The sequence below is a fragment of the Girardinichthys multiradiatus genome, chromosome 18, assembly GCF_021462225.1.
Source record: "Girardinichthys multiradiatus isolate DD_20200921_A chromosome 18, DD_fGirMul_XY1, whole genome shotgun sequence".
Classification (NCBI taxonomy): Eukaryota; Metazoa; Chordata; class Actinopteri; order Cyprinodontiformes; family Goodeidae; genus Girardinichthys; species Girardinichthys multiradiatus.
This window is the reverse complement of record NC_061810.1, coordinates 47,218,118-47,329,426: the sequence shown is the minus strand read 5'-3', so window position 1 is coordinate 47,329,426 and position 111,309 is coordinate 47,218,118. Positions and strand designations below refer to the sequence as shown.

Sequence of the window (111,309 nt, the reverse complement as noted above, 5' to 3'; positions counted from 1 at the left end):
TATGCATAGAAGCTGAAGAAGAGTCATGACTCTATGTTGACTGATTCATCTGGAAACACAGCAGAGAAGCAGATGTTTCTTATATAATAACAGCCTCCTTGTTTTGGCCCACTCCCCATGTATCCTGTTGCAGGAGCTATTTGGAAGCAACACACCCTCTGAGAGCATATTTGGATTGAGTTTGAATCAGGAGCAAATAGGAAGCTGACTGATCATCCTGTCTGGTATTGTTTTTAATAACAGTCATTCTTTACTTCCTGTTGAAGCTGTGAAATAAGCGATGGGTGGAGGTAGATAGGGAACAAGGAGATGAATATTTTTTTGCTTATTTTTTGTCTCTGAAGACAAAAATCTAATTCTTTAAATTCATACGTTAGATTTGTAGCAAAATTGTTTCTTAATGCATCAGTTTAATAAATAAATAAAATTTGCTGCAGTTTAAGATGCCCAATACTGACCTCTAGTGATCAAATACTCACATTGCTTCCAGCTGCTCCAGTTTCCACTCAGGTAGGAAAACATTTTGAAGGCTGTTTAGTTGGCCAATATACAGGTCCTTCTCAAAATATTAGCATATTGTGATAAAGTTCATTATTTTCCATAATGTAATGATGAAAATTTAACATTCATATATTTTAGATTCATTGCACACTAACTGAAATATTTCAGGTCTTTTATTGTCTTAATACGGATGATTTTGGCATACAGCTCATGAAAACCCAAAATTCCTATCTCACAAAATTAGCATATTTCATCCAACCAATAAAAGAAAAGTGTTTTTAATACAAAAAACGTCAACCTTCAAATAATCATGTACAGTTATGCATTCAATACTTGGTCGGGAATCCTTTTGCAGAAATGACTGCTTCAATGCGGCGTGGCATGGAGGCAATCAGCCTGTGGCACTGCTGAGGTCTTATGGAGGCCCAGGATGCTTCGATAGCGGCCTTTAGCTCATCCAGAGTGTTGGGTCTTGAGTCTCTCAACGTTCTCTTCACAATATCCCACAGATTCTCTATGGGGTTCAGGTCAGGAGAGTTGGCAGGCCAATTGAGCACAGTGATACCATGGTCAGTAAACCATTTACCAGTGGTTTTGACACTGTGAGCAGGTGCCAGGTCGTGCTGAAAAATGAAATCTTCATCTCCATAAAGCTTTTCAGCAGATGGAAGCATGAAGTGCTCCAAAATCTCCTGATAGCTAGCTGCATTGACCCTGCCCTTGATAAAACACAGTGGACCAACACCAGCAGCTGACACGGCACCCCAGACCATCACTGACTGTGGGTACTTGACACTGGACTTCTGGCATTTTGGCATTTCCTTCTCCCCAGTCTTCCTCCAGACTCTGGCACCTTGATTTCCGAATGACATGCAGAATTTGCTTTCATCCGAAAAAAGTACTTTGGACCACTGAGCAACAGTCCAGTGCTGCTTCTCTGTAGCCCAGGTCAGACGCTTCTGCTGCTGTTTCTGGTTCAAAAGTGGCTTGACCTGGGGAATGCGGCACCTGTAGCCCATTTCCTTCACACGCCTGTGCACGGTGGCTCTGGATGTTTCTACTCCAGACTCGGTCCACTGCTTCCGCAGGTCCCCCAAGGTCTGGAATCGGACCTTCTCCACAATCTTCCTCAGGGTCCGGTCACCTCTTCTCGTTGTGCAGCGTTTTCTGCCACACTTTTTCCTTCCCACAGACTTCCCATTGAGGTGCCTTGATACAGCACTCTGGGAACAGCCTATTCGTTCAGAAATGTCTTTCTGTGTCTTACCCTCTTGCTTGAGGGTGTCAATAGTGGCCTTCTGGACAGCAGTCAGGTCGGCAGTCTTACCCATGATTGGGGTTTTGAGTGATGAACCAGGCTGGGAGTTTTAAAGGCCTCAGGAATCTTTTGCAGGTGTTTAGAGTTAACTCGTTGATTCAGATGATTAGGTTCATAGCTCGTTTAGAGACCCTTTTAATGATATGCTAATTTTGTGAGATAGGAATTTTGGGTTTTCATGAGCTGTATGCCAAATCATCCGTATTAAGACAATAAAAGACCTGAAATATTTCAGTTAGTGTGCAATGAATCTAAAATATATGAATGTTAAATTTTCATCATGACATTATGGAAAATAATGAACTTTATCACAATATGCTAATATTTTGAGAAGGACCTGTATAAGTAAATCCATTAATGAAATATTGTGACGTCTACAGCATAATCACACCGACTTTATAGGTTCTTAAAAAAAAAAAAAAAACTTAAATATTACTAGTTGTTAAAATTACAAAAACAAATCTACAAAAATAAGTTTCAGAAAACATATGGCAATTTATTCCCAGCTCAGTTCACTTTTATTAAATAACATCAATTTTACACAACAAACAGGAGCAATTCATGAAGTTATGTTCAAGCCAACTTAGACATTTTTTCAGTTTAGTTCATGAAGCTCAGTAATACACAGTCAGATTGCCATTCAATTACACGTCATTTCAATCCATTTATGTTATAATACACAAAATTACACCAAATACGTTTTACAATCAAAATGTTATGGGTTTGATTCCGGTTTCCTCCTGCCCCATGTGCCCCTGGGCAAGGCACATAAAACCAAGCATTGTACCGATCTGCAAACTGGAGTATGAATGTATGCATGTTTGGGAGTAGGAATGAGGGAACTTACAACTCTATTTAATTTAGTCCATTTAATTCATCTGATCAATAAAAGTCAACAAGTAAAGGATTGTCTATCCAGGAAAAATTAAGGTTGGATCAAATTTAGAGTGGAGAAGAACGGTTTTCTTTGAACAGTCAGAAATCTCCAGCAGAAGCAGAACCAGGCTGAGCAACCATCTACCTCAACCATCAGATGGCTCCGAGGATAGGAAGGAGAGACAGAAAGACACAGAAGCTGTTAATGAGGAATTCCTGCCAAGATGAAGATGAAACACAAAGTTAGCAACAAGACAGAGAGACGGAGAAACCTGAAGAAAAAGGTGCACTATGAATTCACTCTTCCAGTAGTCTTTAGCTACAGCAGCGAACGTACATAACTGATTGCAGCTCTATAAATTTGATCAGAAACGTAAAACAGAAAGAATGAAGCCTAATCTCAGAGGTAGACAGCTGGGAGCTGCTTCCACAGTAGATGTGTTGGATGACTGAAAGCTTGGTCTCACATTTTCTTCTCAGAAACTCTGGGAACCCACCAATAAAGCTGCAGGGAGAGAGCCAAGAGCTCTGATGGGAACGTATAGGACAATCAGATCTAATACAATGGTTCGCAGTCCTGGTCCTCAGCATGTTTTAGATGTGTTTCTGCACCAGCATTCTTAATTTAATGATTGCATTACCTCCACAGCATGCCATTAAGGACCCTGTTAATCACCCATTCCTGTAAATCAGGTGTGTGGCTGCAGGAAAGCACCTAAAACATGCAGTACTGTGGGTACTGAGGACCAGGTTTGACCACCACTGTTTTAAGAGGTTTTCTTGCAGGATTCCCCTGTACTACACACCATCCATCTTCTCATCAACTCTGACCAGCATCCCTGTCCCATCTAAAGAAAAGCTGATTCACATGATCCCACCACCATTTTCAACTGTGGGAGTGGTGTCTGATGTACAGTGTTACGTTTCCTCCCCTCAGTTTTTTGAATGTTCGCCAAATGGTCCAGGATTGGTGACATCGGACCAGGGCACCGTCTTCCCCATGTTTGCTGTATTCCCTACATGGATGATGGCAACCTGCAAAGCTTGGGATATTCTTGTATAAAATGAAACCTGGTTAAAACATCCACTCTGGTGTGCTCCTTGGTCTTTATGATGCTGTTTGTTCAATACAGTTCTCCAACAAACCTCCAAGGCCTTAAATGAACAGCTGGATTTATGCTGAGGTTAAATGACACACTAGTTTGCTAAATAAGGTTAGTTTTGAAGGCGGTTTGTTGTGCTGGATTTTATTATTGCTCAGAAGTCCCTCCATCAGAGTAAACGGCAGCTGAACAACAAGTTAAGCCACACTTTTTTAGATTTTTGCTGATTCTGAAAACTACAAATCATTTTCCATCTTCTTCATGCTCCACTTTATGTTGGTTCTAATCTGAACTAAACCCATTAAAGCTTCTGATGTAACATGACAAAATGTGAAAAGGTTCACAAGGCATGAATACCTTTTAAAATAATGATTGAATATTAATGTTGTTTTTTGCTAAAAACTTCTTCAGATCACCTCAAAGAGAACCCTTGATTCAGAAATAGCCTCCATGCTATAATAAAGCAGAGGAGTGAGCTTCTTTGTCATTCCTGCAGCAGAAACTCATCCAGTTACCCTCAGAAACATCGACCTTTTCCTCATCACTTTGCAAACTAAGATCAATAAAGCCCAAAAGTGCTGAAAGTGCTAATTACTCATACAGCCTTTCTTTGTTTTGGAGGAAATGTTTTGCTGAGTTCGTTCTTACAAATCTTTACTTCTTCGAGTTTTCATTGTTGTGTACCATAAGTATTTAGGGCAATTTTATAATAGATTGTAACTCAAGTTGGTACTGCTTCCCGTTTGCAAACTGGTTCAGAAAGCCCAGAAAACTGTTCAGTAAGATCACTTTAAAGGAATAAAAGAAGATCTGGCTGCTTGGATGGAAGATGGAAAATAAAGATAGTAGTGGTAATTTAAAACTGTTGCACACTACTTTAACTTGGCTAGAAACATTAGTGTATATAAGAGAAAAAACACAAGATGCAAGACCATTCAATCCACAGTAAAATATGGTAATTAAGATGTAAAACAGTTTTGATAAACAGCGTTTCACACAGCTGAACCGCCGCAATGGTTTCCCTTCTCCTCTGAAGTAATGAAGGCCTCCAGTGGATCGTACAGATCCGAGCTTCATCACCATTCCTGCCAACATTCGCTAATTACTTCAACAGCGGGTCGAGTGTGTTGAGCAAATGAAGTGAAAAAAAGGAAGAGAATTACCTGTAAAATACGGCCTGTCCTGCTTCCCCACACTTCACAACTTCCAGGTTTTACTGCCTGAAGACGATAAGTGTTAGCCCATAAAATCAGACATTTATCACCCTCAAAGGCTCAGAGAATTACGGCTTGTGAAGTAGCCTAAGCAGATGTATCAAAATATTTAAAAACACAGCTGTGAGACCAGTGTCCTGCTTAAAGAAAAATGTTAAATATAAATATTAATTAAAATATAAGGAAGATATCTATAAATCTTTAGTTTATCTACTCATCATATTCTATATTTAATCTCTTAATTAAACAACTTATTGAATGATTTAACAACAATAAACCTGAGATTCTGAATATAAATCAACTATTCATCCATTGTCTTCTGTTTTGAAGCAAAATGAGCTCTTCAACCCCAGAACCAAACTAACATACCTGTAGGAGGCGCTAGCTGCAGCAGGTCAGAGAGTCATTATCCGCAGTGAAAGGAGTCCTGTACAAACATAGGCTGAAAGGCCATTCAGTGAAGAACAAGATGTGACGACTCCTTTCTTAATATTTGACATTTTGTCTCTCAGGTGAAGTGGGAGTGGTTTGGAGTCAGATGGTGGCTTGGAACACCTGAGTTGAAGGCTGCTGCTCCTCATACCAACTTCTGTACCTGTTTTCCCCATAGCAGGCAGTCCAAGTTTTAGTTTGGCTTTGTTTCAGTTTTCTTTTGTAGTTCTGACTTCTTTGAGTTTGTTTGTGTTACACATTCATTCACTCCCTAATAAACATAGACACCAAACACAACAGATTTACTGAAACTCACACCCTATACTTTCATTATTCTTGGTTAATTTTTATTGTTGCCCAAACATCAGTAGATTTAATAAAAGATATTTAGTTGGCTGCTGTAATCTCTCTGTCTCCATTTTTGTCATGACCTCGCAAGGCGGGTTGTGACAAAATGAGGACTCGTCTATGAAAAGCCAGATTGCAGTAAGCAAATATTCTCTGGAACAAAGACCTTCATTTTGGAACACGTTCCCAGTACAGGCTGGAACGGTCCCAGTAAGCCCTGGCATGCCGATTCCTCTGTCATAATCTGTCTCCAGAACCATGGAGTGAATCTATATTGTAGTTGATAAAATGCTTGAATGTTTGTCTAAAAGATCACCAAACTTATGGATGAACAGTATCTCCATCCCGAACATTACTTCATTCACTGCAACGAAAGTCCGTCCTCAGCCTGAGACTGCAGTTTAAATATTGAAATAGATGGAAAATATCAGCAAATGAGTATTTTTTTTAGAAATTACAGAAAGTATTAGAAAAAATATATATTTTAAGGTTATTTTTGATTCTATGATTGATATTTATATAAATTTTTAAACCTTATTAATGTGTCCCTGTTGCCTTCACTTCAGCTGCTGTTCATTCACCCATCAGCTGTTACTGCTGCAAGCTGAGGCTCGTGTTCAACACAAAAATTAGAGAGAACATTTCAACAGAAAAAATCTTAACTTTTATATCTGAGGAGAACGAGCAAAACACTGAAGAGCAAATCTGAAGAGAAATAAGAAAACGGAATAATTATTATTAACACTAGATACGAGGTGCAGGAAGAGCAAGTACAAGTGTAAAATCCAGGTTGGCCACAGGTGAGGATGCCACAATGAAGGATTATGTAAAGGATAATAATATTAAGTAATGTCTAACAAAAGTTTACTCTTGCCGAACAAGGATGAGTATCTCATTCAACTTGTTGCTCCAAACTCAATTAAAGAATCGTAAAGTTAATTTATATTTCCTAATGTAAAATTATACACTTTTTTAACATCTAGTATAATATTCTGAAAATATTCCAAAAAAACCCTCCCCACATTAGATGGATAATTCAGGATGTTTTACGTGACATTTTATTAAAAGTTATAAATATCTTATATTCAGCAAAGAACTAAAATTAGTCCTGGAGGCTAAAGCTAAAGGCAAGTCGGAGCAGCACTCCTTCCAAGTCTGTCTTAAAACAACTCAGATCTGAAATACTCCCAGCTTTTTATGCAAACAGTATCTCAAGAACCTTTAAAGCAGTGTTTTATCTTCAAATATTTATTTACAGAAAGCCTATAATTATTTAAACAAAAATGGCGGTTGGAGGTGGTGCGCCATCGATGATCTTCCTGTGTGAAACATACTGAGAAGGGAACAAGTGTTTCTGCTTAGAGCACTACTGAAACAAATGTCAAATGATAGTTTGGATCAAATAAAGTACATTTGACATTCTTGCAGAACTAAAAAAAACATATAAAACCATAAAACAGTGGAGAAATTTGATTTTTCCCTTGTGCAATCTTAAATTGACCTTAAATTAGGTCAAATCTTTGCAGATGGTGCCCACTTTGTATCATTTGGGAATTACCAATCTGAAAAAACAAAAATCACATGGGGGTTCCTCAAGGCTCCATTCTCGGGCCACTTTTATTCAATATATACCAGTTGGTTAAATTATTCTAATTAAAAACAGCTGCCAGAGTCCTGACCTAGACCAGAAAGAGTGGATCCTTGCAGTTGTGCAGAAACTGTTGGCTCATTTAAATAATCTAAAAACATTTTTCCTGCAGCTTTCCAAAAGTCCAACAATCCAATCTGAAGTATTTATTTTAATAGTTCATTTGAGTTTATTTGTTTTAAGTCTGCATTTGCCACCTTTTTATGCATTTTTGTTGGAGAAACTAGGCAGATGAATTGTGCTGTACAAAAGAAAACTTGCCTTTTACATGTGTGCATCTTGTCCCTTTTTGGTCTCATTGTTGCATGATTTTAGTTAATTTTTAGCCATACAGATCAACAATGTGCATCCCTAAGAAAGTCACAAAATATTTGCAGCTTCTAATATAAAATCAGCATCAATGAATGATGCAGAGCCTGCACTTCATCTTAGCTGCATTAGTGCTGCAGATGTTTGCAGGAGAGAAAAGGAGCAAACGGTAAAACCTTGGAGTGGTTAGAGAGGTGCAATATGCAGCCGAGGGGTTTTTGTCACTGACTGTTGCTGCAGTCTGAATGGAGCACAGAGATATGCTGAATCATGCTGGGCTCAGTCTTCAGGTCACAGCTGCATCTTCATCCTGTGAGGAAGAACCACTGCTGCCAACTTCAGCTGCTGATTTAATTATTGATTGAATAAGGCACAGCCACCTTCCAGCAGCTGCACACAGTTAAGGCTGAGCCGGTACAAATAATGCATGAAGTTAAAATCTCCGGAGCACAACATCATGAGATTTAGAGCAAGGGGGACATCTCTCTGGTTTTACTGGCCATATTATCACCTCAGTGATGCAGGGAAATTAACAATTATTACTATGTTAATTCTTAGAATTCCTGCAAAAATGTAGAAGGTTCTGCAACATCTAAGCACTTCAATATCTTTTGTCTGCTAGTTTTTTAGTGTCCTCATGTAAATACAGCAAGTTTTAAAATTTCATCTGTCCTGTAAAGTTACAGCACAAAGAATCACAGAAATCCGTTTAAAGCTGGACTGCAGCTGAAACAGATTTATACTGATTTCTATCTCTCGCTCTTACTGACATAAAACATCTCTGTACCCAGGGGGAGTTTGTTGTTTTGGATGTAATTTGGTATGAAAGTTATTTGATTTGCAAGGAGCCAGGAAGCCTAGAATGGTGTAAATGGTTGAGTGATGTGTTACAGGCAGTTATTAGATTAATCAGTGTGAAACATGGCTTCATTTACACCAATAATATGACCCATATCAGACCCCACTAAGTACAAGACATCCTTGATGTCTGCTGACCTTCACTCACTCTTTTGACTGTTGGTTGATCTGGAAACTGCCTGCAACACCATCACTAAATATGGTTTCCTACAACTTATATCCAAGGGTGCCTGTTCTATTCAAAGCAGCTCAGCTGTCGAAGAGATGGTGACACATTTGAACTCTAGTATACAGACACAGACCGGATCGCCCATTTCACAAACACTTAATGCTTAAATTGGTTTAGATGCTCTCATCATCCTGGTTTGAGGTGCGAACAGACGATCTACCTGGGTTCCTGCAGCACTCCTGGCTGACTGCAGTCACCATCACCAGACGGCTGGGGATCTAAAGAGCTGCTGGACAACCAGATTTCGGATGATGATCGGCCTCTGTGGTAAAGTCAAGCCCTCTCTGTTTGTCCTCGAGTTAAAAAAATCTTATATCTCCATTTGTCATTGCTTACCTCCGCTCAGCTCATTTCTAGTGTCCTCTGGGTTGAAGCTTATGTTGGTTTCCATACCAACCCCAGCTTAATACAGTTATTACCTCTGGGACAGATCTCCCCAAGACAACTGACCTGCTCCATGGCCGTCCATCACAGCGTCCTGGTCCTCAGTAGTCACCTGGAGGCTCGGTAATGCTCACCACTTCTGTCAGACATCTCCCTTTAGAAAGGGAAATGTCTGACAGTAATTTTAACCCTGCTGAGTTTGAATCCATGCTTCCTTTTCAAAACTAATATATGTGGCGGACATGGCCAGGTTGACTTGTAATTTATGAAGGCCCAGAAGGATCTTAGTGAGGTCCTTGTCTTTGCTGCTTCATAGAGGAGCCGTGTTTAGTACATCAGCATAAACAGCTGGTTTGGAGTGATTATGCTGATATGTTATGTTTAGTTTTCTCCAACCACTGAGCTGTGCATTATGGCCAAACATCTGTGTTTTGGTCTCATCGTCCAGGACTCTGGTGATTCATTTAGATGTGACTTGGAAAACCTAAGTTCTGCTGCTATATTCTCGTTAGAAAAGCTTTCTCCTTCAACCTTTCCAAAAAGCCAAACCTTTTAACTCTTTGTCTAATTCTCCTTTCATCAACTCTACATTAAATACACTAACTGAGGCCTGTGGAGTCTGAGCATTGTAGAGTCTGACTTTGGAGCAAATATGCTATGACGTCCACTCCTGAGAAGATTAGTCGGAAATATTTTCTATTTCTGAATAATCTTCCTCTCTGTAGAATGATGGACTAGTTTAAAAAGACATTATAACCTTTGCCAGATTGACGGGCAGCAGTAAGTATTTCTCTAAGGTCATTGCTGATGTCTTTCTGCCCTGGCATTGTGTTAACACACCCCAGTTTGCTCCAGAGCAACAAACTCCTAAAATTGCTGCTTTTATTGAGGTGCTAAAACTACTCCAGTGTATTTCATTAGCAGAATCTGGCTCCTATTTTCCAATTAAATCCAATGGAAGCATTAAGGTTGTACTTTTCCATGGTTGCTTTATCTTTTGTGTTTAATAAATAATGGTAGACTGGAATCTATGTGTTTTTGTACACTTCAAGCTATATTTAAACAATTTTAGAAGCCAGTAAAGATAATTTTTGTTGTATCCTGATATGTAAAACCCAAGAATCTGGTTATCTCGTTATTCAGGCTTTCTGGACGTCTTTTAAAATCAGAAATACATCAGATTGAAAGCAGCATTGAGCTGACGTCAGCATGGCTGTTATAGTCAAACAGCCCCCTGCCATATTTCAGCTTAGGATGACAACATGAAGCCTGGACCGCCGTCTGTTTTCCCTCATCTGTCGACAGCAGTGAGAATAACAACACACACACTCAGGCTGGAATAAATGCATAGTTTATCATATGATAACAGTAAACTCACAGGGCTACGTCGTAAATAAAACAGTCTAGTTACATGTAAGGACTGTAGTCTTAATTATAAAGTGAGGTGTCATCAGAAAGAGAACGTGACACTACATTGTAATATTTATGCCCATTCTGCGAGTCGATGCTAAATAAAAGCAGCTCTAAAAAAGGTAAAAGATCAACCTGCGTGTCCTATAGCAGGGATCCCAGTTGAGGCTACGTCTGCTACAGCACAGGATTGCTTTAAAGCTCCTCCTGATACCTGAATGAAAACAGCTTCCTGCCGTGCAAAAAAAAAAAGAGGAAAAGGCAACCGTTCTGGTGCAGGAGGTCATCCAGGAGGGGTTCAGTTCTCAGAGGAAGCATCTCCAGCATCCGTGAGGATTCTTTTTGATTTGACATGTTTCTTTATGGGTTAAAAAGTTGCAGGAGTGTGTTGTCTTCCTGGCTAGGGTTCAATGCATCATGCTGAAGGGTCCCTAATGATGCTCCTCCTGGGCAGATTTATGGATTTAAAGTGTCTCGGTTTTAGCTTTCAGCTCATAAGGAAGAGCAATAAAAGAGTTAAAGCACGGGTGGATTACTGAGCAGGCCAACCAGGTGCAGATGCTGAATTTACACATCAAAAAGGTGTAAAAATGCATGTTTTAAAAACCTCTATAAGGATTACAGGAGAAGCTCTGTGGTTCATGCAGGAAATAAAGACAGATGAGCTCTTCAGTTCTGCTGCAGAGAATGTGAATTCTTCTAAACTCCTCATTCAGATGTTTTAGAAGAAACATGCCTAGAAGTGAGATCATTTCATTTGGTTTAATGCTGAATATTTCAGAGGGTTTTTGCTGCAGATAATTTTATTGCTACATTGCCAACATTTTTTAATGGGAGTGGAAGTAATGCGCCATCAGACTCCTGTTAGTCCAACAACGTTAACCCAAAGATGCTTTATATAAATTGGAAAAAAAATGGCAATTTTCAGCAAGTTCATTTTAGTTCATTTCCCAGCCATCTTGTGTTTTATGGGTCCGATATGGATTTTTCTATTTCTGTTCTGTATCAAACCTGCATAGCAGTTAACTTTGAACAATTGTACTTTAGGTGTGTTTCCACCGTGGGAACCTTTTCTTGCAACCAGGGTACTTTTCTGCTGGACAATGAACAATAGGTGGAGTTTTGTGTTAGGAGGTTAAATAAACTTTTCTGACTGGTTCATTATTCCCACCATTTTGTTTTAGTCATTTCCCAGTTTAAAATCCTCCACAGGTTATTTCTTCTCTTAACTTTAAATTGCAACAGGAATAAAATATATTTTCGTTTGCAAACAACATTCAAACCCATCCCTTATGTTAAAAATCAGTGTTTTACAGAGTCAACGTGAAATACATTTTCAGCTAACCTTAGTGGAATAATTGATAAAATTATTTAAATGAAGAACAAACGTCAGTTGTCTGTGCAAGGCTGAGGGAGTAACGCTATCATCAAAGGTATTATTATGGATTTATACTAGTAATGTGAAATGTTTTTACAGGATTTATGTTCTGAGATGCAAACTTTATCTGATTTTGAGTTTGAAAGAAGCAGACGTGTTACAGCTGCTGTCTGAAGTTGCTGGGCAGGGTCTAATTATTTAAAATGTGTTCATGCTAAAACCTGCTTCTGATTTTGAAGTAACTGTATTTTAGTTTCAGGGTGTAACCTCTGTTTAATTATTCTACGTTATATCTGTTGATCACACGGGTTCTCATCTCTGCTCTGAGAAAATAATGAAGTCTGCATGGGCAAAGTGCTTTTAAAGCTTGTTACAGCTACACATAAGGCGTTCAGTGACTCTACACAAGTTATTTAGAGTAACCGCTGTCACAGAACTGTCTGTAACAGTTTTATTGGGAAAAGTCACACATTTTCTTCACTGAACTGGAAATCATCTGCACAAACTTGGATGTCGGAATCACAATTTAAAATCTGTTCTAATAATATTTAATAACAAAACTATCTAATACTGAAGCAGTTTTGGTCTAAGTTATTAGGTTTTTTAATCACATTCTGGACTGTGGACGGTGTTGCCGTAGCTGAAGATCTGGAGAAGGACCTTCTTAAGGTCAACAGTGGAAACACACAAAGTCACGGCTAGGTTACCGGTAAATAAGGTTCCACCATAAAAGTATTCTTAATTTCAGAGTCAAAACGTACTTCATGTAACCCACAGAAATTTCCCTCTGGGCCCTATTTTTAAGACAATTTCCTTCCATATTTCCCATATAGACTCCAAATGTAAATGTTGGCTCGGCAGTCTTAGTGTGAATCCTTTTTGGATTCGATCTTTTCAGGTCTCCAATGGGAACTGCATTTTAATGGACCGCTGGATCTTCTGGAAAATGTCACCCTGCATCCTGAGGGAGTTGGGGGCCTTTTTGGACGTCTCTTTGCCCAGAGGCTCAGAGAAGCTAAATCTGCCCATGTATTAAAGGTTGACTGAAGGGCAGCATCTGAACTCTTAAAGTCCTAAAACATAATTTCTGTCTGAATGATGGACAGAGTGAGTTCTGTAGAAACCCAGAGGGCTTGGGGTTAAAAATGGAAAAGCACCTCCATCCATGACGAATCCTCAGGCCTCCTGTGATGTTTCCGTCCTCCCTCCTCCACCACTGCCTCCCTGCAGCCTCCTGTCAGGTGTGTGCATTCACCTGTCTGATGCGCGCATCCTGCTCAGTCATCCGACCCTCGGCGCGCACTCGGTGCGGTTCGGCGCCTCGGTGCTGGTGCTGTTACCGGACGACGAACTGGATTTCCAGAAGAACGCATAGAAGATGGCTAGGATGAATGCGGCCACGGAGACGCTGAGGAAGTAAGCGATGGCCATGGCCACTTTCACCCAGATCTTGGCTGACATGTTGGCGTGTTTGGCCCGCAGCTCCCCGGGGTAACTCGGCCTCCGCTTCGTGTCTCCGTTCGGCGTCTCCGAGGACATCCCGACCTGCCTGCCGACCGCTTTCATCTCAGAACCAGCGCTGGGATCTTCTCCTGGGATAGGTCCTCAGATGGATGTTGACTGTTCATTTGAGTCCAGACAGTACTGATTCTTTCTCACCCTCTGGTACTGGTGTTGGTCGCAAAGCAGCGGTCCGGATCCGGCCTTCCCGCTCCAGGAGAGTCCGCGGGACGTTGCAGCTCCCTGACCCCGCAGAGTCCTCTGAGCGCACCGGGCAAACTGGACTCACCGATGCTTTCCAGGCAAGAGCTGCATGGGACCGCTGTCAAGCTGGTGAGGGCTACACAACGAATTTCCGCTACAGGCTTTCAAAATAAAGGCAAATAAAACAAACACACAAACGTGCCATTTAAACCAAGCAAAGTTACTACTGCACATTTAAGCCATTCAACCTTTTTAAGTCTCTGGGTAGCGATGTTTAAATTGGCTGGAAATTATTTCATGTTGCTGCAGCATCATCTCACTATAAGAATTCACAAAAAATAAATGAACCTTAATAAATAAATGAATCTTCTCTCAGTGGAGAAAAAAGATCCCGCATTATTAAATCATCTCTTAACTAAATCACCAATGTATGTATAAAGTTAACATTTTGCATCCTGCTTTAGCCAATAGCACAAAACCTAAGTTTTCTCTTATAACATTTCACATTTGACCACCCGTCTTTGCAAGATCTCTCTGCATCATGGCTGAGATGGCCATGGAAGAAGGTTAAGTTTCTGCTTGTTGACGTATTTCTGTGTTGATTTGGTCACATATTTTGGACCAGTATCTTTATCCCTCAACCACAGTGGCGGTTCTAGACCAAATTTACCAGGGGGGTCAGCATGGGGGTGTTTTTTCATGGAGGTACAGAACAAAAGAATGAAACAAAGAAAGAGGGCAGTATTTCATATATTAAGTGAGGCATTTGCAGCTCTAGAGCTGCAGGTTGCAGTCCCATGATCTAGCAGATGAAAACTGTGATCCTATCTCAATTTGGCTGAAGCTAAAAGTGCAAAAGCTTCATTTTTAATTAATTGTTAAACTAAAACTGTGAAGGTAAAACATTAAATTGGTCCAAGGGACAAATCAGTTAAGGTTTCTGTGGCAGTACATATCAACAAATTGATTTAGTATTACGTCTTCATTACAGGGGCCAGGACCAGTTCTACAGGGGCACTGGCCCCTGTTGGCCCCTATCTAGAACCGCCCATGCTCAACCACCCCTGCTGCCAGGCCAAATTTCTACCACTGAGTCGCAGCCGGTGGGGTGAAGCTAGAACAAGAATGATGTGTTCAGGTACTAAAGTACCAAATATTTTATAAACCTTGGGAAACTCGCTCTTCTTTTGCACAAAGCCGTCTACATTTTTGTTTGTACATTTATGCACAAACACATCCATTAATCTATGTATAAACCACACAGGAATAAATAAGTAAAATATGCTTCATTAGCTAACGAATTATTGCATTTTAAATGGATTTTAAGTGGACTTTATCCACAGTTAGTTTAGTTCTGCTTTGATACATCAGGAATCAGAATTCATGATCGAATAAAGATCCTTTTATTTTGAAGGGAAGTTAGCCTCGTTTCCGGCCTCGCTCTATGCGTCCGTGTTTGACTTGACGCTGTTTCGGTCGAGGAGGAGCTGAAAGTACGCAAAATCCAACGATTGGGTCATAGTTTGAGAGAAACGTCCCGCAGCAGACGAGAGATGGAGACGCAGAGCTGCTTCACATTAACACCAGAACGCCGAGGTTCTGGTCCAGCTGGGGATACTCTGCACCTTGAGCAGCGGGACACAGTCCATAAAAACAGCAGCAGCAAGCTTGGATATCTGGCCTTTTCTGGTCAGAAAACAGACAAATCAGTCCCGGAACTCATGAAAATACATTTTAAACAAATAAGCCGAACATGTGAAGCAGCAAAACAGAAATAGTAAAAAAATAACAAAAATCTTTAGCAATTTTTGGGTTTTTATCTAAATAATTATGATCAGTGACAGTGACCTTTTATAAAATCAGGAGTTTGCTAGTTTGGAGCATGCAGATGTTTGAACACAATGCTAGGGTGGAAAGCCATCAGCAATGACCTTAGAGAAGAAACTGTTGTTGTCCATTAACCTGGGAAGGATTATAAAGCCAAACTAATTTCTCATTCTACAGTGACGGTTATCTTCCCACAACTAGATATTCCAGCACATTCACCCCAACATCAACACTGGAAAAACTACAAAAATAAATAAATAAATAAATCAAGAAAGCATCTGAAGATCCTACAGGCCTCAGTCGGTGGGATAAATCTCAAAGTTCGTGACAGAACATTAGAAAAAGACTTGGTTGGAGGGGTTGCTCAAGGTGGCAGCAGGTTGGAGTAGCTCTGTTACTTTTGATTCTGATTTATTCTTTTTTGGGAACTCTTCCTCTTGTGGTGGATACAGTTGATTTTTTTTTTTTTGGACGACTGTCCTCTCTGGTGTCGGATGCTGTGCAGCTTGGAGGATTTTTCCAAATACTTTTCTACTTTTGGACATTTGTTATGATGCATTGCCATGGCAACGGGGTTGTTTCTTACAACCGGGAGCAGCTGATTAATATCTCAAAAGCTCAAATAATACTTCAACTACAACCCCAAATCCCTGATGAGTTGAAAAGGAGACGCCGTGGATGCAGAGCAGGAGCTAAGAGAAGAGAGAGAAGGAGGAAGTTCAAACCATCTCTTCCGTCGATTATGATGGGCAATGTGATATCGTTGGGAAACAAGTTGGATGAACTCCAAGCCCTACAAAGGACCCAGCCAGAGTACCGGGCATGCAGTATTATGTGTTTTACTGAGACATGGCTGCAGGATCATATCCCCGACTCCAGCGTCTCTCTGCCGGGCTTTTTAACCATACGAGCAGACAGAGATTTAAAGAGGAGCAGCAAATGTAAAGGAGGTGGACTGGCAGTACTTGTGAACAACAGATGGTGTAATCCAGGACATGTAACTGTGAAGTGTCATCTCTGCAGTCCAGATATTGAACTGTTGGCAGTAAGTTTCCGTCCATTTTATTTACCCAGAGAGTTCACCAGTGTTATTTTGGCAACAGTTTATGTTCCACCTTCCGCTGTTGCCGACACTGCATGTGATGCCATCAGCTCAGTTGTTGCTAAGCTACAGACACAAAACCCCAATGCTTTTGTGGCAATATCTGGTGATTTTAACCATGCTTCACTCTGCTACACTTCCAACGTTTCAACAGTTTGTCAGCTGCTCTACTAGAGAAAACAAAACGTTGGATTTGTTTTATGCAAATGTCAAGGACTCATACATCTCTACAGCACAACCTCCTCTAGGCAAATCAGATCACAATCTTGTTTTTCTCTGCTCGAAATATAAGCCCCTTGTTCAGAGGCAACCTGTAATAAAGAGGACTGTGAGAAAATGGTCACAGGACGCTGAAGCTCTGCAAGGTTGCTTTGAGGCTACAGACTGGGACGCACTGTGGCAGCCACATGGAGAGGACATCAATGCCATGACTGAGTGTGTAACCGACTATATGAACTTCTGTGTGGATAACATCATCCCCACCAGAACCGTGAGATGCTTCCCCAATAACAAACCTTGGATCACCAGTGACCTGAAGGACCTGCTTAACAAGAAAAAAAGAGCCTTCAGAGAGGGAGACAGAGAATTATTGAGTTTACAGAAGCAACTTAAAGTCAAGATAAGAGACAGCAAGGAGGTGTACAAGAAGAAGATGGAGAGAAAGCTCCAGCAAAACAATATCAGAGATGTGTGGACAGGGATGAAGAAGATTACAGGCTTCAAGCAGAAGGATGATCAGAACAATGAAGGTCTGGACAGAGCCAATGAACTGAACACATTCTTCAATAGGTTCAGTTCAGAAACAAGCTTCGCATCCTCCTCTCCTGCTCACAGCCAAACAGACATCCCACCCTCCTTTGACCCACAGGACCCACAGCTGTCCAGTAACACCTCAAATGTTTTATCTTCCACCTCAACCCTAGACCCTTCTGCTTCTACATGTTTGCCTTCAACCATATCAGAAGATGCTGATGCTTCCTTTGCTTCCCCCTTCCACCTGTGTGTCTCAAGAAGTCAGGTGAAGAGACAACTGGAGAGACTGAATCGGAATAAGGCTGCAGGTCCAGATCATGTCAGCCCTAGAGTCCTGAAGGCCTGTGCAGAGCAGCTCTGTGGGATTCTGCAGCACCTCTTCAACCTTAGCCTGGCCCAGAAGAAGGTTCCGGTGTTGTGGAAGACCTCCTGTCTTGTTCCGGTATCAAAGAAAACTCACCCATCAGTCCTCAATAACTATAGACCTGTTGCCCTGACATCACACATCATGAAGGTCCTAGAGAGACTCCTGTTGGCCCACCTGAGTAAGCAAACAGTAAACCATCAGGACCCCCTTCAGTTTGCTTATCGCTGTGGAGTTGGACTTGAAGATGCCATCATACACCTGCTTCAACAAACCCACTGTCATCTGGACAAAGCCAGCAGCACTGTGAGGATCATGTTCTCTGATTTCTCCAGTGCATTTAATACAATCCAACCTGATTTGCTTTGTCAGAAACTCCAGAAGACTCAGATGGAGGCCTCAACAATCTCCTGGATCAAAGACTACCTGACAAACAGACCACAGTTTGTGACACTGAAGGGTTGTGAGTCTAACCAGGTAGTCAGCAACACAGGAGCACCACAGGGGACTGTACTCTCACCATTCCTTTTCACTCTGAACACCTCAGACTTCCAGTACAAGACAGACTCCTGTCATCTGCAGAAATACTCGGATGATTCTGCAGTCGTGGGGTAGATCAGAGATGGACAAGAAGCTGAGTACTGGAAGGTGGTGGACCGCTTTGTGGCATGGTGTGGAAACAATCATCTCATTTTGAACGTGACTAAAACAAAGGAGATGATTGTAGATTTTAAGAGAAACAGGAATAAGTAATGTTGTAATTATGAATCTGAGAATATTATTTAATATTTAATTTTAATATTTTATCAAATAATATTTGGGTCTGTTAAGGGTTGTCCTGTGAATACCAGCCCAGTAAGGCGATGGTATTAGGACAGAATAGAAAGGTGTGAGACGAGCTCTGACATTATTGAACAGCATAAACTCTGCACATATATGGAATGAATTCACACAATTTCTTAAAATACAAGAATTTATTAACAAAAATAAGTCAACTCAAAGTCAAACATATTTCAATCAACAAACTCTTTACTATGTTAAAACAATCCAACTAAACTACCAAGCAGAATTAAAGAATAATGAAGACTAATGGACTATGTACAATATAAACAAGTTGATTAAAGATGATTAGAAATCATGACCAAAAGAGTGATGCAACATTACCATGCAATGTTTATGTTTGAGAACCAAGGATTATCTTGAAGAATCTGGAAATGAAGTTAAATTAGTCTTGGAACCAATTTAGGCAATAATCAGCAAACGTTTAGACAACCATTCACAAAATATTATTTTAATAAAATAATGTTTTAAATAATGATTTGCTGAATAAAACCAACCTTCTGGATGACCATTTCTTAACATGTCTAATTAGCTGCCTTTATTTATTGAAATAATATTCGAAGAAAGATTATAAAAGGGGTATTTTGGAAAAGAGCCAAATCTTTCTGGAGAAATGGGGCTTAATGGTGTTTACTTAGTTATCAAATCTAGTAAATGATGTTCAGGGACTATTATTCACTAGCTTGAAAACCAACAACCTTTCTGTTGACTAGTTTTAGTGCTAGCAAGCCGGTTAGCAGTTAAGCTAACAAAGAAGCGGATAGCTTAGCACCAGAATCAACACATACCTTTAAAATACCAGGGTTAATAAAAGGGTTAAAATGCATAAGCGCGGACGGCGCGTTATGAGCGATGTTCTGGTTAAAATCACCCTTTAAATAAAGTTTATCTTAACTTTAAAACATACAAAGAACACAAACCGGCCTGTGTGCTACAGATAGCATGCTACAGATAGCATGCTAGCAAAAAGATAGCCGGGTTCCACAAAACAAACTTCATAACATGAAAACGTTTAGATCATTTCATCCTAAACCTATCTGTTAATCTGCCCAAACCTAACCTCTGACCGTAGCGAGGATATGTTGTCCAAGGGGCGATGAAGTTCGAAGAAACGTCCACAGTCAACAAGCGGTTAGCTTTCAGCTAACCTGACCTCCGGAGCTGTAGCTTGAAAGACGGCTCTTCTGTCTGTCAACCAGCTGTTCGTTACCGTAACACGGTGGTGCAAGCAGTGGTCCTTCCTTCAGACTCTGCTTGTAGAAACAGCTTCTCTCCCGGGGTTTCTCTTCGACACAGTTTTGCTTCTGCGGGTCTTCGGAGAGAAAATGTAAGCAATTCTTACACCTTAATTTCCCCGCTCATGAATGAAAATACCGGATACACAGACAGTATTTCATTCTACCTAACTGTGCATATGATCGATGATCGTATGGCTTCCTTGGATCCAGTTGAATTTATGTATTTTTGCCAGCAAAAGACATCAGCGCGCTTTGTTCCCTCCTATCCCGATGTGGAAGAGAAAGACTTGTGGAAACAATCATCTCATTTTGAACGTGACTAAAACAAAGGAGATGATTGTAGATTTGAAGAGAAACAGGAATAAGTCAAAAACTATTTCTATCAGGGCTGCACGGTGGCGCAGTTGGTAGCACTGTTGCCTTGCAGCTAGAAGGTCCTGGGTTCGATTCCTGGCCAGCGATCTTTCTGCATGGAGTTTGCATGTTCTCCCCGTGCATGTGTGGGTTCTCACTGGGTACTCTGGCTTCCTCCCACAGTCTAAAGACATGCCTGTTAGGTTAATTGGTCACTCTAAATTGCCCTTAGGTGTATGAATGAGTGTGTTTGTGTGTTGCCCTGTGATGGACTGGCGACCTGTCCAGGGTGTACCCTGCCTCTCGCCCATAGACTGCTGGAGATAGGCACCAGCTCCCCTGCGACCCACTATGGAATAAGCGGTAGAAAATGACTGACTGACTATTTCTATCATGGGAGAAGAAGTGGAGGAGTATAAATACCTCGGTGTCCACCTGGACAACAGACTAGAGTGGAGATGCAACTGTGAAGCCATCTACAAGAAGGGACAGAGCAGACTGTACTTCTTGAAGAAGCTTAGGTCCTTTGGTGTTTGCAGGAAGATGCTGCATATCTTCTATAAGTCTATTGTGGAAAGTGTGATCTCTTCTGACACCATATGCTGGGGAAGCAGCATCAGAGCCAGGGACTTAAAAAACCTCAACAAGCTGATAAAGAAGGCTGGTTCTGTTCTGGGGACTCCTCTGGAACCTCTGGAGATCATTGTAGAAAGATGGATTCTTCTTAAAATGAAGAACATTATGGAGAACCCTGAGCATCCTCTTCATGAGACTGTCCTACAACAACAGTGTCTTCAGTCAAAGGCTTCTTTAGATCTGCTGTAAGACGGAGCGCTACAGGAGATCCTTCCTGCCCACAGCCATCAGCATCTACAACGGCTCTTTGAGGAAACCTTCATATTGAGCTACAACAACATTTAATTTCCCTTTGGGATTAATAAAGTATTTTTGAATTGAATTGAAGAAAAAAGCATCTTCTCTTTAAAAAGAATATGGTAGCATTAGTTAGGTATAAGTTATACAGGTCCTTCTCAAAATATTAGCATATTGTGATAAAGTTCATTATTTTCCATAATGTAATGATGAAAATTTAACATTCATATATTTTAGATTCATTGCACACTAACTGAAATATTTCAGGTCTTTTGTTGTCTTAATACAGATGATTGTGGCGTACAGCTCATGAAAACCCAAAATTCCTATCTCACAAAATTAGCATATCATTAAAAGGGTCTCTAAACGAGCTATGAACCTAATCATCTGAATCAACGAGTTAACTCTAAACACCTGCAAAAGATTCCTGAGGCCTTTAAAACTCCCAGCCTGGTTCATCATTCAAAACCCCAATCATGGGTAAGACTGCCGACCTGACTGCTGTCCTAAAGGCCTCTATTGACACCCTCAAGCAAGAGGGTAAGACACAGAAAGAAATTTCTGAACGAATAGGCTGTTCCCAGAGTGCTGTATCAAGGCACCTCAGTGGGAAGTCTGTGGGAAGGAAAAAGTGTGGCAGAAAACGCTGCACAACGAGAAGAGGTGACCGGACCCTGAGGAAGATTGTGGAGAAGGGCCGATTCCAGACCTTGGGGGACCTGCGGAAGCAGTGGACTGAGTCTGGAGTAGAAACATCCAGAGCCACCGTGCACAGGCGTGTGCAGGAAATGGGCTACAGGTGCCGCATTCCCCAGGTCAAGCCACTTTTGAACCAGAAACAGCGGCAGAAGCGCCTGACCTGGGCTACAGAGAAGCAGCACTGGACTGTTGCTCAGTGGTCCAAAGTACTTTTTTCGGATGAAAGCAAATTCTGCATGTCATTCGGAAATCAAGGTGCCAGAGTCTGGAGGAAGACTGGGGAGAAGGAAATGCCAAAATGCCAGAAGTCCAGTGTCAAGTACCCACAGTCAGTGATGGTCTGGGGTGCCGTGTCAGCTGCTGGTGTTGGTCCACTGTGTTTTATCAAGGGCAGGGTCAATGCAGCTAGCTATCAGTAGATTTTGGAGCATTTCATGCTTCCATCTGCTGAAAAGCTTTATGGAGATGAAGATTTCATTTTTCAGCACGACCTGGCACCTGCTCACAGTGCCAAAACCACTGGTAAATGGTTTACTGACCATGGTATCACTGTGCTCAATTAGCCTGCCAACTCTCCTGACCTGAACCCCATAGAGAATCTGTGGGATATTGTGAAGAGAACGTTGAGAGACTCAAGACCCAACACTCTGGATGAACTAAAGGCCGCTATCGAAGCATCCTGGGCCTCCATAAGACCTCAGCAGTGCCACAGGCTGATTGCCTCCATGCCACGCCGCATTGAAGCAGTCATTTCTGCAAAAGGATTCCCGACCAAGTATTGAGTGCATAACTGTACATGATTATTTGAAGGTTGACGTTTTTTGTATTAAAAACACTTTTCTTTTATTGGTCGGATGAAATATGCTAATTTTGTGAGATAGGAATTTTGGGTTTTCATGAACTGTATGCCAAAATCATCCGTATTAAGACAATAAAAGACCTGAAATATTTCAGTTAGTGTGCAATGAATCTAAAATATATGAATGTTAAATTTTCATCATGACATTATGGAAAATAATGAACTTTATCACAATATGCTAATATTTTGAGAAGGACCTGTATATGAATGAATCACAAGACTTGTGGTTTACAAGTGTCCACTGCTATATATACAAAAAAAAAATCCTCACTGAGAGCAAAGTTTACCGTAGTCAAATTCCTGGTTTGTCTGTACAAGCCGATTCTGAACAATGTCTTTAACCTAATACCATATCGGCACAGACGCCTCATACCAACTGTCAAGCACGGTGGTGGATGAGTGATGACCTTCACAAGATTTCAGGGAGGACTCAAGCAGGACTTTATAGAGCACTTTACATACCATAAGGCAAGCAAAGTGCTGCACAGAAGAATGAAAAACATATGACATAAAATCATTATAAAGAAGCAGTAAATGATAATGCAATAAAATCAATTAAATAAAAAATAAAAGGCAAAGGATAGTGCACGGACTGGCCTACTGATCATGTTATCTGGAGATAAGAGCCAGAGTAAAAAAAGTGACATTTAAAAAAAGTTTTAAATTCATTAAGAGTTCTGACAGACAATCTCCAAATAGTCACAGGAACCAGCAAGATGATTTGATCCTCAGATCTTCAGACTTAAAAAAACCCTTTTTCCATTGCAGGGATTTACAGGCATTAGCCGGGATTCTGAAAGCAGCTCCCGGATCCACACTTCCCATATAAAAGGTCCAGGTGTGCGGGTAGATTACCTCGGGGTTATGTGCTGAGCAACGACGACTGGTGGACCCTTTCTTTTAGTGTTTTGACTTCCTTTCTCTTGCATAATTATAATAAACACAATGTGTTTTTTTCTGCTTTATATATATTTAAGCATACTTTATGTGATCAAGAATGGACCATAGGAAGGGGATATACAATAGGTGGACGGACGGCAAGGTACAACGCCACAAGCCAGTTAAGGGTTCTCCCACTTTTTTGTGAGCAAATGGCGGAATACAAGTTTTGATTGTTTGGCCTTTGGTTTCTTATTACTGCCACCCGCTGGACTAGGGTCGTAATGCAGTTTTCTTCACAACATCCACATACATCTTTAGGGTGATTTAAATACATTTTCAGTGACCTTTCAGAGCAGTGGAAACAGAAAACACACAAATTACCCAGGAGTCCTTTCACCCAGGTAAAAATGAATCCCACGGGCCTCATTTTTAAATGTAGCGTATGCACAAAACAAGGCCTGAAACTGGCGTACGTCACTTTCCAGGCAAAGGTTGTGATCTATAAAAACTAAACTTGATGAATCTTAAATCTTTAATCAAAGTCCTTACAGCATCTCAAAGTTTTCTCACCCTCACATTCCTCTCCGTTGATTACCAAGGTGATGTGAACCACAGATTAACTCAAACTGTGACAAGGCATGGAGCAATAACACCGACTGCTGTAAACATTTAAAAAATACCATGGTGATACTTGTGCTTAATGCTGCGTTTCTTTGCTCTATCTCCGTGGTTGCCTTTGGTAATCATGATATACATTGATCAGCTGGCTCATTTAAATACACGTCGACATTCCTGAGGAGCTTTCCATTGACCATGCATGGTTGAATCTGGGCGTGTAGAGGCCAGAACATGAGGAGGAATTTTTACTTGCTGGTGATGGTTTTTGTTTTCTTTTCGTTGTACGCCGTTTTTAGCTTCTGGGCAGACGTTCACTTTTGGTATAGATCCTCTGCAATGTTTTATAAATGAGACCCCAGGTTTTTAAATCGAGACGATTGGTAAAAAAGGGGCTGTTGCTACCTCTCTGTAGCTTTCAGCCCACAAATTTTCCTAACTCAAATTTATTTATTTTTGATCTTGTGGTCTGCGCAAGCAAATCAAAGTCTATATAATTTTTCCTCTGTTGTGTTAGATGTGGGGATTGTGAGAATTTACTAAACACTGGCTGGGATTTAATTAACTCATTTTAACTCATTCAAAAAACATATAAGTGAAATATTATTTCAACTGGCAATTTGCATCTTACAAATCTGAATGTGAAAAAGCTAACAATAACACCGAAGCATTTGCAACATAATTAAACCTAAATAAAAAAGACAAAATATAGAAATAACAGAAATTTTTAAATATGTTTTTTGTCTTTGTTTTGAGAAAAAACACTTCCATTATGACTTCGGTGAAAACATCACGGTTGCTCTCCATCATACAGCAATTTGTCCTGAATCCTTCACCCAACCAAAGGCCAAACATTTATGGCAGCTCCGGCATCCCGTACATGATGTAGATACAGCTGCTGACAGCAGTCCCTTCACTTTCCCCAGGGTTGCAATCAAGACTGTCTAAGACACTTGCTTTTTGAAAGTGCCTTAACATTGTAGTACAGCTATGCAGCATGGTAGCCAACCTGTTGGTTGGGTCAGGCTGTGCACAGATTATTTCTTTTTTCCAGCATTGCACTGGATGCCAGGACCTCTCTACCATCGTCAGAAACAATGCAGTCATCATAGGATGCAGAATTAAAGCAGGTAAACGGCACATAGATGAAGTGTGGTTGTAATGGCAACAAAAGGAGGAAATATTGGCAAATGGAGGGGGGTTCAGTGGGCTGGATTGGCACCTGGAACCCAGAAACACACTTTGACTTGAAGAAATCAAGTCTTCTTCAAGTCAAAGGGTTCAAGTCCAAAGTATTTTATAATTTTACCAAGTCGAGCCTAAAGTCATTAAATTTGTGACTCATGTCTGACTTGATTCTAAGTCGCATGACTAGTGTCTACGCCTCTGCTGTTGAGACAAACTAAAAAAGGTGGATTTAAACATTGCCACAAACTTAAAATAATAAAATATTTAAAATTAATCTTTGCTAGATTGAACAGCAACAGCTACAGAACAATCATTTCCATAAAAAAGAACATACTGCAGAGTCTTTGAACCAAAATTTATCACTTTTATTCATCAGAGCCTGAACAAAGACTTTAAAGCAACCAGTTTGTCGTTTTGTCCTCAAACGCCACAGCTGCTTGGATAAAACACGCCATTTACAGACGAGGAAAACTAAAAACAAACCAAATAAAAAGCCATCTTGGTCTGCAGAGGTATGACAGAAGCATTCAAGAGAAAAAACACACATCCTGCATCTATAAACTTATATGCAATACATCATTTCTAAGGTAACTTAAAGTATAAAAACAAACTTTCAGCGGTAGAGGCAGTGTTGTTCTTTGCATGTGAATCACAGAGCGTCCCAATCATGCTGATGAGTTGCATCGTTGCAGCAATCAAAGCAGAAATAATCCATGTATGAAAAGAAGTGAGGAGCAGGCAGGAGAGGAGTTGGTTTAAAGCAAAACACCCGATTGTTCAAAATTAAAAACATGGTTTGATATGATGCAACATAAAAAAAAAAACACATGATTTTCTGGTGAAGTAAAAACAGACTGTATAAAATGGGAGCCTAAATCCCATGGAAAAGCTCTGCTAATAAAGAGAGCACTGATTAAAATGTCACAGCAACATAAATGTAAAATGCATTCAGCATTTCAGACAGAAGTAAAGAAACTCATTTAAACAGACTTTATGTCGTCTCCTTGAAGCACATGATGTGTGAAAGCAACACGAAGAGAGGTGAGACGAGGTAAAAGAGCAGCGATTTTAAAGTATTTCTGACAGTTTACTGCATCATTTACATTAATATCCTGTGCACTGAGTACTATATTTACTTTGATTTTATTTACAACATGGGATTAATGTGCCACATTCAACGTATGACGCTAAAACAAGCATCCTGCACCTCTCCTCTGTCCTCCAAACGGATTTAAAACCAACAATCATGCTTTGACCTGAGAGCGCAGCTTCGAATCAACCTGCTAGAAATGCTGCCGGCCGTAGGTGTTTTAAGTGTCGTACGTCATGAGCTCAACATTTCTGCCATTTAGGCTCCGACTCTTCACAGAACTATACATTATCAGATCTGAACATTTTCTAACCATTGTGAAGTCTAAAAATCTGCTGTTTAACTTCCTTCACTGGCGTTTTCTCCACCATAAGGAGGCTTGAGCCCAGCTAGATTATGTCATGTAAACAGAGGTGTTAAAAGATGCTATAAAAGTGTCCCCCCCCCACTCACAAATTTCTTTTAAATCCCACTTAAATGTTTCAGATCAAACAATTTTAAACTGAGACAAAAAATAACCACAGTGAATAAAAACTGTAGTATCCACCGGACTATAATTTGTTAAAATAAACAAACCTGATCCTATATGATAAAGTAATTCCCCTACTTGTTAAATTCTGAATTAAATGATTAACCACATTCCTTTGTTGATCTGAACTCAATTTAACAAGCCAAACCCAGGTCCAATTACTGCCTGACCTGTAGAATGAAGAAATGACTTACTGCCCCAGGCTTCAGGACAACATTGGTTTTAGTTCTTATTAGAGGAAGAAACCCCTCGTTTTTGTAAGCTGAAAACGTTCAGAATACTCAAGTAACTGATGGAAATGTTACCAATGATGCCTCAGTGAAGAACAGAACCGAGGTGGATCAGAATCAATGATTCAAAGTCTTGAATCCAGAGCAACTGGTTGGTCCATGGATGTAAAGCTCCGTCAATCCTCCTCATGATGATGATTTTTCATTTATTGATATAAACATTGGTGCCTTCAGGTTAATGCTCCTCAGCTCATTGTTCGCTCCTGTCAACCTGTTGACAGAAATACATGAAGAAAGTGAGTTTAAAAGGCTTAGAAGCAGCCGTAACATGGCGAAGGTCCTGGGGATAAAAGGTATGGAGAGCCAAAAGGGACAAAATTAAATATATAAATATATCATTGAATATAAATATACCATTAAATAATTTAATGTACCTTTAAATGATGACATTAATTAAATGTAATTAAAAATGTATTAAAAAACAAATATAATTATTTCATTTTATGTTTATTTATTTCATGGCTCCCATGCAGCAGAGCCATTATGAAATAATTGAAACTTTCAACTTAACCCATAAAACCCAGTGGGCAGGATTAGGGTGGCTCCTCAACACACCCTGACATCTGATTGGCTGCTTCACACAGCAAGTCAAAACAACTTCTTCAGAGTTTGCTATGACTCTGAGGTTGATGCCTTTCCCAGAAAGTGTGGAAATAACTATAATAACTTCAAGAAATTGTTTTACCACAAACTTCGGGAGCAACTGCAGCTTCTGTATCGTGGTCTAAAATATCTCCAAACAATTAATGAAAGAGCTCACTGAGGTCCTGTGTGGAGGAAGCCACCATGTTTAAACATCAGACTAAAGCAATCAATTTCACAAGATCAGCATTAGCCCCGCCCACTGGGTTTGATAGGTCACGTTGACAGTTTACGTAATTTCATGATGACGCTGCTGCATAGGAGCCATGAGACAAATAAATATTATTTATTTCATTATTTTTATTATTATTACTATTATCATTATTTATCATTTAAATTGTATATTTTATTATTTAATGATGTATTCAATAAATATAATTTTAATTATTTCATGGGACATTTAATGGTATATTTATTTATTTCATGATATATTCATTTAATTTTGTTCCTTTTGGCCTTCCATAGAGCACACCCAAACTTTAATTCACTTCCGTTATATATTAACTCTAATGTTTCTCTGGAATCTGAAACTGTCTGTTTAACCCGTCATTTCTCCTGGAGAAAAAACACAGAGGACACAAAACTTTATATGTTTGTGCCCATCGTCGTCTGTGTTTCTGTCTGATAAAAGTGTGGTGGTACCCCTCCCCCAATGGTCTACACAGCGGGAATCACTATAGCGACCAGTGTCTCTGGTGCTCTTGTTTTAAATGAGGTCAAAGGACAAAGATGTGCTATAATGTAGCCTGTGCTCTTAATTTTATTCCTGAAAGTTTGTGTTTTCATACAAGTTGTTTGCTTGTATTGTAGCACTCCACCGCATTCGCCTCTTGCATCTGCCAGATCGTCCACCTAGAAGCCTCAGAAACATCAGGAGATTTAATTCAATCACATTTCAAACGCTTCCCTGATATCTGCACCATCATCTGTCCTGCAGGCTGCAGCTCATTTCCTCTGAAGAAACCGTTTAAAAGCTTTAATTGCGCCTCTAATTTCTCTGGTTTCCTGATCCCCACCCTGATCTCAACACACACAGCCGTATGTGCACGTGCATAATGCCCACGAGCTCATCTGACTGGTGCTGGGAATCACACACCAGTTACAAGAAGCGTAATTGCAACTGCCATCTTTCCTTACAATCACAGTCCTATATAGATGGGCCTGCAATCTTTGCCAGTGAGTAAACATGGGAAAAAAGGGCTGCTGAAACAAATAGGTTATAACAAAATGTATTCATTCATTCATTTTCTATACCACTTATTCCATAGTGGGTCACAGGGGAGCTGGTGCCTAACAAAATATATATATCTCACACAATCCGGTTTTATTTATTTCACCGTCTCTGAATGAACTTGAAAATAAATGTTTAACTTTACTATTTCATAGTAATTTATTGCATTTTTCTTTATAAATGTAGGTTTCTAAACTTGCCACACTGATTAAATGCATGATGTTATATGATGTTATGCGCGTCACTAGTTCTAAACTTAAAATAAACAATTAAATGTGTCATCAGTTTAATTATCTAGAGGATAAATAACTATTTCCCTCCTCATTCCTCAGTTTTGCACTGCGGTGCATTGTGATGTTACTGCCAGGAACATCTGGGTCAGGGAACCAACGTCGATGTAGTCAAGACGATGGCTTCGGTCTGGAGAAGATTCTTTGGCAGAAAATCCACTCCTTTTTTGGACAACCTGCTGCGTGAGATGATAGGAGCTATTTTAGACTTGGCTGAGAAAACTGAAGCAGCAGCTAAAGCCAACGAGACTAAATCTAAAGCTGCTTTAAATAAAGTAAATCTCTATCTGTGTATTGCCAAATAGAACTAAATCAATTCTGTAACATGGTAAATATTTCACCTCTGTGTAAAGATGGAAAAACTACCACATTGCTCATTTTAGTCTAGCAAATTCACAGGATTCAGTCAACTAAAACTAAAGTTAAACATTGACTACCAACAGGGGAAAAATCCCATTTCATTTTCTTTTTTTTGGGGGGGGGGGCGGGCAACAATGAACTGAAATATTTCAGAGTAACTTGTCGGAGGGGGGGCATAGACAAAAGCCCTCTCTTTTCTGCTCCTTTGCTCCTTTATTAAATGTACTCCCAAGGATTATTATTATTTTATTTTTTCTAAAGGATTTTGATGTTTTTATAATCGAACTCCAAAACAGGACAAGTTGACGCCAGCTAATCAGCACAAAACGCCCCCCCTTCACCACAGAGGACTTCGACAAACCTTTACAGAAATTGTCTGTTTTGGAGATGAAAATCCATGGACTAGAAGTGAATGTGGAGGTGAATATGAGGTACAACGATGATTCAACTCTGCCTGTGATCCCAAACAGTGACAGCCAGCTCAACAACTCAACTGTCAATCAGAACACTGAGAATAAACCTACCAACAGACCCCCCTGGCATGTTTTAGAGGCATGGCCAAAAAATCAAGGTGGACGACTCACTGGAAGATCTCAGCAATTAAATAAATTAGAATGGCCAGAATTACAGAGAAATGTCCCCGTTTCCCCTGGGAAAAGGAGACTTCGACAGCGAGCTGCTGTCACAACAACTGATAGGATTGAGACAGCTGGAAATAATGGAGTTCTCCTCCAGAACAGATTTGCTCCACTACAGAATGAAAACCAGGAAAATGATCCATCTTCTGAGAACAGTAAAAGGTTTGAGAACAACCTTCATTCTAAACAGTTTTCTCCTAAGCTGCCAGAGAAAAAGCGCCCCACCAGACCAAGAACCCTAATAGTGGGTAACACAGCTGTGGATGGGATTAAAAACTTCTGCAACAAGAAAAACACAGAAGTTATGATTGGTACCAGTAACGTGGTCTCTGATATCTCAGAGAATATTCTTACAATCACAGAAAAGCGCCCGTCTCTAGAAAACCTTATTATACACTGTGGAGCCATAGATGACGTGGCTAAGAAAAAATCCGAAGGATTGAAGGAGGATTTCACTCGTCTTCTGAATATTGTTGGAGGTCTCAATATCAAGGTGTTTCTCAGCGGATCCTTTGCACTGATTTTCTGTGGAGATGAGATTTTTTCCAGTCTTCTGTTGATTAATAAATGGTTGAAAAAACCATGTGCCACCACACTTGTGAACGTCATCGACAACTTTAATATTCTTTGGGAAAAAAGGCAACTCTTCAAGCAAGATGGTTTCTGTTTGAACAAGCCAGGAGCCAGACGTCTCACATTTAATCTCTTTTATTCAGTAAATAATTCGCCAGCAGCTTCAACCTTCAGCAGAGAACATGGAGTATCAACAACAATGATAACGCTGCCTCCAACAGCTCCAGCAGAAACAATCAACCAGTTGGCTGAGAAAGAGAGGTCATCACAAAAGGAAATCCACAGGAGAAGTGGACCCCCCCCATTATACCCCCATCCCCCCAAACCCAGAACCCGACCGACACCCCCGGTAAACCCCGCTCACCCCAGATCCCGACCCAGATCTCACAGAACTCTCCCATCTCCCCACTGAGCCCGCTTTTTGCTTTACTGGAGTCTGATAACATGAAAGGAGCTCTTAAAATCGGGACCCAAATGGTTCTGACCTCTTCTCCATTCAACACCCCCCGTGGCCGAGGCCCTGCTACTAAACCAACACCTTCCAAATGCCGCAGACCTCCACCACCTCCTAATCTATCTCCTCCTAATCAAATCACTTCTCTGTGATACAGTCTGGGCCCCAGTGGGAACTCTATCAGAAATGATCGTGTCAAGGTAAAACTTGGGCCCCTAATAGGAGATAGTTGTAAAATCTCTGTGATTATATGTGACAGAAAGAACAAAGCCAAAAGGATAAGAGACAGTAATAAACAATCAAACAAAAGCCATAAACTGTCAGGTATAACCAGACACAGAGTTAATATAAACAACTAAGTCATATAAACTGGCTTTACTGAACATTAGATCTGTCAGGAAAATCATTTTTAATCAATGATTTCATTACTGACCACGATCTTGATGTTATGTTTTTAACAGAAACATGGTTACATGAATTTAATGAAGCTCCCATTCTGATAGAGGCGACGCCTCCGAACTACTATTTTCTTTGTGAGAGCAGACAGCAAAGAAAAGGTGGAGGGGGGGGCCACTTTGTTTAAAGATTTATTAGAGGGTAAAAAAGTATTTCTGGGCAAATTTGACTCTTTTGAATATTGGGCTCTCCAGGTAAAGAGCCCGGTCCGAACAATGTTCTTGAATATTTACAGGCCTCCTAAGACCAAAACAAACTTTATCAGTGATTTTAATTAGCTTTTATCTGTGATATGTGTTTATTATGACTGTTTAATTATTGTGGGAGACTTCAACATTCACATGGACAATCCTGAAGACAGAAGTCCAATAGATCTATGTGACACTCTTAGAAATGTTGGTTTGACTCAACATGTTAAACAGCAAACGCACAAACAGGGACATATTTTAGACTTGATCATCACTAAGGGTCTAAACATTTCCAAGGTGTCTGTAACTGATGTTGCTCTATCTGACCACTTTTCTGTTATTTTTGAAAGCATCATCTGCAATGACTCAGTTTGCCAAAGAGACATTATAAGAAAACGCATCTTTAAGGACGGTGCTGCTGAAACCTTTAACCAGATTTACTCTTCTACCTCCACTTTGCCCTGTAACACTGTAGATGAGCTGGTAGATAACTTTCATTCTAAAATCTCGGACATCATTGATTCAGTTGCTCCAATTAAAGTGAAAGTTGTTTCTGGGAAGAAAATGTCTCCATGGAAAAGTGCTCCACCAGTCAGAAGTGAAAAAAAGGAGTGTTGAAAAGCTGAACGCAGGTGGAGAAAGACTGGACTCCAGGTTCACTATATTATCTATAAAGAGAGACTATACAGAAATAACCTACAATTGAAAAATGCAAGAGAATCTTTCTTTTCTGAGATCATCAGCAAAAACATTAACAATGCTGGTGCATTATTTGCCACGGTCGACAGGTTAACAAACCCTCCTGTAACTGTAGCATCTGAACTCCACTCTACCAGGACCTGCAATGAATTTGCTAACTTCTTCACTGAAAAAACCCAAAAGATCAGAGAGGCAGTCAGAACATCCACATCAACTCCAGGACCAATGTTGTCTCCAACTAGAACTGGTTTTGACAAAATTTCCCAATTTCACCAAATAAACTACAGAAACTTAGAAGAAATCGTACAGCAACTAAGCTCTTCTTCCTGCTGTCTCAATGTTTTACCCACAGCTTTCCTTCAGAAAGTTTTGCCTGTAATAACATCTGATTTAACACAAATAATAAATACGTCCCTTTTGTCTGGTGTTTTCCTCCAGGCCCTGAAAACAGCAATTATCAAACCTCTATTGAACAAGAGCAACTTGGACAAGCTGCTACTACAGAACTACAGGCCTATATCAAACCTCCCCTTCATCAGTAAGATTATTGAAAAAGCTGTGTTTCAGCAGTTAAACAACTTCCTAACAACGACCAACCGCTTCGATGTCTTCCAGTCAGGCTTCCTGCTTACTACAGTACAGAGACTGCTCTTGTCAAGGTGTTCAATGACATCCGTATAAATGCAGACTGTGGAAGAACCACAGTGCTGGTATTATTGGACCTTAGTGCAGCATTCGACATTGTTGATCACTCCATTTTATTAGAGCGCCTGGAAAACTGGCCTTTCTGGTACAGCACTCAATTGGTTTAAATCCTACTTGAAAGACAGGGACTTTTTTGTGTCAGTAGGTAACTTTACATCAGAGAGCACAAAAATCACATGTGGCGTTCCCCAAGGGTCCATCTTAGGGCCCCTTCTATTCAATATCTACATGCTCCCCCTAACTCAGATTTTAATAAACAACAACGTAAGTTATCATAACTACGCAGACGACACACAGCTATACATTACGATGTCACCAGGTGACCATGAACCCATTCAAGCGCTGGATAAATGCTTAGAAGAAATCAATGCATGAATGGGCCAAAATTATCTTCAGCTGAATCAAAACAAAACTGAAGTAATAATCTTTGGACCAAAGGAAGAGCGTTTAAAAGTTAGCACACAGCTTCAGTTAATACAGCTAGAAACCACCAGTCAGGCTAGAAACCTGGGTGTAGTGATGGACTCAGACCTGAACCTTCAGAGGAACATAAAGACAGTAACAAGGTCAACCTTCTATCACCTAAAGAACATCTCCAGGATTAAAGGACTAATGTCTCAGCAGGACCTTGAAAAACTAATTTATGCGTTCGTCTTTAGTAGAATTGATTACTGCAACGGTGTCTTCACAGGTCTGCCTAAAAAGTCGATCAGACAGCTGCAGTTGATCCAGAACGCTGCTGCCCGCGTCCTCACTAGAACTAAGAAAGTGGAGCACATCGCCCGGTTCTAAAGTCCCTACACTGGCTCCTTGTAGCTCAGAGAAATAGACTTTTAAATACTTCTGTTAGTCTATAAATCACTGAATGGCTTAGCACCAAAATACATTACAGACTTGTTGTCAGTGTACCAACCACCCAGACCTCTCAGGTCTTCTGGCTCAAATCTTCTCTGCAGAACCAGAACCAAACATGGAGAAGCAGCTTTTAGTTCTTATGCTTGTCCATCATTCTATTCTATTCTCTTTATTTTATTTTATTTTACTTTTTTAAATTACCTCTGTTGTTTGATTTTATCATTTGATTTGTTTTTCTGTGTCTGTATCTGTGTTTATTTGCTTTGTGATTGTATTGTAATTGTATGTACAGCGCTTTGAGTGTCTCGTTGCTGAAAAGCGCTACATAAATAAACTTACCTTACCTTACCTTACCTAATGGGGAAGAAGTTAATTTCTGTTTATAAACTTGCTGCTCGATGATAACGTTTTATGTCCATTTATGTCGCTGCATCGAGAAGCTTTTTAACTTATACATATGTCGCACAAATAGAATATCCAATTTTTAAAAACATTTTAAGTTTTTGGAGTCTTCTTTTAGCATCTTGCCGTTTGCTCACAGGGTGAACTTGCTTGGATGACCAAACCTGGACATGTTAGTGGCTTTTAGGGTCTTCTACTTGTAGAGTCTTTTCCATATACTGGAATAACTGATTACAATTTAACCTCTTAAGCCCACAAGGTTAGAGAAGCAATTTCCGCCTGAAATTACATACCTGAAATAAATCAAGTATAACCCTACAGATATAAAGCCTAAATACTAACTGGCGGGCCCGTTGGGCTTAGGAGGGTAATTTTCTGAACAGACTCATAAGCTGCCAACATCCTTTTTCTGAAGGCCTTGAGCAGCTCACTCACTTCATAAGTCAGGAGCACCAAATTAAATGTCTGATGTTCAAACAGGGAAATATTTAATTTTAGCCCTTGTACTGTGAATAAATGTAGGGGTGTCCTAATTTACTCCTCAACAGAAATTGCATTTTTATTACATTACCAGGTATTTGGTCTCATCTTTTATTTAGTCATCTTACATGAAATTTTCCTCATTCGTTCATTCCTCATTATGAAATATTCACAAGACTGTAAACAACAAATAAAAAAGCAACTGAATAAAATTGAGGCAGTAAATTCTTCAGCGGACAGGACCCAGGTTCTGGCCCGTTTGATTTCTGAGTCACAGCTGATAACCAGGATCAAGTCAGTCTGTCAATTGATCCTTTTACGGTTTGGTTTTTCCTGCTAAAAGCAAGCCCAAAACAACTAAAAATATTTATAACTGAACTTTTCCATTAGCCTAAGTAATGACACCAAGAAGAGGAGCTAAATGGCTGTGATAATGACTGCCGCCTGTGGTTTATTCCCTGAGCTTCACTTTTAAACCGCAGTGCGTAGTCAGACGAACAGATAGCTCATGAGGAAATGTGGGCAGATTATTGATTCTAACGAGGATGAGTGATTCCCCTTCCCAACGGAGGGCCAAAGCCTCAAATGGACTCACTAATGATGGCATGAAAGCATAAAGAGCTCTGGATTTAAGTGCTCACACACACAAGACAATAACATGTGGAAACTATGAACAAAGATGCTCGTTTCTGAATGATTCCACCTCTGGTTTGACCAAACATAAAATATTATGTTTAAACAGAAAGAAACATACAAAAACACTTCAAGCATCATCAGGGAAGTTATTAGCAGAACTGGTTCTGACTGGGAGGAGTAAAAGCCAAACCTTTGGCCCATCGGAACATGTAGCCACAATAAAACCTACAATTACATTTTACTCACACTTAGATATGAGTCAAAAATGTGTTTAAAAGATCTTCTTAAATCCAAACAGAGTCAGAACATACAGGCTTAGAAATGAAAGGTTAGGGATAAAATCGTGAAGCGGACACGATTAATTCTGAATTGATTCGAGCAAACTTTTAAACTCTATTTTCTTAATGACCATTTATGACCTTATTTTGAGGAACCCAAAAGGCGGAAACTAGACGTGTGGGAGGTTTATGGTGAACACATTCTAACATCAAAACTGGTTTTGGAAAAGATAAAACCACTTAACATTAAAATTGTAGAACCATGGACTATTAATAGAACTTAGCTATTCCGAACCCAAGAAAAGTGGCCAAATATCCATCCTGAATGCTGCATGGTGTTTGCTAATGGCCGCCTAGTCTGTGGAGAAGGTGCAACTGGCTAAGATTTTAACCAACTATTAGCGTGAGTGTTTGTTTTTATGCATTTCAGGATGCATCATTTTGACTCCGACTAGATTTGAGAAAATTCATAATAAACTAACCAAATTCTTGTTTTTAAAAATCCTTCCAGTCTGTAAAATGAATGCTTCAAATGCATCCTTAAAGTCCAAAACTGACGTTTGTTCCCATGATGAATGGATAGAAAGTTCTGACCAGAACTGCAGGTGTGGCAATGGACTGGTAGCTAAATCTGAACAACCACACAAAGTAGATGACTATCCTGTCTGAACGGGGTCCAGGGTTCAAATCCCAGGCCTGGGGTCATTCTGCATGGAGTTTGCATGCTCTCCGTGTGAATGTATGGGTTCTCTCTGGGTACTCCGGCTTTCTCCCACAGTCCTAAAGCATGATTGTTAGGTTAATTGGTCTCTCTAAATTGCTGCTAGGTATGAGTGTGTCTCTGGGTCTTGTGTTATTCTGTGATGGACGTGTCCAAGGTGGACTGTATTTAATCATATTGTTAAATACTGAAGACATTTTTAGAGCTCTCATGGTGACAATATCAACGCCTATTTTCAGTCTTTTGGCTTTGCAAACATCAGGTAGATTTTCTGCTTGTGTCAATCAATTCTTAAACCAATTAAAACAACAATAAAAACTCTTATAGCTCTTTAAACGGTACGATAGCTGACCCTCCCTACTGCCTTCCCCAGAAAAACAGATCATATCCCAACAGTCTCTGAACCAAAAATCTGTCGCAACCCCCTGAATCAAACACTATATGCAAAATATGAGCACAGAGTTACAAAACTGCCATTTGCCATTTTGTGCCCCATTTGTAACATGTTCAGACAGGAAATAAAATACAGTTTCACAAAACAAAAGAAATCTTTCAGATTTCCATGAAGGAAATCCAAGATCAACTGATGTGCTCAAAGCTTTAGGATTATCCTCACTACATTAACATGGGGTAATTTAGCTTTGTACCAAGAACAAGCCTGTAAACATCGGGTTCCTAGTTCCACCTTATAAGGGTGAAAAATATCATATAGTTGGCCTACAGATAATTACTTTCTAAGATTTATGAGTTAATGTTTGAGCATTCAAACTTGGTGATTGGTGGTGGTTTCATCAGTGTGTTACCAGGTGAGTGGAGAGGTTTTACAACTTTACTAATCTTTATTTTCACACAGAAAGAGAGGAGACAGAGTCATTTTAAAGTCGGTAATAAGATCCAAACCTGAGGATGTCTGCTCTGAAGACGGTCCTGCTTCAGCTCCTGGAGCATCTTCGTGCCCTGCGGGCGTCGCCTCGTCTTCTTTCCTCGCCGCCGCTTCGAGGGAAATCTGCTCGGCCTCAACAGACACAGCAGACGCAGGAGGGTCCAACTTGTCTTCTGACAGAGAGACAATGAAAGGTGAGAAATGATCCCATCTCATTGAAAAACTTACATCCTAAGAACATTCCTCTGTTAACAAATCTAAACAAATATTCAGCACCAGGACAAGATCATTAAAACAAGACCGCAGCTTTTAATCAAGTCTGTCGCTGAGGGAATAGGAGCATGAATAAAGAAAATTGGACTTCGCTGTCGGAAAACTTGTCATAGGGATCAGACAAGACCCATAAGCAGGAGAGGATAATTTCCTGTAAGAATCGTAAAGCCAAGTAACGTTTAAGAAACCAAAAAGCTGCTCCGCTTGTCAATATTTAATCTCTAGAAGTCAGGTATGATTTCTGACACCAGTTTAATTAGCGGATTGGCTTCATAAATCTCATCTGAAAGAAACGCTTCAGATTCTGATGAAGAACCATCAGACATGTTGGTGTAAATCTCTGGTGCCTCCCTGAACACAGATCTGTTGATCAAAACTGAACAAAGATGAAGCCAAGGCTGGGTGTGAAAAATAAGTACACCCTTGCTGCATCCCTAACAATTAAAAGGGGAAAGTAGCAGCCAGGTGCTGCTGATCAATTGATCATCACCATCAGAATGACTTTTTTCCAAAAAACCAAGAGATTCGACAGTTTACTGGCCTGAAACGTACAGGTAGGTCACATTTATTTATATATCACTATTTATACACAAGTGCTTTACAAGAAACAAAGACAGAAAAAAAGAAAGCATAAAAACATGGCAGGAAAGAAAAAGATGTTAAACTACAGACATTAAAGGCATGAAAGAAACAAATGTTTTAAGTTTATTAGTCAGATTCATTGATGAAATATGCTGTAAGTGAATGTTTTCAGTCCTGATTTAAGTTTCTACACATCTCAGGTTTTCAGGGAATTTAATCCAGAGCTTTGGTCCTGGTTCTGGTCCAGGGAACACTGAGGAAGCAGGTATCTCGAGCTGAGGGGTTTACATGGTTTACATCAGACAAGCAACTCAAGACCATTTAGTGCTTTACGGACCAATAGCAAAACTTTATTATGTATACTTTGATGAACAGGGAGCCAGTGTCGGGATTTAGGAACTGCTGTGATGTGATCCATGGTCCTGGTGTTGGTCAGGACTCTGGCAGCAGCATTTTGGATGAGCTGCAGCTGCCTGATTGATTTTTTAAACGGAGACCAGCAAGTTCACTGTTGTAGTAATTTAACCTACTGAAAACAGAGGCATGCACAAGTTTTACTGTTTCCTGATTAGAAAAGAAACCCTTTATTCTGGCTATTTGTAATAATTATGGTGAACTCATGCTTTATGTGGTTGCAAAAAATTAAGATCCGAGTCCAAAAAATGCACCCAGGTTCCTCTCAAGCTCTGCGATAAATTTTAGCAGAACACCAAGGCAGAAAGATATCAGCAATGATCATAGAGAAGCAAATGTGAAGCAATATGTGAAGGGTTATTTACACACATGGGCAAAATTGTTGGTACTCTTTGGTTAATGAAAGAAAAACCCTCAATGGTCACAGAAATAACTTGAATCTGACAAAGGTATTAATGCATAAAAATTCTATGAAAATTAACAAATAAAAGTCAGACGTTGCTTTTCAAACATGCTCCAACAGAATTATTTAAAAAAATAAACTCATAAAACAGGCCTGAACAAAAATGATGGTACCCCGTAAAATAATGTGACCAAAGGGACATGTTAAATCAAGGTGTGTCCATTAATTAGCATCACAGGTGTCTCCATCCTTGTAATCAGTCAGTGTGCCTATATATATGGCTACAGGTAGTCACTGTGCTGTTTGGTGACATGGTACCACACTCAACATGGACCGGAGGAAGAGCGCGGTGCTAGTGGTGTAGGGGTTAGCACGCGACCACATGAAGAGGCTATAATCCTCAAAGCGGCCGTCCCAGGTTCGAGTCCTCGACCCGGCGACCTTTGCTGAATGTCTCCCCCTCTCTTTGCCCCTCCTTCGTGTCTGCCTACTATCAAAAATAAAGGCCTCTAGTGCCAAAAACATTCTTGAAAAAAAAAATAGATCAAAACATGGAAGCGAAGGAAAGAGTCTCAGGAGATTAGAAAGAAAATTATAGACAAGCATGTTAAAGGTAAAGGTTATAAGACCATCTCCAAGCAGCTTCATGTTCTTGTGACTACAGTTGCACATATTATTCAGAAATTTAAGATCCATGGGACTGTAGCCAACCTCCCTGGACGTGGCCGCAGGAGGAAAACTGATGACAAAACAAAGAGACGGATAATACTAACGGTAACAAAAGAGCCCAGAAAAACATCTAAAGAGGTTAAAGGTGAACTTCAAGCTCTAGGAACATCAGTGTCAGATCGCACCATCCGACGTTGTTTGAGGCAAAGTGGACTTAATGGGAGACGACCAAGGAGACCATTGTTGAAAACAAATCATAAAAAAGCCAGACTGGAATTTGCCAAACTAGATGTTGACGAGTCACAAAGCTTCTAGAAGAATGTCCTATGGACAGATGAGACAAAAATTTTACGTTTTGGCAAGGCACATCAGCTCTATGTTCACAGATGGAAAAATGAAGCATATGAAGAAAAGAACACGGGCCCTACTGTGAAACATGGAGGAGGTTCTGTTATGTTCTGGTGCTGCATCTGTCACAGGGTCTTTGCAGGTATAATGAAATCTCAAGACCATCAAGGGATTCTAGAGAGAAATGTGCTGCTCAGTGTCAGAAAGCTTGGTCTCAGTCTCAGGTCATGGGTCTCGTAACAGCATAATGACCCAAAACACACAGCTAAAAACACCCAAGAATAGCTAAGAGGAAAACATTGGACTATTCTGAAGTGACCTTCGATGACCCCTGACCTAAATCCTATTGAGCATCTTTGGAAGGAGCTGAAACATGCCGTCTGGAAAAGGCTCCCTTCAAACCTGAGACAACTGGAGCAGTTTGCTCATGAGGAGTGGACCAGAATACCTGCTGAGAGGAGCAGAAGTCTCATTGACAGTTATAGGAATCGTCTGATTGCAGCGATTGCCTCAAAACGTTGTGCAACAAAATATTAAGTTAAGGTACCATCATTTTTGTCCAGGCCTGTTTTAAGAGTTTATTTTTTTAAATAATTATTTTGAAGCATGTTTGAAAAGCAACGTCTGACTTTCATTTGTTCATTTTCATAGAATGTTTATTCATTATTACCTTTGTCAGATTCAAGTTATTTCTGTGACCGTTGTGGGTTTTTCTTTCATTAACCGAGGGGTACCAACAATTTTGTCCACGTGTGTATTTATCTAAATGCAATAAATGTATCCACTACCGTGAAATATATGTTCAAGGAAAATTACCCCAAATTCAGAGTAATTAAAGACTAGCTCATAAAGGGCTGAACAAATATGGCTTGTTTGGAAGCGTTGAAGGAGGAAGTCTCCTCTATCTAAATACAAAATGGCAGCATGACTTACATCTGAAACCTCTGTCTGAATGAACCAGACTTCTGGAACAAAGTATTCTAGAGTTAAATGTGACGCCCTCTCGGCCTGACAGCTGAGTTCTGACCCAAACTGGGTCAACAACAAGAAGCAACTCAGTCAACATGTCCCCAGAACCACGTTAAGAGACGGATCAAGTCTGACGTGAGAGCCTGGGTTTCTACAAAAGTTCAACATTTCACGGTTTTCCAGACTAAAAGTTTACAAATATTTCCATCAGTTTGTGTAATATTCTGAGCACAATACATTTATCTAGAGGGGTTTTATCATCTGCAAATTTCTCCGCTGTTTAGTTGTGTGGAGAAGAACGAGCTCACTGGACCAACCTGGATCAGCTCCATTTAAAAATCTAGAACATTTAGATGGTTTGAAATCTGGACTGAGTTATCTTGCAACAAATGCTGAATTTTTAAATCAGTTTGAGATGATTCAAGCTTGTCCTGAAAATAAGAGTCTGTTTGGCATCCAAATCAGACCCGGTTTAAGAACCATAAGTCCAAATGATCTGAGTGGTTCTGTAGCCCTTCCCCCCAGTGAAATGGTCCTTTTTTCTTATTTTTACATTTGTGCGGATTTATCCATTGTATCTGTCTGTAACTAAAAAACTTTAGAGATAAGGAAGTCATTTAAATATAAATGAAATTCTTATTTTTTTTAATTATAATTGTATTGTTTTGGACAATAAGGAATAAAATCTAGAAACAGAAAAATTGATGCAGACCTTTTTCCCAGAAAATGATCAAATCTACCTGTATTCTCTCCCAAAGTCACACAGAGCATGCAGGAATTTATCTGGCAGATAAACCAGAACCACTGAACTGGAGGAGGGTGGAGGGTGTATGATGTTTTACCTTCTGATGGAGCAGCATGTGGAGCCTGGTCAGCCGTCACAGCAACCTCTTTGACCTCAGAGTGCGTTGCGTCCGGAAGAGAGAACGGAGCTGGGTCAGAATCTTCAGATGGGGTGGGATCAGAAGGTGGTGCAGCAGGGGGTTGTGAGGCGATCTGTTCGGGCTCTGATACTGTGGCGGTCTGCTGGGGGTTTGCTGAAGGAGAACATTCCTCCATGGCTCTCCCACCTGTCTGCTCCTCCTTCTGTGGCTCTCTGGGTTCACTAGAGCCGCCAGCTGAGCTCTCCTCCTCCTCCTCCTGGTCCTTCTTCTGAGGAGGACTGGACTCGGTGCTGGAGGGCTTTACCGGGCTCTCCCCACCCATGCTGCTCCTGGGCGACTGCATCTCCATCTCCTCCGCCCAGTCCGACACAGGCTGGTGGCCATCCAGCGGGTAGAAGGGGCTGAGGGGTTTTCCTCCATCTGACGACTCCTGTGTGGCCGCTGGAGGAGGGATGCGGACCTTTGGCCTCGGAGTCCGTTGCTCCTTGGGGCTTTCTGCTTTTTTTGTCTGTAAAAGCTGTTTGGCAGACATGGGTGAGCCGTTTTTATTTTTGTCTTTCTTCTCCCCGCCTCTGGAGTCCTTTTCTGAGTCGCTTCTTTCTCCAACTTCCTCTTCATCACTGGCGTCTTCCCATTCATCGTCATCATCTCCCACCTCGTATTCATTTTTCTCTTCCACCTAATAAAAAAATAGAAAGGAGAGACTTAGCAAGAAAGCGTTTGGAAATGGTGAAAGTTTTGTGGAAGAAAAAAATCTAGTTTATCTGTTTAGTTTCCTTTGTAGGATTTGCTCCAGGTGACCCCATCTTGTCCAAAATATACAAAACCCCTTACCTTCTGCTCTTCTGTTTTAGGTTTGGGTTTTTCTTCTTCTTCCTCCTCTTTCTTCATTTTCTTCTTTGTGGTTTTCGCCTCTCTCTTTGTCTTGTCCTCCTTTTCTTTCTCCTCCTCCTCTTCTTCCTTCTCTCCTTCCCAGCGGTTGTCGTGCATGCTGGCAACAGAGGTTCAGCATCAGAGTCAAAAGACCAAAGTTTCAAACAAGACTGAAAAATAAACTGGTTATCTCCTTAAACAGCGTTGTGGTGGGGATCACGATGCTGCTGACGACCCAGTTTGGACCAAACGTCAACTGTTTGACAGATGGTCTCACAGTTGCATACAGAGGAGTTCATGACTGACTCAAAGGTGTCCAGGTTTTGTTGCTGCATAACAAGCCCCAATCATCACCCCTCCACCACCGTGTTCAACAGTTGAGGTGTTTGTGCCAATATGTTGGTTCTCTTTAGACATGAAGCTGTGCATTATTGGCCAAACATCTCTACTTGGGTCTCCTCCGTCCGTTCCTTTTAGAGAGATGAGGGTTTCTCCTTCAACCCATCAAAGCGAGCCATGCTTGTTCAGTCTTTTTCTACTTGACCTGTCGGGAACTTTAATGTTTAGCAGAACTGAGGCCTGTAGAATCTTAGATGAAGCTCTTGGGTTTTTTACAACTGCTTTGAAGCATTGTATGGTCTAATCTTAGGGTGGATTTGCAGGGATGTTCATCTTAAAACCTGTATGCAGCCAAACTGCCAGAACTCCTCCTTATCTAGAGGTTCTCACACTGCTGCTGATGATCAGTTAGTCAAGTGCATTTGATCTGCAGAACCTTGCACCACCCTTCACAGTTAAATCCAATAAAGGCAAGAAGGGCGCCTTTACTTTTTCCCCACAAACAGCTTTACTCCTCTGATTTCATGTTTCTTTAATGAATGATGACAGAGTGGAATGTAACTTGGGAGTTAAATTTAAATTATTTAAATAAGGTGGTAAGAAAACATCCATTAGGTCTTGTAAATTAAACATTTAGGACGTTCTGAGGTGGTTAGCTTGTCCCTGATGAAACAAATTCTAAATAATGACTCAATAAAATAAATAAATATGCAAGAGCAGTTTTCTGTCTTATTTTGGGGCGACTTAGGTTTAATCAAACAATAGATGTAATTTAAAAACCATGTCTAAAAACAATGATCAGCCATTCTACGTTCAAAAAGGTTATTTAAAGCTCTTAAGAGTTTCTGGGCTCACCTGTAGCTCTGTCTCTGTCCTCGGCCCCTGCCTCTGCTGCGGTCCCCGCGGGGCCCCTGGCCCCTGCCCTGGGACAGGAAGTCGCCAAATGTTGGTCCTCTAGGAGTCCGTTTGCTGTCGTCTGTTGGGGATTTTGATGGCGAGAGTACATTGAACTCAATCTTGTTTTATCATTAATGGAAAATAAATCAAAAATGCAATTTGTTTTATAAAGCACATTAAAAGAAAAGCAACAGGTTTGGCCAAAATGCCGTACAGAAATGAGATAAATAGGAGATAAAAAGGAGTATGCCGGCTCACACTGGGCCAGAAGTGTTTGAGAACAGATGAGTTTTTAAAATAGACTTTAAAACAGGAAGTGAAAATGCCGAAGTTTGGGAGAGAAAACTGAAAAAGCTGATCTAAGGTCCCGTGAAGGAAGACGAGGCTTAAGTAAATCACACAGTAAGGGTAGAGCAAGACCATTTAAGCATTTATTAGCCAACATTTTAAAATGTGTTCTGTGATGCTAAAGGGAGACAGAATAGGTGAGATCTGCTCATGTCTGTGTGCACCAGTTAAAAAAAACAGACAGAAAGGTACTCCTAGCTCTTATTACTCCAAGGTATGATCATACAGAGAGAAACTGGAGAGCTGTACTCATCTTTGCTGAAGTCTAGAAATGAAGAAACACTATTGTTGAATCTACAGTTCTGGTCACATACACTAATCCACATCCAAAATCTGGATCTGGGACTTTTAAGGATTTATTTGAACCTAGGTCGAGCCTGAAGGTGTCAATTTTGGAGCAGATCCTCTCAGTCTATGCTGATATAAAACTGGCTTCGCTGTGGAGATGCTATTCTGGTGTTTCATCAGTTTCCAGTTCACAGCAGGCTTGAGGCTTGATGGTTCCTGGGTTGTTTCTGAACATCCAAACCAACGTCTTTCCAGCAGAGGAACAGTTTGGTTCTTCTCCCAGATCCAAAAGTGGAGACACATAATGTCTACTTGCTTAAATAGTTTGAAATAATTATCCTGAAATGTGTAGTTGTTAAAAAATGTCTACAAAAAACGTTTTGCAACAGAAAAAAAACTGCTGTGAAACTGGAAAAAAAAAAGTTCAAAACTACTTTTCAGATTCAAGTTTTTTTTTCGAACTTGCAGATTTGTTTTTCGGCTTCAAACGTTTGGCCCTGTTTTGGCGTGGGGGGCGGGGCCTCAGAATCATGACTGACAGCTCAACACAGCGGCTAAACAACATATTCCCAGCTGTTGCATTCAGGGACCGTGGGAACTGGAAATATCTGTAATACATCGATATTCTATATATTTATGATTGGTTTTGAAAGATAACATGCTTCACCGATAGAAGCAGCTTACGTGAAAACACGACGCGCATCTCAGAGGAGAAAATATGATCTTGACAGATTTGCACAGCATTTTAAGTCCGTGTTGGAGATTTCACATGCTCTCAACGTAAAGCAAAAGAACCGCTAGACTAAGTGGCGGGAATGAAACCAGATGCAAAACGAGCCGGTATTTTCCGAATATCCTTGCATAATTAAGCCTGGACTTGTTTTCACATGGACTGGACTCGGGTTTTGGTTTCTGGTGCATTTTTGATTTAAACGTGTTTGGTCTCCATGTAGTGAAGTGACTCACAGTCAGTATGCCACAGCCCTGGCTGTGAGTCACTTCACTAAATGGAGACCAAACACGTGTGCAAATCTGTCAAGATCATATTTTCTCCTCTGAGATGCGCGTCGTGTTTTCACGTAAGCTGCTTCTATCGGTGAAGCATGTTATCTTTCAAAACCAATCACATATATATAGAATATCGATGTATTACAGATATTTCCAGTTCCCACGGTCCCTGAATGCAACAGCTGGGAATATGTTGTTCAGCCGCTGTGTTGAGCTGTCAGTCATGATTCTGAGGCCCCGCCCCCCACGCCAAAACAAATCTGCAAAGTTTGAAAAAAAATAACTTGAATCTGAAAAGTAGTTTTGAACTTTTTTTTTTCCAGTTTCACAGCAGTTTTTTTTTCTGTTGCAAAACTTTTTTTCCAGTTTTCAAATTTTTTTGGGGGAGGTTCAAAATAATTTTTCAGGTTCAATGTTTTTCTTCTGAACAAACTTTTATTTTTCAGGTTCAAGTTTTTTTTGTTTGAACAAACTTTACTTTATGGCCCCAATTTAGCTCCATTGTCTGGAAGGTGAATCAGAGCAGCTCAGTAGATTGTGTCCATTAGCTTAATGTTTCATGTCTTGATTTTACTTTACTATTGAGATTAATTGAGAGCCGTCATGTTTTAAATCACAATTATGAAGCCTTTATGCGGGTGTTTCTTTTATTTTGTCAACCAGATTTAAAGTTGCCACCCAAACTGCAAGGCACCAGCCTCCAAACAGTTATACTTTTAAATCAACACATCATAAAAATTACTAAACATTGTGAAGCCCATAATTGATGTATTTATAGCAGGGCTGGTGTTCAAAGCTGGTTTTAAATGTCTATTTTCAGAGCCATGAAAATAGCTTAAATCAAGCTAGTAATCCCACTGTAATGAAACAAAAAAAGTTTTCTGCGATGCTTTAAATAAAAAAGCATTTACATTTAGAGAAAAGGAGCACATGTGGAAGAATATTATGAAGCAGACAGGTCAAAAGGTCAACAAAGATGAATGCAGAAGAAAGAGAGACAATCAAAGGTTTGACTGGATGGGAAAAGAAAGTTAATCAATCTGACATATGGTGAAAGAATGAAGGGAAACAAGAGGAGAGGAAACAAAGAAGAAAGGTCAGAGACAGAAGAAAGGGTGTGGAGTAAAAACCGCTTCCACAAGAAGACAGGAGGTGATGATGCAATGGGGCAAAAGGTCATCAGAGACAGAAGTACAGACGAGACGAAGGGATTAGGAGGGAGAGAAAACAGAAAGGAGAAAGACTGGAGTAGCCTGAAGTTATGAGGAAACTCCTCAAATTAAAAATATTAACAAAACACAAATTTGTTTTTCTACCAATATTAGGAATTTGTATCTACTTCTATTCATTTTAGTAACCCTTAAACTATCCCAAACCGTTACCAGTATAATCCTACCATGTTTGAGCAAGCTTTAAGTTTAACAAGTTGTTGGATGGGTGCAAAAACTTGTTATCACTCATGTAAAAACCTTGTGTTGCAAGGCACCTGCACTATGCCTTCCTCCCTGTGTGTGTGAGATCATTGTTATCTCTGTGTGAACCAGCCTCCTTTCCGTCTCACACACACACCCTGTCTGAACTGTCTGTTGAACTGTGCATATAAATAAAGAGATAGGGTGTCAAAACTTTGTAGTTTCACTGCAAAGTGGGCTACCCTTGCTGCAAGTAACTATGACTGTATCGTTCTTACCTCTGAGTTGACTAAATAATACCTAACATTTATTGGTCCTTCGTAGCCGGATTAATTCAATAACCTTATTTCTCTTTGCTTTAACAGTGACTCTGGGATCCGTGGGGGAAGCCTGACGTCGAGCGAAGCACCGCTGCACAGCCTCCATTAGCCGGAGTGGCTGAAAGTCCCGGTGTGTGTGAATTCACACCTGGCCAGTGGGTTATCGCCTTCCTCGGCGCGGGGTGACTCTCACAGGGTCCAGAGAGTCACCAAGAAGTCAACTCCGAGGTGAGACAGTTTTAAAATACAGTTCATAGGAAAAGTACTTAACAGTCGTTGGTAGTGCGTCGCCGGTAAGGACGCTGCATTCGAATGGTTTTATTCCACCGTGAAAAAAATAGAGACAAATTAAGGTAGGGCCCCGCCAAGAAGGGGGCCAAATAAAACGACTAAGGGTTATTTCCCTGCGAGGAAATAAAACGACTAAGGGTTATTTCCCTGCGAGGGAATAGAATAAGCGCTATAAAAGTAAAAAGAACGGAGTAAATTGAGCTCATAAAATAACACCAAGTTAACTTAGAAACATTACAAGGTACCTGAAACTAACTGTGTGACTGTGTTGTGTGTGTATGGAGGACTAAGCATTTTAATAGAATCAGCAGGATTCTGCTAGTCCTGTGTTTTCTTTTGCCCAGATTAAAACTACGTACTGGTGACTTTGGAGATTCAGGTCGGATTTCATTCCAGAAAATTAACACCGCTGCGAATTAGTCGCAGTAGAAGGGCGTGTTAATGTCCTCTCCTTAAAGTCTCATGCCAGTGACCTTTTATCTGGGACATTTATACTACAATTAAACTAACATAAAACATAGGGGAAGAAGATAACTCTGATATGGAGGAAGTTGACATACAAGCAGCCTTAGAACTGATAGCGTTAAACAAATCACAAGATTTACCCTACAAGAACATAATAATAAATGAAAAAGTGTACAACTGCTTGTGTGACACGGGGGCATGTAGGACAGTATTAACTGAACCCCCACCTGGAGTAAAATATTCTAACACTGCAGTACATGTTAGATCTGCAGCCGGTACATCAGAGGTCCATTATCTAAGCACACCGGTGATCATAAAAGAGCCTGAAACAGGATCCACATGCCAGGCTCCCGTTCTAATTAGTCAGAAATGTCCAGTAAATCTGCTAGGGAGAGACATTATGCAGAAGTTACACATAAACATCGTGTCTACAGAAACAGGCATGAAAGCTATTGTTGAGGAGGGAGCCCTAGTTGTACACGGGTCCTCACAACCACACTATTACTGGTCTCTAGATCTAGGACCATCCCCAACAGCTAGAGAGCTGCTAAGAAAAACAAGAGAAAAACAGTTGAGGAGACAGGCAGACCGTGGCCAGACTGTCTGTCTCTGGTCAAACTATGGATGAGAATAACTCCAAATCAATCTGGGCTCACTCCATTTGAAATAGTACATGGCAGACCGTTTCCTCTGCCTTCTGATATGAATGAAATAGAGAAAGCACAACAGGAAACTTCATTAGCTGAGTGGATGAACAAAATGTTGCAGACAAAAGAAGCACAAATGTCCAGTGGTCTGCCGATAACCTCTGCTCCTATCCCACAGAACGACCTGAGGCCTGGAGACCTGGTCCTGATTAAGACACTCCACAGGAAGGATTGGAGCACCCCCTGCTGGAAAGGGCCGTTTCAAATACTCCTGACAACGCCCACAGCTCTGAAAATAGCAGAGAGGCCTTCCTGGATCCATAAAAGCCACTGTAAGCCAGTTTTGCCGTTACAGGAGCCAAACCAACCGACGGGGTAAGCAGAAGGAAGTCCGGATTCAAAGGGGTTGGAGGACCCCTATGGCCCAGCGTCTCAAACCGGTGAAGAAAACAGCTGATCTGCGCCCAATTATAAAATGGCTCTCTGTAACATGTGGACAGGACTGATAAGCCTGAGCTTAATTCTGGTAGCAGGACTCTTTCTCTATCTAAAGCAGGATCCACAGGAGGGGATACCGAACCAGAAGAGATGGACATCAGACGGGACCCATCTCAGACCACTGACGGAAGGACATGACACACACCCATTTCTGCAAAATTACTGGTATCGTTATGTGTATGACACAGCTAAAACTCAAAATAAAACTGATTGTTATGTGTGTTCCATAATGCCCGTGCATTCCCAAGGCCCCACCATATATGTCAAAGCTATGAACCTCACCGAGACAAGTTGCGCCATATCAATGGGCCTGATAGGATACACAGATAAACAGTTCTTTCTTATGCCAAACCAATCTTTCATATTTAACACTTCTGGAATGTGGACAGATAAAAATCAGATCGTTGTGAATTATACACTGCGCAGTGACCAGAGATTAAATTATAGCTGTGACCCAGAAAACTGCACTTGCGACAGAAAACAATGGCAACCTCTCAACATTACAGGGATATCAGAACCATTCAAAGCATATGTAACAGACCCCGGAAACCATCGACACTGCATAAGACAAAATATTATAGGGAATCATACTCATTTTGTAGGGAATACTACGAAATGTAACTACTTCTACACTTACAGGAATAATCCCGGAAACGGCACATACTGGATAGAAGGGGTGGCATGGTTATGTGGTAATAATGCTTATGTACTTCCACCCAGCTGGTATGGTGTATGTGCCCCAGTTTTCACATCAGACCACACTGTGATACTTAGTAAGCAGACTATAGTTATACCACATAGGAGATCAAAAAGGGAAATAGATGTTAAACCACATGACCCCATTTGGGGAACAAATGTCCCAGATGAATTTAAACTTTGGTCTAAAGATGATAAAACATTATTATCTCTCTTACCCTGGTTAGGTGTGGGCAAATTAATGCTGCGCGTGGAAACTTTAAGTTATTGATTTGGATTGTTTCTAAATAACTCCATAATAGTAGAAGAGGGTCAAAACACAGAAATGAGCGCTATGCGAGCCATGATAATTCAGAACCGCATGGCTTTGGATATTCTAACAGCATCAACGGGGGGCGTTTGTGTTCTATTGAATAACACCTGTTGCACATATATCCCAGATAATATACACTCTGCAAACATAACGGGAGCATTAAACAACCTACAGAATCTGCAAAATGTCATGGCACATGACCACCCAGATCCTAACTCTTCTTGGTTAGATTGGATGCTCACAGGGGGATGGATAAATCTGTTTAAGGTTCTCTTAGTTGCAGTAATAGCATGCATGGGCCTTCTGTGTCTCCTGTCAATATGTATTATCCCATGTTGCAAATGCATGGTACAAAGAATAGTAACTCAGTCAGTCACTGTAGCATATGCAACACTGAACCAGGTAGAAATGCACGAAAATGAAGGGGACGATTATGATGACATGTTGTAAATAAATCACATCAAAAGCCTGAGTGAACTCATACATTGTATTTCATAAAATGACCTTACAGCAGAAAATCGAAAGAAGTTGTTGCTTAAGTGAAATGAGAAAAAGTACAATGATGACATAAACAGGGCAGATTTTTAAATTCCTTTATTATGTTTCACTGATTCATTAATTTAATATTATTCTTTTATTTTTATGATTTCAAGTATTATTCTTTTATTTCAAGTATTATTCTTTTATTTTTATGATTTCAAGTATTATTCTTTTATTTTTATGATTTCAAGTATTAATCAACATTTAACTTTTAATGGTCACCGAGGGCGGCGGGGCCGTATGAGTATTTCCCACAAAATATAATCTGTTTACCGTTCGTGAGTTTTCGCTCATACAAAGTATTTTTCTTACTCGTTTTTATATTAAATGTTTTTACTTGTGATAAAAGGAGGGACTGTTGGATGGGTGCAAAAACTTGTTATCACTCATGTAAAAACTTTGTGTTGCAAGGCACCTGCACTATGCCTTCCTCCCTGTGTGTGTGAGATCATTGTTATCTCTGTGTGAACCAGCCTCCTTTCTGTCTCACACACACACACCCTGTCTGAACTGTCTGTTGAACTGTGCATATAAATAAAGAGATAGGGTGTCAAAACTTTGTAGTTTCACTGCAAAGTGGGCTACCCTTGTCGCAAGTAACTCTGACTGTATCGTTCTTACCTCTGAGTTGACTAAATAATACCTAACACAAGTCCTTACCCAGATCCTTTCTAAAAACAAAGTCAAACTGTGAAGTTAACTGTGTGTAAACAGCTGCATGAGTGATGTTACAGTAATAAACCTGCCTACATGTCAAATAGCATGCATGTTATGCATTTGGGGGCAAGGTGCATTAAAACCTTTAAAAAGGGGAGATGTAAAATTTTAAAGTCAATATAAAAATCCAACAGAAGAGAAAGACAAGAAGAAGCACATTAAGAGCAGAAGGGGCTCAAGGACTGATCCCTGAGGTACACCACAACCAGCCCAGATATTTAGGACGGTAGACGCGTTGGGTACGTTTGCTTTAATCAAGCCACCAATGTTGCCTCATTAGTCATTTCTGCAGCTGGACACAACCGTTTAAAGCTGATAATAAAGACACAAACTCCTTCTGATTGTCTGGGTCACAATGTTTAAAAGGACAGATCATGCTTAATTTAAGTTTCACTTCAGTTGATCTCTGTTTAATTCAGGATACAACATTAAAAAGCCTTGAATTATTAAACTCCGTCTGATTTTAGAGATCTGATTGCTCTGCATGTTCTCAGCGGAGCACCTTTCTCTCAGACTGCAAGTTTAATGCTGGTTCCTACAGTTTGAAAACTACAATAGGAGGCAGATCTTTCACATATCAGGTTCCTTTCCTAGGGAAACTGCTTCATGTGAGCCCGGTTCTGCTGGTAGTTTCTCTCCACTGTCGCGACATGCTTGACCAGGAGGAGGGACTGCTGTAAAGGTAAGGCATTCATGCAAGTGGCTGTATTTTTTAGAGGCATTTTATGGCAAAGCGGAATTAACTGTATTGTAATGATTAAATTAAACCCTTTGAAACTGCACCTGAAGCTAACTGGACTGATTTGAATTGGGGCTGAATTGGGCTCTATATGACCAGATATGAATTGGACCTTTGAGATGAAATTCTTCTGTTAACTGTCAATATAAAAATAATTCCAATAAAAAATTATCTCTTTAAAGACTCTTTTGTTGTTCCAAAATAACAGCGTGAAGAGTTGCTGTCAGAGCTGGATTTCTCTCCACCTTCAAGAACCGCTTGAAGATTCAATTACTCAGAAACTCCTAAAACGGAAAACACAGCAGGGAGACCGCTTATAAAGATAATATCAACCCCAAACATCGTTAGCTGAAACGGTGAAGATGAAACTACAGATGTATAGCAAATTAAATGATAGATATTTCACATAGTTTTTTAAATTTTCTATCAGCATCTTAAAACAAGCTTAATTCCAGTGCTTTGATTCAGATTTAAACAGATTGAGGAACAGCATCATCTGCAGGTGAGCCAGGCTTTATGAGCTTAATGAGGTGAGTTTGGTTTTGGCAGCAACACACAAACAGTAGACAACAAACAATGTTATCTCAGCCCCATGCTGGTCTGACCTGAGGCTCTGCCCCGAGGTTCTGAACGCTGGTTACGCTCCCTCGCTGCAGAAAGACACAACAAACACCTTGAACAAGAAATGACGTCTGACCCAATAACTCTGAACGTATCATTTAACCGCTAGAGGGGCAAAACATCATAACAAGTGGTGCAAAGACACGTGGAAGCGGTGAAATTCGACTGAAGTAATCTGGAGTAAAATCGATGCCTCGTCTTTATTTGAAAGCAAACATTAGGTCACACTTCATAAATCACCAAATTAGATATACTTGAAGAGTGTCAGTCATGATAGAGATAAAGGTGTTGGTCTTTCTTGGGATTAATGTATCAGGACATAACAGAAACGATCTGCTCTTTATCAGCTTCTAAAAATCCAGCCTCACATTCCACACTGTTAATATTTATTAAACATTTATGGCACCAGAATGGGAAAAACTGTGTAAGAAACAACTAGGTGTTTCCATTGAAGAAGGAGAGTGGCAGCCAGGCATTGCTAATTAAACCACTCGATTAATTGATCATCAGTGTGACAGATAAAGGTTAACACAATGCCAGATTGGAAAGACAGCAGCAATGACCTTAGAGAAGCAGCTGCTGCCTTTTAAATGCTTTTTTTTTTTTTATCTGGGAAGGGTTATAAGTCCAATTTCAAATAACTTGAAGTCCATCAATCTACAGAGAGAACAATTATTCACAAGTTATTTATTTAAGTCAGTCGCCAATCTTCCCAGGACTGGACCTCCCAGCAGATTCACACCAACGTCAGACCATGTAATGCTGAGAGAAACAGCAACAAATATTCAAGATGGCAGTGACCCCAAACAAATCTACAATAAGATGTCTGAAAAAGAAAATAATCAAGGTAGCGCAATGGTCTAGTCAAAGTCCAGACAACAACCTAACCTAATACAGAAACAAATGTCTGCAAATCTTAATGAACCAAAACTTGCTGGAAAGAAGTGTGCACCAAAGCTCCTCCATAGAGAGAGTCTGAGAGTTATTGTTGCTAAAGGTGTTTTCTACAGGCTCTTGATTATTGGGATGTACTTACTATTTGCATAATAAATTTCCCGCTGAGGCTCCATCTTCATTTAATAAATCAAAATAGAATCTGTTGTGTTTTGATGAACTTAACATGCTACTAAAAAACAGATCGTTTTCATTGTCCTGATAAACGAAACCCTGGAATTAAAAGTGTTTCTCTCCTTTTACCAAGACTTTGTGGATGGTTAATCTGAAGAATAATTAATGTGATAAAACATCTGTTTTTGAGGCGATTTTAGCGATGGACGTCACTCATCATCAGCACAGAGGAAAGCTGTCATCTTTATAAAAGATCTCCTGAAAAGATCAACACTGAGACTCACTTCTACTCTGGGGAAATACAAGTACTTACATAACCAGCTTAATTAGCTGGAGGGAGGAGATGATGTTGTCTGTTAAGGTTTTATGAAGCTGTGAAGCAAATGGATGGAAGTAGATTGAAGGTCAAATGCAGTTGCATAACAAAGGCAGAAGGCTGTTTGTCGTGTGTGTGTGTTCCTGTCTTGGCATCACAGTGAGAACCATTTTCCCGATTTCACCATCAAATTGAGGACCGTTTGTACCAAAGTGAGGACATTTTGCTGGTCCTCACAACCTATTTTGCTAACGGTTAGGTTTAGGACTAAGATGTGAATTGAGTTTAGGGTGAGTTTAGGGTTAGGGTTAGGCATGCACTGGTAATGGTTAGGTTTACGGTTATTGTCAGGGTTAGGGCATAGAAAGGGTTGAAAATGATTGAAAATCAATGGAAGTCAATGGATGGTCCTCACTACATTTAGCAAAACAAGAGTGTGTGTGTGTGTGTGTGTGTGTGTGGTGTTAACTAACCTCTCCTGCCGCCCTCCTCTGTTGTTGTGTCCTCTGCAGCCACATGTGGGTCCTCCTTGAACCTGTCAACAAAGTCACAGAAGAAAAAAACGTAGACATTTTAGAAGTTTTTAATAGCAACTAAAATACTTTCCTTTAGGGTGGATAAATCAGAGACTTTCCTTTAAGAGAACTGTATGGTTACACAATGATGGTACCTTCACACTTTATAGCCTACATGACCTTTTAGAACGTAGCTGAATAGCTGAGCATTTAAACCTCCTTCAGTAGAAAGGGAACCAAAAGAAAACAAAGCTCTTGGTTCTTGCTGAACACCTTCCTCCTTGCCAGGTGTACTGCCACCTATACCAGAGCCAAACCACGTTGCAATGTGGTCTTTAAGAGTAGAAAACTAGTTATCCAGATCTTTGTGTCTCCAGGACAAGCTGATAACTTGAGTAGTTCATTAATGTAAAATGATTTAAATTATAGACATAGTTAAGTGTTTTCAGCATCATAATATATATTAATTATTTTGTAATTTACTCCCTTTTGCAATTCCATAGCAGAAGTATGAAAAGAGAAAAAAAAGTGGGGCCGAGTCTAGAGCCCTGAGGGATACCATTACAAAGACTGATTAAAAAAAATCTCTTTACTAACATAATCCAAGACTATAGGTGGATTTTTTTAGCGACAAATAGGAAAATACAAGTGTTATAAATTTGAGTCACCAAGGAATTACTGCTGTTTGTTGCATGATTTATTCGTTAAACTAATGACATCTACAATGATTTTTTAAAGATTGCTAAAGCCAATAAAGTGACTGTAATCACCTGATGTCCTATTAATTGGAAATAAAACCATAATCTATCTTGTCCTTTTATTCATTTTTTAATCTAATGTCAGCATAAATGTGCCTCTTGTAATGATCTGCATTTTTCTAATTTATCAGGAGATTGTTTTATTGGCTCCTCATGAATCTCCTCTGAAACTCAAGAAACTGCATATTTGATGCTTTTTGAGAATAAAAAGGACAAAAACCATGGCCACCAGTCTTCCTACAGTTGAAAGAAAACTGGGTATAAATCACAAATTTAGAGACTAAATCCGTTCCTGCTTCTCACATGTTCTCAGTCTTCTGAGCGTCCCACTCCCGTCTCCACTGGCCCGTGGCGTTACGGTGGCGTGCTAATCTCTCCTCATCAATCAGCTCGCGCTCCTTTTTCCAGCGAAGGTACTCGGCTCTCTCGCGGCCGGTCATCGACATCGTCATGTCCACAGAGCCGCCTTTCGGACCCGGTCGGCGACTCTGCATGGAAGAACAAAACTGAACCAGCATGAAATATGAAGTATTGTTTGCTTCCAGGTAATGATAAAAGGAATGACTTACAGTCCACTCTCTTTCTAGTTCAGGTCCTGTTTTCACATTTTCAAAGTCCAGTCCTCCCCAGTTCCGCACGTGTCTCCTGCTGCCTTCTTTTCGGTCCAAGTCCGGAGCGGGACCTGAACGCCTCGGGTCATCCAAAAAATTACGGATTGGCTTGTCTCCATCCGGCTGAAGAGACAAATCATATATCAAACGCTGTAAACTGTGACACATCGATACTGCATAAGATTAAAACCGGTGGCTCTGATACCCTCTGTCCTCTTTCGTACTCCGCTATCCGCTCCATTTCCTCATTCATCTTCTCAATGTTCTGTCGCCTCTTCTCCGCCCATTCCTATCCAAAAATATCAAACATTAGATCAGTCATTTTACAAATGCAGGATGTTCATATTCAGGCAGGAAAAAACTTAGATGCTGAGAAGATTCTGGGATTTTTCTGTAAAAAAAAAAAAAAAAAACAGCCAGATGCTTGTTTCCCAGTAAACTGGTTCCAGTGCTGAATCAGAATCAGTAGCAGTAAGGAAGTTTATCTTAATTATTTTTAAAGCTGGACATTTTTCATGTAAATTTATGGGAATTAATCTAGAATCTGAATGTCAAAGGTTGTTCCTTTACATGGATCCAGGTGTTGCGTAGATATCTTTATATTCTGTTTGGGTCATATTTTTCAGTCCGTTCAGTTTTTTCTATCTTCTGTTACGTTTTTTTGAACTGTTACGTCACAGTATTTGCAGCGGAAGACCTATTTGTCTGCATGAAGCACCTTAAGGACGAGTTCTCCGGCAACAGAATCAAGAAGGATTTGTTGAAAGCCCTCGTCTGATTAAGGGATCAGTTCCTTCTGTCTATGGAAACGACAGACGCAGCAAAGTAAGCTGAAAATAACGCCAAAATGACAACAAACTTTATGTTAGACATAATTCATTGTGTGTTGATATGACGTCCTTCGTTCTGACAGCAGTAGCACCGTTTCTTCTGCTCATGTTTGCGCTGTGTGCGGCGGCTGTTAGCTCCTGGAGGACAGAACCGTACTGCATTCATTTAATATTATTACATTAACAGTTTAACATTGTTTTCACCGTGTCTTGTTTCTGCGCCGCCAGATCATTGTATCAAACTGCAAAAATGGCCGAACGGGTTAACGTGCAGCGGTCTTTGACCTCGAGGGGGGCGGGTTGTGAAGTGCCTCGGTAGCATTTTTATTTATTTATTATTTTAGACTTTATTTGTGGCACTAGGAGCCTTTATTAACCTTTATAAGACGAGAAATGGGGGCAGAGAGAGAGGGAAGACATGCGGCAAATGACGCCGGGCCTGGGACTCAAACCTCGGACAGCAGCTTTGAGGACTAGGGCCACCGTATATGGGTCACGCGCTTAACCCCCTACACCTCCCACATTTTCTGGGACTGAAAATGCATTTCTCTTCCAGCACCAACTTAATGGACCAGAAGAAGAACCACTTTCATCAGCAGCTGATGGGAGCCCACAACCAACCAAACTGGTTGTTCTAGAAAACTGGAACAACTTTAAAGGAAAAACTAGGGATGCACAACACATCTGCATCAACATTGGTGTCAGCCAGCTTTTAATATATCGGTACTGGTCCGATAACTAAAACTGGGCCGATATGAAAAACCGATGTGTGTTTCCATCTTATTGCCCTTTGTGTTTTGGAGGGAGGGGAGGGGGTTGGCCATGTGGTTTCTGGATGGTCAAAGGTAGGAATGTATATTTAATATATCGGTAAATATCAGTTATCAGCTGTAACAGAAATATTAATATCGGATATCAGCCATCGTTCTATCAGTGCATCCCTACAAAAAATCCTAGAAATACATTTGTCCCAGTAAATCATCTTTTCTCACCTTGGATTTTCTGTCCATTCCGCCCGGTGTACCTTCTCCTCCTCCTCCTCCTCCTCCTCCTTCTCCATCTCCTCCTTCTCCTCTTCCTCCTCTTCTTCCTCCTCTACGTCCCTGGCCTCCAGACTCACCAGACTCTCCCTCTCTGGGAGTTCTGGGCTCCCAGTCTCTCCTCTCCTGGCGACCTCTTCCTCTTCCTTCTCCACCTCCTCCTCTCTGACCACCTCGCCCAACTCTTCCAGACCCCGTCCTCCTGGGGGGGCTGCGGCCATCGCTGGGACCTTTAGGACTATCGCTCTCCTCCGACTTCTTCCGGCCCCGAGGTGTGCTGGCTTTCCAGTCGTTCACAACTCTCTTCTCCTGCGAACAACAGTAAAGCAACAGATTAGGGCACCAACCAACGATTATTTTGCTAATTAATTAATCTGTTGACTATTTTTTGACTAATCAATTAATTATCGGATAGTAAAATGTGCTTAATATGAGATTCTTTACAGAATTTGAACCACATGAAGCCGAGGCCTCTTGAGGAGTTCTGGATAGCGCGTATTTGCGGACACGGTTTTTTTATCTTAAATGCAACAAACACCTGCAGCTGGTGCAGGTGTTTGTTGGTAAGAGCAGCTGCAGATGATTTTCTGCGGATCCGTATGTTGCCAGCCAGACACCAAGATATTTCAACGGCCTCCAATGGAGTAAGAAACCCCACCTTCAACCTCAGACACTGAGGAACCAACTCTCGTCCAATCTGCTGTAGGATTCATTGTTACTGTCTTCTGTAGTTTAATATCTATTTGATTGTGTCGTTAATCATCTTTTCTCTTTCTCCATTTTTGTTTATCATTTATGTTTTTAGTGTTTTATTTAACCATCAATCTCTGATGTTTTCTCACTAAACTACTTGACTGTGTTTCCACAGTTCCTCATCATCTAAAACCAACTTTAGTTTTCATGCATCCGTTTTTAACCTCTGTTAAGACCTACGTGTTACACCTCCTGCTAACCCAGAGGCTGAACCTCACAGAGGGCTGGAGGTGTGTGGATTAACTGCCATCCATAAGATCATCACAATAATATCTCAATGTTATGTTTTCCTGACATTGTTCAGCTCTTTTTCTGTAGGATATTTTCAGACTTTAATATGTTAACTGAAGGCTATTTTGCACCAGCAGGAGATATTAAAACATTATGTTAGTCTAGCATAAGGGGTCTGCAACCTGCAGCTCTGGGGTCATTTAGGCCCTCTGCAGTGGCTCTTCATAACTTTGGCCAAGAAGGATAAAAACCTGAGATATTTCTTTAACAAAAAAGGTAAAAAGGTTAGTTCTAGTATTTTTTCTGTGTTTTCATGCTATATTTGTGTAGAATGTCCACAACAGAATGGTACTTATGATACAACAGATTCTTGTTGTGTCATTAGGCTGTAAACTACATGTTCTTTCTTCATTTTCTTTAAATTTGTTAAGTTTCATTCAAGAAAATGGTTTTATCATCTTCTTGTAAGAAATTTACTTTTTTTTTTTTGTTCTAAAACATAAATTGAAACATAAAATTAAACTCCTTTAATGTAACTTGCTTTTTCCAAAGGGTCACGTAGGTTTTACTGTTCTAGGCTAATTTTATTTATTAACAATGAGGAGAGAAATGTCTTTTTGTGGCGCAGCGGTGGTGCAGGGGTAAAGTGCGCAACCCATATTCAGAGGCTTTGCCTGTTGCGGGTTCCTGAAGACCTTTCTGCATGTGATCCCCCTCTCTCCACCCCTTTCCTGTCAGATTATTGTGGGAAAAATGTCAACAATAATGGCCACTAAACATAAAAAACAAAATGTCTTGTTGGATTGTAAATGTTGCTGACCCCTGATCTAACAGGTCCAATCCCTTCAGTTCAATCCAGTCAGAGTCTCCTAAATCAAATCTTCATGCAACAGAAGCAGAGCTAGAACAACGTCTAAACGTCACAGAGAGGAGATGAGAACTCATAAACTCTCATCTGGTAACATTTAGGAGATTCAGGCCTGGTTAGGATCCCATTTTATCCCAGCCAGGTTGCCTGTTTTCTCCAACCACTGTGGACTTCACAGACCTGTTTCAGATGAGAATAATTTCATAAAGGCCATAAACAGGAAGGAGGGCAATAATTCGGCAGGAGCAAAAGTGAATTTCCAAGAGTAAAATAAGAATGGGTGAGATGATCGTCCATGTATTTAACTTTAAATCTCTTTTAACCACATCATGACTCAACAATCCTCTGGGGAGTTATGAGCCAACATGTCTTCCACTCTGCCACAACGAAGAATCAACCAGAATGAATTTAGCTTCAGCACTCAGTTAACAAGATGTTTAGTAAACGATGGGTTTCTGAAGGTGTAGGTGAGCTTGTCCATCTGTGAGAAGAGAAGCAGCTTTTTAACAGAAAACAGGTGAGGAAGAGAACAGAATAGAGTAGGGATCCTCTGCAGTACATCATGTAACAAGTTAAAGCCACAACGCTGAAAGCCTAACGAATTCACAACATTGTGCAACTTATTTTGGCTGATACTTATAAGTGATCACTTATAATTAAGAAACGTCAGAGTGGCCTGAAACTAAAAAAGGTATTCAAAACATCGGGTTGTATTTATCTTTATAAAAACATATTTAGTCAGTAAACTGTTAAGACTACAAACTTAAAATCAGCTACTAGACCAACCTTATCTGCATGTCTTAGTTGATGTTCCTATTTCGTTTCAAAGCATTGGCGACTGCTTACCAAATTATAAACCACCTGGGTATTAGAGGTCCCAAGTTATTTTCAAAGGCTTTAAGGAAACAAGCTTCAAGATGTAAAGATGTGTAATTATCAATCACCTGGTCTGGTTACTTCCAGCAGTGACCACCAGGGGGCAGTGTCGTGGTGCTGTGAATGAATTATCAAACCAAACAGTTTGATTTCTTTACACAAGATTTTGAGCATGTAATATGATTTACATTTTTTTATTTGTTATTTAAAAACTGATGTCTTGAAGTAAATTCAAAGGTAAATGATGTAATGGAGTATTTTGAGAGGGATTTATAAGGATTATAGGGATAATAATATAGAGGGAATGTATAGAGATGCTTGCAATATATAGAGGGAATAATAATTATAATTCTTCCCACTTAATTTCAGACATTGTTCTGTTATAAATGTGTATTTACATATTACTACATCTTATTTAAATAATCATTTTATTGAATTTATTTTGTGTATTGTTCTTGAATATATTGTCATTATTTATGTACATATGTATTTATTAGCTAATTTTTTTATTGTTAATATCAGTAAAACTAATTTATTCACTTATTACATGTGTTTTGGATATTATTGTCATGGTTGTGGGTTTTGTGACAGGACCAGAATGCAGAACACAGTGAGAAGGCAGCATGGTGAGTAGAAGAAGTATTTAATGGTGAAGTACACAGACTTGCAGGCAGGCAGGCAGAGTACTGAGTACAGGCAGGTAATCCACAGGGAACAGGTACAGGAGGCAAAGCAGAAAACAAACCACTAGGAAGAACTTGGGTAGATCACAGGGTAGTAGACGAGGAAGATAACGTGAGGAACCAGCGGGGAACAAAGAAAACCAGAGAGCTTATAAACTGAGGGAAGTGGAGTATGGACCAATGAGACAGGGAGGCAGGTAATCAGAGGAAACATGAAACAGGTGTGGACCAGGCTGCAGGGAACTGAGGGAATATGAATGGTTGCTATGGTGACCGGACTGGGAGACAAATGGACTAAATAAACTCAGGGAAACAGATCTAAGAAAATTATAACAACCTAAGCTATAAGAACCTGGCAAATAAGAATTAACAAAAGAAACCATAAAGGAAACCCTAACTGCAAAAGTAAACACACCCAATCAAACACTGACTGAAACTAACTGGGAGGGAAGTGGAGAAAGCGAGGACTAGAATAAATACAAACCAAAATGTAAACAATAAGTGGAACTAAGTAAAGTGGCAAACAATAACTACAAGCTAACCTATAGAAGGAAATGAAACAATAGAGACTAACACGAGGAACTGAACTAGGGATAGAGCTGGAAATAACAACAAATATAAAAAGGAAACAAACACTAAGTAAATAACAACTGAAGGGGAACTAATGACAAGAGGACAAGAGTAGGAATAGGGAAAAGAAACTAATAAACTAGAAGATTGAAGCAAGAGACAAACTACCTAACCATAAACAAACACAGAAACACTAAACGGGAAACTAAACAAGAAAACCCAAAGAAGCAAGAGAACTGTAATAATAATAATAATAAGAGGAGAAAACCATTCTAAGTAATAAATAAATGAGAAAGCGACCACCAAGGGAACTATGGGCGAGGGGAGAAAGAACTACTAAAACTAGGAGGCAGGAGAGAGAACAAAACTATCAGGAAACAGAAGGAATAACAAACATGACTACTAAACCCAAAGAAGTAGAAACACCTGACTGAAGAGTAAATAAACAAAACCAAAACAAAGTCCACAATGGCAGATCCTGACAATTATACTATCTATTTGTTTTGGTTGATATTATTTTCATTATGATAATCAAAATCATCTACTTTTTATTTCTTGTTTTATTATGTTTATTATTAATCGTGTTTTTTTTTATTATCATCATTATTATCCATTGTTTATATCTGCTTGTCTTTGCAGGGTTGCAGGTTGGGGCTGGTGTCTATTTCCAGTGTTCATTAGACGAGATCTATCTAAAATAAAGTTGTTTAAACTGATTAAATATAACCCAACTCTTTTCAGAAAAGATTATGACGAGGAATCTCAACAGGTTGCTGCACATCATTACCTCCCATCAAAACCTCAGGCTTTTAAATATATTCTATTGGCTACTAAATGCTTATCAGCACAATCCTGTTTCACCTGCTGATTTTTCTGCTCTTTCATGCTATTAAAGGTGCCTCTTAGCAGGAGATCAGATGAACTGACTTGCAGAACAAACAAGGAGCTTCAGTAACTCCATCAGTCTGCATAACGAAGTCATGGTGGCTGTATGTGTGGCTGCACTGAGCCACAACCTTTTCTCTGAAAGATGTAAAACTGCATCTCACCCCTGACGGCTTGGAAAGATCCACCGTGACTGTGAAGTTCTCCTTCTCCGTCTTCCGCCGGTCTGGCTCCGGCTCATGTGTGCGGGGTTTTCGAGGCGTCGTCACGGCAATGCCTTCCTGCTCTGCCTTCTTCTTGTCTTCCTCGATTTCCTGTTGGGACCGGGTTGCTGAATAAGCTGGACAAGTATCTTAATGCTACCCCCAAGCAAAATCAAATCAACCTTTTCCTCATTTCAGGGACGTTTGCAGTATTTTAACGTCGGCAAAGATACAAAAAGTTTAAAATAAATCAAGTTAAGGATGTTTTAAAACCCTTTTTTAAGACCATTATGAAATAATTTTAAGATCTGCATGAATTACAAAAAACATCTTAACTTATAATCTTTATAAATGATGTTTAGCTGAAAGGTTTACACAAGTTAGAATAACTGTAAGCTTAGGTTAATGGTTTTTCATGCTGGCATGCAAACCCATGGTTTTACACACCTGGGTTACCTAAATTTGCCTTCTTATAATGAACAGAAAGCTAAATAATGGTCATCTACTGGTTTTTGAACCAGTTAATTAAATCCCTGTTTAAAAGACCAAACTTGTAAGACACTTTACATGAGCTAGTAGTGGATACTGTAACAACGTTTTTTATTTTAAATGCTTAAACAATAAACCTACTTCAGCAGAAAATAGCCGATTTAAATCAAAAAACGTTGATGAAGGAAACCATAAATGAACAAATGTACACATTTAATATCTAACAAGTTGTAACTTAAAAACTTGTCTGTAAAATCTGGTTGCATTTAAAAGATAAGATTATAAACGTGATAAACACAACAGTATTTATGTTAAATCAGATCTCCGTACCTGGTACCTCTTTACCAGAGCTTCATTCTTCTTCCTCAGAGCTTCAATTCGTTTGTCCAACTCTGCATCCTTTTCCTCCTTGGTCTTGGTCTCCTTGGTCGCTGAAGACTGAGACAAAGAAGAGAAGAGCAACAAAAATGTGGAGGCCAGTCCTTAAACACAGTGTGCAGTGATGAATTATGAGCCATCATATTCATGATAGCTCATAATGACCTGGTGAGGACTGCCTCTGCTGGACAGGCGTGGTAAGGCGTATTCGTCACTTCCTGTTTTCGCTGTTGCGCTCGGTGCATGCATCACTTCCTCATTTAGCGTGAGGATGGTACAATGTTTCCGGTCGGTATGCGGAAGTGCCGTTGTTATGGCTGAGTCTACGAAGTTCACAAGGTGCTTCTTGGAGTTACTGAAGTTTACCGTTAACGATGTGCATCGCATTGTGAGAGCATCAAGTACGCCACAGAGTAAACTTCAAAAGGGTTTCAAGTTCTATGTTTCATCCTACCTCTGCAATTTTGAAGGTAAGTCGCTAGCTAGCTAGCCTGAGATAGCTGCCTAGTGATGTGACTGTTGTTTTTTGTCACAAACCAAACCATCCTGGTAGTAGAAATGCCTATTTTTTTTAACATGTTTGTATTTCTGATGGAAGTATCAGGTAAAAATACAGCTAAAGAGATAACAGTGAGGGCTCACTGCTTCAGATCTATGAGGAAGACAGATACCAGCTGAGAGTAGGACTGGTTAAAATGAGATGTTCGAGGATCAGCTTATTTCTCATCATTAATAGAAAAGAACAAGAATAATCCAAGGTTTCTCTTTAGTACAGTTGCTAAACTTACACAGAGTCATAGCTCTGTTGAGCCATCCATTCCCTTAGCTCTTAGCAGCCATGACTTTATGGGATTCTTCTTAAATAAAATTGATTCTATTAAAAAGAAAATCTTTGACATACTCCTGAAGATGATTACTTCATCCTCAGCAAGTGAGACAACATTGGAAATAACTGTAGAACCTGATCTGTGTTTGGACTGTTTTGATCCTGTGGAGCTTCCTGAGTTATCAGAAATATTAGCTTCATCTAAACCTTCAACTTGTATGTTAGACCCAATCCGAACCAAATTATTTAAGGAAGTGTTCCCTCTGATTACCAGCCCCATTTTAGATATGATTAATCTATCTTTAGTAAATGGATCAGAACCACAGGCTTTTAAGTTAGCTGTAATTAAACCTTTACTTAAGAAACCCTCGGTTGATCGAGATGACTTGAAAAATTACAGGCCTATATCCAATCTTCCATTCTTATCTAAAATTCTTGAGAAAATAGTTGCTAATCAAATGTGTGAACATTTATACAGCAATGACCTGATTGAAGAGTTTCAGTCAGGTTTCAGAGCTCATCATAGCACAGAAACAGCTCTGCTGAAAGTCACTAATGATATTCTTATGGCCTCAGATAATGGACTTGTGTCTGTTCTGGTTCTGTTAGATCTCAGTGCTGCATTTGATCCAGTCAACCATAATATTCTCTTAAAAAGGCTGGAATATGCTGTAGGGATCATTGGAACAGCGCTAGGCTGGTTTAAATCTTATCTGTCTGACAGATTCCAGTTTGTTCATGTAAATGATAAATCATCTTTAAACTCCAGGGTTAATTGTGGAGTACCACAGGGTTCAGTACTTGGGCCAATTCTCTTTACTATATATATATGCTTCCAATAGGTCAAATTATCAGGCAGCATGGGATAGATTTTCACTGTTACGCTGATGATACTCAGCTTTACTTATCCATAAATCCTGATGAACCCAACCAGTTAGATAGACTACAAGCATGTCTTGAAGATATAAAAACTTGGATGACGTTAAATTTTTTGCTTTTAAATTCAGACAAAACAGAAGTTGTCGTCTTTGGACCGGAGTCTTTAAAAAAGAAACTGCTTAGTCAATCACTTAACCTGGATGGCATTAAATTGACCTCCAGTAATAAAGTAAAAAACCTTGGTGTTATTTTTGACCATAACATGTCATTTAAATCCCATATTAAACAGGTTTCTAGGATTTCCTTCTTTTACCTCTGGAACATTGACAAAATTAGAAATATCCTGTCCAGGAGTGACGCTGAAAAACTAGTCCATGCATTTGTTACTTCAAGGCTGGACTATTGTAATTCTTTACTATCAGGATGTCCACAAAATGCAGTTAAAAGCCTTCAGCTGATTCAAAATGCTGCAGCAAGAGTTCTGATGAAAATTAAAAAGAGAAATCATATTTCTCCTATTTTAGCTTCCCTTCATTGTCTCCCTGTTAAATCCAGAATAGAATTTAAAATTCTCCTCCTCACATATAAAGCCCTTAATGATCTAGCTCCATCATACATCAGAGATCTGATTGGTTCCATATGTTCCTAACAGAGCACTTTGTTCTCAGACTGCAGGTTTACTGGTGGTTCCTAGAGTCTCTAGAAGTAGAATGGGAGGCAGATCCTTTAGTTATCAGGCTCCTCTCCTGTGGAACCAGCTCCCAGTTTTAGTCCGTGAGGCAGAGACCCTGTCTACTTTTAAGGCTAGGCTTAAAACCTTCCTTTTTGATAAAGCTTATAGTTAGAGTGGCTTAGTTTATCCTGAGTTATCTGTGTAGTTATGCTGCTATAGGCTTAGGCTGCAGGAGGACATAATGACCACTTTCACCCTCTTCGCTACATTCTCATACTACTCTCCAATTCTGCATTATTTGCTGTTAGTTCAGCTTTTAACTTTGTTCTCACTTCTCTCTTCTTAGAAGCTACTCTTCTGAGGCGACTGTGGCTCAGTAGGAAGAGTAGTTGTCTTGCAATCAGAAGGTTGTGGGTTGGATTCCAGCTTCCTCCTGCCATATGTTGATGTGCCCCTGGGCAAGGCACTTAACCTCAAGTTGCCTACCGATCTGCATATCGGTGTATGAATGTGTGAGCGTTAGTGAGTGCAATTGGGTGAATGTGGCTCTAGTGTAAAGCGCTTTGAGCGGTCTGTATGACTGGAAAAGCGCTATATACCGTATTTTCCGCACTATAAGGCGCACTTAAAAACCATTAAATTTCTCAAAAAATGACAGTGCGCCTTGTAATCCGGAGCGCCTTATATATGGATCAATTGGTTGATCCATACTGGTTGTACACGGCGCTCTGTCAAAATTTCAGTACGACTGGTAAACTACAAAGCCGCACCGCTTGCAGCATTACGGCTATCGTAGTCAGGGGCGTCGCTGAAGTAATAGCGGTAAACACCTGTACTGTGCTTACTCCTAGTCCAACACCACTTGTGTGTGTATAACGACCCCAAAATGGCACCTTTCAAGAGACACGCTTACGATGCTGAGTTCAAACTCAAGGCTGTCAGCTACGCAGTCGAACATGGGAATAGAGCAGCAGCGAGAGAATTCAACAGTTAACGCTACTATATTGTGAATGTACTAACGTTTGATTTAGTGCATCAAACTGTTTCTTTTACGTGTTTACTGAATCAGGGAAAAGTTCCCTTTCACGTTTTAACTAACGTTTGATTTTAACTTCAACTTCATAGACTCCAATGCATTCCTAACGTGCGGTTGGCTCTATTCAATAGATTTCTATGTAGAGGAGACTTTACCATGAGAGTGAATGGAGTTATCAGAACGCTGGTTTGTAGTGTATTAATAAAGTTTGACTGACTGACTTATCTGACTGTTTTGTTGACATTCTCTTTAGCACAGCTCCATCTAGTGGATGCATAACGCAACTCCAGTCAAACGTTTGACTGCAGTAGCTTCTATTCTATGCGCCTTATAATCCGGTGCGCCCTATATATGAAAAAAGTTCTAAAATAGGCCATTCATTGAAGGTGCGCCTTATAGTGCGGAAAATACGGTAAGTTCAGTCCATTTACCATTTACACCTGGCCTCACTCTGTGTCTACCTGTGACAACTTTCTGGAGAGGGGAATCGTCCGAGCTTCTGCTGGAAACAACTTAATGCTCACCCTCTACTGATGATCCACATAGCCCTGTCTTTTAGTGTTTAACCCTTTCTGTCTCCTAGACATGGAAATTGACTGAGCTTCTACTGTAACTAACTCTATGTGCTCTCTTTCAGACTCTAACCTTTTTACGTCATTTAGTCTGCAGGATCTTAGAAATCAAGACATGTTGAATATCGGACTGAAGCAAATTTGTTTTTATTAGTTGTTTATAGATACAACAGATGCCTCAGTTCTTTAATTAGTCGATTAAAGAATTAGACTCTGACCTTGAAAACTGGCTCAGAGTTCATCTGTTCTTTCTTTCTAGGTGAAACGACTAAAGGAGCTACATCCATTAACATTTACTTTTCCTTCCCATAGAAAGTACTCCTGGATCAGTGCTTCTGTGTTCTTTTTGTGTCTCTGCTCTGTTCTCTCTAACCTCCAGTCGGTCGTGGCAGATGGCCGCTCACACTGAGCCTGGTTCTGGTTCTGCTGGAGGTTTCTTCCTGTTAAAAGGGAGTTTTTCCTCTCCACTGTCGCTACATGCATGCTCAGTATGAGGGATTGCTGCAAAGTCAACGCCAGTGACTGTCCACTGTCTCTACAAGCTCATCCAGGAGGAGTGAATGCTGCAAGTCACTGACTGGATGCAATCTGCTGGGTTTCCTTAGATAGAAAAACTTTTTATCCAATTTGAATAAATAACTGAATCTGACTGAACTGTTCAATGATTAGGATTAATTGGAATGTATGAACCTGACTGTTGTGAAGAACCTTGAGACAACATGTGTTGTGAATTGGCGCTATATAAATAAAACTGATTTTAATTGAAATAAACTGAATATTAATTTCTCTGAGTAAACACAGCTGAGTTTGCCTTCTCTACAAACTATAAGCCAGCATTAACAGAGTGTTATCATACTTACCATAGCTGACTTGGACTTGTCTTTAAATACTGGTGAAAAATGTGGTTCTGTAATGTAAAAAAAAAAAATAGATTTTCAATAATGTTTCACTCATTTAACATTCGTTGTAAGATGGGTTTTTGTTTTATTCTCATGCGTATCATGACCCCATAAAACCTTCTACCCATATCAGAAGAAAACGAGCAGAAAAACATTCTCAGTTAAAACAAGTAGTTTTGCAGCACTAAGAAGCTGCAGACTGTGTCTATGCAGAGATGCAACGATAAAGCAGGTTCTAGTCATCTTTGAGCTGTGGCCTGTTGGTTCTGGGGTTCATAATTTCCACTCTTTTTTTGTCAAGGGCTTTAACACATAGGAGAGAAAACATGTGCTGCTGATCTCATGATAGATGTAGTGGGTTGCACCCAACAGAGATAAGAAAATTACATGATTCTCCCCATTTATGCATCACAAAACACTTTGCCTTCTTTTCTATTTGATTTATCGATTTACTGTCGTGCAGCCAATTTATTAAATCGTCCCTAAAACAAATCCCAAAGGAAAAACACAAATGGCATCTGAAATTATTTGGTTTCGTTTCAAAGACAAGTGGGAGAAAACATTCTAGAATAGTACTAGAGATCCGTAACAGATAATGAAAGCTACTAATAAGGGTGTCCCAATCCGTTGAGCTGAAGCCTAAAGAGTCAGCAGTCATCACGAGGTCACTGGATATTTGGGCAAAGTGGTTTCAGTGCAGAGAAACCAGTTTAAATTTTAGAAAACATTTTGTGTCGTCCTAGAAAATAATCTGTAATCCACAGCTTTTTACTGAATCTTAGCGATAAACGGCAATTTAGATTTAGAGCAGAGGTTTTGGCACTTTGTTGCTCTAGAGCATACAGGTGTGTGCCAACATGATGCCAAGGAGGAAAGCCATCACCAATGACAGACTGTCAAGCACTTAGGTAGAGGGGTGATCATTTGAACTTGTTTGCTACCACAGGACCTGGACCTTAGTCAACTAGGAGCTCCTCTGTATAACACAATATTCCAGAGGAAAATACGAAGCCATCAGTCAGACAGCTGACGTTTGGCCCAAACTGGGTCATCAACAGGACAATGATCCCAAAGACAGCAGCAAATCTAGAAAAGAATGGCTGAAAAAAAAAAAATCAAGCTGTTGGAATGGCCCAGTCAAAGTCCAAACCTCAACATGACTTAAATGCTGTAGTGGGAACTGTAGAGAGCTGTGCAGAAACTAAAATCTGTAAGACCTAATGAGCTGAAGCAACATTAGTTGATAGATAGATAAATAGATAGATAGATAGATAGATATAATCCACGTGTAGACATATCAACTCAAATAAATAAATCATCCGTGCGTTTCCAAAGCTTCTATAAGCGTCTTAGTGCTGCGCACGTAATCATAATAACTGATCACCCACACAGACTATAAAGGACAGAGAGCCTGATTAAACCCGAGCTTTCCTAGCATTAATCAGTAACAGTGATGTATTTCTTTGACTGGTATCTGGTGCATGTCATTCAGGCAACATGGGCCATGTCAGAGCAGTTTCAAAGCGCCAAACCTCCATTTAAACCAAACACAGACATCACCGATCGCTCTGTGGGCAACAAATTACCAAAAATAAACGTTTATATCGTTTAAAGTCACATTGTATTCGTGTTACCTTTTTAAAGAGCGTAAGAAGCAGCTAACTGCTCATCAGTGTTCTCATTATTGGTTTCTTGCTAGCTACCGCGAACTTCCTGCTAAATAAAGATCCTCTCGGGAGATTTAAAGGGACAGTGCTATTCTTTAGCAGCCTAAGAGTACTAACATGGGTACTATTACCTCAACAGACAGCAGAAAAATAATTCATTTTATACTAATTTAAACGGTTGGAAAACAAATATTACATTTTAAAATAGAAAAATCGCAATTTCTTTAAATTAAACAAAATGTAATGACAGATTTTATACACAAGAGGGCGGGAGAGACTCGCTACTGAACTTGACCTGGTAAAACAACGATAATCTGGATAAAAGGTGCCGCCCAAACTCTTAAAGGTATACACACATATAAATGTTGTCTCCAACTGCTCTCCACTGAATCCTGTTCTGACCCTGGCTGTAAAACAAATTCTGTCTGATACAGATACAGGTAGACAGAAATACGTCTAATACTAATACTTTAATACTAACCGTCACTGTGCACACAACCTAAGTCCTATAAAAGTGAGCAAAACGCACAACACTCCACTGTAGAGCTTAATTTTTCCTTCAGTTAATTAACTTGGGGCAATTTGCAATATTGTGACCAAAGCATAAATTAGACTAGAAATATCCTTTATTGTCCCTCAGTGGGGAAATTCAAGTGTACCAGCACCAAAGTGAAAGGCAAGTGGAAGCATGCAGATTCACACAAAGGTAAAACAAAAAATAATAATAATAAGAGAATGTACAGGAAGGGCAATTTTTCAACATAAGAAAAATCATACTGTACAGTAATTAAAAATAGTATATTCAGATTAAAAGAAATGTGCAACTGAGTAGAGTGATTTTAAATGTATATTTGTGCATGCAAACAACAGACTATTTGCAGAAATGAACTGAAAACTGCATGTAAAGTCAATATAAATATCCTGAGACAAAATACTGTATCACACAGTAGGATTGTGATGCTGTGCTGCTAGTTTGCTTTCAGATGGGTAGCAGTTATAGATAGATAGATAGATAGATAGATAGATAGATAGATAGATAGATAGATAGATAGATAGATAGATAGATAGATAGATAGATAGATAGATAGATAGATAGATAGATAGATAGATAGATAGATAGATAGATAGATAGATAGATAGATAGATATGTGCTGATATTTAGTCAACCCTTTAACATGCAAATAGGTTATAACACACATGACAGTAATATTTACTTCTGTCACCATGACTAAGCCTTTTCACTAGTTTCCACCCTGAGAGATGATGCACCTGTAATGAGCCTCGTCGGACTGGAGAGAGTAATGGTCACAAGGTGAATAAAGCTGAATGTTTGATTAAATGGGAATCAGTACAATGGAGAATAAAAAGTATTTTTTTATGATTTCAATCCAGGTAATAAAATGTGCCTTAAATGTTCAAATGCTAAAAGCAGGCACAGTGTTTTAACTTTTAAAGCTTCAAAATGCCACCTATTTACCTCTAACTAACACCATGACATATAAACAAAGACAGCAGACTATCATGTGACCTAGTTTCAGTAGAGACAGTCAAAACAAACAGGTACTCTGTTGTCAGGCAGAACACTGAGTAATGACCACGCAGGATTTGCTAATCACCTCATAAGATCTTCATATCACGCGAAGTAACACAGAAGAGACCTGCTGCCAGGTAGAGACAGGTGGAGACAGGTGAGGGGACATGTCAGACAGCAGCATAGATTACTCCGATAAGACTGGTCTATTGTCACAGAAAGAACCAGGGTTTCCTCCAAATGCAAATAAATCCAACACAACCCCAGATGATTTCTAATTTAAACAACAGTGACTTAACATAACACTTTGCATCACCATAAAGCTACTTCTTACTAAACAGAGCATGACGTTATCTAATGCTTTTCCTAAAGTCACTTAAAGGGGGTGACATGTCCTTCTAAGACAAGTTATACGGTTATAATTTTACTTTTTCTATGACAATTTATTTTAATTACTGGAGAATTATGGTACTTTTGTTGAAGGAAATAAAAAAATTTCTGCCTATGACTAATTCTACTTTTTAATCATTTAACATGAGATAAAATATACAATAACACAATACAGTGTTTAATATCAGTGAAACTTAGGTAGATATTTTGCTTATTTGGAAAGGGGAAGAGTGAAGAACATTTGAGTTGTTAGTTTTATCTGCTGACAACTGCAGATAAGACACAAACTGTTCCTACAAAGCTTTACATAATCTCTCTTTTTAAAAAAGGGGGCGATTGTCCCTTCATAATGTAACTAGATTTTGATTTGGCGAGATGAGATTAAACCTCATGACACGCAGTTATAGGAAAAAGGAAGTCCCAAACACAGTGAATGCAAGGAAAGTGATATAATGCTAAAGTAATTTGATTAATCTTTGAACTTTCTGCCTAGTGAGATCACGGGATTTCAGTTGAAAACTCCCATGTAAGCATTTATAATGCTTCTGTTTGCCTCCTAACTCAAAGCGAACTCAACTATTCCAGTTGCAATATGGGAAACCAGCGGGATTCATTCTTTGTTGCCCTAAGTGGCCAGAAGGCACAGGGAAATGGGAGGCCTGGGCAAAGTGGTAGGAAAATATTGGAGTAATGCCTTAGAGGTCATGGTTTTCATCTGGAAAACGTCAGATGCATTATCTTTTATCTTGGATAAGTGGAAGACAATGGATGGATAGATGAAATACTATATTTCCTATGCATATATCTCCAACGGTAACAGTTGAAAATTTGCAACTTATTGCTGAAAGAAATATTATATATAATAATGGTGATATATTATTATTATATATTATTATTATATATAATATATATATATATATATATATTATTATATATTATTATTATATATAATAATGGTGATGCTTGATCCTCAATATTAAGGTGACACTTTCTTTACAAATATTATAATGCCTAAATAGAAGAAAAGTGACAAAAATCACACACACTCTCATGACTTTTAAAGGAATTGCTCGTGAAAATTAAAAACTGCTGCTTTTGTAACTTCTTATAGGGGTTAGCTGTACTGCAGAGCAATGCTAGCTTGTACTTACGCAGGAACAATAAGAAGAGATTCAGTTTTAGCAGAGTTACTTTGATTAGTGTTTTTCTTCTACAGATATTAACCTTTTGCTGCCTGTGTCACTGATAAGATTAACTGTTATGTCCGTCATTAATCACAAGGAGGCTCCATCATGCAACAACCCCCAACATTCAGTGCTAGCTTTGACTATAGCTAGCTGTTTAAGCTAGCAAAAATGTATTATGTAGCATTTTAATGGCTTCAGTTGCTAAAAGAAAATGTCAACCGACAGAGCTCATCTTGTACTATGTTCTTTGGTGATTTAATGAAATGCAAAGGTCCTAGATAGGGTTGCAAACTGTTTAATTTGGCATCTCACTCACGCAGTTAGCAGGTGTAAGGCAGCCAAACCAGATTTAGATTTCTGGACCACTTTTGCACCTTTGAAATATTGAATTTAGTGGACATTACTGTAGATTTTCTCCTAATTAGAAATGTGGAAAATGTTAGATTCAGAGTTTGAAGGGAATGCATCATATTGCGCCTACAAAACATGATGCACCAAACTAACCAACCCTAAAAAGCTGTTGGGAACATTCATCTTGATAAAACATTAGCTTAATTCTGTGTACCAGTGTAAACTGTTTTTTTTGTAACTTCAACATGCAACAATACGATCTCTTAATTAGGTGCTAAGTAGACCTTATGTTCCAAATGTCTTCTGGCATCATGGGATATAATTTATTGAAATTCAACAAGCCATAACAGGATGGAAAAACATGATTTAACATTTAGAGGAGTGTTAGATGATAAGATTCCTTCACACTAATTGTTTGCTTTGCTTAAGTATGACCAAAGCCTTTTAAATTGTGAAGAAGTTTGAGTCTTTTTGGCTTGAACTTGTTGTCTCAGTTGACAAAACAATTCAAGCTTTAATCCTGCTTGCTCCTGGTTTATTAATTGGAAGGTTTATGTCACCCAGTGAGACAGGTCAGCAAGAGTACATACATGTTGGATTAATCACACTTTAATTAACCTGGAGCTCCACACATTGGTTTGAAATGGTGTCCTGGTGGAGAGATGTGGATCCCCTTTCAGTCTGAGCCTAGATACAGGGGTTGGTGGCGGGGCGGACCCGATGAGCTCATTGTTGTCAGAGCCAAACAGCCTCCCAAGGGACAACATGAGAACCCTCGAGTGTCCCTGATCACGCAGCGAGGAAAGTGGTGGTGGTTTCTCTTGTTGATATAAACAAGTAACACTCAGGGGTTTAAGACACCAATATCGGCGCCTACACAGAGTGTCACCGGGCAGATGTTACGGATGATGCCTTCACTTACGTAGGGGGAAGTCAATAAGTTTCCTCTGAGAAATCTGAAAACTTTCCAGATATCGTTGGCCTTTGCAAATCACTTCTGTCTTACATGACTGCTCAACAGACACTCAGATGTTTCTCTATTTATATCCCAGTGACATGTACCAGGACTGGCAAACAGGAAATAAAAACACAAAGGTCAACCAAAACTGATCAGAGACCTAATTATTCATGTCTGTATTGTCAGAGATTATAAGAATATGAGTAACTTGGTTCTTTTATAATATTAAGTATTTGAAACTGTTCCTTTATAATTGAAGCACTGTGAGTTTATATCCACTCATTAGCATACATGTTATATATCTTTCTTTAATTATAAATATGAACCATTATTTTTCCAGGCTGGAATAATTCTATAACATACATATTGACAGATTTTTTTAAACAAGAGCTAGATGCACAATTATGATTTTATTGTGGATTTTCTCTGATTAACACAGAATGAAAATACAGCCTTAAAGATACAAATACACTCCTTAATAATTATTAATGGCATTAATGTTACTCTTTGGGCATACTTCTTTCTGAATACATTTGACCAGGTTTTTGGCTGAATTAGTAGAGTCTCCTGGTTTCCTGGCACAGACAGCTTTCAAGAATGGTCCATAAATACTGGGCTGAGGTGAGCACTTTTGGGAGACCATTTCAAAACCAGTTCTGATAAGTGTTTGGAATCATTGTCCTGTTGGAGAAACCAACCTTGTACAAGTTTCAACCATTTAGTTGTTGATTTGAGGTAACATACAAGAACTTGAAGACAAATGTCCTTCTTGATTCCTTTATCCACTTTGTGTAATGCACCAGTGTCACTGGTAGTGAAACATCCCCATGGCACCATGCAGTCATAATGTTGAATTTACTGGACTCTGGAAGTTACACAACCACAAGGACAGGACAGGACAGCGTTTTAACAGTTTGATTATGCAAGCAGTTAGGGTTTAAGCCTCGACTGGAACTGCCAACGGTATCTGGATCATCAATGAGGAAGGAGAGGAGGTTACTGAGGGGCAAGGAGGAAATAGAGATGGGTGCAGAGAGGATCTGAGGCCGACTTACTGATGTTGAGTGATGGAGGCTTGTTGGGGTAGACTGTCAGATAATGTGGAACGGAGCACTGTTCTTTTGTTCCTTCTGTGCGATCTTGGAGTTGCTCTGTTGTGCTTGAGCGTGCGGTGTGGGAGGGTGGACCGACAGGTGAGCGATACGTAGGTGTTCCCACAAAGTGGTTCTTGAGCGGCTGGGCTGGAGGCAGGACTGGAAAGGAGACTCACGGCTGGATATGGTTTCCAATGCTCCCCTGACCATGATACGGAGAACAGGAACTTAGGAATCCAAGAGTGTTGCCACACAGGACCAGATCTGCAAGTCAGGAAAAAACAATGCAATCAGAGCAGGCTTTAGGAGGAATGCAAGAACGCATCACATGGTCAGTTTACCACGCTGGCAGAGACAACAGGCTGACGCCTCCTTCCAGGTTCCAGCTCCTTATAAAGCCCAGTTGGTTATGCTCAGATTAGGAACACCTGTGCAGCCGCACCTGTCAGTCACACCCTGCAGCAGAGGGAAAGGCAAAACACACACGTAAAACCTGCACACAGCCACCGTAGGTATGACACATGCTTGATATTTGGTACAGTGTTTTTATGTTAGAAAGCTCCACTTGGACTATTTCAAACAATGTCTTTGTGATCAAACAGCTTAATCGTTGTCTTGTATAATAATTTTCCACTGGATGGGTGGCATCACTGGTGGAGTCATGGAAGTAAACAGAACTCAAAGTAAAGAAAAAACTTCTTTCCAGCAGAAAACAGGAACCAGGAAAGTCCAACATGTCATGACTGTACAAGTATGTACACTGTATGTACAGTCATATTTGATAAAATAGAAAATGAAAATAACAAACTTTACTTACTATACTATTAAACATACTTTTTATTAAGCCCACCTTTTTGTATCAAATATGTTTTTTATTGGTCTGATGTAATATTTTAATCTTAAATGTTGTGTTTTCATTTGCTGTAAGCAGAAAATCATAATAATTAACAGAAATAAAGGCTTGAAAACATCAGTCTGTGTGGACTTAATCTATATAAAGTGTTTCACGTAGTGATGGAGTTACTGAAATAAAGGTCTGGGGCTGCAGTGGCGCAGTTGGTAGCACTACTGCCTTGCAGCAAGAAGGTCCTGGGTTAGAATCCTGGCCTGAGGTCTTTCTGCATGTTCTCACTGTGCTTGCATGGGTTATTTCTGGAAACTCTGAACCCTTCTAAAAACATGAATGTTAGGTTACCTGACCCTAGGCATGAGTGTGTGTATGGTTGTCTATCCTGTGTGTCTTTGTGTTGCCCTGTGATGAACTGGGGACCCGTCCAGGAGATACACGGCCTCCTGCCCAATGACCGCAGGAGATAAGCACCAGACCCTATTCCTGACCCTGCAAGGATAAGTGGTATAGATGCTGTTTGGAATGGTTTGAAAAACCTGACTGCCTACAGGTGACCTTCCCTTAACCCTGAGCAGAATCCTCATCTGGCAAATTAGTTGAATGGCTTCTACTGCAGGTATGAAAAGCAGCAGTTCACACCTCAACCCAACTACTCCACATCCCATTCAGACACGAATTTCTTCCATACACCAACCACCCCCTTACCTTTAGACCCCCTGCCTGCATCCAGGATCTCAGAGGAAGATGTTATATGGGCTCTTTCAGCACCTAAAAAACAAAGAAGGCCTCAGGACCTGATAATGTCTCCCCATCATGCCTGAGAGCCTGCGCTGACCAACTGGCACCCATCTTAACTGAGATCTTCACCAAGTCTCTGGAGCTGTGTGAGGTTCCCTCCTGCTTCAAACACTCCACCATCATCCAACTACCCAAGAAACCCACCATCACAGGATTAAATGACTACAGGCCTGTCACCCTGACCTCTGTGGTCATGAAATCCTTTAAGCGACTGGTGTTGAAGCAGCTGGACCCCCTGCAGTTTGCCTACCGGGCAAACTGGTCGGCAGATGATACCGTCAACTTGGGACTACATTTCACCAGCTTCCTGAAGGACCGGCAGCAGCAGGTGAGGCTGGGGAGCATCTTCTCCCGCACAAGAGCCATCAGCACCAGCGCCCTGCATGGATGTGTTCTCTCCCCACTCCTCTTCTCCCTCTACATCAATGACTGCACCTCAGCGGACCTGTCTGTGAAACACCTGAAGTTTGATGACACCACTGTAATTGGACTGATCCAGGACAGTAATGAGTCATCATAGAGAAAGGAGGTGGATCGGCTGGTACACTGGTGTGGTTCACTTGGACTTAACCCACTCAAGACTGTGGAGGTGATGGTGGACTTTCAGAGAACACCACCCACACACCCCCCTCTCGCCATCCTCTACAACATTGTGTCTGCTGTGGACCACTTGCGGTTCCATTTCTCGAAACCTGAGATGGTCCTCACACATAGACAATGTTCAGAAGAAGGTCCAGCAGAGACTGTACTTCCTGAGGCAACTAATAGTACAACCTTCCACAGGAGCTGCTGGTCATCTTCTACATTGCCGTAATTCAGTCTGTCCTGTCTTCATCCATCTCAGTGTGGTTTGGCTACAGGTCAGGAAAAGGACAGCTAAAATTTCTGCAGACCCCTCACACCCTGAACATAAACTGTTTAGGCTTTTACCTTTAGGTGGTGCTACAGAACACTGTCTGCCAATACCAGCCGCCACAGAGACAGTTTCTTCCCCCAGGCTGTTGCTCTGATAAACACTTGACAGTCAGAGCTCCAGAACAAGACCATGCATACTTGGACTGATCTCAAATTATATTCTATTGTAAACTCAAATGTGTAAGTATGTACATTTAAAAAGATATTCTTCGTTTCCACTATTATGTATACCAAAATAAACAAATAATCCTCACTGACAGCAAGTGTACCGGAGTCAGATTCCTTGTTTGTCTGTACAAACTTGACAATAAAACTGATTCTGTTTCTGACGGATGAATGAATGAGGTTGTATATTTGTGCATATTTTTGATCCTGGGTGTATTTGAGGAAATCTACAATAAATTCAGACCTCTACATCCAGCAATTGTTTCAGTTAAATGTTTTTCAATTAATCCACTCTAAAAAAACAGAAACAACAACAGTTAAAATAATAAAAAACAAGCCCAACATTACAATGGACCATTATACCCATGATTAGTGGATGTTACTTCTAACTGCAACAGGAGATTTCATAGGAGACATGGAGATAGAAACCAAAACATCACTAATATGGACAACATGCTGAGCGGGAAAACACAGATCCTAGTCCCCTAAACTAGATCTACATGTTGATGCAAAGTTGCTGTAGAAATGGAATGTTTTGTCTCTTGCTAATTAGTCTGAACTGAGTCTGTCGAAGTACGCATAAACAAAACATAAACACAATCGAAGCCGTTTGGACCTCAGATAATCTGAAATGTACCTGGTATAATATTTCAAGTTCAAATCCAACCCCAGAAATGAAGCCTTGTGTAAACGGACATGATGTGCTACAGATGCACATTCCTCCACACCGTGTTGACTCTACCAATCATAACAGGGATTTGGTTGGCTCACACACATACATGCACAAACACACCAGGTCCATCTGTCCATCTCCGATTGGGGTGAAATGGATGAAGTGATGATGCTGCTCCTCAGAGGCCTGACACCTTTTCTCTCTCCTCACAGAACCTGCCCATCAGATTTATTCCCACTAGACAACAGATGGGTTTGTTTTCACTGTCGCTTTATTGTCTTCTTTGTTCTTTTCTGTTATCCTTAAAAAAATAACACTGGAGTGGGATCAGACTGATTTTCTACTCCAGTCTCACACCTAGTTAGCGGTGAAAAAACGGTCGGGAGAATTATATTTGGCTCTTTTGGACACATCTTCAGAGAAAACGCACCAAAATGTTTTTATATTTTGAGTCAGTTGCACATCAAGTGTAGAATGAAATGTTTACTAAAATGCTGCAGTTTTTTCCAGGGATCTGTGTCAGAGTCCCTGGAGGAACGGGGCTCTGTCAGAGATTCCTCACATCCTGTCCTTGAACTTTTCGAACTCCTGCGCAAACAAAACCAGACAAACAAAACTGCAACACCAAAAGCAAAACCATCGGACTGCTACACAGCTTTCAATCTCAGTGCTAAAAAAAAGCGCTGAACTGCTGTTAAGATTACGCACTTCACACAGTTTTTTTATATGTTTGATCTATTTTGTGTTTTTATCCATATAAACTTGGAAGTAACAGTCATCTGCAGAACTGCTGCCAGTGTGACCAACGGGGTCAGAGGGTAAAAGGACATTAGCTTATAAGCCTGGTATGTTTCAGCAGACATCATAGCTCCTTAATCCATAAGAGCTTTGATTTTGTAGTTAAAGTCCACCATAGGAGTACAGATAAGACAAAGAAAGAGTTGTTTGGTGCCATAGAAATATCTCCAAGGCTATTAGTATGAATACCAGCAAATCGTCTTTCCACTTCATCAGTGGCTAGCTGTATGCAGCACAAAACATCTCTATCTCCCTGTCTCCACTCTGCAGATATTACAACCTACATCTGATGGGGCAACAGTGAGCTCCGGGTTGCTTCATGCCTGCTGGTGCCGGTTCCGGCTCTTTCGGCAGCTCTGACATCACCTGATGAGGGCGAGAGACGACCCACGGTCTCTGTCACCTCTGCTGCCTCTTTAGCTGATAATTATCACAACGCCAGGAGATAATTGGTTTAAAGTAAGTGTGAAAAAAGATGGAGAGAACATGTGAGAAGAAAGCCTTAAGAGTGTAGAGTTTACCTTTAAACTGAGACTGAATGACAGAAGCATTTTGAAACATTTAAAAATGATCAATACACCAAAAGTCAGTTGTTAGAGGCAGGATTTCAGCTTCATCTCTGGTTAGATCCTCCTCCTTCCAGCATTTCCCAGCCCTGGTCCTCAAGACCAGAAAGTAGTGCATGTTTTACCTGTTGCCCTGCTTCAAGACACATAGAATAAAATATAAATAATTTGTTAAAAGGGCTCTGCTAAATGTGACTTGATGACAAGTTGTGGATGTCATTAATTCCTTTGATTTAGGCTTGTTGGATCATGGAAACATCTTAAACATAAAGGACAGTATCCTCCAAGGACAAGGGTTTGGCAACAATTCAATTCAGTTTGATTTATCTAGCGCCAGTTCACAACATGTCACAACACGGGTCCATACATCCCAACTAATCCAAGTTATCAATCAATGCAGTCAGATTCAGTTTATTGTTCAAATTGGTTAAAAAGTTTTTCTATCTAAGGAACCCCAGCAGATTGAATTGAGTCAGTGACCTGCAGCTCAAGCCGATCCCACTGTACTGGGTTTTGTTATTGGTAATATTTGGTTTAGTGATATTTTTAAATTCACGTCCCAGGATTCATGTATTTAATTGCAGTTTGTTTTATCTGAGATGTATTTAGTTTGACTTTTACCTGCAGGCATCCAGACCCAACACTTGGGTCTTTGTTCCACCGGTTTATGAAGTTGAAAGCTTGTTATTAAAATGATCCACAAATCTAAAACTTATTACTGTATCTTGTGAAAACGTAATTAAATGTGTCTTGTGCCTTGAAAAACTTACAATATCAAGTTACAACCAAGTTACAACCACGAGATTCAATGTATTTCATTTAGATTTTATGTGATAGACCAACGCTCAAAACAACTGTAATGAAAGGAAAAAAAAAAAAAACATTTTAAAGATAAAAATCTGAAAAGTGTGGCATGCATTTGAATTTAAAGCCCTGGTTTGATACTTTGTAGAAGCAGCTTTTGCTGTAATCACCGCTACAAGTCTTTTGGCGTGTTTCTCAACCTGCTTTGCATTTACTAAGATATATATTTATTGGGTTTCACAAACATAAAGCAGATCACACTTGTAAGTTACAAGGTGGACTTGCAAAAGCCAGTAAGACAGGCTGCAGAAGTTACACAATATTTTGCAATGAAAAAAAAACATGTAATTCTTACACAAAACACACTCCAAATCAAACAAAACAAAATAAATAAATACATTTAAAAAAATACCCAGGTAGAATAAAACAAACAGATCACTCCACAACACATGAGGCTTGCTTGGTGTAATATCACATGCAGTTATGTTGCAGGTGTGAAATATGCAAGAGCTGGAAATGCCCTCAAGACAGGACCCCATGAACTTTCAAATGTATCGAGGGAAGCTTGAAGTGAGTATCGGATTTTTTTCACGTTTTAGAGAGGTCATAATATCTTGCAACCACTGTGATAGTGGAAAGGCATTGTTCCATTTGAGTATGACTGTAAAGTAAAGGAAAGGAACATTTTTTAACTGTGCTCGAAATATTCGTACCCACAAGAACTCCAAAAAGGCCTGCTAATGAGTTTGGTTCCAGTTTGATGTTAAATGTAGAAGATATAGTTGCTGAGGTGGGAACATGAAAAGATCATATGTTAGAGAAAGGCCTCCACAAGGTTGCATCTGATACGCAGTAGACTAACAGTAGGGTACGCAGAAGACAGCTTAGCCTTGGAAGTATGAACCAATGTACCACCTTAAACTAGATTAACGGATGCCGAGCACAAAATGAAGATGAATTGACTAGTTTAAGCGCTGAGACCCAGGTGTCATCAGATATATGGAGGCCTATATCCAAACCATCCTGAATGTATCCATTGAGGAGTTTTCAAGCATTATGTTATAAAATTTATCAGATGATAGCACTTCGGCGCCATCGCTGAAAGCCTGGATGGTTTAAAAAGATGATTTATGACAATAGGTCTCCAAACTGTCTCCTGAACTGTGCCCATATTTATTAGTGAATGTCTGACCACAGGGTTATTAAATGATGCAACGGAACGTAAAGGCAAAGCACAGCCGGCGAGGGCCACAGGGAAGAGTTTGTTACATGGGCAGAGCTCCAGCGCAACCCAGTCAGGGTGGTCAGGATAAAAGGACCAGTGCACAATGTTTCATAAGTTGGACCAGTAATAAAAACGGAAGTTTTGTAGAGCGACCCCACCTTGCACTTTTGTTTTTTGAAGATGAATTTTATTTAGGTGGGGTGGCTTATCCTGCCGTATACATAAGGATATGACAGAGTCCAACTGCTGAAAGAAGGAGCTTTGAATAAATCTTTATATTTTCTGGTAGATGGGCAAACTTGTTAGATACAGCTTTAAAGGTAAAGTCAGTCAGGTCTAATGTCCCTGCTGAAGAAAAGCATCCCACAGCATGATGCAGCCATCACTTTTTCACATTCTGGCACTACGACACGCTCAAGTTTGCTGCGTGTGGGTGGTAGTACACACACACACACACACACACACACACACACACACACACACACACACACACACACACACACACACACACACACACACACACACACTCTTGTTTTGCTATATGTAGTGAGGACCATGTGTTGACTCCCATTGATTTTCAGTCATTTTCAACCCTTTCTATGCCCTAACCCTGACAATAACCCTAAACCTAACTATTACCAGTGCATGCCTAACCCTAACCTTAACCTAAACTCAATTCACACCTTAGTCCTAAACCTAACCGTTAGCAAAACAGGTCGTGAGGACCAGCAAAATGTCCTCACTTTGGTACAAATGGTCCTCAATGTGATGGTGAAATCGGGAAAATGGTTCTCACTGTGATACCAAGACAGGAACACACACACACATACACAACACACGCACGCACACCAGTGGTGGCAATGAATCATTTTCACACCTCAGCCCTTTTATGACACACACTGCTCAAAAAAATAAAGGGAACACTCAAATAACACATCTTAGATCTGAATGAATGAAATATTCTCTTTGAATACTTTGTTCTGTACAAAGTTGAATGTGCTGACAACAAAATCAGACAAAAATCATCAATGGAAATCAAATTTATTAACCAATGGAGGCCTGGATTTGGAGTCACACACAAAATTAAAGTGGAAAAACTCACTACAGACTGATCCAACTTTGATGTAATGTCCTTAAAACAAGTCAAAATGAGGCTCAGTATTGTGTGTGGCCTCCACGTTCCTGTATGACCTCCCTACAACGCCTGGAGATGCTCCTGATGAGACGGTGGATGGTCTCCTGAGGGATCTCCTCCCAAACCTGGACTAAAGCATCCAACTCCTGGACAGTCTGTGGTGCAACGTGACGTTGGTGGATGGAGCAAGACATGATGTTCCAGATGTGCTCAATTGGATTCAGGTCTGGGGAACAGGCGAGCCAGTCCATAGCTTCAATGTCTTCATCTTGCAGGAACTGCTGACACACTCCAGCCACATGAGGTCTAGCATTGTCCTGCATTAGGAGGAACCCAGGACCAACCACACCAGCATATGGTCTCACAAGGGGTCTGAGGATCTCATCTCGGTACCTAATGGCAGTCAGGCTACCTCTGGTGAGCACATCGAGGGCCATGCAGCCCTCCAAAGAAATGCCACCCCACACCATTACTGACCCACTGCCAAACCGGTCATGCTGAAGGATGTTGCAGGCAGCAGATCTCTCTCCATGGTGTCTCCAGACTCTGTCACGTCTGTCACATGTGCTCAGTGTGAACCTGCTTTCATCTGTGAAGACCACAGGGCGCCAGTGGTGAATTTGCCAATCCTGGTGTTCTCTGATAAATGCCAAGCGTCCTGCACGGTGTTGGGCTGTGAGCACAACCCCCATTTGTGGACGTCGGGCCCTCATACCATCCTCATGGAGTCGGTTTCTAACCGTTTGTGCAGACACATGCACATTTGTGGCCTGCTGGAGGTCATTTTGCAGGACTCTGGCAGTGCTGCTCCTGTTCCTCCTTGCACAAAGGTGGAGGTAGTGGTCCTGCTGCTGGGTTGTTGCCCTCCTACGGCCTCCTCCACATCTCCTGGTGTACTGGCCTGTCTCCTTGTACTGGTCTGTCTCCTGGTAGCGCCTCCAGGCTCTGGACACTACGCTGACAGACACAGCAAACCTTCTTGCCACAGCTCACATTGATGTGCCATCCTGGATGAGCTGCACTACCTGAGCCACTTGTGTGGGTTGTAGAGTCCGTCTCATGCTACCACGAGTGTGAAAGCACCACCAACATTCAAAAGTGACCAAAACATCAGCCAGAAAGCATCGGTACTGAGAAGTGGTCTGTGGTCCCCACCTGCAGAACCACTCCTTTATTGAGTGTCTTGCTAATCACCAAAGATTTCCCCCTGTTGTCTTTTCCATTTGGACAACAAGATGTGAAATTGATTGTCAATCAGTGTTGCTTCCTAAGTGGACAGTTTGATTTCACAGAAGTTTGATTTATTTGGAGTTATATTGTGTTGTTTAAGTCTTCCTTTATTTTTTTGAGCAGTGTATATGTATGTATATATATCTCGCCGCCGAGTGTGTGTGTGTGTGTATATATATATATATATATATATATATATATTGATATTAATTTGGTATTGGGGTTTGATTGGTATGATTTAAGAAAGATGTTTAAAACATCGAAAAAGGGCCTAATGGGGTTTTCTGATTTTATTATATCTAAATAGTGTCTGTAAGAAAGAGAAGAAGTCTATATTGTTGAGATCATATGTCTGTCTGATGTCTTGAAAAGTCCTTAATTCGCCTTAATGAAAAAGGTCACTATATTTCACCAAGCCCTTTTGGACCAAAGCTAAAGGTGTTGTCTGTTTTATTTGGGATAAAATCCTGGTCATATGCAAAGGAGGCCTTCCTTCACCAACACCTGAATGCTGATGACCAGGCCTCTGCAGAGCTGATGGAGGGAATTCCTTCATTTGATTCAGGTGTGTTGGAGCAGGGACGCATCTAAAAGCTGCAAGATGGTAGCTCTCCAGGACTGCACTTGGGCACCACTGATATATGCTCAACTTAAATGTCCTCTTAAGTTCAGTTTTAGCTATCTCCGACCTTTTATCCCAATACGTTGTTTTGCTTAAACATTTTGAATACTGTATTGCATTTGATGAAGTGTTATGTGTAAATGCAAAATTGTTCCTGCAGACTTTTATACTGGAAGCAGATAAAGGGAAGCATCTGTCACAAATATTTGTCTTACGAGCTGAAATGTATCAGTGAGATGGTGAAACCTGAAGGTTTATTTGAGTAAGATACGTAGTTTTTCTCTTTCAGAGATTGCAGGTGCACTGAACCCAGTCATGGTTGCAGGGAAGGAAGAACAGGATGCAGAGTGGAGGGAGTGAGCGTGAACTACATGAGGTCATTGTTACAGCCCAAACAGTGGCTCAGCTTTCAGCCGAGGTGACAAACGCTGAGGCTGTCTGCTTTGGTTACTGCAAGGCAAACAGCAGCTAAACACACATGGTAGGGATTCCTCAGGGCCGGCAGACTCATCATGTCTCACGCTGGCTGAGAAATCCAAAAACATCGACACAGAGCTAACTTAACCAGGCTGTGCTCAAGGCTAAAGTTTGAAAGACTCAATAAGACATATTTAAAATGTATAAATGGGAAAATATACTTATAACCTCTGAGAAAAATTATTTCACTTTTCATTGCAGTTGCATAATTTCACACTGAAAATGTGAATGTTGAAAAATCCAACTGAATGTATTCTTGATGGGAAAAAGATCTCAAGCTCAGAATCAACCGTTTTTAATTTTCTTTTAATAGCAATGATTCACACATTCCTTTCCTTCAGAAAATCCAAGTACTTTATTCATTTAAATAAAATATTGCAGTCATAGTTTATTGTTGAGCAGGTAAAAAAAATTCATAATGTCATTTTTGTGCAATTACTTTTTTCATTAAATACATTTTTTTGGCAAGTACTTTTGACTTTGACTCACAAAACATTTAGACACCACCGGTTTGTAGCCAAGTCTGGGGTATAAATAACTTCGGTCTTAACTGCAGCTTTATTCTTGTTGCCATTTATTGAGGTATATGAGGAACAACACACATCAGCCTTACCTGAATGGTATGTTTTCTTGTTTCTCCATTTTGAAGAGCTCCTAAGAGACATGGGCTACAGTGTTCTGCCATGTCTACATCCCAGGAAAACAGAAGGTCATAGATCACTAATAAATGTTTCTAGATGCTTTGATCAACCTAAAACAATAAAGTGCATAATACAGAAAAGCTTCTATTTTATAGGAATTATTTGGGGTGCTGATAAGTGTGGTTCCTCTATCAATTTATTTATACCCCCTTAAAAGACAACAGATTTTGGTCAAAATATTTTGCAATTCAAAAACAGATATTCCAACAAACAATTCATAAGGAGAAAAAACACCAAGTACAACCTGAAACTATTAGAACTCTTCTGGTTTTAAATTCTGCTTCAGTCAAACACCAAGGAGAAAAGACGGGTTTTAAGCATAGATTTCAAAGATTCAACACTCTCAGAGGTCCGATTATTAGAGGCTAAACCATAACATTTTGAAGCAGCCACTGCAACAGCCAGATCACCTTTACATCTTAGTTTGGGTCATGGAGCACGCATGAGAAGCTGGTTGGTTGACCGGAGCGCTCTTAGCGGAGTGTTGATGTTGAGAAGATCACATAAATGGGACGGAGGAAGACTATTTTAGACAGGGGTGCCATGATCCAGTCCTGGAGAGCTACTATCCTGTAGCTGTTAGATGCATCTCTTCTCCAACACATCTAAATCAAATGAATATCTCATTAACAGGTCTCTCCAGGCCTCTGCAGAGCCGAAGGATTGAATGTTGATGAGGGATTTCATCCATTGGATCCAGGTGTGTTGGAGCAGGGATGCTGGGTAGCAGCTTCCCAGGACTAAACTTCTCCAAGACTCTGCAAATATCATGCATGTGCCTGATGATTCTCGCTACTTTGTAGCAAGGTCTATATCCAGTGTAAAGGTACAGTTTATGATTTAGGAATTAAATTACACGTGGTTGGGAAATGTAAAACAAACATGTGATCCTGCCTGCATCCTCATTCATCTGAATGAAATGAATTTCTTTTGCTTTTTTATGAAACTGATTAAGACCCAACATTTTGTTGAATCATAGGTGGAGAAAATTAAGTCCAATTGTGAAATTAAAGGACAGAGAGAAAAGACCGACCTGGTGCCGCTGCTGAAATGAGACCCACGGTAGCAGATCTCATTTACATCCTTATCACAACTACACAGGTATAGATTACCTGTCGGAGGGTGTGTGTGTGTGTGTATAAACCTTATCTGGTGCCGTCATACTGTCTCTCTGCAGCATGACTGCTCTCAAGTTACATTGAATACCCTCTAAATCTAATCGCACACCATGGAGGACAATAAACAATACAGATGGATGCAGTTTGGAACCAAAAACCTGGCAGGTGATTTCATCCCAGGTGGCATCGGTCATGGGTTGGCACCAGCAGGTGTTCTGGCTGCTGGGGGTGTAGCCTGAAGCAGCATGTCGTGCAATGCATCTGCTTGCTGCAGGAATGCGTTCAGAAGAGAACGTTGAGAATAAAAAATTATCTTATAAGTACTAAAAATATTAAATATTACTGCTGGTTTGTGTGGTTCTGAAATATCAAAAAGTAAAAAAAAAACAATAGTAAAAGACCAAGCTGATGTTGGTTAAACTTGAAATAAAAACATTAAATGCATCCAAAGCAAATAAATTCACTCTCAATAATCATAAAGACCAGAATCCTGATCCTCCTGTACTTCAATAGGCTTTAATCAAACCGTTATGATATGAAAGATTTTGGACGAGGTTTGTGTTTTAAGTTGTTTTGTGTCAGTTTAACTTCTGATAAGTTGTTTTGGTTTCTGATCTTAGACAATTTGTTTAAAGCATGTGACTGGTATTAATACAACAGAGTAGTTGGGGGATTAAAATTAAAATACTCGTCATCTTCCCCTTCATCCGGGACCGGGTCGCGGTGTAGCAGACTCAGCAGAGACACCCAGACGTCCCTCTCACCAGACAACTCCTCCAGCTCCTCCGGGGGGAGCCCAAGGTGTTCCCAGGCCAGCCGAGAGACATAGTCCCTCCAACGTGTCCTGGGCCTCCTCCCGGTGGGACGTGCATGGAACACCTCCAGACGAAGGCGTCCAGGAGGCATCCTAACCAGATGCCCGAGACACCTCAACTGGCTCCTCTCGATGTGGAGGAGCAGCGGCTCTACTCCGAGCTCCTCCCGGATGGCCGAGCTCCTCACCCTATCTCTAAGGGAGTGCCCGGCCACCCTACGGAGGAAGCTCATTTCAGCCGCTTATATCCGGGATCTCGTTTTTCGGTTATGACCCAAAGTTCATGGCCATAGATGAAAGTAGGAACGTAGACCGACCGATAAATCAAGAGCTGGGCGACCGTGGCTCAGTATGAAGAGTAGTCGTCTTGCAATCAGAAGGTTGTGGGTTCAATTCCAGCTTCCTCCTGCCATATGTCAATGTGCCCCTGGGCAAGGCACTTAACCTCAAGTTGCCTACCGATCTGTGTATCGGTGTATGAATGTGTGAGCGTTAGTGAGTGTGATTGGGTGAATGTGGCGCTAGTGTAAAGTTCTTTGAGCGGTCTGTATGACTGGAAAAGCGCTATATAAGTTCAGCCCATTTAGCTTCGCTTTTGGGCTCAGCTCTCTCTTCACCACAATGTACCGGCACAGTGCCCCCATTACTGCGGCAGCCGCTCCGATCCGTTTGTCGATCTCCTGCTCCATCCTCCCCTCACTCGTAAACAATTAAAATACTGTCAGAAATAATTAATTAGCTCAGTTTATCTGCAGAATATGATAACTCCCAGGAGATCTCTGCTATTCATCCATTAGTTTCCTCTCTGTGCATTTGGTTCCTGCTCCCCTCACAGCTGTCACTCATTGGCTAATCACTCACCTGTTCCCCCTCCAGAAATCAATCTCCCAGGTGTGGTCTTTGTTTTCATGTATTTCTTGTCATATTCTCCTGTTATTCCTGTTTCCATCACTTCTTATTGCTACCAGTTTCACCACCAGTTATGTAAGTTGTTGACTTTCAATTTTATTGAAGGAAGTAGTTTGCTCCTGAACCTGGGCTCTCCCCACCAATATATGACAGAAGGTTTGTGAACTCATCAAGAGAAATTATAAAATTATTATAACATTTATTAAGATCTGGGGCAGATATGTGCCTCCATCTGAGGAAAATTAGGATCTGGGGTCAGCTTTCCTAGGTATTTAACCCCATAAACTGTGGTCAACTGCAGCCCAACTTCTCCGTGCTTCTCCACACTGAGTACTATACCCCTCCCGTGACCCCATCCTGCACCACATCCTCCATAAAAAAACTAAAGAAACGTAAACTCTGCTTTTACCTACAATTTTCCTAAATGATTGAAAGAAAAACTGAAAAAGCTGTGCAAAAATCATGAAGGAAGAAAAACTGATGTTTATATATTTGGGGAAAATAATTTTTTGTGTCTTTTGTTGTGCAATTAGGAAGCTTAAATTATTTAATATTTAATTAATTAATTAAATAACATTTGGTCTGTCAGGTACTGTCCTAGGAATACCAGCCCAGTATGTCAGTAGGATTAGGAACAGGCGCGTAGCCCCGGAGGTTTTCTGAACAGCTTCTTGATAGAAGAAATTTAGAAGTATTAAAAAGATGCAGCCACAAAATGGTATTGGACTTCACATTTTTATTTAAAAACAATCAGATTTTTTCAACTGTGTTCCATATAATCACAGCCCACTCCACCTAACCTACAATGAGTTAAAAGGAGAAACAAAACATACTTATTTGCGCAACGACGCGCACAGCCAGAGACGGACTCCATTCTGGAGAAGTCCAGAACAGCAGTTCACTCCAGGTCGACCTGCCTCCTTCATTATCTGAAAAGTTACACTGAGCGCCTCAACAGGGATCATTTCAGAGCAACCGTGGAGCCAACCGGAGAGTTGGAGCCTGGTGGGTGTGTGTTCAGAAACAGGTGGAAGCAGAGGCTGAACCCAGGCTGAAGATAGCGGTAAATCTACACATGCTGGATTTGCATCATAATGTGAAAATATCTGGTCCTTTACTTCAGTCAAAATAAAAGCATTTAATCCTAAATGCTGAACACATTAAAAGGTCCTTCAGATCATCACATTACATCTCATTGCTGCAGCCAGTCTTATAGTCTTTTCTACATGTAGACAGAAAAAAGTGTTGCTCAATATACCAGGAAAATATCTCCTGGTTCCAGTAAGATGTAGTAGAAAGTTCAACCTCGTACTCGTACTCATCGTCTTCCGCTTATCCGGGACCGGGTCGCGGGGGCAGCAGATTCAGCAGAGACGCCTAGACGTCCCTCTCTCCAGACACCTCCTCCAGCTCCTTCAGGGGGAGCCCAAGGCGTTCCCAGGCCAGCCGAGAGACATAGTCCCTCCAGCGTGTCCTGGGCCGTCCCCTGGGCCTCCTCCCAGTGGGACGTGCCTGGAACACCTCCCGAGAAAGGCGTCCAGGAGGCATCCGGTATAGATGCCCGAGCCACCTCAACTGGCTCCTCTCAATGTGGAGGAGCAGCGGCTCTACTCCGAGCCCCTCCCGGATGGCCGAGCTCCTCACCCTATCTCTAAGGGAGTGCCCGGCCACCCTACGGAGGAAGCTCATTTCAGTCGCTTGTATCCGGGATCTCGTTCTTTCGGTCATGACCCAAAGCTCATGGCCATAGGTGAGGGTAGGAACGTAGACCGACCGGTAAATTGAGAGCTTTGCTTTTTGGCTCAGCTCTCTCTTCACCACAACGGATCGGCACACCGCCCCCATTACTCTGGCAGCCGCACCGATCCGTCTGTCGATTCCCTGCTCCATTCTTCCCTCACTCGTGAACAAGACCCCGAGATACTTAAACTCCTCCACTTGAGGCAGGAACTCCCCTCCAACCTGAAGAGGACAAGCCACCCTTTTCCGGTCGAGAACCATGGCCTCGGACTTGGAGGAGCAGATCCTCATCCCAGCCGCTTCACACTCGGCTGCGAACCGCCACAGCGCATGCTGTAGGTCTTGGCTAGAGGGGGCCAGCAGGACCACGTCATCCGCAAAAACAAGAGACGAAATCCACTGGTCCCCAAACCAGATCCCCTCCGGCCCTTGGCTGCGTCTAGAAATCCTGTCCATAAAAGTTATGAACAGGACCAACTTAGTGCCGGCAATGCGGACCAAACTCCTGCTCCGCTCGTACAGGGACCGGATGGCCCCTAATAAAGGGCCCCCGATTCCATACTCCTGGAGCACCCCCCACAGTGCATCACGGGGGACACAGTCGAATGCTTTCTCCAGGTCCACAAAACACATGTGAACCGGTTGGGCAAACTCCTATGAACCCTCGAGCACCCTGTAGAGGGTATAGAGCTGGTCCAGTGTTCCACGGCCGGGACGAAAACCACACTGCTCCTCCTGAAGCCGAGGTTCGACTATCGGTCGGACTCTCCTCTCCAATACCCTGGCGTAGGCCTTACCAGGGAGGCTGAGGAGTGTGATCCCCCTGTAGTTGGAACACACCCTCCGGTCACCCTTCTTATGAAGGTGGACCACCACCCCAGTCTGCCAGTCCAGAGGCACTGTCCCCGACTGCCACGCAATGTTGAAGAGGCGTGTCAACCATGACAGCCCTACAACATCCAAAGACTTGAGGTACTCAGGGCGGATCTCATCCGCCCCCGAAGCCCTGCCATCGCGGAGCTTTTTAACCACCTCGGTGACTTCAGCCTGGGTGATGAAAGAGTCCAACCCTGAGTCCCCAGCCTCTGTTTCCACCACGGAATACGTGATGGCAGGATTGAGGAGATCCTCGAAGTACTCCTTCCACCGCCCGATAATGTCCTCATTCGAGGTCAGCAGTCTCCCACCCCCACTATAAACAGTGTTGGTGAAGCACTGCTTCCCCTCCATAGGCGCCGGACGGTTTGCCAGAATCACTTCGAGGCCAACCGGTAGTTCTTCTCCATGGCCTCACCGAACTCCTCCCAGGCCCGAGTTTTGGCCTCTGCCACAACCCGGGCCGCAGCACGCTTGGCCTCACGGTACCCGTCAGCCGCCTCAGGAGTCCCACAAGCCAACCACAGCCGATAGGACTCCTTCTTCAGCTTGACAGCATCCCTTACTGCCGGTGTCCACCACCGGGTTCTGGGATTGCCGCCGCGACAGGCACCGCAGACCTTACGGCCACAGCTACGGGCAGCAGCATCGACAATAGATGCGGAGAACATGGTCCACTCGGACTCTATGTCTCCAACATCCCCCGGGATCTGGTCAAAGCTCTCCCGGAGGTGGGAGTTGAATACATCCCTGGCCGAGGGCTCCGCCAGACGTTCCCAGCAGACCCTCACTTGGGCACGCCAAGTCTGTCCGACTTTCTCCTCCAGCGGATCCAACTCACCACCAGGTGGTGATCAGTGGACAGCTCAGCCCCTCTCTTCACCCGAGTGTCCAAAACATGCGGCCAAAAAAAAGTAAACCTCTTTCATATTTTCTGTGCTGATTCTAAACATGCAGCTCTGGGTTTAAAGATGCAGGATAATTAAGAAATAAATCATAGCAATTAATCACCATTGATTGGACCATTGATTAATTAACTATTTTATTTTTCTGAATTACATATGTAATATTATATAAACTAAACTAATTAAACAAGGATACAGTTTTACTGAAGGTTAGACATACATACCATATGTATACAGTTATTGATAACTGTAATATTAGTACTGATAAGGTCCAGGATGAGGCTCTATGCTCTATTTTAAACAGCACAACTTAACACCCTTTCCTCTCAGTAAGTGTTTAATAGGAAGAACTGCATTAATGTCTCACATGTTCAGTCAGAACAAAAGACTGTGTTGTAAAATGTTTCATTTATTATTTTTGGCAGCCAAATTTCTTCAGAAGTGGAATGAAGGGCTGAAAAGATGGAGATAAAAGAGAAGAGGTTCATAAAAGAAGGAACAATTTTAGTAAAATGTTTCGAAAGCTCTCGTCATAATTAAAATAAATAAATGTGTTTTAGGATTTTACCTGGCTGCACGGTGGTGCAGTTGGTAGCACTGTTGTCTTGCAGCAAGAAGGTCCTGGGTTCGATTCCCAGCCTGGGGTCTTTCTGCATGGAGTTTACATGTTCTCACTGTGCATGCGTGGGTTCTCACCGGGTACGCCAGCTTCCTCCCACAGTCTAAAGACATGCCTGTTAGGTTAATTGGTCACTCTAAATTGCCCTTAGGTGTATGAATGAGTGTGTGCGTGGTTGTTTGTGTGTTGCCCTGTGATGGACTGGCGACCTGTCCAGGTTGTACCCTGCCTCTCGCCCATAGACTGCTGGAGATAGGCACCAGCTCCCCCGCAACCCACTATGGAATAAGTGGTAGAAAATGACTGACTGAATTTACCATCTGACTAAGATTTAATAAAAATCTACTTTATACCAGTTTCCTTTTTTGAAATGTAAGAAATTAAAACAATGGAGCCTCAGGAGGGCAACACTTTGATGAGAATGTAACGTTTAAAAAGGTAATTTATGTAGATGACAAAAGAAGCACATTTATCTGACCCAAAGTAAACATCTCTGAGTATAAGAAAAAGTTTTGTCAGCAAAAATTCAGATTAAGTTCTTTTCTAAATAGCTCAAAATGTGTCATTATTTGCTTCAGCAAAATGATTTTTCATCAGGCCTAAACTCTGTTTCTCCTTGTCCTTCATTCAGCTTCTAACAAAAATGAAAAGTAAAATTATTGCAAACCTTTTTTGTTTCACAATAATTTACATTCAGTCTAAAACCAGTTGAGACAGAGAACTGGTACAATATGTCCTTTGTTATTTTAACTTTAAATTACTTGTAAACTGTTTTATGAAAATATAAATATTTTGGATTTGGGCTAAAGCCCCCAATGTTTTTAGGCCCTAAAAACGAGTGATTAGAGCACTGGCATTACTGAACAGAACACATATGGTATAAATTCAGAACTTCTCTCCAAAATATAATCATTTATTATCATTAAGTCATTTATTTGGAACAAAGGAGGAGCAATCAAGAGTCAGCACAAAGCCTTAGTTACTACAACTAGAAACCACAAATCAGGCCCAAATTCTGGGTGTAGTGATGGACTCTGACCAGAACCTCCAGAGGCATGTAAGTCGGCCTCATATCACCTGAAGAACATTTTCAGGATTAAAGCTGCAGTAGGCAACTTTTGTAAAAAGAAATGTTTACATATTTGGTAAAAGCATCACTATGTCCTGACAGTATTATATGAGACAGATTATCTGTGAAAAAAACAAGCTCCTCTGACTCCTCCCATTGGTCCTACTGCAGAAATACGCTGCTTCTGGTCAGAAACAACTAATCAGAGCCAGTTGCCGGTGTGTTGCAGCTGTGCTAATGGCTTTGCTAATGGTGCTGTATTAATGATTTGAGGAGCAAGCTTGTAGTCAAAGTATGTGCGGGCCATGGTGAATGTCATTGGTGCCCGTGCTTACTAGCCTGTGTGTTCATGGCAGGCTCTACTGTGGAGGGAGGAATGTAGCACAGGAGAGAGCACGGGGGAGGGACCTGTAAGGTGGCTTGTTCAAACTTTAGGCTAAGTTTGCCGTTTCCTCAGAACTCCCTACTGCAGCTTTAAAGGACTTTAAAGGATGTCCCAGCAGGATCTTGAAAAACTCAGACATGCCATTATTCTTAGACAAATTGATTAAATATCAGATGAAGCAACAATGTCTTCACAAGTCTGTCTAAAAAGTCAATTAGATCCAGTAGCCTGCTGCCTGGTCCTCACAAGCACTAAGAAAGTAGAGAACACCACCCCAATTCTGAGTCCTCCCGCTGGCTCCCTGGACCTCGGAGAATTGATTTTAAATTACTTCTGTTAGTTAATAAGTCACTGAATTGCTTAGCACCAAAGTACATTAAAGATTTATTGCTGTTATATCAACCCTCCAGACAACTCAGGTCCTCTGGTTCCAGTTTACTCTGCATTCCAAGAACCAGAACCAAACATGGAGAAGCAACACTCTAAAAAAAACACTCTCTTCTGCCCACTAATCTGGAACAAACGTCCAGAAAGCTGCAGAGATGCTGAATCCCTGAGTTTTTTCAAATCAAGGTTAAAAACCCATTTGCTGAGAGTTTCCTTTGACTGTTCCATTTAAACAATTAACTGAAACTGAAATTTTAATCTGCAGTCCAACTTTTCTTCTTTACTTTATTATGCCACTGCTATGTATTTGTTTATGTGTTGAATTGTCTTATTGCTGAAATGTGCTGCAAATAAGTCTTGCTTGTCGCCTTAACGGTCTTAATTATTTTCCTTTTGTCTTTCTTTTGATTTTAAAGCACTTCTGATTGCCTTTTTTATTAATGCTGCCTAATAAACAATTTTGCCTTACTCAAGGCTTTTTTGACATATTATTAACAAAGCAAAATATGCAATTCAAGATAACCCAGCAACTGCATCGGTTTAGGAAAAAGCAACCAAACAGTATTTTGCATTGCATTATTTATGCCTCAGAGTGACAATTAGTATCTGGTCTGTGCAACATACTGTATTTTCTGACATGACATTGAGAAGTTTGCGGAAGAAAAAGCTGGTGGAGGATATTTGCCTCGGCATGTACCTGAGAGAGGATCCACCCCCTGACACCCAAACAAACAGGGGGGTATGTGCCAATATGCTGCTGGGGGAGCTGAAGTGAGGGGCAGGGGCGTGGTTTCTGCCATTTCCAGCTGGTTGAGCAGCCTCCGAACTGCAGCGCAGCTGGGCCGCCCCTGTCTCATGCCCTGCAGCTGAGGGGGGCTTCCTGAGGACAATAAGATGAAGGTCAGGGGTCGGGAATAAAGGGGGTTTCTGGGGTTGTTTAGAATGCAAACATTATGCAGGGTTCTCAGACTGCAGAAGACGAAAACTGCAATAATTAGACTGCTGCTGTGACCTATAACTTTTCTATTTATCCTGTTTAAGGTGTCGCAGCTAAGAGCCTGAACAACTTCTGACGTGACAGAATTAAAATTAAGAAAAACTTCTGAAAATCGCTTTATGACATGCTCTTTGCAAAACTCTAAGATATTTAGATGTGTTCTTGATCATTACTAATTATTGCATAACCCTAATCCTCAATCATCTTACATCTGGGGTGTGTAAATCTAGTTTAAATACCATTAGGAGCATTTTTTGAGAAACGGTAAGTGTGATTAATCAGCACACATTTCCAAGAGATTGTCATGGTTGAGCCATCCCTGTTCCCTGAAAGGACAATAATTAATGATAGGTCTGAAGGTTGTAGAACCTGGAGTGTGTTTTGGTCCAATGCCAGGAAGGAAAGATATCAGCAACGACTTCAGAGATTCTAATGTTTTACAAATTAGGACATAGTATAAAATTATCTTGTCTTTACCAGGTTCCAAAGTTATTTAAATTGCCAGTTTCCACACTTTCATTATTTATCAAACAAAGATTAAGCTGAATTTGAAAGGCTGTGTGTGGAATAAATAAGTACACCCTTGCTGCTTCCACAGGATTTAGGAGGGAAAAGAAGCATCCAGGCTCAGATTATCAAATGCACTTCATCAACTGATTACGATCAGTTTGAACTCTTCTGTTGTGGAGGGTGTGTGTTAACACGATGGAAAAATATAAGCAGTCATATTAAAGAAGCAACTGTTGTTGCCCAATAATCTAGAAAGGGTTATACAGCCATTTCTAAACTCTTTGTAGCCCATTTTCTATAGAGAAAAAGCTTATTTTTCAGTTGGAAAACTTTTAAGGCAGCTGCCTATCTTCCCAGGAGTGGACCCTCCAGCAAATTCCCCCGAGGGTTGGAGCTTGAAATGTTCAGAGAAATGACAGAAAACCCAAGAACTCTATTCCTAATTCAGTTCTGACTTTAACTATTAAAGTTTAAGATAGAGGAAGAAAAAAAAAAAAACGAGCAACCACAGCTTATTTGGAAGGGTTGAAGGAGAAAGCTTCTTCTCTCTAAAAACAACATGGCAGCACAAGCTGCATCTACAGTAAATGAAGCACAAAACTTCAGGAACAATGTCGTTTGGACAGTGCAGTCAAAGTTAGTTATTTATTTAAATTTGATAAAACGTTTTCTATCTAAAGAAACCCATCAGATTGCATCCAGTCAGTGACTTGCAGCATTCACTCCTCCTGGATGAGCATGTAGAGACAGTGGACAGTCACTGGCATTGACTTTGCAGCAATCCCTCATACTGAGCATGCATGTAGCGACAGTGGAGAGGAAAAACTACCTTTTAACAGGAAGAAACCTCCAACAGAACCAGAACCAGGCTCATTGTGAGCGGCCATCTGCCACAACCTACTGGGGGTTAGAGAGAACAGAGCAGAGACACAAAGAGAACAAAGAAGCACTGATCCAGGAGTACTTTCTATGGGAAGGAAAAGTAAATGTTAATGGATGTAGCTCCTTTAGTCGTTTCATCTAGAAAGAAAGAACAGATAAACTCTGAGCCAGTTTTCAAGGTTAGAGTCTAATTCTTTAATCGACTAATTAAAGAACTGAGGCATCTGTTGTATCTATAAACAACTAATAAAAACAAATTTGCTTCAGTCCGATATTCAACATGTCTTGATTTCTAAGATCCTGCAGACTAAATGACGTAAAAATGTGCCTTCTTCTAATCTCTTTGCATAAATCATGTACTTGTATAAATCAGCACCATAAGAGCTGATCAGAAACCACAGAACACATTGAGCTGTTGCAATGAACACCTTATAAAGTGTTTATAAAACTGCCACTTCGTCTTATAAAGTGACTCATCCTCTCTTCACATAGAGACCAGTGAGAGTTTACAGCTGCTGAAAATATGTGTAAAACTGAGAGGAAATTAGGCTGGTGCAAGAAAGGGGGGGTTTGTTTTGACTGGGGTGTGGGTGGTGTGTGTGCAGGGCTGTGATGAGGAAATAACCCAAAACTTTGCTCTGTTAAAGAAGAAGAGGAGCAGGAAAATTCACAATGTGGGTGGAGGTTAAGGGCCAAATTTACATGGGCTGCTGACCCACAAGATGAGTGGAAATAGTGAAAGCCAGAGTTTTCTCTCACCTTTGGTTGTAAGAGGGGGAGAAAAAGACAAAAAGAGGATAGAAGAGACAACAGCATCCTGTGTGGCAGCATGACAGCACTTGTTATGAAGGAGAAGAGAAGGCTAATTCACGTCAATGATGCCTTCAAAATAAAAGCATTTGCTTTGCAAAGCATCTTGGCTTTGCTTTAAGTGATAAATACATTTATCCAATTCTGTCTCTTCAGTGTAGTTTTTATGTTTGACCATAAAATAACCAACAAACTGTTTGTGTCCATATATAATTCTGATTTATTCGATTTTTACTTGTAAAATATTTTAATGTTGTTTACAAACCTGCCATAAATGTAAGGTTAAGATCACAGTAACTTTCAAGAAACAGGGATGGCATTATTGTTCAGCCTTTTATTACTTTGACTTACTTATAGCTTACTGTTTATTATTACTATGTGCTTTAAAATGTGTTATCTGTCAAGTAGTTTACATTTACAGTCGTCCTCAAATGTTTTTTTTACCCATTTCTCTCTTAAAACCACATATTAGTGAATTAATTAATAAAACAACCTATTTAAAACAAACTTGCTTATTTATGATACAGAAATCCAGGTTTAGAACAAATCAAACAGCAATAAATTGATTAATTAATGACTTTAAATCAATATATTTTTACAAGTAACAAGTAAATAAAAAACTAGAGTAAGAACATAATTTAGTAAGTAAGAACACAGATTTAACATTAACAAATAATTAAAAAGCCTTGTGACAGTTTGACAGATCCACCAGAAAATGAGTATTAATCAATAATTAATTATTCATGATTATTCAAATTAATTATTTCAGCCATACAAAGGATGGATGTAATAAACACACAAACAAACAAATAAAAAACAATTACATAAATAGTTAAAACAACCTATGTAACAAAAAATTTGACAGAAAAAAACAAAGTAAATTTATGTATTATTTATAAATCAGCAAATCAATCAATCAATCAATAAATTAGGTATTAGAATAACCTATGTAAAAACTAATGTAACAGTAGCCTAATAATTCATTAATTTTAAAGTAAAACCTGCTATTTAAAACAAATTTAAAAAAACGAACACCATCAATTTAAAAGCAATAGATAAGTAAATCAAGAAATAAATATATAAAGCGAGTTAATTAGTAATTATTCGTGGCCAGTGGCATGTTTTAGGGCGCCTCCCTCCTTTTTCTTTGTGCTTCAGACTGCCTCTGCTAGCCTCGTCTCCAAGCAGACGGGAGCGTTTTATTTTGAAAGGTAAAGGAGGAAGTTGTTTACGCCGCTGTTTTTGTTTTGACAGTTGCATTGAAAAGAGGAGCCGCGCTCAGACCCAACACCAGACGGACCACAGCGCAGACAGCACATCACACCGGGGTTTTTCTGTTTGGATGAATTAACTGACATTTAAACACGATCCATCCCAGGAACTCCTGACATGGAATGACGCCTTGGTTTTCCACGTCGACTGGACTCTACTTCCATGTTTTGAGCAAATCCTCGGCTGGATCTTCTGGAACATTAAGTTCTCTCGGATGTCCACCTTTTTTCCACCACAACGTCCTCAGACATCGTCAACACGGATCGTCACATTCACCAAGTAAGTGGATGGATGGAGGCTTTTATTTCCCTGCTCAGGAAACTGAAGTTGACAGCGCAAGGTTGCATCATCTATACAGCTGTAAAAAAACAAACAAACAAACAAAAAAAACAAAAAAAACGCGCTGTCAACTATAACAGATTCAGTATTTATCTTCTTCTCTTCAGATCTACTCTCACCTTCTCCTCACAGCTCCGATGAAAGCCATTTAAAAGCAGGTTTATGTTGGTCAGTGCGCTGCTGCCGTCGCTTTGTCACAGACATGCCCAGACATGTTGGCTCAGGAAAAGGACAAAATCCTAAATCTGCGCTGTTCAAAATTAATAATTACATTTAAATTGCACGTAAAAGTGATAATAATATTTTCCAAACACCACAAAAGAAAAAGTGCCTTGTTGCATTTTGAAAAAAAATTGAAAAATAAATGATTCGGTGACAAAAAAAACCAAAAAATGACATGAACTCAATATTACATCAGTCTTCAGAAACACGTAAATATTTACATTTTACAGTGTTGTGCGCGTGTCTAAATATTCCACATTTATCAGCGCGTGCGTGCGTCTTCGTGCACGGATTTGTTTACAAACAAGTCTCGTGCAATGGAAGGGCAGCGTCTGCTGCCCCCTGGCGGCGAACCGCTGAATTGAGTTTAGAAGGTGAAACTGGAGGAAAAGGTTTGATCTAAAAATAGATTACTGGGTTGATGGGTTCAACTCTTACTTTTAGCATATATTTATGACCTAATTTTATTTTTTCCAATCATCATATCAAGCTTTTTGTAAAGATACAGTTTGATTGTTTATCAATATTTTTATTTTCTAAGCAACATTCAGTTTTATTTTTTACTTCAGTTTGTTATGGTGTTTCTTTATTCGTTCTTTATTTTTTTATTTTTTTAATTTGCAATTTTCCGTTTGTATTTTCTTTAGTTTTATGCTCCCTTGATTGATATGGAACATAGTGAATAGTTTTATTTTTTAAATTTATTTATTGTGGTGTGTTTAATGCTTTTATTGATAGAATGATATGATAGAATTCTCAAAATAAAAAATATTTGTGTAAAAAAACGTTTTATCCTTACAAGGGCTATTAAGATATTCTAAAAAGGAAGTACTTAAACTACAAAACCAAGACAGACCAGATAAATGTCACCCTGTGCCATCATTTAGTGTTTATTTATATGCAGATAACCCATGTTAGTAAAGTAGCTGACTTTTGGCTGATATACCTGTGTATGCTTAATATTTTTGTCTTGTCATGCTTCTGTACGATTCAGGCTCCTGCTGAGATGGCCCGAGCAGAGACCGTCGGAGAAAACGGCGGAGGAGGAAATGGCCCACTTCCTTGTCACAACACCTGCCGTTTGGAGCTACCCCAAAACTTTCACACCTGGCCAGGCCAGCTCACCACCAGGACCCCCAGAAGTGGGACCAGCATCAGTGCCCCCCATCTCCAAAACAGCCCCCACCATACGGAACCACTGAGGGTCCTCTGTCTGTCAAATCTGCTGCATAACCCCCACCCAGAAGGCCAAGGTGAGGCCCACACTCACCAGCAGTCACCTGCATTATCATCATCTTTGATACCCTCTCATCGTCTGGTCAAGGACGAAAGTAGTCGGAGAACAGTTTCACCCAGTGATTTATCAGGAGAACAACCAGGTAAGAACCTGGCAAGTACTCCAAACTGCTAAAACCGTAACTGTCAGGCTTCTTCAGCTGAAACTGCAACAAAAAAAACTTGGACAGAAACCAAAGCAATAATAGTAATTAGAACTGAGTTATATGCTGTTATCATATCTGAACTATGTGGGTTCGTTTTGACAAACAGGGAAAGCAGGTAAGCTAAATTTGAGACGTGTTTCAGGGAACATTATTTATCCTAATAGTGTGGATGTGCAGGGTAGTTATGAGGAGTCACGGTCCAAACCGCAGTAGATAGTAATCAGAGTGATTTTAGTTTGTAGAGTCAGGGAGGTATTCTCATGGACAAGTCAGGCTAGGAGCTAACATAGGATCCATTTTAGAGGGAATTTAAACCCAGAACTTTAAAGCAAAAGTTATATTAGGCATTGTTCCAGTTTTAAATTTTAGCAAGACACAGCTTGTTTATGATTTGTCTATCATATTTAGCTATTGAAGAAGTTTTTGTAGTTTATTTTTGTAGGTATTCATATACTTTTTTCCATCGCTGGGGTTTCTGATTATGCTGGCAATTAATAGTCACTAACATGAGATTTCCTCTATATGTTGCCAATATTTATAGGAGGAGCCAGTTTTTGAAAAGCTACAACAATATAAAAATGTAACATGATAATATTTCCAAATATATATTAAAATATAGGAGATCATTTTCTACCAGTACGCCTGCCTTATGATAGTTAACCCATCATAAACACCGGCTTTTACTGTCTAGAGGTGTTGTTTGGGACTAGCCTTGAAGATGCACCGATCAGACCGATCTCGATTTGTTGTCTTCTTTGAGCTCATATCTGTTCGTTCTGATTTTGAGCAATTCAGATTTTTTTCTGTTACACAAAAAGGAGAGAAAAAAATTGCTGCACGTTCTTTGATAGAGGAAGTATTACACAATCGTTCCCATTTAAGGGAAGCTCAAAAATGTGCATCAGAGAGCATGCAGTTAAGGGGAAAAAAATCAGATTTTTCAATATTACACCTATGATCGCCATTCATAGCGGATAAAGAGAATATTGGCCATTTTCAATCTCTGGCTGATCATTGCATCTTTAATTAAACTTTTTAACTAAATTTTATTTAGCTGAGAAATTACTACATTGTGAACAACAGTCAAAAGTGTTGGATGTCTAACTTCTAGGAACATTCTGAGTTTTAAACCATTTCAGATGTTAGTAATTCAACTTTTGATTGTTTCCTTTTCTGAGTGATTAGCTTGACTTACCCCATAAAAGTTTGTCCCTGATTCTCTAAACTATGATCCCTGTAAATGTTGTTTACTGCAAGTAAGACTCCAATTAACCCTGCTTCAAAAAACATAAACCACTATTCCTTTAAGTATATCAGAAACCTCATCGCCAACACTAAACGCTGGTAATGCAAGGTGCACATACAAACTGCTTAGTGAGCAAGAGTAACTATTATAAAACATTGGAAAATATCAGATGTGACTCAAGCACAGAGAACAGTTTGCCCTTTGGACCTCCCCCCTAAAGTAAATACAAGCGTTATCAGTGAAAAGGACAGTATCAGTTATGTGGGAGTCACGCTCGAAGCTCAATTTTTTCGGCCGAGGTTTGTTTGGGTAGTCTGAGATGATGAAGATGAAATGTCCTCCAGTTGTCACATGGTAAACACGTGATTCCTCTGTTGCCGAATAGACAGATCATCATGAAACTACAATGGCCACAGACATTAAACTGCCCAGACTGGTTTTGTTTGCAAGCCAGGATACATCTGACCTTAGGAGGGATTACTGATATGTGTGTAGTTACTCATCTAAATTTCAGTAATCCCAAGAGAAAATCTTATTTGGTTGTGATGGAAAAAGAAGGGCAGGTGTTCATTTGGCACTGAGCCACAATGGCAGGACAGATTTTTAACTATGTAAACAGAAACCATGTACTGCCTCCTTCACCTCCCTGCACCTCCTCCCTCAGCTGTGGGTCAGCTGTGCTGAGAGGCATGTTCAGACTTGTCTACAGCGACCTGACACGAATAAAGAAACAGTCTACAGCATTTTCTCTTCTGCCAAGTCAGACCCTGAGCTTCAGCAAGCCATCTAGTCAGACTGCGTATTTCTTATTATTTAGACTCAGAAAAGTTTAAGTACACACTAATGGAAGGGATTTAATAAGCAACTGAATTTGTTTTTTTATGTGTGAGTAAATTTTGTTTTAAATTAACACCATACTTTACACAACATTTTTTTTATAAAAGAAGAATAATAATCAGTTATTTCCCATTTTTGCTGCCTAAAATAATTTTTTTATTTTGAAATTGCATACTCTAATAGAACAGATATATATTGCAAAACTGCATAATGTCATTACCATTATAAATAAAATTAAAGCTAAATAACAGCTCCTGTAAAGAAACTTCAGAGAACCTTGGATTAACTAGCTATGAATGTTCTTATAAGTAGTAATAAATAATCTCCCAGTTATGAGAAATAAAACCAGTAATACATTGTACTTAATTCTTTCAAAAGTTATTTTGTCAGTATATAAGTTAATTTTATAAACCAAGACTTCTGGGTTGGCCAGCATTGAGGTTTTTGGTTTGTCTGTTCTTGAGCATTTTCAATAGTTCGAAAATTCCTGTAATTAGCTGTTGAATCTGTGGAATTTGGATTTTCACACATCGGATTAGGGTAAAATCAATTTGGTATAATTTGGTAAAGACCTGATAATTTATTTGTTTAAACCCTAGAACTGGTAGACGGTGGACTTTCTTTTTCTTTTGACTGTGCATCAGTCAAAATGGACCATAATACTATGACCTATTAAATTCCCTAATGCTAGGGTTAGCTACAAAGTATGCTAGCCCTAATGCCATTTTTTAAAATATTTTTTTCCTTTTCATCAATGTTCAGAAAATTTATTACAGAGATTAACAAATTTATTATTAACAATAGTACCGCATGCTAACAGAGCAAATGTTAGCATGTTAATGCTAGTAAAAAAGTACCGTTTTTGTAGAGAAACACTTATTTCATAAGTCAATCACAGCCCAGCTAGAATAATAGAAGAATTTTGAAACAACTTAACAACTGCAATGCAAAGCAAGCAGCAAACTGACCGCTAGCACCAAAATTGGAGGCAGCCGAGTTGTTAGCACTACTTCCATTACTAAAAGAAAGACTTTTGTATAGACTTTTTTGTCATCACAGCTCAACTGATGATGGTTTATAAATATACTAAATAGATTAACTGTAATGCAAATCAAGGAAGAATTTGTCAAATAATACTAGCTATAGCGCTACCTTAAAAATGCTAGCTTGCTGCTTCTCATACTTTAGAGAAACACCCTTTATTTTCACTGCTGAGGTGATGAAGGTTTAGACTAATGATAACAGCATTATAAATATATTAAAGACAGAGTAATTAACTTTCAACCTGAACACATATTGACCAACAAAGGCAACGAGGCGACTGTGGCTCAGTAGGAAGAGTAGTCGTCTTGCAATCAGAAGGTTGTGGGTTTGATTCCAGCTTTCTCCTGCCATATGTCAATGTGCCCCTGGGCAAGGCACTTAACCTCAAGTTGCCTACTGATCTATGTATCGGTGTAAGAATGTGTGAGTGTGATTGGGTGAGTGTGGCTCTTGTGTAAAGCGCCAAAGTGGTCTGTATGACTGGAATAGCGCCATATAAGTTCACTCCATTTATCATTTTACCATAACAGATTGACAATGCTAATGATAGCATGCGAAAATGTCAGCATATTAATACTAGTGTAAGCATGCTTTAACTTTAAATAAACTTTTCTTTTTCATTTTCATCACTGCTTAACTGGTTTACACTGGGGTTTAGATAATATTATTAAGATATTGAGTCTACTAAAGAGGTCAGACAGACAGATTAACAACTTTGAGGCAAATAAATCAATCCGCTGCTAACGTTAGCATACTATCATTATAATGTTCATGGCTAATTTTTTCCAATTTTTAGACTTTTTGAAACTGGTTTACACAAGCTAAAATGGTAAAACAGCTGGTATGATACCTTAAAGCTTTTCAAGTGGCTATTAGATTTTGGTTATTGTGATATAGGTAAAGCTGCAGTCTTTGCTTATGTAATTGGATAAAGTACAACAAAAAAGTTTAGAGGCTGTGTTAGATTTATTAGATTATTAGATTTGTAACTGGGAACACTGTGTACACTAATAAAAAAGGAGTCACCCGTCTTATCTTCTTTTCTTATTTAGTATCATTTAGTTTTTTTTGTCAATGAGCCCCACCCAACTGTGGTCCCACCACTCAGGCTTCACTTATCTGACTGGTCCAGGGGTCTCTATGTCCCTTGTCATTCTGTTAAGCAGCCAGGTTCATCCTAAACCCCAACTCCTTTCCTCTAATTCATCCTATCACATCTCAGCCCCCCTGTGCTGTCTCCCAATCACAAGCAGACATCTCTATGAGTCATTGTCACCTTGGCAACAAGTCAGGGTTTTCCTGTTTGTACAGGTTGTTTTGCCTCTGCTCTCTCTTTTTTCCACTTCTCCGTCTCTCTGTCCTCCCGTCTAGTCACCTGCATCTTTAAAGGATCGTCTCTAATCCTATTGGTGAGGCAGATGCTCTCTTTTGAAGAAAAGAAAGAGCGTTGGATAAAGTCAGAGAGCATAACAAGTGGGGCTTCTTCTGATCAAAAAATGCAAGGTTTTAAAGAAGCTGAAAATGAAAGGGAAAAAAAACATAGGAAAATAAAGCATCTAAAATAGAAAAAATAAATAAAAATCCATGTTTGGGGTCAGCGAGAATGTTTCAAATTATAAAAACTTAGACAAGGAAAATGAAAAAGAAGAAACAGACGTTCACATGGTTGCTTGTGATAGTAAAACCTCCATTATGGTTGTGTTGCCTAATCACTATAAAAAAATTAAAAAAGGTTTAAGGAAAAACAATTTACAAAGAAAAAAGGTGCAAAAACAAGCAAGTAAACATAAATAAATCCTTAAAAGGGGTCATTCCTAAAGCATTAGAAAAGCATATTTTCTCATACATTAGTTCTTTGAAAAAATATATTACCTTTAACAGGTTCATGCAATTAGACAGAAACCTTAGTTCAGAAACCTGCTAAATCAAAGAAAACAGACAAACACAACAAAAAAACGCAAATAACAGAAGTTAACAAACCAGACTTATTAAGCAGATTAAAAGATTATGCTCTTAAATTCCACAAAGAGGAAAATAAGTCACAGTCAGGCTCCTTAAGAACTGTTTGTGGATTTATACCCCACAGGGAATACACATAAAGTAACTCAAATCAGTTTTTGAGCCCACCCCCCAGTCCCACTATTGCATATCTGCCCCATATTTCAATGGCATAGGAATATATGCATGTTATCTTCATCACCTTTCTACACCTTTAATTCTGGAACATGCCAAATGTCATCTGCAGCTAACCCAGGCTGCCATACAGTTGTTTAAAGATTGTGGCTCAGCACTTGTTACATAATAAACGTAACTGCAACTCAAAAGTCGCAGCAATAACCCAGTTCAGAATCAGAATGAGCTTTATTGCCAAGTTCGTAGATACAACAAACAAGGAATTTGACTCCGTTACATTTTGCTCTCTGGGTTTCTTTTTTTTGCGTTATAAGATATATTCTGCATATATCTTTATGTCCTTAAATACATATATACAATATACACATATACAAGGCGGAATTGCGACTTCAGTATGAGGTTGTTTGGTTCTCTATTAAATGTTCATCAGGGAAACAGCCTGGGGGAAGAAACTGTCTCTGTGGTGGCTGGGTTTTGTAAACAGTGCTCTGCAGCGATGGCCTGAGGGTAAAACTCTGAACAGTTATACCATAAATTAATCTCACACAACCAAATGTAAACACTTGTCTCCACTGATGATGATGATTTACCCACATTGGCTTGAAGCAGAAAGTGAAACTGACGGCATGACCTACTTTCTAACTACTTTGGGTAATAATTATCTGACCCCTTTGGGGAACTCTTAGAATTGTGAAATTTGCATTCTCTAGTGGAGAACATGGAGAAAGAAATACAAGACAAGGGAATCACAGCAAAAGTGTTGTACCCTGCCCTGATCCAATAGAATTCCACACCCTTGATCCCAATACATATGTACTACTCAAATCTGGAGTGGATTAAAAGTGGCAAACATAGTTCAAAGACAGGTCAGGACTTAATGTTACACAAAATTTGCTTTCTTTTCCACGTCTAGACCATAACACCTTCTCTGTGGGACAGCATACATGGCAAGATAGGAAACAGTGCTTAAGTGTATTGTCAAGAGGTCATGAAGAGTCAGCCAGAAGTTCTAAAAGACCAATAAAGAAAATGTATTATATTTTAAAATGTCCTTACTTCCTTCTACTTCCTGCCACAGATTCTAATTCGGCAGAGCACCAGGACACCTCCAGTCAGCAGGGTCCTCTGCCTGACCTGCTTCCCCAGAATGAACACTCATCCCGGTCTTCGCCGCCCCACCACCTAAGCCTCGAAGGAGAGGTGGAGCAGCAGCTGGATGTGAGGAGGGTGGCCAGCCAGCTGAGGATGATTGGAGATGAATTCAGCGCCACAATCCTCCACAGAGCGGTAAGGGGGTGAAAGGCAAATTTGGTGAGATCTAACATAGATTTGAATGGAGAATATTAAAGTTTGTTTCTTGTTCTTGAACTCACCACCGTTGCACTGATTCTTCCTCTCCTCATGCAAACACACAAATATCTTATCAGACCAATTTGTGTCTGCATGGGTAAACATGCGAGTTTGCATTCATGTGTGAGTGGTTTTGTGTGTGCAAGGCCTCTGTGGAGACAGATCAATATTTGAGAGAGTAAATCAATGACATCTGTGTACTGAGCCAGTTTTATTTCTTTACTTTGTACTTTTTTATTCCATAAAAATACAGAAGTTTTGAATTTACTGACTGATGACCATTCATTTTGATCTGCTTTGTTTTCAATCTTGTCCCTCTTTCGCTTGTTGTCTTTATTTGCAACATTCTCAGTAACTTTATTCTCCTTACAAACAACAAAAAACAGACTGATTATAAATGAGTTTACTAAAAAAGTAAAACATTTGCACCCACTAAAGACAGTAGGTGGAACAGTCTAAAATCTGTAGTTACATGTCGATACTTTCCCTCCAGCTGCCTGTCTCCTTTGTTATTTCCTTATCTCTCTCCTCCCTCTCTTGCTTGGTGTTCTTGATCGCGTGAGGAGTTGGCACTTGATCTCCACCCTCACCTCCTCCCTAAAGCTCCCTCCCTCACCATCCTGCCTTGTGCACACAAACAAAGATGACGTCACCCACACTCAGCTCTTGCTTCACCAGGACGCAGACGAGCTCAGCAGCGCTCGGGGCTCGTCTCTCATCTTTTAGAGAAAATCATAACAGGTTTTTTTATTCCTAGAAGAAAGGAGTCTGTTACCTGGGAGGCCAAGCCTGCCCTGCCCTGATCTCTAAACCCAGGATCATTTTAATAATGACCGGAGCAGTTTGCAAGCTGTCCTGTTAAGAATTAGAAGTGGGATATGTAAAAATGACACATGTAACTCGTTCATTTGGGCTGGAAAGCACCCATACAGTATAGAAACAGGAAAAATTCTCACAAAAACCTGACACAAGGCTTGTTTCTAGTGAAAAGCTGCAACAGCAAACTGCGATCGAGTTGCATGAAGGTTAATTATCTGCTTGAGATTGTCTTTTTTACTGGATAAAGTTTTCATTATGTGTTAATTTTCCAGAATGTGTTTCATTTGGTCTAACATTGCTCCGATCTTTGTCTCTCTGTGTTGCAGCACGTCGCTCCCCAGTGGCAGGACTGGAGAGACGTCTGCAGGGGACTTCTAAACTTTATCGCCCAAACGCTCAGCACTCTCTACAGGCTCATGTAGACCTCGCTCTGGACCTTTTTCTATAATCTGGGCCTGATGTACTGTTGCTAATGGGTCATGAGAACTGGACCCTTTCTGTCAGTCAGTGTGCTGGTTCAGACTGCAGCTGATGGATGGACATTCTGTTTATTTTGTAATATATATATATTTTTGTTTTCGTCCTGTCTTGGGGGGTGGGCTCTTTGTGTAGCAGGTGTGGGTCTGTGCGTGGATTCGTAAAAGACTTGGGTCAAACCTTGGTTTGTGTGATGCTGAGAACATTCAGCTGTGAAATCAGCCTTCAGAGGCATTAGCTTTTTCCCTTTAACTACAACTAAAAGCTCCTCTCATCTGCCACAGACCTGATTTGACCCTCGTCTGATGTGAAAGTCGTGTTTTTTACTCTGCAACCCATGTCCCTGTTCTCTTTTCAAAACTGTGAAATTTGGACGTTGAGGTTGCATTTGCAGGGAATTTTTTGGGTGCAAATCCACAATCGAGCAAAGCACAGATTGAAGGAGCCTTTCCGCTGTCGTGGAACTGCATCGCTCCACCACTTAAATGTGCCTTTCTGCCTGAGGCTTCGCCTCCAACATGGCGACAATCAGCAGGGCACACATTCGCTCAGAGTGCTTTGTTTTGCAGCCACTAAACCCGAGAACGATTTGCATTAAATTCAAATGTGGAAAAGCTTATTTTTTCCCTCAGTTCAGACTGGTAGGTTGTTTACAGTGTTCACAGTTCCTCAATTGTCTGTAAAGTCTTTTTGAACATGAATTTAAGTTATCCAGGAAATTGATGGACTTATGTACCTATGTGAAAATGTT

The 111,309-nt window shown here is 40.3% G+C and overlaps 2 protein-coding genes and 2 long non-coding RNA genes across 6 annotated transcripts in view; 2 read left to right on the top strand and 2 right to left on the bottom strand.

Moving 5' to 3' along the window:
• Positions 1-13,412: 13,412 nt before the first annotated feature.
• LOC124883939 lies at positions 13,413-47,833 on the top strand. Its single transcript, XR_007042358.1, has 3 exons — positions 13,413-13,841; positions 37,677-37,900; positions 47,779-47,833. It is a non-coding gene; the product is annotated as an uncharacterized LOC124883939 (long non-coding RNA).
• ccdc9 (coiled-coil domain containing 9) lies at positions 25,650-70,950 on the bottom strand. The gene is made up of 14 exons (XM_047391435.1): positions 70,854-70,950; positions 69,181-69,227; positions 64,287-64,394; positions 63,429-63,578; positions 58,351-58,707; positions 56,734-56,817; positions 56,487-56,651; positions 56,221-56,405; positions 55,118-55,179; positions 44,316-44,436; positions 43,083-43,239; positions 42,207-42,927; positions 37,724-37,879; positions 25,650-27,426 (listed from the first exon to the last, which is right to left on the bottom strand). The coding sequence occupies exons 2-14, from the start codon at positions 69,181-69,183 to the stop codon at positions 27,422-27,424; spliced, it is 2,274 nt and encodes a 757-aa protein (XP_047247391.1). The 5' UTR covers positions 69,184-69,227; positions 70,854-70,950; the 3' UTR covers positions 25,650-27,421.
• A 4,744-nt stretch (positions 70,951-75,694) lies between these two features.
• Positions 75,695-76,750, bottom strand: LOC124884517. 2 transcript variants are annotated; one of them, XR_007042456.1, is made up of 2 exons: positions 76,359-76,750; positions 75,695-76,270 (listed from the first exon to the last, which is right to left on the bottom strand). It is a non-coding gene; the product is annotated as an uncharacterized LOC124884517 (long non-coding RNA). The 2 variants fall into 2 exon arrangements; XR_007042455.1 differs by having other exon boundaries at positions 75,695-76,168.
• Positions 76,751-100,321: 23,571 nt separating this feature from the next.
• The window catches only part of LOC124884276, an 11,921-nt gene continuing 933 nt past the window's right edge, over positions 100,322-111,309 (top strand). Inside the window, exons 1-4 of one of the 2 annotated variants that reach the window (XM_047392104.1) lie at positions 100,322-100,928; positions 102,205-102,589; positions 108,991-109,199; positions 110,408-111,309. The exon at positions 110,408-111,309 is cut by the window's right edge and continues 933 nt beyond it. In XM_047392104.1, the coding sequence (XP_047248060.1) occupies positions 102,217-102,589; positions 108,991-109,199; positions 110,408-110,503 (678 nt within the window). In that variant the 5' untranslated portion in view covers positions 100,322-100,928; positions 102,205-102,216 and the 3' untranslated portion in view covers positions 110,504-111,309. The remainder of the gene's footprint in view (positions 100,929-102,204; positions 102,590-108,990; positions 109,200-110,407) is intronic. The other variant, XM_047392105.1, reaches the window with a different exon arrangement.

What these genes read in the sequence shown, in the direction of transcription:
- ccdc9 (XM_047391435.1), bottom strand. An exon ending in ATCTTTCCAAGCCGTCAGGG is followed by an intron (nt 58,708 to 63,428) that starts GTGAGATGCAGT and finishes TGTTGTTCGCAG; the next exon opens with GAGAAGAGAGTTGTGAACGA. An exon ending in AACTAGAAAGAGAGTGGACT is followed by an intron (nt 56,406 to 56,486) that starts GTAAGTCATTCC and finishes TCTTCCATGCAG; the next exon opens with AGTCGCCGACCGGGTCCGAA.